Source organism: Diadema antillarum, unplaced genomic scaffold (assembly GCF_040938485.1).
Source record: "Diadema antillarum isolate AM-2024a unplaced genomic scaffold, OU_Dant_1.0 seq00000526_RagTag, whole genome shotgun sequence".
Taxonomy (NCBI): Eukaryota; Metazoa; Echinodermata; class Echinoidea; order Diadematoida; family Diadematidae; genus Diadema; species Diadema antillarum.
In genome coordinates, this window is record NW_027271478.1 from 10,912 (window position 1) to 155,090 (window position 144,179).

Below are 144,179 nucleotides of genomic sequence, written 5' to 3' on the forward strand. Positions count from 1 at the left end.
TTTACAGTATTGGTTTACTCAAAGTGCTGCCCTCTGACACACATCCTGGGCATGTCACGCACACAACAAACACAACACATGCACATGACACAAAACCAGCACACACAGCACTTCACACAATACATATAACGTAGCCTGGTACACAAACGCATACATACACAAAATGCATCAACTGAAGAAGTCTTTCTGTCTCATCAACATGTTTTACGCACAATTTCAACAGCATTACAAGATGGTGCTCCTGAATGAGATGATCAACTACGACAGGAGAAAGTTCCTGAGTGATCATTTGATCTATGACTACCATTTTGCACACATCCATTTTCAAATAAATAGTCAAACCTGACTAAAGTGGCCACCTAAGGGGAACGACAAAAAAGTGACCACTATAGACAGGTGGCCACTGCACAGGTCGGTGGCCATTTTGAATTTCAACACTTGCATTGTATTATAAAAGTGAGACTGATTACTAGTCTTGCATTGCAAATAATTCCAGAATTAAGTGTGACACACAAAAAAGATGAAATGAAAAATAATAAATAAACAAATAGATAAATAAATAAATACATAAACTAACAAATAGATAAATAAATAACCAAAAAAAAAAATCAATAAAGGATGGATGATTGGGGGGGGGGGGGGGAAACTCACCTCTGTGACATCCATGACCTTGATGGCTGCCAGCTGACCTGTCTTGACATGGCGACCCTGTAAAGTATGGGAGAAGATCGAGACAAAAGACAGGACATTATGAATACCAACAGGGCTCAAACTGATGAGTTATCTACACCCTTCACACAATCTCTAAAACTCTATATTCTTTCAAGTCCATGTGTACTGTACTTGCAAAGCTATTGGTCATTTGATCATGATCTCATGATCTACATATTGTGGAAACCCAGAGGTGGAGCATTGTGGAGAGTCCAGTATGAAGGTCAGTGCTATTGTGAGGATTGATTGACAGCATTACATAATACCTTCATTGGCGATGACAGTAAGTGACAGGACATTAGTGTTAATTGGCACAGAGGGGGACAAATGGTTGGAGTCAATGAACTACCACGCTATTAAAATGCACAAAGCAAAACCTGTGTCTGTAGTCACCTATTCAGTTCTTCTTTATCCCCACTGCTCACACTTGATACATAAAATTTAGAAGCTGTATAAGGGATGGTATAGTATTGGTCGAGGTGAGGATTCAGCTTTTAACTTTCTTGCAAGAAACTTTGAAACCACTTTATGAAATGTTAAAGAGCATACAATTCTAACAGGAATTCAGAGTTTATTTGATGAAAATCAGTTTTGAAATGGCTGAGATATCCAAAGACAAAGTTAAACAAAGCAATCCAAATAAAAGGAGGGTCCCACCTTTTATTAGGATCGCTTTGTTTTGGATATATCTCAGCCATTTCAAAACCAATTTTCATCAAATAAACTCTGAATTCCTCTTAGAATTCTATGCCTTTCATATTTCATAAGAGGTTTCTCCTTATCTTTAAAATCCCCATTAAAAAAAAGTTGGAAACCTGAAGCCCCATCTCAACCGAAACTGTACCATCCCTTTTAAGGCACAATTTAATAGTAAACTCTGCAATAAGTGTAAGTACTGTAACTATGTACTGCATACCACTTCAGATAATTTACAGATATTTCAAGTCATTCACATCCTATCACTGAACAGCCCCATAGCTGCTCTTTCAATGTAGGCTTTACATGTGTGTAGATGCAGTGTGCTGAAAAAAAAAAAGTCGAGAAGAAAGAAGTGCAGAAGAGTGTGAGGACTGCAGCTTCAAGAGGTTGGCATTGTAAGAAATCACAACATTGAGAGTCAAGGCTAATACTCCCATAATGTGGTTTCCACACCAATCCCAGGAAAAAAAAGAAATAATAAAGACACACGGATTTGGAAGCGTTCACATAATTTCAGGGAGATCGTGATAGCAGGATTTCTCCCAGGTCTCACTGGGCATTCTCTGGCAAGGTCAGACGGCCTTCTGCGAGACAGTTGGCACCTAGTCAACGCTGCATTTCGTCATCAGTCACCTAGCCAGAATGTCTGGCTTCAAACACGAAAGGTGCTGGGGGAAACCCTATTTAATACCCAAACAAAAACTGCACACACAAAAAAATCAAACCTAGAGTTCGACAAACACTTAACGGGGAAATCCACAACAACTGAATTGTATTGCAATAAAACAGCAGAAATACAAGTGCGTCAACTGATGTTGGGTCTCACTATTAAAGGCCTCAACAAATCATCTACGTCGGCATTATGAGTGCACACGTCTGATGTCTTGAGGTATTACCATGCAATGTACAGCTGTAGCATAGGTACAAAATCCCTGCAATTTGCCTGGTTCAGAGCCAAAGGCATGCAGTAAGTGACTTTTTGCTGACCAAATTGCTTTCGTGTGTCTAATACAAAAGTCCGTGTGTCCAGTACAAATTTGATGTGTCCAGTAAATCAGTTTCATGCATCTGCTAAATTGGTTCCACGCACACAGTAATTTTTCTTTGCTAAAACGGATGATACTGGCCAGTATTTGTATCCATGCTCCCAGTCGAACAAATGATGCAAAGATGCTAAGGTCCGCACAATCATCCATAACTATAGTGCACACACTCAAACTTTATAAAACAAATGATGCACACATCCACACAATCATGCACACACTCAAGCCTACAGATGTAAATTTTAAACATTTTAAACCACCTCTGGCACATCATAACTTTCATGATTGGCATTTTTTTTCCCATTTCAAAGTACTTTTGATGACTTCAAATTAATATATAAATCATTTATTCTACTACATGGTCTAAATGAAAAATGCAAGACGGCATCTATGCAGATCTGATATCTAATACTGCAAGTGTGACAGAGTTTAGATATTGTTGGTTCATTGGGACGTGAATTCTTATCAAATGATATTAATCACATGTAGCATGCACATGCAGCTGGCTCAAGTTTGGAATGTAATCAAATGTTATTATGAGACTATCATTTACCACGGTTTGATATTGGGCCTCGATCTCATGCCCCTTTCGTTTCTGCTCATGTCCACTGACTACCCATGACATCATGCACATATATAGGGTCAATTGCTCCCTGACAAATGGTGCTTCATATAATGCTTTTGTTGTTTGTGGTTAGTACATTTCATTGTATTCAACAAGGTTTCTCTGTCATTGACTTTCATAAACAAGTGCTTACATCAGGATGTATCACTAAATACATAATAGGCCTATGTAATAGCTTACAGGTCAATCTATCAAGAACAGTAAGATCATGTGTATAGAGAGGTCATATGTATGAGATGGTATCCTAGCTATTTATGCACGAAATATGCAGATTGTAATGAATATCATGGCTCAGCACTAACATTTTTCTCAAGTGGCTTTTTTGGGACTTTAAAATCTTTAATTCTGAAATTTTGGTGACCCCCTTCCCCCCTAAAAAACAACAACGACGTATTAACATAGAAAAAAAGAAACCATAACAATCTATTTTGAATCTTGGTTGCCCAACTGGCCCACCAAAAGATCACCTTTGTGGAAATTTGGTGGTCCAACTTCAATGTTAAGTGGCCCCAGACCCATCAGGGCACCACTAATACGGAGTCCTGAATATGCATCATGTCAATATTAACTTCTTCATCTCCAGGTGAAAGGGTAAAAAAGCATTACAAGTATTTTGCGGGATTTCAGTCACTATCATCCCCATGTGAACAGACCCCTTGGGACTTCATGTAGATTGCTTTAACACAAAGCTCCATTGTTTGCATTCACAACAACACCAACCCCAACGTGGAGAATTGATCGTCCTGGGGTTAACGAAGGCGAGAGCGGCGGGGTTCGCACCCTCGAAAAATATGGCGGTTTCGATTTAACTCTTTTTCTCGGGACGCGTTGACGAACGGGGATTTGTCACCTCCCCTTCAGATTCTGCACTTCAACCCTTAAATTGGCTCAAAAGTCTTTCAACATCTGTTCTACAAACTGGGCTGAATGCGGCATTACCATTATTGCTTGCCTTGGATCCACTTTGTGTACCGGGTGTCTAGCTTTCCTGTTAGTCACTAACTATGCCTGGTCTGGGTCGTTCAGTGTAGCTCTCATTATTAATCATCAAGTGGTGGCTGTAGGAATACAGGCCTCATAGACATTTCAAACTGATGACACAAGGGCCCGAATTCACGAAGGTAATACAATTGAAACCATGGTTTAAACCATGGACAAAAACCATGGAGCGCCAAGTGTCGCACGGAATATTTCGTTACGAAATTGGTCATTTCGTCGACAAAAAGCCTGTTTCGTTAACGAAATTATCATTTCGTGGAGGAAATGTTCATTTAGTTACAAAATGTTGTCTTTTTGTTACAAAATAATCATTTCATTGACGAAATGACTGATTTCGTAACGAAATATTCCATGCGACACTTGGCGCTCCATGGTTTTTGTCCATGGTTTAAACCATGGTTTTATTTGTACCACCTTCGTGAATTCGGGCCAAGGAGTGAATTGTATTAATCTCTTGTTTGCTTGTTCTGTAATTCACTGGTGCTACTGTATCATCAGCAACACTGAATCATAAATCTTTTTATCTTGTTCACAGAAATATTCAAGCAGATATTACTGTAAAACGAGGAATATTTGCGTGCATTTTAATTTCGCGAATTTCGTGAGAGCCAAGATTTGCGAAATTAATATGCATGCGAAGGCTCTTGTCTACGCTACAGCGCATTGAATGCCAGAGGCATTTCGCGAAAATTTCCGTGAAAAAGGCCTTCGGCTTCAATTCTCAAAAATTTCATGCCACTAAAATAATATGTTTTACAGTATCATCTTATAAGCCATTACTAAATTGGCACAAACCCTTTGAAATTTCCTGCCTATCTGAAATTGGAGAAAGATGAGATGAAACTGCTAAGAGTCATGAAATTTACACACAACATTTAAAAAATGTTTATTTTGGGGAGAAACAGGAACTCATATTCTTAAAATATGTTGCCAATTTAAGTCTTAGTTATAAATAAGTCTTTTCGTAATTAGCTCATGTGCATGTTGTTATAAATGACCTTTCTCTTTTCTCAGTTGGTTAGCCGCTTCACTGTTTTCAAAGCAACATTATGCGTAAGCTTGCCCTGACTAACAATTTAAGGCATTTGTGTTATAAGCAATGAATGAACTCGCGTTTAGATCGGGTGATAAGAATGGTCCATCAATTGACACTTTGGGAAGCATCCATTCAATCGTTTTGCAATGAATGCATTGATTTATGTGTGTGTGTGTGTGTGTGTGTGTGTGTGTGTGTGTGTGTGTTTGTTTACATTGCCAAATTACTAGGCTTGTAGTCAGGTGGATGTGCTGGTATGCACCACTTCAAAGGATCACATGAATAAACATTATATCACAGATGCTTATCTCAGTGAATTTAGGAACCAACATGCCTGTTAGCACAAATGAGCTTTTCCTGCTCATGCGCAAATTGGAACTACGAATTAGCTTATTTCGCAATAAAGAGGCTTTTGAAATTCTGCATACAAAAGAAACAATCATGTATATAAACAACAAAGGGTTCAAATGAAAGAAAATGTTCTATTCTATACACTGATGCAGTATAGCAATAATAGGTAACACTTATCATATAGAGACACAGTGCCAAACCACAAAAATGTGGTTTCAAAGACCCCGATGGGATCTGATAAAAGAAAGATCTCTCAATAATTCAAAGCAAACAGACAGAATTCCCAGAATATTTGCACTGTGAGTTCACACCAGGCAAAACCTCTATGGATGCATCCTTGGCTTCTTGCATTACAGGTAATTTGTTAATAAAAATGTTAAAACATTGAATGATAGGCTACCGATCTATTTCCTCGATTCACCATGTGTCTCCTTGGGAATTCCTAACAGGGTGTACCATTGATGTAGAGGAATTGTGTCTGGAAAACTAGGTCACCATAAATAAAACATTATTAAATCCAGCAATTCATGTTGCAATGACAAAAGTATGTGGGTCACATAGAGGATCTTTTTGTAAGAATATGACCGTGTTTTAAGAGGATAAATAAAGCAGCATATGTGTACGCATCACTTTGTATTGTTGTGCCTGCCAAACGGCATTGGCCAGAATCTACAACACAGATCTGTAAAACCCAATGGTGTTGTAAGTATGTGCCATCTCTCTCTTAATCTCTATGCAAATATGGACAAATCACACATACATGTACACTCGCTCGCACACACACACACACACAATCTGATATTGTGTTCGACCACACATCACATAGCTATGCACGGAGATGGGCACGGCACATTCAACAGTTGTACCCCCACCAAACTGAAATGCAAATATTATTCGAGAATTCGGTGGCCTTCGATTCATACCGCGTGACATGTTTTCCTCCTTTCATTTCCATATTGATTCAGTCTGGATTCACTGAATCCGAGGCGATGATTCACCCGGCATGGCGGATAGTCTCGCCTCCAGACTCTGTCATAAATTACCACACCTGTGAGTGCCGTGCACACAGAATACTGCACATGTGACGACACATGGAATATGATGCATCTGATTGCCTTGAAACCATAGGCCCTACTACTTGTACCTGTGCCATGCAGTAAATGTACACACATACAATCTCATTCAGGCCCTTTAGGGCAGGCACATAGAGGTATGTGTATACTGTAACATACATCTTCATTCTACAAAATAACCCATGTACAACTGTAAACATACAGTGATAGCTAAACTGGGTACCATGTTACACGCAACATGATCTGGTTTCCAGAAAAGTCGCAGAACACAGACAGGCATACAATGTACCGGGTAATTGCATTTGACTAAATCCCCCCCCCCCCCCAGTGAATTTTCACAATTTCTTGTAACTTCCCTAATTATTATCCAATTCTGATAAATTTTCACTGACTGTTCACGTAAATCTGAAAAATTCTTTCTTTTCAGAATAGCTTTTAACAATTCTCAAATTGCCCTTTAAACCACTTACCGCTAACAGCAGCTCGTTATGTTATATGTTAACCATGTAAAAATTTACAGGATATCAGAACCAAGGGGTTCACTCTCCAAGGTCCAGCTATTCATGCACTATACTTCCCACTAGGTTTGCCACAGTTTACATATTGCTGCATCATTGCAACTCAAAATTCAACTGTCTTTTTCTTACATTATAAAGGCTTTTGTATAAGTCAAAATCATTTCTGCAGCATGTTTTCTTCCTTCACACAGCTGAAAGTTGAATTAACTTAAACTCACAATGGTACAGCCTAATATTTTTTCTTGCAACAGCCATCATGAGTGACTTGCCTTCTTCAATAGTGAGAACCGACAGGCTCAATAGATTCTTACTACATTGTACAATACAGCATATTTCCTCTGCTCACAATTTTTCCCTCTCACTTCCCCTGAACACATCCGGAGATTGCAAATGGTACTTTGCGCTTTTCTTAAGAGCGGCGTAATGATGATCGTGATGATGCGTAATGTCATCTTCAGTTCTGGGCTCATCTCCGCGGATACCCAGTCGTCCAGATACCCTACCCCCAGCGACCTTTCAGAGGGTCTCCAGCGGCCGCATCCTCCTGTTCATTAGCATGTTCCACTGCACTCGTCGAGATGAACGAGGCTGACATGAATACGAGACAGAAGTATGCTGCTCGGCGTCCGCATGGCCACAAAATGGCTTGCAGCAGCCTATCACGAGGGGCTGTTCACACTACCATTATGAGTGGAAAGGTTAATTGTATTTGGTGTGATCTCTTTTGGCAATTTTCCAAAATTAATCTTATTTTGTCTCATATCTCGCCTAGAACATCCATCTCCTGAACTTTAAATCAACTGAAATCAAAGTCAAATGTCGCCAAAAGCCCTCTTCCAAACTCCCAACCCTTGATCCCACACTGTATATCTTGTGTTGTGTACTGTATGAACAGAGCTAGAAGCCATTTGACTCTTGGTACTGTATACGCTATAATTTTCGCGTACATAAATTTTCGCGAATTGCCGCCGTCACACATTTTCGCGAGTGGTTAAATTCGCGATTGGGGGACCAGAGAAAATATGAAGTGGCAAAGAAAGTGTGAATTTTCAACTTACTAGCAAATAAGAATGATACTAGTTATACACTGCATGAAAAAAAAAAAACTTACCAAACTCTGCGAACTAGTAAGTTAGAATTCAACATTTTTGAAGTGGTTAAGTCCATCGCGCTAGATTTCTGACGAGTGGTCCCCTTGCGATAATGGATTGGCTCTCTACAGTACTGAGTATTCGTAAGTAGACGTGGACGTGCGCGTAAACGAGCTTAGCCAGTATGGTCTGTTCGGTAAGCCTTGACATGGTATACTAGTACTGAAATGTTCGTATCATCAAGGCAAGGGATTCATTTTGGAAGGTAATGTTTTCGCGTGTTGTTAATTTCGCGAATAGCTCCTGACTCGCGAAATTCGCGAAAATAAAACCCCCGCGAAATATATAGCGTATACAGTAATCAAGAAGGATATCAGTTTTGCATATATATGTATGGCTTGCAAGAAGGGACTGTTCACACTGCACGATTGATTCTAAATTTAAAAAACCAATTTTATGCGTTTGAGAACATCAGTTTATTGACAATAGGCAAATGGTACTTAATTTCCTTTGTTCAAAGTTCTATAAAGATATGTCTCATCATAATGTCATTTTTCTTGAAGTGACCCTTTGTTCAACATAAACTAAAATGGTGAACCACTGTTATTCAAACTTGATTTTAAAGGCATAATTTACCATTTGCATATGAAACAAAAACCCAGCATTAGTGCTTTTAAATATTTCTAAAATGTGAGTTAGGGATAGAAACAACCCCTGTAAAAATTTGAATGGATAAAATTGATGTTAAGTATTGTTAAATAATTAATAACAAGGAAAAGTAGAAATTACGCGGTGCGTAATATATGTCCCCGCCGGAAGTAGCATTTTGTAGCAAAATGTACAATATAGGTAAAAAATCAAGGTCAAAGGTCAAAGAAGTCAAAGGTCAAAATTCTGTGTAGAAGTTTTGAAGTGCTCACCTAGTGCCATCACATAAAGCAAACGGAATCGAAATCGGGTTAGAAATGGCGAAGGAGTAGTATTTTGTAGCAAAATGTACAACAAAATGTAGGTCAAAAATTAAGGTCAAAGGTCAAAGAGGTCAAAGGTCAAAGAAGTCAAAGGTCAAAATTCTGTGTAGAAGTTTTGAAGCCCTCACCTAGTGCCATCACATAAAGCAAACAGAATCGAAATCGGGTAAGAAATGGCGAAGGAGTAGCATTTTGTAGCAAAATGTACAGTACAATACAGGTCAAAAATCAAGGTCAAAGGTCAAAGAAGTCAAAGGTCAAAATTCTGTGTAGAAGTTTTGAAGCCCTCACCTAGTGCCATCACATAAAGCAAACAGAATCAAAATCGGGTTAGAAATGGCGAAGGAGTAGCATTTTGTAGCCAATGTACAATATGGGTAAAAAATCAAGGTCAAATGTCAAAGAAGTAAAAGGTCAAAATTCTGTGTAGAAGTTTTGAAGCCCTCACCTAGTGCCATCACATAAAGCAAACAGAATCGAAATCGGGTAAGAAATGGCGAAGGAGTAGCATTTTGTAGCAAAATGTACGATACAGGTCAAAAATCAAGGTCAAAGGTCAAAGAAGTCAAAGGTCAACATTCTGTGTAGAAGTTTTGAAGCCCTCACCTAGTGCCATCACATAAAGCAAACAGAATCAAAATCGGGTTAGAAATGGCGAAGGAGTAGCATTTTGTAGCCAATGTACAATATGGGTAAAAAATCAAGGTCAAATGTCAAAGAAGTAAAAGGTCAAAATTCTGTGTAGAAGTTTTGAAGCCCTCACCTAGTGCCATCACATAAAGCAAACGGAATCGAAATCGGGTTAGAAATGGCGAAGGAGTAGCATTTTGTAGCAAAGTGTACAATATAGGTCAAAGGTCAAGGTCAAAGGTCACGACTGAAATTCTGTGTAGAAGTTTCAAAGCTCCCATGTAGTGCTATCATATAAAGCAAACAGAATCAAAATTGGCTCATAAATGACAGAGAAGTAGCAAATTGAAGATTTTGATCACACACGGACGCACACACGGACAGACACACGGACGGACGGACGGACGGACGGACACACGGACACACACACGTACGGAGCCCGTTTCATAGTCCCCTGCTCGAACTCGTTCGGCGGGGACAATAAATTGTTAAACAAAATGTGAACAATACACACTTTGTAGTTATAATAAAAATGTTTCAAGACTAAACCGTCTAGTTACGTTTTATTGAGAAAAATACAGATATCTCCTTAATATTTCACGCTTTATCGCGAAAATTTTATATGATGATTGATAGCATGTTCTGTGGCACAATAGACCTACACGATGCATAAAATGTCATATCTTGAAAAATTTTTAAATCACTGTTCCCAAAGGTAAACAGGACCTTTAAGGACCTGGTGGGTGCGAGAAGACATGAGTGGCCTGAATAAATTGATCTTTATTCTACCCAATGTTTTAAAATACATTATCACTACCCTAAACCCTATCTTACTCTACAATCTAAGTAGGCCTACAGTATTGGCAGCACCATTGTACTCACCAGTGGATACAATTACTCAAAATTTATGACAAACTTGGCAGTCTTGAGGGTTGTCCATCTACGCTTGCGCATAAAACATACACACATAATAAGCTGTACGTGCAAGCATACACTGTACACACATGTACACTGTATACATACATACATACATACATACATACATGTATACATGTATACATATGTACATACATCGGTTTTTATCATTACAGTAGTATCACTTTTATTTAGTAATAATCACAATTCCAGCACAGTTACAGGACTGCAATGACTAAGATTGCAAAGCCCAATGAATGCCGTGAAATTACATCATCACTCATAATTTTTTTTTCAACACTCTACTCAAATCAATTCATACAGGAATTTTTCAGTTTGGCGAGTACGTGTCGACAGAAATGATCTAGTCAATTATCGCACAAAGTGCTTATTGTACCGTGCCAACTTCATGAAATGTAGACATGCCTCTTTAAATTCACTGGTTTTGGTTTCATGATCAAGTCCTTGACTAATCACATGGGCAGTTGAAGGACAGTGTGGCAACACTTGGAGTTGCTGTTTGAAGTTCATTGTTTGAATTTTGTGGGGGGGGAACAAATTTACACGCAGAACTACAAGGTGTACAAATAGTTGAAATAATTTTGAGATCATTATCACACCTTTAAAGTGCAGGCATGGGCCACAGAAAAATGTGCACATCTTTTGCTCACCCTGTTCAGTTTATTGCAGGTAGGCCTACTGCATATTACACAAACAGCTCAAACAGGAAATAACCGATTGGGCGACAGAATGCATACAGTGGGTTAGATAGCAGCAGGGGATGGGAAACAAAATGAATGATAAAAACAAAAACAAAGACATGCCACTAGAAAATGTTGTAAAGGTCACGCGTCAGCGGTCATAGTTAGAATAAAACAAAGACACTGATGCGCTACTACAAACTTAACAAGATAAAAAGACATCAAGTCTTGCAGAATACTGTTAAGGTACATCTGTACCATTCACTAAGATGTCTTCCCTGCCAAAGCAACCACACCAAGACATCGTGTAGGCCCTATGCACTAGAACCTTCCCAAGGCATGCTAGACTTCATTCTATTTCTTTATCTCTCTCCACGTACATATCTAAACATACTCAGTACACTGCATCTCAACACATAAAAACACACAAACAGCAACACATACAGCGTACATGTACGCACAGGCAAGCTTATCCACTGGAAAGGACACTACACATACAACTTTGATCTACAGCAGGCCATCAATTTGAATACAGCCATGCCAGACTGGTTCTTTACAGCTAAACTAATATTTCTTTTCCTTTCATTTCATTAAAATACTAACAAGGGTATAACATGGCACTCATCAACAATATGCCAATTGTTAGCACATCAATTAATAATGGATTATCCACTGAATGTACTGGTCATGAACAAAGCAAGAAATGAGAAGAGAAAGATACTAATAAACAAAGACCAAACAGATATTGTGTGGGAAAGTTTCCTTGATGCTCCAGAGAAGCCATATTAATGTCCTTCCGATACTCGAACAAATCCTTTCTCTTCCGTTCCTTACAATACAAAGACTCATTCGATACACTCTGAACAGATGCGTCTCACATATCATTTACAAGGCCTACCAACCAATTACAAACTCAACGAGCTACAAAAGAGCCCAGAGCTACGTGTAGATCATTAAAAACAAAACAAAACTGTAGCATCTACAGTGTAATGTAAACACAAGAGAAAAAAAAAAGATTTTGAACAAGTTTCATGTTTCGTGTATTTCTGAATGAGAAATCAAAGAGATACAACTTGATAATGTTTAATGCAGGATGTAATCCACACATCAGCTTACAATACTTTACAAAACATACTGTAGTAAAGACTGTGAGAGGATAATCTTTGTTTTGCCATCTCAGATAAGAAAGTATCCCTGGAATTTGTGTAGATGTCAATACTTTCATTACAGTGATGCAATGATAGAAAACAGGATATGATATCAAAAAAAAAAATCTCAAATATTTCAAGAGTTATGACAATTTGCACATTGATAATTCAGCAAACATTGTGTCATGCAAGAATCTTGGCTTTGATGTGGCTCGCGGCGGTAGATTTGCCTCGTTTCACACAAAGAATATCACTTGATTTACCATTTTCTCAACTGAAACATTTTCATCATGATTCTAACAGAGATGCTTGGAGGACTTCATCATAAGAATCTTATGCAGACAAAAATATCAATGACCAGTGGTATTCTTAATCAACATTCACGCAAATTTGTGGTATCTAATGAACACACGAAAGGAGAAATTTTACGTTGTATAGAATTTGTATGCTGAGGAGTCTTTAACAACATCTGAGGGTTTTTTGTTTGTTTGTTTGTTTGTTTTTTCATCTTGACTTGTCCATATGCCGCTGCTGTGCCTAGTAACTGATCAACACTCAGACAGTAAAAGTATACTCCTCCCAAAGTATCAAAATGGCTGCTCTTCTGTACAATTTCTTTCACTTTAAAGGAATACTCTCCCTTGAAGACTACAGTGAAACACAATATTTTCGCAGCATGAAATTTTCGCGAATTGGAGTCAACAGCCTTTTGTGCAGCATGAAATTTTCCCTTGTTGTCTCTAACATTCCATGCATATAGTGTAAACAAGAACTTTCGCGTGCATTTTGATTTCGCAAATCTTGGCTCTTGCGAAATTCGCGAAATTAAAATGCATGCGAACATTCCTCATTTTACAGTACTTATCATTTGCAGATGAAAAAAAGAACCCAGCTTTAGCACTTCAAAATAGTTCTAAAATGTGAGTTAGGGATAGATATAACCAACATAAAAATGTTAATCAATATAATCAGTGTTAAGTACTGTTAAATATACAAAATGTGAACAATAGTTGTACTAAAATCATTTCCACAATTCCCAGAATAAACCATTTGCAATTATGATTTATTGAGAAACTTAGAGATATCTCCTTGTATTTGCAGCTTTATTGCCAAATTTGGCAGGATGTTTTGTGATACAACTGAACTATATGCATCAAATGTGATGATTCAATTTTTTTTTTTAATCACTACTCCCAGTGGTAAACAGTGGCTTTATAACATAATCTGGAATAACACCTTTTTCCTTGTGTAACATATCCCAGCGGCCCTTCGTTAATCAAACAGGCGCATGAACAAGCACACTGGGGATGAGGTTGACTTATCCCTGGACAAAGAAGCTGGTATTCTTATCACTTCTCAGGTTACAAACAGGATGGCTGTTGAGAGCTGTGTCCATGGGCAATGTGCCGCAGAAAGGGTCGGGATTGCATACCAGTCTCCAGCCATCTGATACCATTTTGGATCATCCATCATACAATGTATTTCCACAAACACACGCACAGAGGCATTTGCCAAAAACGCACCTGATACATCAATGTCACACACATCTCTATCAGTTACGCACACAGCACACGCACGCAAACGTTCACACACACACACACATACACATTGTGATCTGCAAAACTAAAAGCATTTATAGTGCACGTTCCAACAGTCTCTGAGTTGCTTGACAGTGCACTGTAACTAAAACATGTAAGATCCCAAAAGTGTGTGCTATAAAGATGAATTACTAACCCAATTTAATACATTTAAAACATGTATAGTAAGCAATGAAGTGCATTGTATTTGCAATGGCGTGCATATGGGCACCATTCTAGGACGCAAACCGCTGGGCTCACCATGCACAGTATATTATATGACCATATGGAGTGACTTCTGCCTCCCTTTCATTTTCTCCATTCTTTTTATTGGGGGGGGGGATACAGAATTCCCTCTATACGGTCACATACAATATAATACACTGGGCAGTAAATCCAGCAGTTTGCTTTGTAAAATGGCGTTAATACGCATACCACTGCTAATCACATTAGAAATTTGCCTAAGCGCTTCTTTTATCTTTGATTGTAATATCTCGCTGAGAGTGAATCACAGTGTTAAAGACGAAAGTTGAAAGCTGGGTTATACACGAAATTTTGAAATTTAAATGCAATTATGTCCCAATCTCAAAGATATTATCTGACAGATCATTATTTTGAAGTTATTCAGGGAGGAAAAATACTGTTTTATATTTCAGAAGCAGAAGAATTTAATTTTCATTGGTTTGTTTGATCTTTTCTTTTTTACACGATCGATGGAAAATTGTGAGGTGATGACATCATCAGCTCACTCATTTGCATATTCATGACAACTGTTCAAAAACTTTTTTCCAATAATCAGCAAAATATCACAATCTTATAACTTCTCTAATTTTTACCTGATAAAGATCAAAGTTCCACTGTTGTGCTTATAACATTTTAATCTATCTTTTCTAATTTTTAAATGGTCTGGAATTCTCTTTCAAGTAAAAGAAAAACCACACACTTTCTCAACCACTTGCAAAAGAACCCTGAATAAATGACCAAACAATAAAGACATGTACAGAAACTGACATCCCCTTTGATAGCCGTCAGTTATGCATGATACAATTTGTTTAGTGTTATTCTTTGAATCGTATTCACCTGTCTTCAAATCCTGTCAAATATGGTGTGAATGATTCTAAACTGACATGCTGCAGGTCAGTTTCTGATTGGAGTCTAAAGCCCAAGGCCCCCTTCAGAGAATGACATCTGGTCAGAAAAGGGTTGCATGCCTTTTCTGAACTCTGGCAGCTCGCAGGATCAATACCCCAGTGAGCCTTGACGACGTCTGAACTTGGCCTGGGTTACTTGTCAAGGCACTTCCTGTGTTCAAGAAGCCCAGTTAAGAATGCAAACACTATGCCCAATACTCCTCTAGCCTCTTAACAATAGACCCTTATCGCACTAATCTTGGCAAACAATGTAGCCCATTCAGGGCTGAACTATGCACAGGGGGGCTACGCACTTTACAATCAACACACGCAGTTGTTAACAAGGAGCAAGATATAATAGCAGTGTTTATTAAAGGATGCATGTAGTTTTCCCAATTTGAATAATGACTGCATTTCCCTTCAGAATATGAACTACCAGTAACAAAAAACGTTCCAGTTTGCAATCACAGGGCTGAAGGCATCACAACTATGACTCAAGCACACTGCCAAATAAAGATGCATGATTTTGATCACAAGCACGCCAATTTCATCATTTTTTTTCTTCTCCTGTTAGTGTATCACCATGCGTGACTTAATTTCCTTTTTTTTTTTTAAACTGCCGGGAGTTGTAAACTTTGACTGCTATACTTAGCTGAAACGTGAGCACATGAACACCCTATAAATAACGCTGGGTTAGATAGTGCCATATTTGACCTACTACATGCATGCCAGCCCTTTGTGTGCTGTCTTACTCAGCACGGCATCATCTCTCGTTAACGTCAACACTCATAGAGAATTTGACATCTCAAGAGCAGACTGATGCACACAAATCGCCATGACAACAGTGGCTATAATCATCCTTCCTTGCTTCGTTCTCTTTCCCTTTCTCTCTCTCTCGCTGCCTACCAAACTCTCCCTCTTCAAAATAACATCATGATTCCTGTAATAGCAGTTGATACAAAGTTTAGACATGCGTGCTAGTGCTATGGCATACATATAGCACCCCTGGTGACTGGCAGGATACACTTTGTACATCTTAAAGGGATATTTATAGTTTCGGTTGAGATGGGGGATTCAGATTTTAACTTTTCGCAAGATAATTAGAAATCACTTTAAATCATACGAAATATTACAGAGTATACAATTCTCAGAGGTATTCAAAGTCTGTTTTGTTGAAAATGAGTTTTTAAATGGCTGAATATCCAAAAACAAAGGAAAACAAAGTGTTTTTAATCTTGGATATCTCAACCATTTCAAAACCAATTTTTATCAAATACACTATGAATTCCTCTTTTAATTATGTCCTTTTCTCACATCTCATAAGAGGATTCTCATTATCTCACAAAAATAGTTGGAAACCTTACGCCCCATCTCAACCACAACAATACCATCCCTTTTATAACCCATCACGTCCCAGGACCCGCATTCCTCTGGTTTGGTGCCATATCTTTTTGTCAATAGTTTTGCCATTCACTATCGATATTTTATAACGTGCAACAAAATATACCTTTTCTAATTTGAGTAACTTTTCTGTCACATATATTTCCATCAGTTAGAAATGCTAGCATTTAGTGTTATATAAGTGTTACTCATTATCAACATTTATAGTAATAACAGCATTACGTACTACTACTACTATTATTATCATCATTATTATTATCACTATTATTATCATTATTATTATTATTATCATTTTTATTATTATTATCAAATGTAATCATCATCATCATCATTATCAGTTGCAAAATCATAAAAAGTCTCAACACTGCTAAATATATAATTGATCTGTAAATTGGCAACACAATTTAGACATTTGAAGTTAATATTCATCTTTCAAATTGACTAGTTTTTTTTTGTGTGTTTTTCTTCTTCTTTTTTTTTTGGGGGGGGGGGGTGGTATTTGCATTTCTTTTTTGTTTTGTGTTTGCAGATTTAATAAAATATAACCAATCGAAATTTAGTCTCTCTGCAATGTTGTTACGAGTACATATTGTGGCATCTTCATGACACATTGAATTGCTCTTTACAGACTGAGAGAATCGCACAGTACATTAAGGGGAGAGGATGAAGGGGAAAAAAACTGAAAAGAAAATGCAGTATAAACAAAACCCGTGAAGACTTGCCAAACCATGCTCTTCTATTTCTCGGGGGCAGTTTCCGCCCCCATGATTGCCTCAATCAAGTCTAAACAAGAGCCAAATCATTTGACAATTTGGTGGGACAGCCAGTCGACATGCTAGATAGGCCCTGTCTACTGCAGAGCAGCGCTGATGCCCAGCCAAGCTCGGCTATTAAAGTCGAACTATTTATTCCTGCGCAGAGCCTGCATTTTTTCAACGCGGCAGCGACGATCGCGTCTAGAGCACCGATTTATGGAGAGAAGGGGCAAATTTTGTCAAAATTATATTTGAAATGGGAAGCTTTCCTAATGAAAGACCTATTTTGGAATAGAGTGACGAAATCGCAATCTGAGGCACATGAGGGGGAAAAGAGAAGACTAGAAGAATTATTGTCACGTATCCTCGGCATGGACACCCTAAAAATGGAGCAATTTATCTTGCCCTCGTCCAAGTCGACTTTCCCTAAAATAGAGTCAAAACCTCACGGTTCTTCCTCTGACCTACACATGAATCTTCACAAAATTATTCCCTGGTTAAAAACCAAATTTAAAAAAAAATGTAATCACTGACATTGAACTATTGTGGTGTTGAACAACTTTATAACCCATTCCATACGGAAACCTGGTGGCCTGTGCATCAAGTCTATGAAGATTTCAGAATTCAGTATGAAACAAGTTAATGGCTACAAACTGTTTGGGAGAAGGGGTTGCAGTTGATAAAGTAACAACTGAAAACATCACCTACTTGTAGGTACAGTGTACATCACACATTTTTGTGTACAATCTAATGTGTAAAATGTTAGGTGATGAACAAAACTACCTCTAACTAATCTGCATCAGTAGTTAGCAGGTCATTTTGGGGTTGGGATTATTCCTCTTTAAAGTTCAGAAAACAGTGTTGGAAAGTAACATCTCTTTTGCGTGTGTGTGTGTGTTTGTGTAACATATAAATGTTGGGGAATCCAAAAAGATACAATTTTGGGGTTTTTTTTAATGGCTTCATGAAACTACTAGTTCTTGTCATAGCACGTACCTTGTGGACTTGTCCGTAGGTACCATTACCTACTACTTCCATCAGGTCAAATATTCCAGCCGGATCCTGCAGTGCAGAGAAAGCATGGGGGAAATAAAATAAAAGAATGAATACTGCATGTCACAAACTGAAATTATATTCACAACAAAATTTGGGTGTCCAATAGCAAGCAATACTTGCAATAATGTACGTTGTACTACACGCACATCTCAATTTTAGACAAAGTACTGTACCAAACTGACCTACACTGTAAATGGAAAAGTTATATTATAATCAAAATTGGTTTTACATTAAGTGAAGTGGCATTCTACTATCAATACTTAATGCTACCTGAACGGTCAGGATGTCACAGAGTTGCATGCATAAAAAGAACAAAAACACACAAAAAATAACATTACATAAACAATGTCAGTCACTAAAGGCAAAATAAAGCATGGATAAAACACAAGGAGCTCATTACACAAGTTTATGCAGTCGTATTTGTCATATCTATCATTGTGCTCTCGAATATGGTGAACTTCACCATAAATTTGGGTCGAGGTCTAGGAAAATGTGGTCCATCAAATATGACACTCTCTTGGAAAGGAGGGGAAATTCAGTTATTGCAAGAGGAAGGTCAGGAATTTCTGTTTCTTTCTTTCAGGCTGGAGGCAAGGCTAGCAATGAGCAGGGGGAAGTGGAAACGGTCGAGGGCAGAAGATGGCCGACACCGTTGATGGAGACTTTCGCTGAGAATTCCACCATCGTCCATCCAGCTTGGCCCTCTTCCAGCCAATGACCTCCATCGCTGAAGAAGTCTAATTCTCACCCGAGCAACAACTTTGTCTTCCAATGTGATTAATGTGAGCATTGCAAACTTTAATCAGCAATTATGGGGGGGGGGGTGTGGTTGAAAAAGAAATTGGATGCTCGTAGTGATGGCTCAGGTACTAGACATATCATACCAACCAATTCAATATTCTTTTATGGTTTAACATACAGGTAACAATTGACATACACCAGGATATACTGTCTATCCCTGCTCAAGAGAGAAACCATACATTGTAGGTGATAGCAGGACAGTACTAGCATACTTTCATGATTGATATTGCAAAACTAAGCAGCTTGACTTGCAATGTCTACAAAGTGTACATTTAAAGGACAAGTTTACCTTAATAAACATAAGGTTTGAGAGAAAGTAGCAATATTAGTAGAACACATCATTGAAAGTTTGAGGAAAATCAGACAATCCGTTCAAAAGTTATGAATTTTTTAAGTTTTTGTGCAGTAACCGCTGGATGAGAAGACTACTGCAGTGTACGATGTCACATGCGTACAACAATATAAGGAAAATATAAAGAGAATTTCACAAAATTCCATCTTTTGAAAAAAGTACACATTCCCCTGACTCCTTACCAACAAATGTTATGGGTAATATTATTCCCCCTGCCTTTAGAACGAGGCAAGTGAAGTGCTCTTTTATTATGCGAAAAAAGTGAAAATATGTTGAATTTTCTTATACATTTTCTTTATACTGTTGTACGCAAATGACTCACAAGCTGTAGTAGTCTCCTCATCCAGCGGTTCCAACACAAAAATTTTAAAAATTCATAACTTTTGCATCGATTGTCCAATTTTCCTCAAACTTTCACTGATGTGTTCTACTAATATTGTTGCATTCTCTCAATCCTTATGTTTATGAAGGTGAACTTGTCCTTTAAGGCACCTGTACTGCTTCTTGATTGATTCCCATATCATTGCGATACAGCGCAGAAGATGGAGCTGATGAGTGAGGTATGCTTATTTACTTGTTCTTAACTTTGTGTGGGATGCTGTCCCAATTCGATGATTTCTGAATATTGTCTAGTACAGTGCACTCTTGTTATAACGAACACGGTTACAATGAAGTAAAATTTCAAGCCGCAAATTATCCGATCTTTGTTATTTATTATTTATTTGTTCGGTTATAATGAAATTTCAACATAACGAAATTTCGACATGACAAAATTTCGATATAACGAAAGAAGATTGCCGGTCCCACGGACTTCGTTATAACGGCAGTCCACTGTATAATATCACATCACAGGCTCAATGTATGAACAAAGCCTGTCTGATTTGAAGGCAGAGGTGTTAATACGAATTATTAAACATCCAAACATTTATTCCTTGATGTTTCTTGTATACTTACATGTATTTGGATACACATTTGTTGAAGGCTTTTCAAGATTGGAATGAAAATAGAATAAACAGAGAACGATGTAGTATGTAGATCTACAAAAAATGTAATAATGATAATTAGTAAGAATTTCACACAAAAATATGCAAAAGTTGGTACAACAACACACAGACACATCAAACACACACACACAATACTTGGAAAGCATACTCATACAATGTACAAATACAAACACACACACACACACACACACACACACATATACACACAATTAATGGTAGCCTAATAGATGTACACAATGTACCTGTTGGTTACGCTCACACCAAGACAAAAACGCAAACAGGAAGTGATTCCCTACATGATTGTATACACTCCCCAATCTTGTAATAGCCTTTGTTACAGGCTTCACCATTTTACTGCTATCATGTAGGTACAAACAGTAGGCCTTTGCACAAAACTACAAAGGTCAATGCATTATTCTAGCTAAGCTACACTCAACCTCGACTTCCTCAAGAATCTATCACTTCCAGGAATGGAATGCATCTTTTTGAACAAGAGACTGTAGACAGGAAATGGAGGTCACCATGATAAAAGAAACAAACTCCTTTGAAAAAGTCTACACCTGAACAGCTAAAGGTCACACACACTAGAAAGGCATCACCTTTTGTTTTCATTCCCCATACGGCTGTACACTACACCAGGATTATCTAGTCTTCCTTTTGATATGTGCTGGTGGTCCACATCCAGTGTACACAAATGATTCAAAAAGGTGTGGTGGGATACAATGTACTGGTGGCATACGCTGTAAAATTTGAGTGTCTTCATTAAACAAACAAACAAAAGAAATGTCTCAACAAAACCAGCATAAAAAGGCGTTGAGTACACAATCAGCAAACAACAAAGTGGGAATGTACAATGTATGATCATGCTGTACATTGTATACTGAGTAACTGTAGGGCTCCTGTACACACAAAATTAATCCCAATCTGTATACCATTGTACATTTGTATCAAAAGTGCACAATACACTGAGCACTGTTGTGGTTCTATTGCCATACAATGTGGTGTACAATAGTAAATCCATTAATTACAAGGTGTAGCAAGTCTAATTTTTCATGAGTGGTTAAATTCGCAACTGTGGAGGACAGTCTGAATGGAGAAATGTACACATTACGTATGCATGCATGTCACATGTACATGTCGGGATCAGAGTTGATATTTCTGCACATTTCTACATTCGCGAATAGCATGCGACTCGTGAAATCAGTGAAAATAGAAACCTCACAAAAAATATTCTACATACATTGTACATGTAGGGCCTTTGTACACAGTACCATGGTACATTGAAATATTGTGTTGCTTCTAACAAATACCCTACAGCTGTACATGTGTGGATTGCAGACGGTCAGCTGGCTGTACAGTATGTACAGTAAGGTTGCTACGTGTGTAAATGTACCGGTACAGTAATCGTACGTGTAGGCCTACACCAATGTTGTACCTTGTTGGCAATGAAATGAAAAGTATTCAGTTTTACTTGTTGTTGATGGGGGTAAGGATTGGTATTGGTTTCTCACACTGTTCGGCATGAAAGTACAGCAAATGGAAACCTTCAAAAGATTAATCTCTGATAGAGTCACATGTCATACAAACTGTACAATAGAAAAGCACACATCAAATGTGGTCTACCTGAGAAGCATGGTGCAGGCACCCACACACACTCCTATATGAGTACATGGTACAACTGCACAGTGTATATTATGTACAAAGGTGTAACAATTGCTCAGTATACAGTTCATGTACAATTCCTATATGGCTTCCATACAGTACTCTGCCTCAGAGAACCACATCTGTGAAACGCAGCGGCCTAATTAGCGTTATACAATCTCCCTCCTCAATTACGTGTAGCATGTTTCAAGATGTTGCCTGGCAAGGAAGGGTTTACAATCCACTGTCTTCACCTTCTAAGCCTCAGCGGAAGAAAAGTTCACTCCTCAGAAGTTCTTTTTTCTTTCTTTTCCTTTCTCTAAATTCTGTCTCCTTCCTTTGAAGGAGTTGTTAAGATTAAAAGCTTTATAGATAATCCCTCTAAAACATGTCTCAGAATCACCCATGATGTATGATATTCATAACATGCATGGAAGAAGAATAAATGCTGAAATAACAGTTTTTGAATACAGATTTCTCTGCACTCTTCAAACACTAACTGTACAATTTCCACCTCCCTGGTTTGTACAGTAGTACGTTCACCAGGTACAATGTACAGTCTACAATGTTCAGTGTACCACGGTACTGTTGTGTACACTTGGATATTATCATACGGCTGTACAGTGAACAAAGTAGGCTACAATGTATGAATGTACTGTACATTGTGTATTTAAACACTGAGCACATTTTGTGCATAGCAGAGTGACCTCATTTAATACAGATAATGACAATGCATTTAGTACCACAGTGGAATTACAGTGGGTCTCCATACAAATGTGCAGTCTGTACATTACTGAGAACAAAGGAATAGCCACAAGCAAAAACACAACCTGTCCAAGTACTAGTACATAATGTATGGCTCCAGAGTGCTGTAAACAGTATACATGTTCATGTTGGACAGGTACACTGTACAGTATACAGTGTATACAGGTTTCTGTGTGTGTGTGTGTGTGTGTGTGTGCTTTGCTGTTGTTGTTTTGTGCAAGTTTGTTTGTTTGTTTGTTTGTTTTTGAGAGGGAAGGCTGCCTTATGGAATAGACCCTCAAATTGTGTTGTTTTTTTCCCCACTCCCCTCTCCATACTCTTACACATTTTTGTACACAGTGTAGGTCCACTTCAATATTGTTAATACATGTAAGAATCATCCCAAAACAATCTGGAAATCATACCTGTAGCTTATGTTGTTTTTATTTGTTTATTACCATCATGCATCATGTGCAGCATACATTGTAGCATCCTTACAAGTAAATGTCACATACAATTTGTACTGTAAAGGGCTGCAGGAACACGAATTGAGCTTTCATAGAAGATGAAATAAACGAAATATTTACCAACAATCTTTTTATTCTCACTGTCGCAAAACGTACAATCAAAATGTCACCCACGAGTAACACTGCAGTTATCATTTATACATATGAAACCTTTTGAAATGTTATTAAGACAGCAAAGGATGAGAAAAACTTTTCTTTTTGTTTTTGTTTTTCTAGCACTAGAGGGTACGTACAATGTACATACAGTGTACACAACTTGTATACTGGTACAAGTACCAGCAATTTGAAAATTACCTCACACACTGTGATAGGGAAGAAGGCCAATATCCGGGTTACCGATTGCAATAATCTACATATACAATGTAAATTAGTACATCTGAACAGTCACTGACGTCTTAATACAGTTTTATGGTAAACAGATAACACTGTCAACTCAATGATTTTTAATATACCAGGTCATGAAATCAATAGTGATCAACATCATAAAGACATACAGTACATGGACTGTACAGTACTGGTTGAGGTGGGGATTCATGTTTTGAACATTCCTACACGGCGTAAGTGAGATAATGAGAAACCTTTTATGAAATATGTGACCCGCTACAACAAAAGGATCCTAAAGTTGCTGACGGGTGAGCCAAGCATGGCCCGGAAAAATGCCATTTTCAGGCCTTTCCTTTGATCATTTAGCTTCGAAATTTCGGCAGATGATAGAAGATACATTAGACTACAAAATTATGTTAAAAACAGAAATCCGAACGTTTTGACAGACTTTGGCGAGCTGACTTCAAACTCGATTTTCTCGGCTCACCCGTCAGCGACTTTAGGATCCTTTTGTTGTAGCGGGTCACATATGAAAGAGCATGTAATTTTAAGAAGGATTCAATGTTTATTTGATGAAAATTGGTTTTCAAATGGCTAAGATATCCAAATAAGTGATAATAATAAAAGACTACAGGCCATACCTTTTATTAGGATCTCTTTGTTTCACCTTGTTTTTGGATATCTCAGCCATTTCAAAACCAATTTTCATCAAATAAGCTTTTGACACCCCTTAGAATTGCATGTTCTTTGACATCTCAGAGAGTGGTTTCTGAATATCTTGCAAAACGTTAAAAGCTAAATCCTCACCTCAACCAGAACTGTACACACCCTTTAAGGACTTGTTCTGTATGTGTACACATCAATGTACTTTGTACTTGTACAACATGTACAGTGTAAGCCTTTATCACAGTACACGTAGGTGATCATAACTTACAATTATAAAGCAAGAAGCACTGTAACATATCCCTATTCAAGTTAAACAAAATGCAAAGTCCTGCAGCTGCTGGCCTAAGATGTGAGAGATAGAATACACTTGTACTATGAGGATAGATTTACATAAATTTTGTATCATGCATTGTACATATACTGTACGTACATGTACACTTACATGCTGTATTTCCCTCTCGTTCAAAAGGCACGTCGGGCTTTACAATAGATAAATTGTACGTAAGGACTTTAACAACTACAAGTATTTAATGGCATGCAACATGCTTTCTGAGCCATGTTTCTTTTAGTTTCGTTTTCATTTTCATTATGGATGGGGGCCCAAAGTTGCTAGGAAACCTCTGGTAAACTCAAGTAAACTGTACAGACTTCCAGATTAATTTGCTTTCTACACTGGTACAGTATGTACTTTATCATGCAATCAAATACAGCCTCAACAAGTACTCAGGGATCTCGCCAGCGTATATCACCCTTGTCGGCCCCGACAAGCGTGCGGTTTGAAGAAGCAATTGCCGACAAGGGTAAAACTTGCCGACAAGGGTAACACCACGCGTGAACTTGCCGACAAGGGTAACTTGCTTGACGAGCTAAGTTCGGACCAATTTCTCGCCTTTTTCAGTCTTTATTATCTGGCTAGAAAAGAAGCTAGATGTTGAAAGCAGCAGCAGTTTACACAATACTTATACTTTTTTGGCTGCTTTGGTTTGTTTGTTAGTTTGTCTGCCTGTCTGTCTCTCTATTCGCAAAATAAGTCAAAATTTGGGAACAGATTAGGATGAAATTTTCAGGAACAGTTGGTTGGTAAAATGGTGCAAGGAACAGATGATTAAATTTTGATAGTGAGCAGGATTTATAATACCACCGAAATTCACCGCCAGGATCCAGGATCTTTAGACTTTGTTTCGTATATTTGAAAGGATTCGTATCAATTCTTTAGGAAGCTGGCCATCGGCAATGACGCAAAATTAGATGCGTTCAAAGCATTGCCGCAGAGAGAAAATTAACTCCATTTTTCGTTAAAAAAAGAAAAGAAAAAAGAACGTGCGATGGAGTAAGCAAATGCAAATTGTTATTTAGGTTTTGGTAGTTTCAGTGGGTTATTTTTTTTTAAATCTAAAAAGCCATGCGTTCCATTTTAGCCTTTTCAATTTCTATGGATTTGTAAACGTCATTCGTGAATATTCCATTTTCCTTCTCCGGGCCGAAATTTATAGTAATTCTGTCATGATGGTCTTTCAAGTTCAACGTATACGTAATGCTCCACGTGCTTCTGGCTTGGTTTGTTAAAAGGTGGGTTAGGGGGCCTTCATGGGCAGAAAATAAATGATGATCATTCATCAATGTTCCCAGTTGGTTTACATGCTATGTACACGCTGTTTACGACCACTGAAGCAAGGTGGCAGTACGCGCGACATTCTTTATCTGACACCTGGCTTTCGTGGAAATATCGTGGAAATTTCCACAAGCCATGATATCAAGTTTCCCCACTGCTTGAGGTCGTGCTTTTTTTTTTTATTCTTCATTACGAACATCAATTTGTTCAACTTGAAAAGTGTATATAGATAATTTGCTTTGAGGACGTGTTTCTTTCTTTCTTTTTTTTCATTGCAGCATCGGTAACATTTTGTTTTGTTCATCGTCCCTGCATGGCAGGGGTTCATGGGAGGAGAACGATAGGAATGACTGGGGAGAAAATAAACTGAAAGAAGAAAGCATCTTTTGAGCGAGCTGTCTTTGTTTTTCTCTACACCAGCATCAGTTATCGACACCAAGATTCATTTTTTTTTCGTTACTCCGACAGATTAATGATAAAATGATGCTAGATTCTTTATTCTGAAGGTTCGTTAATCCAAAAATGATTAAGAAAAAATGTCCGTTCATTTCACGACGAAATCAGTTTTGTTATTTCGAACGTTCTGCCAGTGAAATTTCGGAATAAAACGACGGTACAAAACAGCGTGTTTTCGTACTCTAAGGGTCTCTTATTCCGACAGAAGTAGTAATGATGAAATAATAAATTGTAGATTCTTTATTCTGAAGGTTCGTTAACCGAAACTTGAATAAAGAAAAATGTCCGTAAATTTCAAAACGAAATCAGTGCGTCATTTCAAACGTTTTGCCAGTGAAATTTTGGAATAAAACGACTGCCCCAAAATAGTTGCAGTTTTCTTACTCTGAGGGTTCGTTACTCTGACAGATTAATGATAAAATAATGCTAGATTCCCTATTCTGAAGGTTCGTTAATCCAAAAAAAATGATTATTAAGAAAAAACGTCCGTTCATTTCACAACGAAATCAGTTTTGTTATTTCGAACGTTTCTGTCAGTGAAATTTCGGAATAAAACGACGGCACAAAACAGCGTGTTTTCGTACTCTATAAGGGTCTGTTATTCCGACAGAAGTAGTAATGATGTAATAACAATAGATTCTTTATTCTGACGGTTCGTTAACCGAAAATTGAATAAAGAAAAATGTCCGTAAATTTCAAAACGAAATCAGTGCGTCATTTCGAACGTTTTGCCAGTGAAATTTGGAATAAAACTGCCCCAAAAACAGTTGCACTTTTCTTACTCTGAGGGTTCGTTACTCCGACAGATTAATGAAAAAATAATGCTCTATTCCTTATTCTGAAGGTTCGTTAATCCAAAAATGATTTTAAAAAAATGTCCGTTCATTTCACAACGAAATCAGTTTTGTTATTTCGAAATTTCAGAATAAAACGACGGCCCCAAACGGTTACAGTTTTCTTTTACTCTGAAGGTTCGTTACTGCGAAAGAATAACGATATAATATACTTTAGATTCTTAATTCTGAACGATCGTTAATCGGAAAACGATAAAGAAGAAATGAAAACGGTTACAGTTTTCTTACCCTCAGGGTTCGTTACTCCGAAAGAATAATGGCAAAATAATACTCTACATTCTTAATTCTGAATGATCGTTAATAGAAAAATTATAAAGGAGAAAATATTCGTTTATATCAAAACGAAATCAGTTTTGTTATTTCGAATGTTCTGCCAGTATAATTTCGGAATACAACAACGGCCCCAAAAGGGTGTTTTCTTATTCAGAAGGTTTGTTTTTCTGAAGCAATAACGATGATAGATGATAGATTCCTTTCTGAAGGTTCGTTGATCGGAAAATAATAAAGAAAAAATGCTTGTTAATCTTCGAACGAAATCAGTTTTATTTTGAACATTCATCTGTAGTACCGACCTTTGGTGTTGTTGTTGTTTCCGATTACAAACCTTCGAAGTACTCAGTAATGAATCGTTTCATTTTATGATTAAACAAACCTTCGGAATAATGACCATCATTACATTTTTGTATGATATCTCTTTGATGTCACGGCCAAACTACCGCAGTATACCCAGAAAGGAAAGTGCAACGATGTCCCGAAAGTTCTCGATCGCTTCTCGCGCATCTGCATGCAATAGGCCTACCACGTGGTCGAGCAGACGGCGAGAAAGCAACACGGCGCGCGTTGTTGCGATGCATGCAGAGGCGGCTAATTATTGCAACAGTGAAACAGGAAAGGCCTAAAAGAAATCGGAACCTCCACCATCGGCACCTACTTCTCTTTCATTTATTATTTAGGAACTGCCGCTAACAAAAGGTATGGAGTTTCTGCATTGTTTCTGTGAGAATATGCCCCTCACAACGTTCATTACATCTCCGTGAAAATGTCGCATTTAGTGGCATTTTAGCGGCGATTTATCTGTGTTGTATTGAGCATTAGCGAAGGCTTCCGCGTACCCACCCCCAGAACAGCGCGCATAAATGCCGACAAGCGTGAAGAAATTCCTGGCGAGAACCCTGGTACTGTAAGAAAGCTCAAAGCAAAACACAACATAATTGTAGGACATGTACAGCTGTAATGTACCCCATTCCAGAGTTTCTTCTTACAACTTGTATATCAACGAATAATTCTTAATGTATCATATTACATTATATTGTATAGCATACAGTACATTGTACCTGTAATGCAGTACAGTAAAGGATCCAGATTACAGTATAGCAGAAGTTCACTGGAACACAAAACCTGACAATATTGTGCCTCATAATCCATCCACAATGTGTGCAGATATCACAAGGTACAATTGTGCAATGTACATTGTAAACAAAATCATACCACAGATATACTGTAAGGTTAGAATAAAAGAAGTGGCAACTTCTGCAACATGTGATTGCACAAGATGCTGCGACAGAAAATACACAAACATCTACATTATAACAAATCATTACAAGGACATTAATTTCTACTCAGAAACAGGCTAGCCGGGCCTTTCTTCAGTAGCCTCATTTGGAAAACACCTTCAATACACAGGTTTCACAAGAGAGCTATGCAACTGTTATGTACACACAATATTATGTACCAGTACGTTTGCATTGACTTGGCCATCAAAACTCGTGATCCTAAAGTAACCATAAAAACACTATTTGTAACCATTCACGGTTTGTACAGTGTAGGATTGTACAGTAGGAGATCCTTGAGGTATTCAAAGAAGACTACGTGTATTTCAGAGAATCATTTCAGAAGCCAGACACAAGGTCAATTTGACTTTTATTCTCCACTAAACCATCATTCCTATCATCAGATTACAATCTGCGCATTTGTACAATTCAACGTAATTCTAGGAATCCTAACTGTGAGTGTTACAAGTGTATGTGTAACACCATGCACCGATACTGGTACACGCTACAGAATTGCAATCATGCCTGTCTCTAGTTTAAAAAATGCTTCAGTTGAAATCTGCTCATTACAGACGAATCAGTGATTGAACAGAGGGTGGAATCAAATGGAATGCATCTTTGCTGCACACTCAAAGCTAATTCTCTGCCACAAAATCTTAATTTGGCTCAACGGTGAAAGTAGGGCACATTACGCGTTCACCATGTACAGTTGTATGACAGACATGCCCCATAACGTGGCCGTGCAAGCAGCATGATAATCTAATGACGCGCTTCATTTAGAATTGTGGTGCATTCCGGCAGGCTACTTGACTCATCCCTACGTCTTTGTCCCGTCTCTCTTCGCCAGGCCTGTAATGGGGAGCTGTGATGGGGAAAGCGCTGTCAGACTTAAATGCTCCTCGTTCCACAACCCCCCTCCCCCTCCCCCTCCCCCCCCCCCCATGCTAGACCGACCACACTGTACCCTGAGCTTTGTTTTACTTGACAGCAGACAGTGACAGGGGTAGGCTGGGTTAGGGGGAAGTGTCCCAGGGTGCGGGTAAGGGTCACTTTACAATACAAGGACAATAGAGTCACAGGTTATGCGGCACATCTGGAGTATGCATGCCATCACTGTACAACGTACATTTTGTAGTGTTCTTTCAAGATATGAGCTGTCTGTAATTTAGAAAATGATTAATAATTTGGTGATATCAAAACATTTACACACACGCACGTACGCTGTACACACACAAACACACACACAATGTACGGCACTTCGATGACATCTATAACAATACATATGTATGTGTACCATATGTGTAATGTACATAAATGTAACCGCTGCATACATTGTACATCCAATGCTCTGTGAACATTACATGTACAATGTACATACTTGTACAGTGCACATGTACATAAAAAGCAGAGTCACATGGTTAAAATGACCCTAGGAATCAATCTTCAATAGCAATTAAATATCAAATCAAATCATATCAAATCACATGCCATATCAGGGTGTGATCAATTTGCCCTCTTACCTTGAGAGAGAGAGAAAAAAAAAACAAAAAACAAACAAAAAAAAAAAAAAACTCTCTGTTGGACATTAGGATGAATGGATGGGACTTGCTGTTTAAAGTAGGGACTGTTTAAAGTAGGGGCTGTAATTGTCTGAAAGTTCATTTGAGCCAGGGGTAGAAAAATGTAAGAAATGTTCTACATGTACTTACATACATGTACATGTGTATGTAAATAGTAGAACATGATGTGATCAGGACATGCATTTTCATTCATACCCCATATTATGCATAGATGATCACACAACAGGCAGGGGAAATACAATGTATACTGTCCACACATGTACATGTAAATTCAATTGGTTTATACTGTACTGTACTGTATACCTTGTACAGATGTGCATACACTGTATACGATTATGCATCTTCAGCGCTTTACAGAAATGAAGGGCATTTCTTCTTCTTCTTCTTCTTCTCCTTAAAATCATCAAGTGCTGTAATAACTTGGCGTTACAACATGCAGTAAAATTTACACACAATCTGTATTACATTGTAGTGTCTGCAAACTCGACTTTGACATGAAGACACAATCATCTTAACATCACATACATGTTTAAATGCTACAGTGTATGACCAAGAATACAGCCCTGGTATAAATATGAAATACTGAGACCCTATTCTTTGAGTGTGACTTTCCTTTGTCTTTGCACATCAAGAAAAGAATGTGTCATAATCTTCAATGATTCTGTACAAGTACATTGTATATTTAGGTTCACAGAACACTTACAGAAAGATGACTACAATTGTACTCTCTTGAAATGCAACTTGTCTTTAATGCACAACGGAAAAACAAAGTATTTTAATACTGCCTCATAACCGATATCTGGCATCAACATTGGTACAGTATAATATACATACATGTACAGTACCGTAAACTGGGGGGACATTGGACAGGCGGGTGACTTTGGACAGTTTAGAAAAAAAAGATTGTTTCACTTACATTTGTTTTGCTGTTGGTTTTTCTGAAAATATTTTTGTAGGTTATGAAAGGGGGATATGTGAATATTTGAATGACTGCACTTCTCTTGTATATTGCATTACCTTATATGTTTTTTGGACTTTTCTTTGCAGGGTCCATGGAATGCTTGAATTTTGTGGCCGTCGAACTTTTGGTACTCTAGGAATACAGAACTATAGAAGCTCAAGCCTATTTGTTGGATAGTGAACATGAAGTGGTCATGAACCCACTTGTATACTCAGGATACCTGACCACCCTTACAAATTTCAAAATAGGTCATGTCCAATTTCACCCCTGGACTTGGGGTCACTTACGGGGTGACTTTGGACACCACAAAAGTATCCAAATGTTCGACGGCTATGCAATGTTTTTTCTTTCTTTTACAGATGAAATAGTTACTTATTATGGGGAGATCATGTAAAAGACGATCTAGGTCAAGAGACTATAGAAACTCTTCAGAAGAAAGCATGAAAAATGCTGTGAAAGCTTGCAAAAATGAAATGTCGATCAGGAAAGCATGCGCAGAATTTAACGTTAAAAGAGGGACTTTGTGTAACAGACTGAACAATTGGCACACAGGCACACAAGATTTCCAGTAGACATTGGTTTTCATTTTGTGAACCTAGGTCCAAGAATTTGAGCAAATATTTCTTGTATTTGGTTTTACTTTTGTGATTCCTAGGGCGAGGAAAACCTTGTATTTCCAGTAGACATGGGTTTTAGATTTGTGATAACTAGGGCCAATAAAAACCTTGTGTTTCTAGACAAAATTTTGTTCTTTCTTTCCAAAGGCATTTAAAAAAAAGAATGAAAATGTGTTATTTTGCAAACATTTCAAACTGACCTAAAGGTACAATGAACAACATTCAAAGAAAATTACGAAATTTTCTTGTAGAACTACATACCCCGGTACTTGAATCTGGCCAACCTCATGTGTACATGTATTTCTTGGGGTAAAACCCCAAATTATTCTTTAAAATGACATGAAAATGATCCATGACCCATTTAAATAGTAGTTTACCTTATTAACATCTGTAGAATTTGACAACTCAATAATGGTACATGTACATTGTACAATACCTCACTTATCCATGTGATCAAAGTTGCTTACTATCCTACATTGTAATTGCAAGAAAATTCATGCAGTGCCTTGTTTAAGTAGCATCCTTTTTCATTTTTGTTCTAAACTATAATAAATATTCGGGTTTTGGAAAATTCAGATTTTCAAATGTAGGGGTACCAGTAATTCTAGTATTAGTATCTTGAAAAAATTGTGCAAGCAAATATCTGTGAATGCCTCTTTAAACTGAAATTCTTCACATGTTCATTACTGCAGAATTTTGCTTCTAAGTAACCACCATACAACGATACACAATGTATAATTCATTAATGTGTATTTTGTAAATCATATTTGCTGGCTGTTATGAAACATTTCAACATATTAGAGTTGTTAAAACTTTCTCAAAAACTTGTTAGTAGTCAAAACTACCCCCATAGGGAGTTTATCCTTGGACACTCAACAGTCCTGCAGGGTATATTGACAAGGTGTCTATAGTTGTCCAAAGTTGCCCCGAACCCCGGGGGCACTTTGGACAAACTTTGACCAAAAAAAATTAACATAAAATAGGATAAACTGAAGAAGTCTCTATATGGCATGATATCCTCTTTATTAGTACTTGTTAACCCCCACATTAACCCCAGAATTCCTTTGTTCTTAATGAAGATATTAATAAAAATAGTTCAAATTTGTCCAAAGCCACCCCTGTTTACGGTACATGTTTCTACTAATGTAAAATACAATGTACCTGAAACCAAGATTTTGGGCTCGTGTGCTCTTGAATTGTACAAGAATGCTCTGTTAAAGATTTGGTTTTCACTTCCTTTTGTTATGATCTTTTTCCAAGCCTGCCACAATCAACTTTGTAAATGACAATAGAGTAGAAATTATACAAACAGTGTACATTCACTCAATTTCACTGGGGTAAAAAATAATGGAATAAAAGACAAACAGTGTTTGCACTTTGATATCAGAGGATGATACAATTGTACAGGCATACACTTACTTGTACCAGGGAGGTGTGAGAGAGAAGCTCCCTGCTTGTACAATATGTACAGTATTTTGTATGAACCCCAAAGTCTGGACCCATCTTTCACTGAGATTCATGAATACAGTATCTAAATTTATTTACATCATAGTAGTCTTCTTCTTGACATGGCACAATGTGCCTGGTTGATACCATTTGCTGACTATTGCATCAAGAGTGGTTGGCATCTCTCATTCACTTTCCTATAGGCCCTACTTGTGTATTTGGGGTATGGACAACTACTGTACTGGGTTTGCACCTTTCTCTACATGCATGCAAGGAATAAAGCGGGCTCTTCTACATCATGCATGACTCTCTCATTCAATTGGCCTCCAATTTTACATACATACTATTTATCTGAGGGACAGTGTTTTACCACTTGCTAGAGAGGGAGGCATGGTAACACATTAGTATGCAGTATTGCTCCACAAGCAAGACTCACTGGGACATGAACTCAAATGCCATTTGATTGCAAGGTGCGCAAATGCTACATGTATCAACTGAGCGACATCAGCGTCTTATCATATTGGTGGGAAAGAAGGTGATGACTACAGGTAACATACTGAAGTTTATATCACCAAATGATGTAGACCAAAACAGTTTCTTCATCATGTTCATTGGGATGGAAATCCAAAAGCCAAAGAAAGACAGTACAGCATGTCATTGGCCAGCTCTGTGACAATTCTTGAGCTTTCTTCTTCTTTCTTTTAATCTTTATCAATTTAAATGGCTACATGTACGTTTAGTCTATCAAGAAAATGAATAAATTTACACCAGCAGAAAAGAAATATACAAGTATACAATTGAAGTTACACTATCTGTAGAAATCTATAGACTTAATGATAAAATGTGATAAAAAAAAATACATGGTGTTAAATACAGGAGCTGCACCACACAAAAAATTCATTCACAGCATCATCACATTTTATTCACAAATTAAATTCAAAACATAACATTGTAGCAGGATCTTTGAAAACCATGTCTACTACTAGTACTAGTACAACATACTGTAGTTATGGGTTACTGTAAAAGTGGATATTTTCGCGTGACTAATTTTTCGCGCTTGGCCGGGTTGGAAGAGTTTCGCGTGTTTTTAATTCCGCGGAATCAAGACATCACGCACAGGCACATTGTATGGCAAGCAAAAATATTTGCGTGCTTTAAATTTTGCGCTAGTTTCTGGTTGCGCGAAATGCGCGAAAATTTGAACACCGCGAAAATTTCCACTTTTACAGTAACTTGGCCTAGCGGGTAAACTCGGCCCCCAGCGCGCGTATACTATTAGTATTACAAGTGGCCAAGCTCGTTTACCCGCTGTCAGTGTAAGCCGAGTTTATCCATACATAACTACGGTATAACATTAACAACTTTTGTAAATGTTGTTGTCTGTTGAAGGTGGTTAGACTACCTATCTCTGGAACTCACTCAGCCACTGCAACAAAATACACCTGCCAAGTGATAGTTTTACTCATGAAGAGGTGTGGCAGTGGGGTTATTTTTGTATGTTGGATAACACCTAGCCAAATTCCAGCCAGGTCTGTATGTGCTGCTGTGTGCGGCAGTGGACTGTGTCTGTGAGGGGATCCGTCTGTGACTGTGTATGTGTGTCACAGTAAATTTACACGACTAAGGAGTTTACTAGTAAAGGAGCAAAATCATCCATCGAATGTGGTAGGTGTATTATTTCTTGTACGTTCTCGTATTGCAGCATGTATATTTAAAGCAAATTCAAAAGGAAAGCTAATTCTCACCCTCAAACTCGAGAGATCAATGTCGTCTAAACTCCGCATCGATGCCATGTTTTTGTACGAAATGGTATCCCCCACCGCCCTGCAGTGCACTGGGTCCACAGAGCGCCGCCGCCAGCGAGCCGAAAGGTTATGGAGTGAATTTGAAGCAGCACGCTCGATATGGACCGACCGTTCAACGCGACTTTCTCATTCACCGGACTTTTACGATACTTCCGTGGGTAATATCCAACTAGAATTTCTGAGGACCACGAGCTTGCATGTACTCTCTCTATCCCTCATGCAAGTATGTGTCACGGTGTGACATCTGACTAACGGCTTATTCTCCGCAGAAAGAAGAAAATTCACATTCAGTAGATTGGTTCCACATTATGACTCATGCCATACTGTTCCAACAAACTTCTGCTTCCGTACACCATGCATGTATTGTACCTAGTACCTGTACCATGTACCCTACCATAACATAGGGCCGATGTAGGATATGAGGCGCAGCAGGCCGTCCGTGCCGTGTGGGTGCGTTCAATCGCAAATCGGAATCACCCTGCCTGCTGAACACTGTACTACCGATCACGCACGAATTTGCTTCGTTCGCAGTGTGTGCACCTGTATCCTAAGCTACTAGTATGTACGCGCAGCATATCTTGCACACACTGGAAGGCTGTGTATGTTGTATACATATGCAAATAAGGGTCAGTCTTCGAGGTCAGAATTCCTCGAAAGTCTCGTCACCAAGTGAAGAGGGCTCACTATTATCTTGTCTGACACATTTGCTTGAATTACTAAGGACAGACAGTAGGTAGCTTGTGGGCGTTGACCACATTGGCATGGGCGTGGTGTGACGGATGACTTACAAAATGAATGATATTCCGATGTTACCCCATATTGAAGTTACCACTGATTTCTTCTAGAAATTGACAGAGTGAAAAAAAAGTATATACAAGTGTAGTAGGCCCTTTAACAATTCAACCTGATTCAACAGTGGAAGTAACACAATAAATTGAAAGAAAAGTTTCACAAACTGTTCCATCCTTTCATGATCGTCTCATTCGATTCATGAAACATACCTGGGGAAACATATTAATAAAGAGGCAAATAAAATTCATAACGGATTTAATCTTTGATTTAATCAGCAATTAAATGGTCAGGATTGCAATACATAAATAGACATGCAGGTCAACAGAACTGTTCTAGAAAAAAAAAAGGCAATTAACAGGAATAAATCCAGGAACTCGGTACACAGAGCTAGCGGACATGTCACCTTCTTGCGAAGAGGATAATCTTATTTCTTGTAACAACTAATATTTTGCAAGAAACATCAATGTCTCTGGATTTATTGTAAAATAAAACCACAAAATAGATAAAAATCCACGGCGCATTTTTGCATTTACATAGGCCTAGCAACCCACAAAATACGAGTATAGTTCACATCAAAAAGTAAACACACTCACGCGCACACAAACAGGGCAAAAAGTTGACAGTGGGCACGTAATTTACTTTATAAGCGTCTTACGAGACGTGATTGTTTGGATATTGAATTACACTTGCTCGGGGGTTTGGATAGCTTTCATCAATACTGCGTCTGCAATGCCTTTAAGTTACTCTTAAATTCAATTCAATTCAATTCAATTCAATTCAATTCAATTCAATTCAATTCAATTCAATTTATTTTCATACTTCTCAATGAAGGAATGTACATCAAATATAATAAAAACATAGTGAATCATAATATCCGGCTTGGATGTACAGTAAATTAATGTAAAAATATAAAACATATAGTGGTCAATCATCGTACGTTTGAACGCTAAAGAAATATGACGGAACCTACTTAAAAGCGAGCTTGTTAAGCGTAGGTCCCAAATTCTGAACAGAGTGTAAAGATGAGGAGCACGGATGCAACGTAGGACCGAAAATAAAGAGAAACAAAAATGGAAGGCAAAAATACCTGGGGCACTAACAGAATCTTCTCAATACATTAATAGTGATATACAGACAACCACATTCTGCAGATGTAAGAACAGATGATTTAACAATGTTGACAATAGTGTAGTAATATGATTTGAATAATGGCGAAAAGAGAACAACTCGACATGCGAGTCCTCGGAGGAGATACGGGAAACCTAAAGAGTGTACGGGAAACCTAAAGAGGAAACCTAAATGCCTTCATTGATGAAATTTGAGCCTATCATTTTATCTAAATCTCAGATGATATATAGGTAAAGTATGATTTTTCCCCAGCATAACAGCATTGTGAAAAAGAAAAGTCTCTGCGATATGCAGAACTAGAAGACGTCTCGTAGACGAAAGTGTAATAGGGAAAATAAAAAAACCTTAAGTGTGAAACACTTTTGCTCACGCGAGCTGTACTGGCTCAAATGTGAAACAGAAAATATCGTATTTGCTTTCAAAGGAGCCGAGTTCTAACTTAGCATGAGACAGGGATAGAGGGAAGCAGCTTAGACTACTTTTTTTTCAACTTCTTTTGAAAAACTTTCAACGTATTTAACATACACTGTAAAAACATCGGTGTTAGATTTTACACCATGGGTGTTCAATCTAACACCGATCAAACTTCAATAGAGGACCACACCCACAGGTGTTGAAAATGTATTGTGACGGTGTTAAAAAGTGTTCACCTGGCACTTCGTGGTGTTAATTTGACACTGTGGCTGGTGATATTTTTGACACTGCGCTAGAGTTAATACAATAATGACACCGCATGGTGTTGATTTGATATTGGTGGTGTTAATTTCAATGGTATAACACCCATCCAGCTTCAACAGGGGACCACACCAACTGGTGTTACTGTGGCGTAAATGTGTTTACACATTTTTTTCAAAAATCAAGTACTTTATCGGAAAATTCTTCAATCGTCTTGTTGAAGTTCAAAATCAACAAGAAGTGCAGTAACTAAGAAACTATTCAAAAGACAATTTTGAATGTTGAAATGACACCCGGAGGTGTTAATCTAACACCATGAATGAGCACCGGAAATTTAACACCAGCTCGGTGTTTCATATTTAACACCGGACTTTTTGCAGTGTACAAATATATATGCCACTGCTACTCCTGATATAATACCCTGCACTTTGTGTTCCATTCTTTGCCATCTTCTTTTTCTCATTATTTCATTTAAACAAGGATATACATTCTTATCCCACAAGGCAATCTGATGAATTTCATCTACAAAATCCTAAAACGGTGATGGCTCTGAAATCTATCAGGCACACTGGGCCTGATATTTGGAACTCTCTTCCTTCAGAAATTCGAACTTTAAAGTCTATGTATTTTTTCAAGAAAGCTGTAAAGACAATACTCTCTGGATATCAGTGATCTTAATAATGTCATTGCAATTGTATTGTATATGAAATTCCCTCGTGGAATTATCGTTGTTCTGAATTTATTGCGTAATGTTATGTAACCGACCATGACCTGTAACTGCTCACCTGTACCTCGGTGAGAAAATACTTTGCCATGCTTTACTCTTCAGTGATCCAGGTGATCTAACTTTGTGTATTAGCGAAAGCAGACAGACCTCTCCTCTCTCCTTTCTCCTATCCTATCTCTATGCAAGTCATCCCTCCCCTATTTTCCTATTAATTATGTATTATGTACGAGGGCTGCATGCAAATCAAGCAATGCTTAAGCTGTAGCCCTTCTGCGTTATTCATTGCATCACTGTTCTATTGTACATTGTACAGGCAATGAAGCAACTGTATTGCTGTATATTCTAAAGGTAATGAAAAAAATTAAACTCATTTTGTTAGCAACTAATGTTCATGTATATCCATTCATATGGTACCATCAATGTATATGATATATGTTTATGTATCTGCATGAGCAATGATAATGCAGGAACCAATAAAATAAAATAAAATAAAATAAAATAAAATAAAATCATGTAAATGACCTGGGTGAGTAGAAGACCATGCGTTTCAAATTTGCCCCTCCCCTTGATCCCACAATAACTAACAGCTAATAACAACAACAAAAAAACAAACAAACTAAAACTAAAATGACTTGCCACTGCAACTTTGCTAGGTGGGAACTCATTCAGAATGGGGACAGATTCGTTATAGTTATAGACAAAAGATCAAAACAGAATCATATATGTTTTTGTTTTGTTTGTTTGTTTTGTTTTATTTATTTAAACACGGGTAAAAATACTTGCACTCAGCCGTTAGGCTGTTTTTCAGCAAGTCCGTATGATATACACTGTACAAAAAACATAATGTGGTACAATCAACGCATAGGATAATACATAGACAATAATCGGTATAACGAAACAAATAGATGAGAGAAAAAATACATATATACACAATGCTCTTTACAAAACAGTCAGACAGTAGAATGTAGTATGAAGAGAAGAAAAAAATCTCGGAAAGGAAGTGATAACAAAAAATGTTACTCAGAAATAGAAAAACTCATAAATCAAGTAAGAAAACAGAATCGATATCATTCAGAAATTGTGCTAACCTTGTACTTGTTCTCGTGGCTTCCGGTAATTGATTTAATAATATATAATATATATAATATATAATATAAAGAGTATGTTGACAAATCATTGAATCTGAATTTGAGGTAAGACATTCATTTTGGTTTGGCATAAAAAAAAAGTTCACGTACATAATCATTATAATTATGGTCACCCTGGTATGCGTAATAGCTAGATGTAAAGTTGATTAAAAAGAGATGGTGAAAAACTCTGATAGCGCTTCGACTTATAACACACTACGTATCACGTCCACCTATATACCCTCCCCATTTTCTTATTGTTGTTGTTGTTGCTGTTGTTGTTGTTGTTGTTTTAGATGAAAAAAAAATCGCACGACCTCATCATCATTTCACGTGTGCTTCCAAGCATCCAACGTTGCTTTCTGTTTTTCATACATCGACATATACATAGCACATTAGTGCATAATGAACAGCTCCGGAATACAAAGTTTTAAAACAGACTCAGAGTATACGTCTATACGAAAATAGACCCTCTCCCATTGTGCCTCCGTGTCGCAGCAGTCTACCTCCCAGGGGCGGATCCAGGGAGGACGGCAACCGGCGCACGCCCCCTTTTATTTTTTGTTGAAACAAACGAAATAAAAAGAAAAATATGGGGGAGGGGTGCGTGCGCCCCCTTTAATTTTGTAAACGTGCCCCCTCTTTACGGAATTCCTGGATCCGCCCTTGAAGTCCGGTGGCCACATGAGCAGCATGTTCTAAGAGGAGGAAAGGAGGATCTGGCGCCTGCCGTACGCATGACGATTATTTTATTTCACACAGTTCTTCAACTGACATGCTCTCGCAAAACTCCTTCTTCCATAGAACAGCGAAGGATTGGAATAACCTGCCGAGTAATATTAAACAGATTCATAAATTTGATACATTTAAAGAAGCGCCCCAGCGTCACCTCCGCTGTGATTAGCTGCACATCGCACCACAGTGCTGAGTGATACTCTATCCTGAGTATGTCAACGTATATTCATCCAGATCCAGATACAGCAGAAGGAAAAAACGCCCGCGCAGAAAAGAGCGATGAACTTTTTAGGAAGAAGATGCGAATGAATACTGTCTCCCTGATGGAAAATCTATAAGGGGAACAATAACCCATAAACAGGTTGTCTTCCACAGAGGATGTTATTTTCTTCTTTGTTGTGATAATCCCAAACTTCAACTCCAGAGACTATGATAATGATGCTAAGTAAAACACGCAGCCATTGTAGCGTCGGGAAAAAAAAAAACCCCAGGAAAGTCGTCGAATTCTAAAGTTCACACATTTTCACGAACTATGGACATCGTTCAAAATCACATATATCTCGCCAAATTACATAAAGCAATGATGTCATAGCATCTCACACGTCTTCTATATTGTTCATTCATTCAAGCGTTTGTATCGAATATAGTTTTCTTGATTTTTATGAAAATTTTCTGTTCTGTTGTTTTTTTTTACTGTTGTTCATATTCTAAAACTCATCCAAAATAACGTATACCCCTTGAACATGGAGTGAAGTTGCACTTACATGACAGTACACACTCAAGTGAAATTATATAATTATGATTACTATCTCCCCCTTACCCCCCCCCCCCCTCCCCCTTTCTCTAAGCTCTCACTCTGACTTTTTTCCCCAGGCCCTATTGTTGTTTTCGTGATTATCCTTTACTTCTTTGTTAAAGACTTTATCCTTCGACATCATTGAATATTTCATGACAATCAATGCATGTGCAATGAGATGCACATTTTGCCCAAGTTGCGATTTCTTTAACCCTCCGTGTGCCGCATCAATTTTCTGGTCGTATATAGGTTTGCGTGTGAAATTTTTGTGCACAACTGACTCGTTGGCAAAAGAGAAAGGGTTAAAATCCCTTCGATATTAATCCTTTGCGTGTTCTGAGTGCCGATTACTATTATTGGCACACAAAACAAACAAACAAACAAACAAACATAATCGCGCATTTAGCGAGTTTTGGATCTGCGACGCGAACGCTAAGACGACGCAGCCTCCCTGGTTGAACAGTGGAAACAGCTGACTCGCGCATGATTGTGCAGAACGCCATTTAGCGTAACCTAGTTAGCGTCGTTTTAGCGTTCGCGTCGCAGATTTAAAGCTCACCATCAAACAATCTGGAGTAGGTCCAACGCACTTTTCAAAGTCGCTAACACATAAAAGGGTTAACATTGCATTGTTTAGAAAAAAGGGGTGTGGTCCTTTATTGAAGCTGGGCCGGTGTTAGATTTAACACCCATGGTGTTAAATCTAACACCACTGTTTTTGCAGTGCAGTAAGGGTTAACATTGCATTGTTTAGAAAAAGGGGAAGGTGAGAGAAAAACAGAAATATTGAGATGGGGAGAAATAAAGATCTAAAGGAGCCGACCGAGTTGCCCAAAATATATGGATTAACCCCTCAACGACCTCCATAACAAAATGCCGTTTAGTTCAATTGTGTACAAACATAACATCGATGGTAATAGACAGTGTTAATTAGCGCTCCTCTCCGTCATGTTCGAAGATCCGGATTTCGAAGTTTGGCTGAGTTGGGATCAACGCATGAGGCTTCAGCACTAATTGTGTTTTCAGTTGTGGAACGAAGAAGAGCACGTGCCCGTGGCCGTTATTTTTCTCTACGAAGGTCGTTGTCTGTTTATTTCCTTTTTTCTCTCTCTCTCATAAGTCCGTAAACAATAGACTTCGGTACCCGTTATTGTGCACTGATTCCTTCCGGAAGACTGAATGATAAATCAATCGATTGAAAAAACAAAAATCTTTACATCCTGTTTATTGATTGATTACACAAATCTTTGACGGCTTTGACCTTTGTACTATTATATACACAGGATAAAAATCAAGACATGAGAGCGAAACGGTTTGCCGGTTTATGCACAGTATACAGCTTTGACAACTACAGAATACTTGTATACGGTTTCCAATTCTATATTTACACAATGTAGTTTTTGTTTCAGTTGACACAACTTCAACGTCAATGCATTTCCACGCTGTCTCATGCACGAGATAAGTATTATACACGTGATGTAAGTTGTTAATGAGATATATGAAACAACAGAAAGTTTCTCCTATCCAGGAAGGCGGGGCATGTTGGTATCATAAAATGTATGACAATCTCGTACATGTTTACAATGATTAGTTTCTCTCACAGGCACGGTCTCCTTACATCACATCTTTTCATTTGATATAGAAAGATCATAATGCTTACTTGTTGAGGAAAGAGAACAAACGAGTTGGGAATGGACTCAGTTTTATGACAACAACAACAAAAAACAAACTTGAATTCCCGTGGTACACAGAGTTGCGTAAGAGAAATTATTAAAAACAACAACAACGATGACGACAACGATTTCTGTGTGTTACATGTACTCCACAATGAAAATAGTGTATACTGATAATGATAAAGTGCATAAATATGACTCTGATCTATTGAGCATAGGCGTTATACATAAAAATTTTATTGTGGTTTCCGCGTGGTGATACAGAAACCAATTAATAACATTTAAAAAATGATCAACTTGTTTCTCATAGAAATTTACGGAGTTTACTGTATAGGACATATCATCACGCTATCAAAGTGCAACGAGGAAATATTCAAGTCGTTGTGTTTTTTTTTTCACCCTCAAGATAGTGTAAAGCAAGTAAACGGGTACATGCAGGTGTAACTGTAAGTGATGTATAACAATTATCTTACAGCCATGTCATTGCTCAATTCATTTTAGTTACCTCCTAATTACTTTCTATAAAAAATTGTCGCAAGAAGTCATTTAGAAATTGCTAAGGCATGATGAGTCGAACCATCATTTGTCGAGTCTAAACTAAAATTTCATTTTTTTTTTTGTCATGTCTGTCATAAATGGATCATCATTCACTAGTTTGCATCATCCAACATTTTCTCATTGCGTAGTGCGCCCTCTGCGATCGTAACTTGGTGAAGGTTGTTTTCTAGTTACGATAATTGGGAAAATTTGTGCAACTGCTGTCATCATAACCGAAAGGAATTTGGATAAAGGAGAAAGAAAATGCCAGGTAAAATAATTCCTTGAACTTTGCATTTTGCGATAAATCGATTACTGTGATGTTTTATGGGAAGTGTGTGAATCTGCTTTCACCCGCAATTTTTCGGGATCGCATTCTACAATGCAAGAAAAATATTGGTAAAGTTCAGTCCCACATATGGAAATTCATGTTATGATTAATGCATAGCTTTGCCCATCGTTAGTTTAATCTTGTCTGTAAAATAAGTTTGTAGAACAGGGTGCTATATCTCATTACTTCTCTGCTTCAGCCTTAAATGTAAAGTGCAATGATCTTGATTTTCTTCTTCTTTATCGACTAAAAATTTACTCCCTCTTGAATAGGCCTAGCTAATGATTCTTTTAAGTTTATCCCAACACGTTACACAATTACTACATACTTGGGTGACCCGCACCTCGTCATCTCATAGACATAGTTAAACTTAATGTTTGTGCATATTTGAATCACATTTCGTCACTGAAATTCTATGAAATCCCACTCACATACAGGGAAAATGCTGAAGATTCCAATGGAATCACAAGTTCACTGATCGGTATCGAAAATTTGCAGCTATAGTCGCCAAACGCGAACGATTCGGAATAGTTGTGCGTTATGATGAGTTTATAACGAAATTTAGATGTTTGTATCACAGATGTTTTCCTTTGTGTGAAATTAAAGTAAAATATAGAAAAGATAAATCATGGATCAATAAGAATTTGATGAAAATGATAAGGAAAAAATGGAGATTATATAAGAAATATATGAATAATCCTACTGAATATAGGAAAAAAGTTTATAAGAAATTTAGAAATAAAGTAACAAATGAATTAAAGGACAAGTTCACCTTCATATACATGTGGGTTGAGTGAATGCATCAATATTAGTAGAACACATCAATGAGAGTTTGAGCAAAATTGGACAATCCGTTCAAAAGTTATGAATTTTTAAAGTTTCTGCTCAGTCACGGCTGGATGAGAAGACTACTATAGCTTGTGATGTCATATGAGTACAACTATATGAAGAAAGTATAAAGAAAATTCAAGATATTCTCACTTTTCTCACATAACAAAAGAACACTCGACTTCTCTCTTTCAGAAGTCAGGGGTAATAATATTACCCCTAACATAAGTCAGTAACAAGTCGAAGAAATGTGTACTTTATTCAAAAAGTGAAGTTTTGTGAAATTCTCTTTTTATTTTCCTTATATCATTGTACGCATGTGACATCATACACTGTAGTAGTCTTCTCCTCCTGCAGTGATTGCACAGATATTTTAAAAATGCATAACTTTTGATCTGATTGTCAGATTTCCCCCAAACTTTCACTGATGTGTTCTACTAATATTGTTGCCTTCACTCAATCCACATGTATATGAAGGTGAACTTGTCCTTTAAAGAAAGTGAAACATGAATATTATAAAGAGAAATTTGATGGTTATAAAGGAGACGTAAAGTCAACATGGAAAGTTATCAATGATGCATTAGGTGTGAAATCTAAAAAACAAAATATTATGAAAATTGATATTGATGGTGCATCAATTACTAATACAGATGATATGGTTGAAAGATTTAATGATTACTTTGTTGATATTGGTTTTAATCTTACAAACAATGTGCAATATTCAAATTATGATTATAGTTCACAATTGACAAAAAAATGATAAAACGGCATATTTTTCTTCAATAACATGTAAAGAAATTATCGATATTGTGAATGAATTAAAGAGTGGAACCAGTGTAGGATATGATGATATAGCTGTTGATGTTGTGAAAAGAGTGATTCATTTAATCTGTTCTCCTTTATGTTATATGTCTAATTTGTGCATTTCCAATGGCGTATTTCTGGATCAACTGAAGATTGCAAAGGTAATTCCTGTTTTTAAAAGTGGTGATATTTCTAATTTGGTAAATTATCGTCCGATATCTGTTCTGCCGTCTTTTTCCAAAGTATTTGAAAAATGTTTGTATAAACGACTATACACTTTTTTCATTTCATGTAATCTCTTATCAAACAGTCAGTATGGATTCCGTTCCGGGACACTCCACTTCTACAGCTCTTCTTGATTTAATACATAAAGTTACAACAGCAATTAATTTGAAACAGAATACTATTGGTTTGTTTTTTGATTTAAGCAAAGCTTTTGACACTCTTGATCATTCAATTTTGTTGAATAAATTAGAAAATTATGGTATTCGCGGAGTTTTGTTAAGATTATTCAAAGATTATTTGTCTAAGCGATTTCAGTTTGTATCAATTGACAATTACAAGTCTTCGTATAAATGCATTCGTTGTGGAGTGCCACAAGGTTCCATTCTCGGTCCACTGTTATTTCTGATTTATATTAATGATATTGTTTGTCCAAGTAAAATTTTACAGTTTATCTTATTTGCAGATGACACCAGTGTGTTCATGTCACATAACAATTTTAGTTATTTAGTGGATTTATTTAATCATGAATTGATTTGTTTGAGTAATTGGTTGATTAATAATAAATTGGTGATAAAAAGTAAAACTCAGTTTATGGTATTTGGAAAGGGACAATTTGATATGAACGCTGTTTTGTATTTTAATGGTCAAACAATTTCTCGTTTGTCTTGTGTAAAGTTTTTAGGAGTGTATATAGATGACAAGCTCTCATGGCATGAACACATTGGTGTCGTGTGCAATCGTATTGCCAAAGGTATTGGTATTTTTTTATCATCTGAGGCATTTCCCAGATATATTCTGATTATGTTATACCATACTTTATTCATTTCCCATATCAATTATTGCAATGTGGCCTGGTCCAATGGAAATGATTTTTGTATGAAAAAATTGTTTGTATTACAGAAAAAAGCTATTCGAATAATTTCCAATGTATCTTTTAATGCTCACACTTCACCTTTATTTTTTCATTTGAAGCATTTAAATGTATATGATATTAATAGATATAATCTTGCAATTTGTATGTATATGTGTTCAAAAGGTTTATTGCACTCCAATATTTCTTCTAAATTTTTATTGGATAGTAATGTTTATGTTTACAACACTCGTCGTGCTAATGATTATCACTTATGTCATGTGAGAACAAATATTTCTAAGAATACAGTTTTTTATAAAGGTCCATTAATATGGACCGAAATATCATTTGATTTGAAAATGAAACCGTCTTTGAATAGTTTTAAAAGGAATTATACATTTTACTCCTGAATTCATATTCTCACTCAGAATGGTTATTTTAATTGCACTTATATATGTCTTTTGATTTGTTCTTCAGTCCTGTCCCTTCTTTTCCTCCTTAGTTTCGTTTCTCTACTCCCGATATATTTTACACAGTATTTATGTTTTCTAGGGGTCAGCGATTACAAGGCTTATTGCTCTTCTCTGTTGACCCCCTATTCACATGAATTTGCGCATCGGCTCTTGTTCTTGTTGTTGTTTTGTGTATGTGTGTGTGTTTCTTTTGATATTCATATTTTGTATCTATGTGTTTTCATTGTATGAAATGTTTGATGATTTTATGTCGAATGGAAATAAAATTTGAACTTTGATTTAAAAAAGGAAGGGGCCTGCAACTCGTCACCGGCGCTCCCATAGACAAAGCACGTACATATAAAAGACGTGTGCGGGTGACCATGATGCTCCCATAGACATACACGTAAAAGATGCGTGCGGGTAACCGTGATGATAGTTATAACACGTATTCCTCATAAAATTTCAGATTTTCTCGAAAAACTGTTCGGTTTTCACCACAATTTGCTTGGTTGTGGTAGCCCTGTCAAGTTTCAAGCATACTGAACATAGTCCCGGGCTTAAATTTTTGTTTAGCGCGCTTGTAACAATTTTAAGCGGGGTGATGGTATTCGGGCCCCTGACGAGGTGCGGGCACCTCACTATACTAGTCGTTATACCGGTCACTGAGGTGACACGCCGGAGGCGCAGTAGATGTCTAGACTAGGTAGACGTCTCTAGTACTCTACTAGAACATATTAATTTGCAAGCTGGTATAAAACCGTTAGATAGACTGCATAGTTAGTGTAGGGTTGTAGAAGGGTAGATTTAGTCCTAGAGAGTGTATAATCCCCAGAAATTCCTAAGACACCCCTGATCTGAATCTCCACTGCACTGACGCTAATGAAGATTTCTGTTCAATTTTATAAATTCTATAAATTCATAGTCACTTCATGTCAAGAAGCTAGCGGACTAGTGACAGGGCAATAGTAACTCTTTGTTGTCATTTTCACCATTTGTCATGTACTCATACTTACAGTCGGTCAAAGGCTGCTGAGCGTCCATGATGCTGTGCGAAATGGGGACGTGCTGGAACTGGAGGCCATGGTCAAACGAGGGGCCAGTATGAACGAGGTGGACAGCAGGGACAAGTTCACGCCACTTCATTGGGCAGCTCATTCTGGTGCTCTGGAGGTAAGACCACTACCAAATCTCATTCAGTTACAGACATGTGCATGCACACTTACACAATATATGCCTCCTTACACGGGTGCATCTAGAGTTCTACTGACACAGATAAACATAATACATTAGACATATGCGCTGTACATACATAGTCAAACACACCCTCCAAAATTCAACATGGTATAGCCTCTTCTTAGTAATTAAGAAAAAACAATCTCCTTGCCTGCTTTGCCTCCTTTCCCTGCTTCTCCTTTTTGTCACTGAATGTCTATCTTTCTTTTGTCACCATGGTTTTTTTTTTGTGTGTACATTTACCTCTGTAAATTCTAAAGTTCATTCTTTGGTCTTTTTTTATTTTCTTTCATATTCCTAATTTTCTGTGCCCATAAATCCGTAAAAAAAAAATAATTATAATCAATAAGTACTCAATATCAATTACACAGTTCACTGTATCAATCAAACCAAATTTAATCAATCGACGCAAATTGTTTTTTCAGATTATATTATCGTGAACAAGGAATGATTTTAATTCAAAAATAAACTTTTTATTGTGCACATTAGAAAAAATGAAATAAAGTCAAGACACAGACCATGCTCTATCAGTGCTTACCAGTAAGTTTACTTCCAGATCTTCCTTGCCAATCACCCTTGATGATACTGTGTAATCATAATTGAGGATTGTTATGCATTTCATTGTGTTTATCTTCCTGTATTTACCCATGACGTGTATGTTTCAATTGCAGTGTCTTCACTGGCTTCTGTGGCACGGTGCTGACCCGACAGTGACCACTCCCCAGGGCTGGACGCCGGCCCATGTGGCTTCCATTAGGGGTCAGGACCAGTGCATCCAGGCCCTGGCTACCAACGGCGTCAGCATGACCTGCCGCGATCTCCGCGGAAACACGCCAGCGCACCTCGCTGCAGCACACGGCAACTCATACACGCTTAGCTCCATACTCAGAGCAGGAACAGTGAGTTTACAGCAGCCTCCGTGCTGGGTTTTTATCACCACAGGGAGTAGCTCACATGTGATAATTTATATTCTATGTGTCTCAAATAGGAATTTACTGATTGGACTTGAAGTGAATAATTAATACATAATATCAACATATTCCTTCATACATTTAATGTAAGATTGAGTGTAGGATTTCAGTATGATCGTTGTGAGATCATTTCAAAATATGCTCTCTATGTTGAAGTTGAAATCTTAGTGATGGCTTTGTTTCTATTCTAATTGCAAAACTTGTCTGTATTCAAGTATAAAGTTAGACCATGCCATGAATCTTATGATATTTCAAACATTTGTGATGGCATGCAATATATGATAAAACAGACAGACAAAATCTTTCTGGAAGAGAGCAGTTGATGACAATTTTGACAGTATTGACGAGAATGACAGATAAAGAGCAAAAAAGGGACTTACATGAATGAGAAGGGGATAGCGGCATGATGGTGATTGACCCTGTAATATGATTTCTTTTTTGTTTTCACTTCTCAGGATATTGAGGGTAAGAACCTGATGACGTGGACAGCCGCTCACGTTGCAGCTTTTCATGGCCGCCTGGGCTGTCTGCAGCTGCTGGTGAAGTGGGGAGGTAGAACCGATGAGGCCGATGGCAATGGAAACATCCCAGGTGAGTCACAAGACTACCGAGATCTACGTGGCCATAACTGGGGGTTTCTTAAAAGGTTGTTTTGTTCGTTTGTTCATTTCCATCTGAGAAGATGGCTGGATAGCCCATATTCAGCTATGCTATAAAGCTGGTCTTCCAAGTTATAGTTTTCAATATCATTTCTGAAAATAAAATAACTTTTGATTGCTTTGTTCTGTTATATTCTGTAATGATCTACCCTGAGAAATGTGAACAGCAGAAAGAAGCTTATATGTGTGTCTTGCACAAAATGCAAAATTTCTTTTACAGACAAAGAGCAATAGGCATCCCGCCGCAAGAAAATGTGAATAACAACCATAGCAAATGATTTCAAGCATTCATTCTTGCTGATTGTATTCATTGTGAAGATGAATATATTCTTTTTTGTAGGCTGGTTTTTTTTTTTTGTGTGTAAAATGCTAGATTAGGATCAAATGAAAATAAAGTGTTGGCAAACAGATGTAATGCAATAATCTAACAAGAATGATGAATTGTCCCAGTGTAATTTCATTTTGGGCTGAAGGTAGAGGATCAAAGTAAAATTGAATTGTATGAGGCTTATTGTGGACATGTATTAGTACAGTGCATGACAGAACATGTACCATATACAATAGTAGATAAGGTGTATTAATAACACTGATGTCCCCATGCACTAATTCGTGATTTATATTGTAAGACTGTACTAAAGTAAAACAACACCAGTGCACGTTACATGATGCCAGTTCAACCAATTACAAATTGTGTTATGAATACACAATCTTTCTACTTCTAATTATTTACCAGCTCATCTAGCAGCCCAAGAGGGTCACCTGCCGTGCCTCAAGTTCCTGGTCAGTAATGGCGCCACCATGACGGACACGCTGGGAGCCCGCAATGACAATGGGGACACCCCGAAGACCCTGGCATCCCAGTACTACAAGCAGAACTGTGTGGATTACATCAATGCAGTTGGTATGTCCTCCTTTTTTTTTGTGTGTGTGTGCTAACTTGAGTTCTTGAATGAACAGCCTAATTTTTATATCCTATTTTTGATTAAAATTTCACTATTGTGCTCGTAAAGTTTACTCTTTCTTTTCAAACTAACTTTTAACTTGTTGGCAATTCCCCTTTAACCCGTTGAGGACGGTTTGATTTTGCTACAACACGCATTTCCCGTAGACACTTGCCCGAGTATTGACCGATTCTGTGACGTGCTATGTGTATTTTTGGCATGGGCGCAGCCATAGTGGGTGTCTTAGCCGACCCCCCCTTCCCACTCCCCACCCCTTTCCCTAGTGCGCAGAATGAAAACTGCTTTAGCCAATGGGCGTCTCGTACTGAGTGTGCGAATGCTTGCTTAGTGCGCGAACCTTTGTTACAAGTGCGTGATATACATGTTGCCCGGGGTGGGGGAAAGCAGGGGGGTCGGCTCAGACACCCACTATGGCTGCGCCCAGTGCCATGAAATGTCTGCTGCCCTCAACGAACCCGAATCGGTCAATACTCGGGACTCGTCCTCAACGGGTTAATGATCTCATCATGCCCTGAGAAGAGATCAGGAAAGTCTCCCTGATTTGGGAGGGAGTTACTCATCACCCACGGAGATGTGTGTGACACACAAGTTTCTCCGTGATTGCTCTTTTAGAACCTTCGTGATTGTTAATGTGTGAATGTTGGGAGCCCTGCAGTAGCCATTAAACTCACAAAACTAGCAATTTTTCAATATTATTCTCTTTATACAGAATGGGAAAGAGACCATCCAGAAGACCAAGAAAGTAAGTCTGATATCTCGTAACATCTTTATACTCATAGCAATGTTATTAATTAATCAAATGAATGAGGGTGAAATGTGATGATCGTTGGAATTAGACTAATGTGCCATCAAATTGCCTCTACTCTCCTTTCCAACATTCTATATCCATCCTTTCTGTAGAATACCTAATACTTCTAGTACAATGCAGCCAGCTGAAACTGTTGTGGCTAGTTGTTATTATAATCATGCCTATATGTTACTGATAAAGATGTTAACCAACCTCTTAAAAACCCAGTAGTGTGAGGTTTCATAGGTAGTCTAATTCATTCGCTGCCCACAGGGGTACATTCGAAAATTACAAATATCCTCCCACCTCTCTGGAATATCACTGGTCAGCGAATATGTACATCAAAGGGTAAACTCATCAGTCGACTCCAGGGGAGATTTTTCAGCTGTGTGTGTACTTACACTAAGATCAGGGATAAAACTATGCACAGTTTGTTACTGAGATTCTCAAAGATATCCGAGCCAGGCCAGCCTTCCCGCTCCATTGATCCTAGCGCTAGAGGGTCTGTAACCGATTAGACCCTTATTTTTATTTATTTATTTTTTTTTTTTTTTGCAGATTTGGCTTTTCCTGCCCACATGGCGGCCGGTTCAGGGGACATCAGCCATCTGCGAATGCTGATTGAGCAAGGTGTTGTCAACATCAACGAGCGCGATGACAAAGGCTCAACACCAGCACACAGAGGTATGTGTGGGACTGAGTTCTGAGAGGATAATTGTACTAATACTGTAAAACGAGGAATGTTCGCGTACATTTTAATTTCGCTAATTTCGCGCGAGCCAAGATTCGCAAAATTAAAATGCATGTGAAAGTTCTTGTGTACATTATACGCATTGAATGTCAGAGGCAACTCGCAAAAACTTCATGCCGCGAAAAAGGCCGTCGGCTCCAATTAATGAAAATTTCATGCCGCGGAAATATTGTGTTTTTTACAGTATGTCCCACAAAAAGAATTCCCCCTTCTTCAAGTGAATTCAGTTTAGTGTAAGTCATACCAGTCTTTAATCAACATCAAGCATTTGGTCTGAAGGTTAAGTTGTACTTAATTTGCAAATGAAGTATCCAATGATTACCAACAAACAAAAATGCATAAGTTGATTAAGTTATTGCAGGTATAAACCTTTAAGGTGACATTGAGACTAAGAGCAATGTAACAGTTACATGAATTCACACATTTCTTGTGCAAACTAATGCAAGAGGTGCAAAAGATATGATGTACAATACTTTGTGACTCTGAAATTGAGATTCTCAGAGTCACTGTATCATCAAGTGTCAGAACATTTGAGTAGAGTTTCTATACATTGTAGTTGATGGTTCATTGCTTGTGTTTTATAAAATGACCAAGTGGTAATGATCATTAAGAACCTGTAGTTCTTTCTTTGTCAACTATTTTACTTATAATGATCTGTGGTCCCTTCATGACACCATTAAGTGTTATCAGGACGGATAATATTTTGTTAGTTTTGTTCAATAAAACAATTAATGTATAACTGTACTGCTCTTACTTGCATTATATTCAGTGCCAGCAGGAGAAGAAATGAAACTGAATTTCCTCTGTCAGGAGAAAGAGTACAACCTTTTCATTTATTTTCATGTCACTTCTGTAGCTGCTGGCAATGGCAACTTGGAATGTCTGCAGTGGTTGGTGGAGATGGGAGCCAACAGTGAGTAGTAAAAGGAATAGATGAATATATGAATCTCTGAACAGATGAATATATGAATATATGAATAGATACAACAAGCAAAACTAATACAGTAAGATACAACCTGAATTACAGATACAACCCTATAAAGTACCAATAGATGATGACTATGTAGATAATTGAATGCTTGGGTATATAGACATATAAGTGATGAGTAAGAGATGTTAAGGGTAAGGATTCATATTTGTCTTTGCCATATTTACTGTTAGGTCAGACATCATTGTTCTCTTTTAATTCATTTCACATATCATTAGTGCTTACTGGGGGAGGGGTGCTTTAGTTATGAGGACATGTCGGTTGTAGGGTCATGGTAAAAGTAAAATAATAGATTGTGTTATAATCTCAATGTTTGTAATTGTCGTGGAATGAAATTTAATGGTCAGTTAGAATGATTAGAATGTCATCATCACCATCATCATCATCATCATCATCATCATAATTAGCATCATCATTATTTGTGTTGTCATTGTTTTTATAATTCTAATACAGTGTTCATCATATGGACTTGGTGAAAATGTTTATCACATAGATATGTAACAAATGCAAACAGAAACACTGACCAGAATGAATTGTATTTATTAGTGGAAAATTGAGCAAAGAAAATGGGATTTCATCCCGATGGAATCCCATTTTCTTTGCTCAATTTTACACATATATATGTATTACATAATGTAAAAACTTCAATGTAATCATAACTAATATAATTACTATTCTTATGGTTGTTGTTGCTGTTGTTGCTTTTGTTATTGCTGTCATTGTTATTGTTGTTCATTTTCACATCTACCTTCAGTCCATGTTCAAAATAATGCTGGAGAGACACCCATGGATGTGGCAAGTAGATTTGCACAGCTGGCGTGTGTCAAGCTTCTCAAGGGAGATGATTCAGGTAAGATATATGCTTTTATCTGTTCGTCTGTCTATTTGTTTGTTTGTTTGTTTGTTTGTTTGTTTGTTTTTTCCAAATTTCTGTAAAAGCTGTTATTGTCACATACAGATATCTTTTTTTCTTTTTTTCTTTTTGAATGAGACAGTAACAGACACTTTCACAAGATGTATGAAATATGAAATACTCACAATTCTGGGACAGAAAAAGAACAGGGGGGCATTTCATAAAGCAGTTTGGTCGGATATTTTTCTGACAAACTGTTACAAGCTACTGAAATCCTTGCATCTGATTGGCTGAGAGCATATTTGTCCGACAACTTTGTCGGACAAAATGCTTCATGAAATGCCCCCCAGATGTTGATACCAAAGAATCTTATATTTTAGTAAAGGTAATTTTTTAGTCAGTTTGATGCTAACAAACGTGAGTATAGGCCATGAATGCAGATAGCCTTGGGTACATTTTGGGAACCCAGGTTCCTGTCTATGAGTTGATGCTACAGAAACCTCAGGTTCGTGAAAGGATAGTGTAGTATAGTATAGTATTGGTTGTGGTGAGGATTCAGCTCATATCTTTTTGCGAGATATGTAGAGACCACTTTATGAAATGCTAAAAAGCATGCAATTCCACAAGAAATTCAAAGTTTATTTGATGAAACTGGTTTGAAATGACTGAGATACCAAAAACAAAGTGAAACGAAGTGATCCTAATAATAGATGGGTCCCACCTTTTATTAGGACTGCTTTGTTTTGGATATCTCAGCCATTTCAAAACCAATTTTCATCACATAAACTTTGAATTTCCCATAGAATTATATATATTTTTTTTCTAATTCATAAGAGGTTTCTCATCATCTGAAAAAAATCATCATCAAAAAACGTGTGAAACCTGAAACCCATTTCAACCGAAACTATACCATCCCTTCAAAGGTCCAGTTTACCTTTGGGAGCAATGATTTACAGAATTTTCAAGATATCACGTATGATGCATATGTGTAGGTCTGTTGTATCACAAACATCTGACCATATAGCATTTTTGCAATATAGCCGAATATTTTTGTTTATAAACTGTAACTGTAGACGGTTTAGTCTGGAAACATTTTTATTATAACTATTGCTCACATTTTGTGTATCTAACAATACCTAACATCGATAATGTGGATTCAAATTTTTACAGTAATTGTTTCTATCCCTAACTCACATTTTAAAACTATTTTAAAGCACTAATGCTGGGTTTTTGAATTATCTGCAAATGGTAAATTATTCCTTTAAATCTGTAAGTATTAGTACTCTCTCAATCTCTCTTTGCCTCCTCCTCCATAGATTCCGATAACGAGGTGATGGCTGACTATGCTGACCCAGAGGCCAGGCAGGACCGCATCCTCCAGCGCTCCGTGGACCACGGCGTGGAGGGCGAGAGCATCCCGCTATCGTCACGGCAGAAGGAGGAGGCGAGAGGTAGGAAGCATGTCTCCTGGGCACATCACTAGCTGGGAGATACCATTATCATTATAGAAACAAATTCTATTCTTTACTGACTTTTCTTTACATCCTTTTCCTTCCAGCCATATTGCTATATATATATATATATATATATATATATATATATATATATATATATATCTACTACTATAATACTCGAAGTTGTTGTTGTTGTCGCGGCCTTATGTATTTCCTGTTTTATTTCGGCGTTGCTGGTTTGTCTATCTCCTCCCGAGCCGTCGGCTCCGGGCAGCTGCGACCGGTGCCGTCGGCCGCAGGAGAGTATCCTACATCGAATGGCGCGGGTTTCGTCCCCTCTCCGCCTCCGTGTCGACGTCGAGGTCGAAAAAGAAAAATTAATTAGCTACATGCATAATGCATTTTTGTGCGTGACGAAAGAGCCGAGCGTTTCAATATTCACCGATCCTGCGCTGGCCTCCTGCTTTCTCGATCGTCCATCTTTTAGCTTGCAGAAACACTGGGGGGGATACTAAAGATGATGGTGCAGCGAAATCTCTGACATCTTCCGGCGGACGCGCACGCACACACACAATGTACCTCGCCGAACTCAACACACTCTACACTGTGTGTATAGTTCTGTGATGTACCTTTGCCTCCGCCTGTTACGTGTACTGAATGTATTGACGATGGTTACACGAATCTGTGTGTGCGTGATATGGACTACAAGGGCATTTACGTACAGTTCGCCATTATTGGCGTCCCCAAATGAAAACAACGAACGTTGTTATGTAATTGTATTTTGCACAACTGCAGAATACTATATGCAGCTCAGGTACGTAATTTAGTTTGCTCGCCGTTTGCTCTCAAGTCCGATGTCATTGTACGCAGACTGTTTAGGACGCGGCTAAATATATTTGCCGATCGTACCCTTCCATATCAGATTACACGCGCAGCTGTGTCCATTCGTTTACTGCAGAGCTGCTGTAATTATACATATTCATAAGATGAGCGGACGTAGAGGAAAACCTCGCTTTGCCGACCGCCTATTTTTAAAATTGCAAGTGGAAATAGAATGTGTGGTTCTATGGTCTATCAAACCAAGTTTTGGTGACAAAAAAAAAGAGGGAGCAAATGAAGACGAATGCAGTGATGTATATATTCTTCTTTCTTCCATAACATGGGAAAAATATTAAAGAAAAAAAATACGAGGTCGTGAGACCCTACTCCCACGGGTGCCTATTAAACCTGATGACTATGATCTCCCCCTCCCCAAATAATAACAATGATAATGATAATAATGATAATAATAATAATAATAATAATAATAATGATAATGATAATAATGATATAATAATAACTATAATAGGAGCAATAATTGTAGGCCTAATATTGATTATGATAATGTACAGTCTGAAGCAGATGTAGTTCTATATGATATATCAAGCCAAGTTTTGGTGATCAAAAACAAAAAGCAGGGAGCAAAATTATGAAGACGAAAATATCTTATTTTTCTCTCATAACGTGGGGAAAAGAAACATGAAAAAAAAAACACAAAACAAACCGAGGCCTTGAGACCAGCCGTGGATTGCCGCGGGTGCCCGCGTGGATGCAAGAGCAGGGGGTAATCAAAGTCATTGTGTTAATATCTTCCCGTTTCGACGGGAATAACCTGTGGGCAGAACTTTCGGGGAATCTCATTTGCGTTTTTGGTAATTTTTCCCTGAATGTTTTTGTTTTTTGCCCTGCGGAGGTGGAAATGTGTGTGTGCGTGAGGGGGGGGGAGGGGTGAGGGGCAACAAGACAACTGTTGGACTTCAACGGGTGCAAATAACCCCTCGAAACTCAAGTTCTATAATAAAAGCAAGTAGTGGCGGGCATGATCCCTACACATGGACCTGATCGCCGGGCATATACTACAAAAATGTATTATAAAATTTCTGGGAAGGGTGGTCATTTAGAAGACAGCACAATTAACGAAAGAATGAGAAGACTTTTCTTTTTATTTCTTCAATAAAAATGTGCAAAATCGTATCATGAGAAAAAATAAATAAAACCCCTCAGACCCGTGGATTTCCACGGGTGCTGCTAGTATGTATATATATATGTATGTATTCATCCTTAGGAATATGCATAATTAGCTAGATATCTTCATCTTCTTCAACACCGAGTGTAGGGAAAGGGGAAATTAATGCTTATTCTGATTGCTATATCAGTTGCCTGCATCTGGATTAGATAGCATAAGATTACAAGTTTCCATTGTTCTTTCCAATTGTTCTTAGTCCTATAACTAGAAACAAGCTAGTGTTAAGTTTTTGCTTACGACAAATTAGATTTTGTGTTGTATATTTAGACACTGTGGAGGGGCACTATAAATTGTACTGTGGCAGAGCTTTGCAATGAAAAGTTTTTTTTTTGTTGTTGTTGTTGTCACAGTTGCTTTTGCAAGCCTGCCACAGCATGTCTTCTTCCTAAATATTAACTACTACATTGTGATCGCAGTGATGGTCACCATCGTTGGAGATGTAGCACTGTGTTTATGCAATGTTATCACTGCTACTGAAGGTACTGGAAGCCTGCACCCAGCAATCCTCCCCCCCCCCCCCCCCCCCCAATCATGTTAGCATCCTACACGATGATCCAGCCCCACCTGTCGCCATGCTTGAAAGCAAAGCCCTGGAAGCAGTCCCTGCCCTTCGTCTGCTCAGTGTGACAATAACAGCCGAACTAACGTGGAAAGCTCAGGTTGATCACAGGATATTACAAGCATCTCACCGTGTATATGAGACCCGCCACAACAAAAGGATCCTAAAGTCGCTGATGGCTGAGCCAAGAAAATCGAGTTTGAAGTCAGATCATCAAAATTGGTCAAAACCATCAAATATCTGTTTCTGACACAATTTTGTAGTCTGATGTTTCGTCTTTCATCTGCTGAAGCTAAATGATCATGGGAAAGTCAAGAAATTAGCGATTTTCTGAGCCATGATTTTCCGACTTTCAACGGAACAGAATCGTGTCCGAAGATTTGGATTTAGCACCGCAGTTAGACTCTGCCCCTTGCAACGAGGGAGTGATCTTATTGGTCGGTGTGTGGCATCCTTGTTACTGATTGGTCGTGCGTAGACCGCTGACACTAAGCTTGAATGAACATCGCAGAGGTTGCTAGGAGCATACCTTCTATTGTCAAGAGGTGAAAACTGCCTTACCTCCCCTTGATCGCGATTCCATCGGAAGGAAAACTTTGAAGGTGGTTTTCTCGAAACGCTGATTTTCTAGACCACTCGACATGCTCTCATAAAGTCATCGATATCTCCGCAACCAAGTTTTTTAATGAGTTGTGTTATATATGAAATTAATGCTGAGGAATAAGGGAATAATATAATGTCATTTTCAGAAAATTGACCGCTCCTGATTTTTTGGATCCTTTTGTTGTGGCGGGTCACATATGTTCTAACAAGGCTGAAAGTGTTTGGGGTTTCTCATGATGATCTAGTGTTCATCTACACTTCAAATGTACGTCTATTGACGGAATTCATTGTCCCGCGCCTCGTTTCGTAAAGATGTTAGAGTGACAACTGTTGCCAGAATAGCAACTTCCAATAGCAACAGCCAATCAGAAAACTGGATTCTTGTCATTGCCATGACTATTGCCATTCCAGCAAAAGTTGCTATCCTAGCCAACTTTTTATGAAATGGGGGCCCCGTTCTGGGGAAGCGGCATCACCACACATCAGTCCACCAGAATTGAGAGCACAAGAACAAACCCATTGTGATCACCTCTCCTGAGAAGTATCATTACGATGAACTCTGCATGCAGTATGTCATCCAAACCCATTAAAGTTGTTGAACAAACCTCATCTTAAGTTTTGGGGAATTTCTGTTGCTATCTAGACAGACATGGAGATCTGCTTCCCCCATGTAGACAATTTGTATCTTGAGCCGGACTCCGAAATGGATACTTCCTAAAGTGCCAAACACCAAAACAAAATTAAATGTGCATAAGTACGTAATTCAGCAATAGTGAAGCTATTGAATGCTTTGTAATTAGATCAACTGCTTACAATTTGAACAGTTAAAAATGCGTGGCAGCCAGTTCTTTTAGTAACTTGATATATTTGTGACAAATTGTTTATGGCAGTTTAATACAGCGATAGCCTGATTAAGGTGAAGTTCTCATATGATAGATTAAGAGTAAATATGTAGTTTCTCGTATCAGGGCAATTACCCACCGGCTTAATACTGGTTAGTGATAAGGGTAGAGTAAAGATTCGGGTAAGGGAAGGTTTAGGGTTAGAATTTGGGTAAGGGTTAGTATAAGGTTAATGATTAGGATTAGGGTTAGGGTCAGGGGAAGGGTCTGGGGTAATTGCCCCAGACCCATAGTTCTTTATGTTGCATTTCCTGTATTTGATCTCTCCATATACAGCAGTATTGTGTTAGTGTAATGTAGCATGTTTGTCCTGACATGTTACATGAATACATTCAGGTTTGCTTTTTTTCTGCAGTATGATTTAATTTCAAAATGTTGACTTGTGAACCTAAATCTGATCATGATTATGTACTATGTATGTATCATAGTGTTATTTTTTTGAAAAAAAACCTAGAAAAATGTGTGTGTGTATCTTTATAGCCTGACCATAATGTGACATAAATGCGATATAGATTGTGATGATGATTATGATTGTTATAGTGATGATGTTGGTATGTCGATGATGACATTGATGTAATGACCAAGATATCTTTGATCTGAGTCTTGAATTTTTATATTTTTTTCCCCTTTAAATTTGGATTTGACATAATCCTATACCTGTAGTTTATTCAATCGTATCATACATGCTATATGTGCAATCATTTTCTCCTGCCAGTTTTGTATATATGTATGCAAGTACATATATGTTTATGTATCTGCATATATGTCTAATATGTATAAAGGTGCATGTGCAATTGTACATGCAATCTAAACTTTCACTGAGTGCATGCTGAATAGTAATATGATGCAATATGATATCATTATGATATAGTATCAAGGTCTGTCTTATCTAAGTTATACATAATATAATTTTTTGTTTTGTGTAATTATTCTCTCCATAAGCATGATGATATTGAATTACAGACTTGTTGTTGTCCTATTTGTTTTCCCTGTTTTCTAGTTGTCCCATTTCACATCTTTTGCAAAATTACGTAAAAGTGCCTTGCTACTGATGTACAGTCACAGTAGCAGAATAGAGAACAGTCACTAGAATAATTTTGAATATTTATGTACTTGAGAAATTGTCATGTGGTTTGCATATTTAATAAGATGAATACATTTTTCAAGAGGATTAATTTTCTCCAAAATCTTGGCTTAGCAGAAATAAGTGGTTTGTAGGAGTTTACAATCAATTCAGAATTTGTCATCACTCTTAAATTTTAGCATATTTTTACACCAGACTGCCCCCTTAACCCATTGAGGATGGGCTGATTTTGCTACAACACATATTTTCTGTAGACACTTGCCCAAGTATACTCGGGCCTCATCCTCAATGGGTTAAAGTGTACTGTAAAGTGTAAGTAGATTGATTGTTCATGGAATTTACTCCACTTCTTTTCTGCCTGATCATAGTGACATATTTTTTTTCTTCTTTGTTCAGTGATATGATGGTGGCCTCCACCCAAGATAATAAGCCAAGTAGCCAAGTAGCCAAGATAATAAGCCAAGTAGCATGAGGTTCCTGTAATTACCTCCACCAAGGAGGGAATGTTTTTGTTGCCGTCGGTTTGTTCGTTTGCTGTTTGCAAAATACCTTTACCTGTTGAGGACAAGTCCCGAGTATATTCGGGCAGGTGTCTGTGGGAAATGCGTTTTGTAGCAAAATCAGTCCGTCCTCAAGGGGTGAATAAGTTGTGAACAAATTCAGATGAAACTTACAGGAAAAGTTTATGATGACACAAGGAACAGATGATTTGAAATGATCTGGATTACCATTTTGATCCAGGCTACTTTTTTATGTTGTTGTTGTTGTTGTTGAAAGGATTATCATTGGTAAATGGGGCCAACGAATGACGGAGTCATACAGTAAGCTGCTGATGGGGTATAGACTCTGTTAATGAGACACAACAAAAACGCTTCTCTTTATCACTGGGAAATAAGGACAATTTTCAGCATTTAACTACCCAAGAAGAAATAAGCTGCTTGGTGGAGGTCTGTGCTCTCTGAGTGCTTTTCTAGTCTTTAAATGTTCTATTTGTTCTGCTTGATAAACAGCCAAACTGCTATCTGTGTCCATTGTCATACAAGGAACTTTTGGAAGTTAGAAATAAGAGGTTGGAGGGGAAGACTTTTCCTTGTTATATCTCATGTCAGGAGACAAAAAAAAAAAAAAAAATCATTTTTCTCCTTAAAGGACAAGTTCACCTTCATAAACATAAGGATTGAGAGAATGTAGCAATATTAGTAGAACACATCATTGAAAGTTTGAGGAAAATCGGACAATCCGTTAAAAAGTTATGAATTTTCTAAGTTTTTGTGCAGTAACCGCTGGATGAGAAGACTACTGCAGTGTGTGAAAAACTTAGATGTCACATGCGTACAACAATATAAGGAAAATATAAAGAGAATTTCACAAAATTTCATCTTATGAAAAAAGTACACATTCCCCCGACTCGTTACCGACAAATGTTATGGGTAATATTATTCCCCCTGCCTTTAGAAAGAGGCAAGTCAAGTGCTCTTTTATTATGCGAAAAAAGTGAAAATATGTTGAATTTTCTTTATATTTTCTTTATACTGTTGTACGCATATGACTCACAAGCTGTATTAGTCTCCTCATCCAGCGGTTCCAAAACAGAAATTATAAGAATTCATAACTTTTGCATCGATTGTCCAATTTTCCTCAAACTTTCACTGATGTGTTCTACTAATATTGTTGCATTCTCTCAATCCTTATGTTTATGAAGGTGAACTTGTCCTTTAACTCTTCCATAACTCCTTAATTGCCCTGGGAACAGTGTCAGACTCACTGCAAGTGGGTATTTTTTTTTTCTATGTGATCATTCTGTTTTTAAATACTAATTACCGTGGGGACGTGCTGAGAAGTTTCTGCTAGCATTAATAGTACTTCGATAGCATTTGCTATTTGCTCTTTGGCCTGGGAACTAACTGTTTTGACCTCTTTCATCTTCATATTGGACTGTGGCGTCCCCCGGGGCAGAGTTAGAATTGAAAGCTGTCAGAATACTTTCATGTTGTATTTTTTTCTTCTTGTTTATTTAACCTGATAAGAAGGATAATAAATCATCATCTCAGAATATTACTTTAAGAGTACTGCCCCCAGGGATGTTAATGGAGGTTATTAAGCATCATTATTCTCAAAACTCTTCTGTGCCCCCGGTGACATGGTAATTATCTTTTTCTTCTTGTCATCACTTATTGACTTGCAGCACGGACAGGAATTATAGGTGTCCTGTTCTTACCTTGTTCCTTCCGCCTGCCGGAGAGAGCAGATATATAATTGTCTTTTTTGGCTGTATCATCTGTATAAAATTCTTTAACCTCCATAGATATTGCAATTTGTCATCAAGCAGCTTGGTAGCCTTATCATTTTTTCTTTCTTAAGACATGATTTTATTGTTCTTTTCCTGTTTATGCCATCATAACCAGACAAATACAGTTTTAATTCCCACAGGTCGAGGTCACTGCTGGGCATGATATCATTCTCTTCAATAATGCTTTCTGCCCCTTGAGAGAAAGAAAGAGAAAAAGCAGCATATGGAGTCAACCTTCATACTTTACTGCTCTCTCCTAGACTAAGCAGAGAGTAATTTGTATAAGCAGCATGGTATTTTCATGTCTGTTTATCAACAGAGTAAAATGTTTTGTATTTGGGTGTTCCCTAATAACACCCATTCAAGCTGTAATCGCCCTTGAGGGGGAGCACATCAGCAAAATCAATATTCACGTGTCATGCTGGCACCATGGAATCATTCGAGTGCAAAATGTTTGCGGTAGATGATGAAGGTGTTGATCGATTGATGTGTGCGTTTTAATCACTATGGTAACCGTTGCCAGGCCGCGCCCTGAAGCGAGTGGAAGAGCTGGAGCGAGTCCTGGGCATCGCCAAGACCAACTACCACCAGCTGGGCGGGAGGCTGGACGAAGACCGGGAGCAGCAGCGCCGGGAGAGGGAGAGCGACAGGTGAGGGCGGGGCCGGGCGGGGCCGGGCGGGGCAGGTTGTCTCTGGTAGAAGATACCACCAAGAATTTCCCCTTTTTGAATTCTCATGGTCGGGTGCATGTCACTTCCGGAGTAGCTGGATTGAAAACAAATAGCTCACCTGCTCATATGCAGAGCATGAGTATGGATGCAGTGCACACTGGCAATTATACAAATCTACATCCTACGATGTGATACATATGACACAGTGCGGCATTCGCAAACTTTACTTTCAAAATCCTCCATCTACTTTGTACCGTTCTCTTCTGTTGCTGTAAAAGTGGAAATTTTTCATGGTGTTGAAATTTCCACGCATTTCGCGCGACCAGAAAGTAGCGTGAAAATAAAGGCACGCGAATATTTTTGCTTGCCATATGTTCCAGTAGTTGATGTCTTGATTCCACATAATTAAAAACCCACAAAACTCCTCCTACCCTCCCGAGTGCAAAAACTTTGTCACACGAAAATATCCACTTTTACAGTATCTGTCTGTATAATTTCTCGTGGCTAATTGAATGTTCGGATGGACCATATTTGATGGTTTCATTGAAATTTTTGGCCAATTACCGAAGAAAAGTAAATAAATTTGTCTCAAAAGTATGCCAGTTGTGGGGTAGTCTTCACTCCAGCCGCTGCTCTCTGTCACCCTTTGTCACATTCATGTAAATACCCAGATGTCCCACCATGAGAATAAGTGTAGGGATTTTTTTTTTTTTTTTTTTTTTGGCAACCAGTCACTGCAAATCAGTTTTACACGTCAGTGAATGCAAGTCGTAGATGATTCTTGATCTAGACACTAATGAGTTGGGTAAATTATATGAATTGATATTCTATAGGAACATTATAATGATTGCCTAGGTCCAGTCTGAGCCGGTATAATTTCAGTCCAGTGTCCTTTTTTTTTTGTATGTGCTCTTTTTTTCTTTTCCTCTTGACTCAACGGGTTAAGGAAAATGAAAATGTGTGAAACAAAAGCAAGGACTTGGAAGAGACTGACATGAAAGCAGATGATCATTATCATATGACATGACTCAGAAGATTCCATACTAACATTTAAACATAGATTACTTGCTGATATTAAATACTAATATATAATGACTTATACTCTCACAAAGGGCCATTGTTTTTTATCAGATGTGAAAATAAATGAAATGAAAATGAAATTTGCAGCAAGGGAAGGGAGACCGGCAGCGGGGGCAATCCCCCCCCCCCCCCACAACAAAAATAGTAAATTGTCAGAATATGCCTTTGTATTAGGGTAAATACAAGGCAATAGACATTACAAAAATTACTTAGAACTGTGACAAAAGTATATACTAGATAGCAACTTGGATGTATCTGCATGTATCACACTAAAGGTAAAACTAAAATGCAGTGAAGCATAAAGAAAAGAAAAATTCCATCAAGCAAATTATTAACAGTTCTGTCCCTTTATATTTCAATAATTCTCTGCCTGAGCTATCATTCTGGCTATTTTTTTAAAAATGTAATGCTTTTTTTTAAAGTAAAAAAGAAAAAAAAGATGTAATGTGAAGTAGAAGGCTTTTGTACTTGCCATCCCCTGTGTGAAAACCTAAAAAAAAAAATTCAATTAGACTGCTGAAAATAATGAAATGGAATGTTTTGTTTGAGAAGTGCTTTTGTGGGAAGAGATAGTGTAAGGTGGATTCCTTGCATGAGAAAGTACATTTTTTAACCATACTGTATCCATGTTCCAAGTGCATCAGTTTCTTGATATGAAAATTACCAACGGTCTGTAACTTTTTGTCTGTCCGTCATCACATCTGAAGTGGGCCTGATTATCCAAGGTAACAAGATCAGCTGCTTTGGAGATTAAATGTTGACAAAGTTTACATTATTATTCATGTGCTCATGATGTGAACGTGTAGCCAGGCATTGGCAAATGGCCTGCTCCTGGATATGCTGTTTCGCTGGCTGGCTTATTGTTCTAGCAGATTTGTCTTTTGGTTTTGTGGTTACTATTTGAAAGAGCTACTATATTCTCTGCCATTGCACAGTACACATCATTCTATCCAGTTTTTTCTCTTTCTCTCATTCTTCATGTATCTATCTCTTTATCTATCTCTCTGTCTTTCTATCTTTTATTCTATCTATCTATCTGTCTATCATCTGTCTGTCTATCTATCATCTATCTATCTATCCTATCTATCTATCTATCTATCTATTTACTATCTATCTATTTACTATCTATCTATCTATCTATCTATCTATCTATCTATCTATCTATTTACTATCTATCTACAGGGAGTATGTGTCTATCTATCTCTTTATCTATCTATCTACCTAATCATTTATCTATCTTTCCGAATGTGTATCCATCGATGTATTTCTCCTTTCATTTATGTACTTTTCCCTACGTTTAATCATCTGTCAATCCGCAGTTTACTATCTTCTCAGCATAGCCAGTTATCCTGCAAAGTGGATGTTTGCAAAATGTTTCAATTCTTTTCACAGCTGCAGCTAATTCCTGTGGCCTGCATGACGCTGTTTATTGCCTTCATTTCTGCCTGATTGTGAAATTTGTGGCATATTGAACATGACTATGCATGCTTCCATTAGCAAAGTATACCATCTTAAAGGAATATATAGTTTTGGTTGAGACGGGGATTCAGGTTTAACTTTTTTTGTAAAATAATACAAAATTCTTATGAAATATTAAAGGGCATACAATTCTTAGAGGAATTCACAGTTTATTTGATGAAAATTGGTTTTGAAATGGCCGAGGTATTCTTGTACAAAGCAAAACAAAGAGTTCCTAATGAAAGGTGGGTCCCATCTTTTATTAGGACCTCTTTGTTTTACGTTGTCTTTGGATATCTCAGCCATTTCAAAACCAATTGTCATCAAATACACTTTTAATGCTATTCAATATTTCATATAAATGGTTTCTAATTATCTTGCAAAAAATTAAGATCTGGAGGGGGGCATTTCATGAAGCATCTTGGTCGGGTATTTTTCTGACAGACTGTTACCAGCTATTGAAAACCTTGCATCTGATTGGCTGAGAGCCCAATTTGTCCGACAACTTGTCAGAAAAAATGCTTCATGAAATGCCCCCCAGAATCCCCATCTCAACCAAAACTATACCATCCCTTTAAGGTCACTACAAAGAATGCAAAGTGAACATGAACATCATTATATTCTTCTAATTACAAAAATAAGACTACATCTCATAAGGTCACTACACAATATAAAAAAGTGAACGTGAGCATATATATTTCTAATCGCAAAAAAAAGAAAATGACTACATCTGAAGATCACCACATAATGTGTTAGGTAAACACAAACATGTATGATTCCACCAGCAAAATGTGGCAGCGTCTTGAGATCACTACACAATATGTGAAGTGAACATGATCATCATATATGCTAATATTTGCATGAATATGGCTGCATCTCATAAGGGCAATTTGTCATTCAGTTGCAATGAAAACATCTCAACGAAAGAATTTCATGAATTGAATGACTACAGACTTTCATTGTCATTTGATGTGCTCTGGCCACTCAGCTCTTTTTTTTTTCAGTACATGATAACATAATGATATTAGAATATCAGTATGGTAATAACATATCTCTCACATCAGTGGGAAATTTGGGGTAATCACTGTCAGACAGTATGATGAGGTTCAATATCACATAGAGATGTGTAAAAAAATTGCTGCTTAAAATAGCAGATTGCTATTGTGCTTTTTGTTTTCTCTGTCTTTCAGCAAAAGACTTACATCATGACTCATCTGCCTTTGCATGCCAGAAAAAAGAAAATCAAGAAAATCATACTTCTCTGTTATGTGCACCAAAACAATTATCTGATATTTTTTATCTAACTTTCTTCTGCATGATTATTTTTTATGTTACATTGTCAGCACCAAAAGAGCATAAAAAACGAACAAACAAACAAACAAACAAAATGTACAAACAAACAAACCACATGCTGAATTGTAAATCATCATCAAAGTCATGTACATTTAAAAAAAATGTCTACTGCATTGCAACATTCTTACATTTTCAGTACAAAGCCAAAAAAAGAAAGAAAGTAATAATTCTACAGTCATGACATTGCATCAATACAAATGGTTACATTGCTGAAATGTAATAACATAGTTTTCACTCTGAATTGAATGATAGGGAAGGCCGTCCATTAATGCCCTGAAAAATCATCAAAAATGCTTTTTCACACATCATTATGTGGAGAGGAATATTATCATCTTAATTTGTCCTGGACAAAAAATATGACTCAACTATGAAGAAATAAATATCAGTGGCAGTGTAAGAGCGTGATTCATAATGAATAAATCAACTTTGATATTTACAAAAACAAAGATGGGTAAATTTATGCACAGCAAGACTCTCCTAGTTCAACCTGATGATTTCATCGAAGGTGCAGTATGTGGCGGCTGGCAAAACCTAATGCTCTCTCATCCATACGAGCTCAGCTTGCATAACTGTCGCAAACGGCACAATTCACTTGCCGCACTCATGCAACACTTTGTCACTGGGCTTTGTGTTCCAGTGGGGACGCACGCTGGAACGCTTTCTTCACCAATCTCACAGATGTCTTAATAGATCTAATTGTCAATGATTACAGATTATCTAATCCCCCTAATCCCTGTCATGTCGCAATGACCTTCCTGTTGGTCTATCAGGCACATAGCTACACCCGAGTGGATTTGCTAATCTACCAAGTTTGGAGGGATTAGATAATGTTGATGATAAAGCTCAGCAAGTTATTTAAGCCGAGTGCCTTAGCACTTGAAAGGGTTAACCACATACTTAGCAGCTAGAGTTGCCAAGCCTTAAAGATTTTTTAGTGCTCCCTGAAAAAAAAAAAAATGTGTGGTAGATATCTTCATGGCAGGATAGGATATTTGGGAAGCCTTCCCAATTTTGTAAAGTTGTTTTCCCCTATTGATACGCATTTAACAAATGAATACACGTATCTGCTATATGGCACTTTGGAACCATTCTGATAGGTTTGTTTGAATCTCTACGGCTCTGTACCCTAGATGCAGTTTGCGTTGTGAAGAGACAGTTTACAAGGAGAATAGACAATTTGCATTTTGAATAGACAATCTGCAAGGTGAAGAGACAATTTGTGTTGTGAAGAGACACTTTGTTTTGTGAATAGACAATTCTAAGGTGATAGACAATTTGCATTGTGGATAGACATATTTAGGGTTAATAGACAGTTTGCAAGGTTAATGGACAATTTGCAGGGTGAATAAACAAGTTGCAAGTTCTTATATGCAAGGTGAAGAGGCCATTTGTTCGTTGAATAGACAATTTACATTGTGAATAGACAAGATTACAACACCAAGTATTGGTCTTTTCACCTGCTCAGAGTATAAGTACATCCCTTTATTCTCTCAACATCACAGAAAAGTTCCCGCAATTTGCAAGCCTCATCAAAATCATTAAAATTATCCACCAGCAATGGAACTTCACAGCTGAAAAAGGAAATTTAATACAAATTAACTATTGCTCAAATGTGTGAATATGAATATCCAGAACAAACACAAGTGTTAGATTCCTCTGATACAGGCATTGGCATTTATTGGAATTATTTTCATTTTACTATGAAAGTAATATTAATCAACTTCATACATATTTCTAATATTCTCTATGTTGATATTGTGGTAGTTCTCTTGTTTAAGATTACGCAAAAAATGGTAAAACTTAAATGGGAATCCAATGTAAAAGCATAATTTTTTCTATTGAAGCACTGACACATAAGTTGTTTTTCATTTTTTTTTCTTCTTTTTTTTGGAGATATGTGACTGGTACTGAAAAATACTCCATTGTGAGGCATAGATAAAAACTCTATCTTGTGTGGTGTAGTAAATAATGATTCCCATGAGGAATGTGTCTCTCAGATTAAAAGAAGAGAGCTGGCCACTTTCTGAAGAAGAGAAAGTATGAGGCCGTAAACACTGACATTGGTATATGATCATATATAGGTCCCTTCAATCATGACAATCATCATAATTCTAGGTTTTCTGTCACATGACTATCAATAAGTATCATTGCCCAACCACGCCTCAAGTCTCTGATATTTTCTGATTTCGTTAATTTCTTTTGTGATGACAAATCATTATGAAATTTCAAAGTGCTTTGGTTTTTACATAATGTACCTTGGTTTTATTGTTGTTATATGATGTTGATTGTGTTGTCATGCTGTAAAATCAGGAATTTTCTTATGCATTTCAATTTTGCAAATTCCTCAGGAGCCAAGATATGCAAAATTACAATGCATGCCAAAGTCCTTGTCTACACATTATTCATTGATTACCATAACATTTTATGATGCTAAAAAGACAGTCGGCTTCAGTTTGTGAAAATATCTTGCTTTACATCATCTTTTTTCACAATTCACGGAAGTGGTACAATTGAACCCATGGTTTAAACCATGGTTTATGCAAATTTCTTCTGCGTAAATACGACTGAAACATTGCGTTCACCAACAGACCTCCAGTAGCAAACGCGCATTGATACGCACATGCCAAAGGTACGCCTACTTCACGCTAATTTTAGACCATGGTACAATTTTTTTTTTACCATGGCCTAAGTTTAAACCATCTTTGTGAATTGGGGCCTTATGTTTGCCCGGTACTATTTAAAAAAAAAGAATAACAATGATGTTCAGGGGTGAATCCTGGGGGGGAGGGGGGAGCATTTCCTGAAGCAGTTTGGTCGGATATTTTTCTGACAAACTTACAAAGCTACTGAAATCCTTGCATCTCATTGGCTGAGAGCAAATATATCCGACAACTTTGTTGGACAAAATGCTTCATGAAATGCCCCCGGGTATTCAGTAAAGAGGGGGCGCCTCTACAAAATTAAAGGGGGTGCACGCACCCCTCTCCCATTTTTCTCTTTTTATTTCTTTTGTTTTAACAAAAAGTAAAGGGGGTGAATGCCTGGTGAAATCCTTGCATCTCATTGGCTGAGAGCAAATATATCCGACAACTTTGTTGGACAAAATGCTTCATGAAATGCCCCCGGGTATTCAGTAAAGAGGGGGCGCCTCTACAAAATTAAAGGGGGTGCACGCACCCCTCTCCCATTTTTCTCTTTTTATTTCTTTTGTTTCAACAAAAAGTAAAGGGGGTGAGTGCCTGGTGCACCCCTCTCCCATTTTTCTCTTTTTATTTCTTTTGTTTTAACAAAAAGTAAAGGGGGTGAGTGCCTGGTTATTTCTTTTGTTTTAACAAAAAGTAAAGGGGGCGAGTGCCTGGTGCGCTCCCCCTATATCTGCCACTGATGATAATAATGAAAAGAAAACACTTTTCTGCAAACAGGATGATCCAGGAGTTGGAGTCACAGCTGGAGTACGAGAGGCTGAGACGAGAGAAGCTGGAATCACAGCTGGATGAGTGTCGGGCTGAGATCCAACACCTCAACACCATGCTGGAGAGGGCATCCAACTTTGGCCATGTGAGTGTACCGGTATTCACCCCCTTCCCTTTGATAATGCCCTTCCCTACCCCCTTTCCTACCCCACTGGGATTCACTCCCTTCCCTTTAAATCACCCCTCCCCTCCCCTCCCCTAATCAATTTCAAATATGATTGCAACCGCATTTCCAAATTTAAAGCAACTGTGTTTTACATGCATCAAGACAAATTATCTCTGATACTGTCGTAATATTTCATTGAATAAAATCCCCCAAATACTGAGTGCTATAGACACATACCCGTAGTCATATTTTCTTTTATGGTCAGCAATTGGCAAAAGTTTCATGCAGTGAATTTTCATCTGGTTTTAGTGGAACCAACACAATCTCTTACCTGCATTAGAGACTTCATCATTATTCTCTCTCTTAGATTTGAGATGTTTGAGTCAAAATGAATTGACTGGGAATGTTTTACTCACTTGAATACAGTAGTTGACAAGTGAACTAACGAGAACAGATGAAGAGTAGAGTTAAAAGAATGTTGTACGTGTACTTGGTTCCTAAAGCGTAAGCCATCGCTAACTGTTTTTACCGTATCTGTTTTTGTAGAGTGAGGAAGACGCCAAGCCCAAGAAGACAAAGAAGAAGAAGAAGCGTCCAGTGTCAGCGGGGAGTGGAGGGGTCTTCATCAGACGCACCATCAGCAAACCGACCCCGCCGCAAAACCTGGATCTGTTTTAGGGTATCTACATGCCCCCTAGATAAACAAAAAAAAAAGAAGAGCTTCTGAACTCCTTTGATTCATTCAGAGAAGCATTTTTTAGAGCCAGTGTCTGTGTAACTGGTTGATTGATGATCTCTTGTGTTATTTTTTCCCCTGTCACTCAAGAGACTTCATCAATTAACTGTGTACGGCCCTCCCAATGATTCGGGATCATCCCACGAGACTGATACCCACAAGTCATACAGCCCATGAGTCAACACTAAGCAAAGAAAGCCCATAAGTTTGACAGTAGGTAAAAACAGCCCACAAGTTTGACTGATACAACACGAGGCTTAGATGTGTTGGTCTCGTGGGCCTTGTTTGCTTAGTGTCGAACTCATGGACTGTATGGGTCGGAGGCTGTATGACTCGTTGGCTGTATGACTCATGACCTGTATGATTCGTGGTTGTTGGTTTTGTGACTTGCACCCAATGATTCTCCTCATACTGGCCAGAGTCACAAAGTGTGACTTTTTATGCTCATATAATCATGTGACGCTCTTTCGACCAAGATATCTAGATGATAAATTCATTATTCAAATTATGATAGTCCTTATTGTTAACATTGTTTGTGAGCATTGTTAGATTTGATGGATGTTTTTCTCCTTTGACAGGACATAAGACTTTTTTAAATGGTAATGTTTCATTTGCTTCTCTAACCCGTTGAGGACGGGCTGATTTTGCTACAACAATAATTTCTCATAGATGCCTGCCTGAGTATACTCGGGGCTAGTCTTCAATGGATTGAGAACCATACAGGGGCTACAAAAATAGAGGGGTTGCTTAGCTCTTCAAAAAAAAAAACAACAACAACAACAACATTTGAAAATGGGGAAAAAATCACAAACCCATTGTCTCCCAAGAGTTCTGCTCAAAGATTCTAAGATTCTTCACATTATAGTGGGGGTACTTTTACATCAAACCTTGACACCCCCCCCCCCCCCCCCCCATTGCCAGTAACCCCCCCCCCCCCCCCCCGAAAAAAGTTTAATGACCCTACCATGATGAAGCCTAAACGTTGCCTACTGATGCTCGCTTGATTCAGAGTAAACTTTCACGTCAAGAACTGTTTCTTTTCTGAAGTGGAACTCCTTAGAAAACAACATTGTGTATCATATTAGCTTCTGTCAAGTGCACAGTTTGTGATAACTTTTCGAGAGATTATTTTTATTGTTGTTAACATAATTACTTCCCCCGATTACCAAAGTTGTGAAAAGACCTTGTTTTTTAATGCGTTGCATAAGTAATGCATAGCATTCAGAGTAAGGGAGGAGGTAAACATACCACATGAACTGACTTAAGTGCACATAGATTGTGTGAAAAACAAGGAAAGAAAAACATGAGAGGAACAATGAATGCTGGTAAAGCAAATGGTGCGTTTTTACTATGTATTGCGCATATAGGTGAGATTAATTTAAACTTTTAGGAGAAAATGTGAAACCAAGCAAACCAAAGTGTACTGGACATATCTATATGTTTGTGTCAGCAAATACATTATTGCTGCGACACAAGTCATAGTAGATGGATTATACTAGTGTACTAGTGTACTACTGTACACTGTGTTCAGGACATTGTCAGACAGCACTGTCAACATTTGCAGATCGCAGTAATTTTAGTTGCCATAGGAACTGCTAGGCACCGACCAATAAGCGCCGAGCATTTCCCGTCATTACCAGTTTAGCTGCAATCCAATCATGATTTCATTGTGACACTTTCCAGAACTGCAAATCTTGTCAAATATACAGGTCCCCAAATCATCATCAATATATTTTTATATACTTTACTTTTCGGCTATTACAAAATTTTGATATAACGAAAGAAGACCACTGGCCTTAATGCCATTGTTATAATGGGAGTGCACTGTAGTTACTTTGAAGTTATTATAGAGGGGATGTTACAAGTAATCAGACACTGGGAGCCACGATGGGGGGGGGGGGGGGGGGGGGAGGGGGTACACAACAATGTTAAATCATTTCAATGTGATATTATTGTTTTTTTTTTAAAGGCACGCTTTCAAGGTTAGAATTATTGTATATATAATTCCAGCAATTATTAAATATATAATTCCAGCAAGTGGTGTCAGAGAATTTATTCTAACTGGTTCAGTTCAGTTCAGTTTATTTTATTTTCGCGCAGGATCTGCTACAGCCAATGGCTGTTCTTTAGCTGGTTTGTGCCAACAAAAAACGCATACATCATGAAATGCAAGAACATTATACACTTGGATGATCACCTTGAATTACATGAAAATATGCTTGTAAAGTATCTTCTTATTATTGTTTTGTATCGTAGCATGAGTTTAGTTCATGTTGTTAGGTTTTGTGTGTGTCTTTTTCCTAGTACCACAGAACTTGTGTGTTTTGTTTTTTTTTTGCAATTAATGATGGAATCATGTACAGCAAACTTATAGATGATATGTATTCTATTAAATTAAATGTATTTTCCCAGGTGTATGTGAATATCTGTCTGTGGCATCGTATTATTGTCTACTTGTTCCTTATTCTCTTCCATTTTTATGTACGCAAGTCAAAGAAATCAACAAACAGATGTAGGGACATGAACTCTAGTGAGAATATAAAGAAGTTACTTACCAGAATGTCTAGTATCCCAAAATGCAGCCTTAAAATGTGCATTTCAGTGCTGTTTGATATGGCTGCATTACACTCCCACCCCAACAAAAAGGAAAAAAGAAAGAAAGATAAAAAGGTTATTTGCAATCAGACATAGAATTCACAAATAACACACTCTATCACTAAATCAGAACAGGACTTGGCAATTATATAGCTTTTATTTTTTTTTTAATATAATTTTGCGCATAAATGTATGTGGTCATAATCATGTTATGTTTGAACAAGATGATGAATAGCTCAAAGTCGATTTAGGATCACAAACAGACATAAATCCAGGACAAACGGAGGTCATGTAGGCTAATTACACCACAGAAAGGAAGGGATCGAAGGTGGAAATGGAGAAATATGGTGTGCGGAAGTGCCGGAGGCTGTATTAGATGAGATAGATGTGAATCCTTGAGAGACAGAAAATTGAAAACAGTTGAATTCAAAACGGCAAAAAAAAAAAAAAAAAGGCAAAAAAAAAAAACAACAACAACAACACAAAATAATAATTTTTGACATTGAAGTACTGACGCATAAAACTGAAAGAAGTGAATGCAAATATGCACGTTATGCATTTTTTTCTGACATTCTGTCTCTTATCATCTGTTTAATGCAAACAGCAAGATTTTAACCTTTGCAGACGTATAGAATAACACGCAATGCCAGCTTTTCCCTGGTATATATATATATATATATATATATATATATATATTCTTCTTCTTCTTCTTCTTCTTCTTCTTTAAATCTCCGGTCCTTATAGGTGTTACATTCGCCGCATTTGATACCAGCTGCGTTTTTATCGTCAACACATTACGTTCGACCTTACTTTGCCTTTAATAATTCACCGCCCCTCTCAATTTTCCACCGATATTACATGTAATATCCCATGGACATTTTTTACCCAAGACATACTGTATGTAGTTTTTGTTTGCAATTTCCATTTCAGGCTCGTCCGCCCACTATACACTCTACTGTTTTTGTGCTCCTCTTCTTTCCTTGCTTTTTTTTTTCTTTTCCATTTTTTTTAAAGTCCTATACGCAGGACTTTCGTTCAGTTAAACTTGTTGATGTTATTTGCTTGAACTACAAGTACATCATAATGGCTGAAAACCTGAGTCTTGTGGCTTGGGGAAAAAAAAAAAGTTATTTCAAAGCAAAGTCATTGTCAGACGCATCCACTACCATGGTAGCCGATGCTATAAATGCAAATCCCATTTTAAATCATGTTTTTAAAATGATGTGCTCGCCAACCTCGAATGGTGTGTCCGATAAATTGGGTCATTACTGATCACACAAAGGATTTCATAAATCCAACATGCACAAATGGCCTTCTGATGACAAAAATTTTTGTTTTGTGTGTGCATTACTTGCCCTGATCGAAAAGTGCAACGCAAACGCAGCACAGCATGGTGTGTGTGGAGAATTTACACACAGACAGACAGACAGACAGACACACACACACACACACACACACCCTCACACACACACACTCACGCACACACACACATTCACACACACACACACACACACACACACTCACACACACACACACACTCACACACACACACACACACACACACACACACGCACACACACACACACACAAGTACATAATATACACCTCTGTTGGCATGCGTGGATAATGCGCTCGGGAAACTTCCTTTTGTCGATTTCAGTAAGAAGAGTGAAGCCAAACGAACATATCAATTCAGTTATCATCAAAGTCGGCGAATGAAATAACAAAGTTGTGTCATTTTTAATATGTTGCATATTTCATGATCACAGTAATATCGGCAATAATGCTACATGACCCCCAAATAATTATGTCTGTTTTTAAAGCATACTGGTTATCTGGTTATAGTTCGTTGTCTCGTAGGTTCGTAATTTAAAAAAAAAATGAAATATGGTTCGTTAATCCGAAGATTCGTTGATCCGAAAACACAGTAAAGGTTCGTTAGTTAGCATTTCCTTTAATGCATTTTCGGTTTAACGATCCTTTTGTCATTTTCGGATTAACGAACTTTAGGAATACCGAACCTAATTTCATTTGCAGTTTAACAAAAACTTCGGAATAATGAACCTTATTTTGTTTTCGGATCAGCGAAATTTCCGAATAACGCTACAAACGTTCGAATTAACGAACGTCTAGGTACACGGAATTTTTGTGTATTTCGGAATAATGAACTTTCGAAATAACGAACCTCATTTTTTTTTGTCGGATTAACGAACCTTTGGAATAACGAACATCACTCCAAGCAAGGATACGTGTACTCAGCAAAGTAAGATTTATGTCAAAGAATTTCGAAAACATGCTGTGCACAAATGAAAAGGGGACAAAGGATATATTATTGTAATGCCTAATGAAAAAAAAAAACACTTTCTACAATATACGCGCGTTAAGTACGAACGTTATTGATTTTACAGCAGTTCTTTCGTACATTGCACTTATGCAATATGGGATGAAAGTCCGCCGACGAAATTGAAAACAAAACAAGCGAGGAAAAGGCAGGAGGCGACTACTAAAAGCAAATGCTTTCAGACGTACAATACAGTATGGCTGTGTGACTGGAACTAAAAAGCCCTCGCGCCATAATGCACTAAATCTTGTGCCTATCAAGGATAAAACTGCAAGAATAAATCTATTGTTATCGATATACTTAAACACCACCATGATAATGTATAATTTAGGATCAATCGTACAAACGAACCAAAAAAAAAAAACAACAACAGACAAACTGTAAATCATTTGAAAGAAACCTGTGGAAACTTAAACAACGAAGCTATAAAAACGCGGAATAACCGAAGAGAACACCCAGGGGCATGAGTTTGTAGTGAGCACTTCCGATTATTATGTTTGTATCCTAATTGTTCTAACATATTTCTTTCTCGAGTTTCTAAAAGTGTGAGAGCGCCGTTTATTCTGAAGTTGTATAACTCACAACATGCTCACAAAGAAGGGTCTGAAGGATATATATCAAGAGTAAAAACATCCGTATAAAAACACCGCAGGAGCCAAAAAAAAAACAAAAACAAAAACAAAAAACACGTTAGTCCAATTTTTTTTTTTTTTGCTCCTGCGGTGTTTTTATGCGACAGTTTTTACTCTTATATATAGAGCTAAGAGAAAGGCACGGGCAGTCTTAGTATTGGCCCCAACAGACTTCATCTGCTGCAAGTGCTCTAAGGATTGCCACTCAAGAGTGGGGCTTTACAGCCACTCAAGGCAGTGCAAACTTCTTGCCTAGCTAGTGCTACGCCATCGTTTCTCGAGACGAATGGATGCCAACCAACCAACCAATATATATATATATATATATATATATATATATATATATATATATATATATATATATATATACATATATATATATATATATATATATATATATATATATATATATATATATACATATATATAATGGTATTATTATCCGCGTGTTGGAATAAGAGCATGAAGACAATGAAGACAAACAAGTTGACATAATGCATTATATTCCAAATAAATAAATGAAATAAACAAATAAACAAATAAATGAAGTTGGAATCTAATGCATTATGTCAACTTGTTTGTCTTCATCGTCTTTATATATATATATATATATATATATATATATATATATATATATATATATATATATACATATACACGTATATATCATAATACGTCGAAATGTTGGTCCTTTGCAGCATGTTAGACAGATAGATGAGAAGAATTGAGAGAGAGGGAGGGGGGGGGAGTTAAAAGTGGAGACAAAGAGAAAAACAGGCAGATAGGGAACATTGTTTTTAATCATCATTATCTACTTACTTTTGTCTCTAGTCAAAGTGAGAACGAAGAAGGTGTTTCTTCAAGTGCTCCCGTTTTGCTATCCTGTCGCTTTTTTTTTTTTTTTTTTTTTGGTTTTTCTTCTGGAATTCCGTACAGCATTCATAATTCCAAAAAAAAAAAAAAAATCAAATTTCATGGTGAAATAACGTTTCGTAAGAATTTGATTGAATTGTTGAGGCATGGAAGATTTGACAAGATTATCACCGAGGCAAGAATACGTGGAAAACTGAAATATATACGACCGTCATCATAGCTCTCTACGTTTTCAGGTGATGGGAATTTTCGCTTTATGAAAGTCGTGGGTTTTTTTTTTTTGGTGGTTCAAAAACTGCTTAATTGATTATGAGTTTCACTACAAAGTACTCCCGTGCAAGAGCAATCTGCAAAGCTGTAGTACAGTGCACTCCCGTAATTATAACGAAGTCTTAGGGACTGACGGTTTTCTTTCGTTGTGTGGAAATTTTAGTTAAGCCGACCAGTAAAGTAGATGTAAAGATGTATAGATGATAGATATTTTTGAGACCTGGATTTTTACTTCGTTGTAACGAGAATATCGTTATAACCGTGCTCACTATAATGGGAGTGCACTGTATAGGAAAACGAATGTGAATGAATAATGATTTTTGACGCTGATGATAAACGGTCAAGACATTTGGAATAGTGCTCTGTAAAGTGCTTGTGGATGAAAATCCCACGAACTTACCAAGATTCATTAGTGCAACGCTAGGGTAATAATAATAGCAGGGCCCTCTGATAGAACAGTGGCAACACTGAAGAGGCTACCCTGGGTAAATAAGACCTTATTATTATTATATTATTATTATTCATTAGTGCAAGTATCTATCTATTCATTTATTTATCGTATATTTTTATACAAGGATTCAAGGAACTTTATTGTCTGTTAAAAATACAGAAATTCGTCTTCCACTGGCATAACAAAGGAAAAAAGAGCAAACAGCATGAATTGCACGTGTTATGATAATAGTATATAACAAACAGTCAAACAAAAGGATTGAACGGACGGTGTCTTGAATGATTCAAATAAGAAATCTGTAATTCATATGAAAAATATATATACAAACACCCGCACGAATGTACCCATACATACACACACACACACACACACACACACACACACACACACCATACACACACGTAAGCTGTCTTAAAAAAAAACCCTATAAGAAACCCTAGTTACACAATCATGTATATTGTTGATGAGGAGACTAGAAATTACAAACCCTGCTTTTCAGCAGTCCCCTCCATTTCCTACCATCTTGATTCGGTATACTAAGTATTACATTTCAGTTCACAGTATTTTTGTATTACTCTGTAGGCCCTATGTGTAAGTTTTGTGTGTCGCTGGAAATAAAATGCAATGAAACGTAAAAATATATATACTGTGTCTTTTTCACGGAAGGAATACCCGCAGGGAGTGCGTCTGGATTTGATGTTTGGTGTTTATCTTTACCTTCGAATTAAAAATGCGTTGAAAAAATGTCATTTCCTTCGCCTAAAACACCAACATGGCATCTGTAATAATGGGGGTAGTGAAAGTTGTTCAATTCATTCAAGTTCGGGTTTTTTTTTTTTCATTTAGTCATAAATATTGCTATGTAATTTTGCTGAACGCATCTTGTCATCACCGCCATTAGCAAACCCATGTAGAGTACACTTTAAAATTCTCATACGAGGAGAGTACATCGTGTGCACCCAGTACTCTCTCTCTCTCTTTCTCTCACGCACACACACACACACAGACACATATATTATTAATTTCAATTTCGTTCCAGATCAACATCGTATTCACAACGAAACTGATGCAAAGGCGTCTAGTATTCCATTCACTTATGCTGCGCAACAGTTAGATTGTGTTTATGTAGAGAAATATGGTGTGTGTGGTTTTTTTTTAGATTCATACAAACAAACAAAAGAGACTTGTACAAAAACCTATACAAGCAGGTATGCAAAACACTTGCAGTGACACTCACTCGCACGCACACACATTCACACACACACACACACTTATCGTAATGTGCTGAGATATGTCTAGAAAAGTCTTACACATGCAACCGCATCTCTTGCACATATTATTTGACTTTATTTGTAAATATACACGTGACTTTACTATTACAACATCACGTAATTTGATTCAAATTTATTTCCATGCATTTATCGACAAAAATGTAACATAATCGGTCGTTAAGATGTATATACTTAAATACTAATTTGCGATTGTATTTACAGGCGATTTCTCTCAATGCTATTCAGTGGAACAAAAAATGTCTGATTTTTACTGATACATGCGAACGCAGAGTGCTGTCATGGTCATCACAATGCATCGAACGCTTCCCGTGCCCGACATGTTCTTGGAGGTCACTAATCTGTTCAGAGAGTCAGTAACCACGGAACCATTCAAACTCCGTCAATGACGTAAAATAGTGAACACCATCTCCCAACCAATCACTGACGCGCTATGCTCATCAGCATCAGAAGTGATTGACACTCTATGCCAAAGCTGTCTTACAGGCAACAGAAACACGCCTTGAGTAAAATTGTGACGTGCCAAAATACGCAAAGCTGTAAACCTTGACCCAGAAACAGTCTTGAAATCAAACAGCTTGATGACAATAAATAGAAATCTCAGAAAAGCTTTATCAACGATCTTCCTATTCAAACTACATGTATATGCTCACGAATATCTTCCCCTGCGTTCTATCTATATTCTTTAAACCTTATATAAGTATTTTTCAGTGTTCATTCAATATGACATTGCGTTTATATCTTTGCTCTCAAATTTATTATTTCAATGTACAAGTATTCTACATAATGAAATATATTGATTTCATATGAGATAATGTCGACACTTTGTAAGAGCTTTTGTATCACAGTGGAATGCAGGAATAAAACTGAAACTGTACTGAACTAAAAAATAGGCCAAGAAGCCAGCATTCACAGATTGCCTTGAATCGATACCTGCGTCCGAATCATCATGGTAAGCCGAATTCTGAACAAGGCATCTCATCATCACATAATTATGTACGCAGACGCCACCAATTGTACCATCCCCGAGCTATTTGTATACACTGTACAGTGCTGTAGTTGTGGTGAAGTTCACCCGCTTCGACGAACGCCAAGCCCTCACCAATTCAAACTATCTCTCTCAGACATGCAAAGCCTGTGAAACTGTTCATCCGTAAGTCACTCGCAAGCAGATGTTTGCGGTTATTAAGATTATCTGAGAAAAGCTTAAGAGCTAGAATGTGAAATCAATGTGGTTCCAACAGGAAGGGAAGATTTCTCTTTCACAGAGGAAAGCAAGCGTGTTCACATTAACTCTGATCATTCTTTTAAAAAAGCTACATGAAAGTGTACATCTTCAGACTGATCAATAGATCATACGGTTTGACTGTTTACCAATGACTAAATATCTGTGTATAACATACTTATAGAAAAATATGCAACCTGCAAATCAAACCAGAATGTCAATTTGTGTGTTTCCTGTATCAAATGTTTCGATGCCTCGGACAAAAACTTTACTGGAAATGACTGAATTTGTGATTGTTTTTTCAATGAGTTTCAAGAAATTCTTGATAGTTCTGTATCACTGCAAATGATACACCACCCACAGTGGGCGCACGCCACGAGTTCAACACTCACAAATCATAATAGTCTACTAGTCACACAGCCCACGAGTCATACAGCCCAGAAGTTCGACACTAAGCAAATAATGTTAAACTCCTGGGCTGTTTTTACCTAGTGTCCGAACTCATGGGCCTTATTTGCCTGTAAGTGTCAAACTCATGGGCTGTATGCATATGACTGAGTCCCCGTTTACAGTGCAGAGCTGGGCCGAGCCCGGGCCGAGCTCAGGCTGAGTCCGGCCTCAATTGCGGTACTCGGCCCCGCAATTCTGTCCGTTTACAGTGGAGGGCTCGGCCAGGTTTTTAATTCAAACCTTTCAATATTATTTTTGTCGGAGTGGCGCTCTGCTTGTAAACAAATGATTAGTATTTCTGGGATTGCGCCGTTTGCAATTTGGTACCGCATTTGGCCCAGTTTGCGTTTACAGTGAGAAAAGGCCGGACTGAGCCCGGGCCGAGCCGTGGCCGAGACTACCTCCAGAGTTTGGCCAAATGAGCGGCCGATTGTGGTACCGCATTTGGCCTTTTATTATTTTGCGCATTTACAGTGAAATGAAGGCCGGCCGAGCCCGGCCCTTTCACTCACTGTAAACGGGGTCCTATATGAACCTTGTTTGCACTATCGAACTCGTGGGCTGTATGACTCGTGGGTGTCGGTCTCGTGGGATGATTCCCCACCCCCCCCCCCTCACACACACACACACACACACACACACACACACACACACACAAACACACCTCTAAATCTACCTATGAAAGATACTTGTACTCCTCCCCGTGTTATAGTACTAGTATTTCAGCAGGCAAAACATGCAGGTTGTGTAAGTCACTAGCACTTTTCAACGTATTTCGGCCTACTAGAAATAGAATATATACGACAAAAAAAAAAAGCAAGCACATACGATGCGTTGTGTAAGTCACTAGCACTATCAAACGTATTTAGGCCTACTAAAAATAGAATACATACGACAAAAAAAAAAGCAAACACATACGATGCGTAATTCCTGCAGTAGGCTCGGATTAATGTATTGGCACTTTTTTGATATATCGTAGTATATAGAAATATGTCTAAAATGAAATATATCTGAAAGATTGAAATGTTACAAGAATCGACAGAGCAGGTGTGGCTATAGACTTACGGTGTATGTACACTATGTCTCGTTATGTGCATTTTGATATATCGCACTACTTTTCAGTATGAAAAGAATCCGATTATTTTGCTTGCCTTTTACGTCTTTTGCCAAATTCACAAATTGTCTCATAATTTTTAATTTTTTAACCTAACAAGCAAGTCACCTCCGTACGTTTCATGTCTCCCATGTTTAATGTATCTTACTTTAGTGTTATCATACTTGGCAAGCTTTTCAACTGCTCTAATTTTATTTATTTTAAACTTATACATTTTTAAATTGTACTCTGTGAATTTATGTGCACGGCCTTGCGAAAAAGCAGGGTTTTTTGTTTTGTTTTTGTTTTGTTTTGTTTTGTTTTGCTGATCGCAAGCTTTTACTGTGTTGAAATAAATGAAATTTAACATTTCAAATTCAAAGTGAAAAATTCAAACAGCATTTCGAATGATAATGTACATGTATACGGCAGCAACTCACTTCGGATTTTGTAAATGTGTGCAGTCTTTGATGCCAAAAGACAAAAATTAAGATAAGTCAATACATGTACAAATGTACTTCAATCTTTAAGATAAAGGGAACATAACTTGATCTCTGTGAAAAATCCATGTGTGTGTGTGTGTGTGTGTGTGTGTGTGTGTGTGTGTGTGTGTGTGTATGTGTGTGTGTATTGTGTGTGTGTGTGTGTGTGTGTGTGTGTGTATGTGTGTGTGTATTGTGTGTGTGTGTGTGTGTGTGTGTGTATGTATGTGTGTGTGTGTGTGTGTGTGTGTGTGCGTGCGTGTGTGTGTGTGTGTGTATGTATGTGTGTGTGCGTACATGAAAGAGTGGATTTGTAAATGTCACGTTGTTTTCTTTTCAACCTATTCCGAGATACTGACTTTTTATTACATGGCTCAACGATGCATTTGGAGTTCGAATTAGCGGTATTTTATGCACGCTGGAGTATTATCACAGCGAATTCGTGGATGATGGTTGGAATATCAAATTTTGCAAAACGAAGAAAGATAAACACTCCATAGAATGGATAATATAAATATTTCTAAAGAAGATTACAGTTTATGTCGAGCCTTCATAATGACAAACCTTTCACCACACAGCACAGCGACGACGAAATCAGATTATCGAGTGGTTTTTAGAAATCTTCGACGTGCAATCTGCGTCTAAAAACCTTGGTTTTTGTGGCGTGGAATGCTTACTTTTACGGCAACTGAAATAAAGGGACGAAATGCAGCCAGCTGAGGTTTAATAATAATAATTAGGTCTTATTTACCCAGGGTAGCCTCTTCAGTGTTGCCACTGCTCTACCAAAGGGCCCTGCCGTTATTATTACCCTAGCGTTGCCAAGTACCCATTTATACACCTGCACACAATGAGTCGAGAGGGACATGGTGGGTAAAACATCTTGTCCAATGACGTAAACGGCGCTGGGCGGGAATCGAACTCGGGTCGATTCTCCGATCGGGAGTCGGGAATCTTCACCAGAGCCCTTTCAAGGGCTCTGTTATCCACTATGCCACAGCACCCTACGTCTGAAGACTGACTGACTGGACCAAAGGGTACTGTATTGGGACACACATCATACATACATAAATACATACATCTACATAGTCATGATGATGAAAATAAATGTTATACAAGGAGGGAAAGTGTTCCGTACCAATTAACAAGTGCATTCAAACAGATTTTTCCTCTCTCTTTTTTTCTTTTTTTTTTTTTTTGGGGGGGGGGAGGGTGGTAAGGTATCTAGCAACCCTTCATATTATCACGCGACTGGACATCACTTTGATCGTGGGCCGCCGCATCCGAACAATTTGGCGACCGTTGTACGCACCAATGGTTGTGCCGCAGCATAGCTGGCGGGATTCAAGAAACTGTTGGTGTAGCGCATGAGGGAGATTGGGAAAAGGAGAGCCGCTGGCAGCTTCCTCTCGCGTAGAATGGACGGGTCCAGAGTTGTGACGACCAGGAAAATGAGATGGGGTATCCAGGCGACCAAGAACGAAAAAATGATGAAGGATAAGGTACGCGTCGCTTTCCCAGAGGCTGCTGCTGGTTCCCGGTCTCGTTCTCGTCCCCGCTCCCGTTCCCGTTCCGGATCCGACTCCTGAGCACGGGTAAAAATAGATGAATAAATGAATGTATAAATGAATTAATGAATGAATGAAAGAATGAATGAATAAACAAGCAAATGAATAAATGAATAAATAAATAAGTGAATAAATAAATAAATAAGTAAGTAAATAAACAAATAGATAAATGAAGATAGAAAAGATGAACGATCCACGCATTTTCCTCACAAAAATTTTCATGCTTGCAATACGGATTTATGGCCGCACTCGTCAGATCTTACATGGATTGATCGAAGCCCCTAACCATGCACTTTGCCATGTTTATGTGTACTTCAGAAAAAAGATAGAACAAATCTTTACATAATAATTATCTTGATTGTGAGCAGTATCCTGCAAAATATTTAGTAAACAATAAATTCATAAATGTTACGTGCCGATTTGAGGAGAATGTGTCTCCTCAATGAAATTGATTTGATGAAATTGATTTAAAACTTCACATCTGAATAAACAAATAAATCAAGGCTTTCAGTATAAAAGACTGGACAAGGTGGCGTCATGGACTGTGAAAAACGATTATGCAAGCACTTGTATCAAAATGATTGTCATTATTGCAATATTTTTTGTTTATTTTCCGTCGGTATATTTACATTTTCGTCATCCTTGCAGAGTATGAATATTCATTCGCACGTATATTTTGAATCGCATTTTATGACTTGTACTTCTTCTGAATAACAATGCGAACGCAATTGTCAAATGTACATTTTGCATTATGTGTTACCTTTTGTTGTATGGAAATAAAGTACCCTTATAATCGAATTGGATTTATTTGAAATTTGGTTAGTTACGTATAGCTGATAGATTGTAAAATTCTGCGGATTGATTTGCCAGTGAATTTGAAAATAGTTTTGCAATGCACCGATGACATATTTCTCACAGAGTCAGACTAATTCTAAATACACCATACACTGCCATAGGCGATATGATAGTATTGTTCTTATCGGCATCCGTGAAATACTGAGTTTTGACTTCTTAAAGTACAAGGAAAATAAACAGCTTGCACTTTACCCCTTGTTTCAAAGTTGACTCTTTGAAATTGCCAGTGCTCTTTCCGTCGGTGGTGATGATCGTACTGCCCATAGAATTCGAAAAAGAAGTCACCACCTGCACGGAGGCGTCGCCGCCCTGGTGAATGACCTGCCTTTTGCTGGTCGTCTGTCGTATCTTCCACATGAGGCGGATGTAGAGCACGGAGATGATTACGAGCGGCAGGACGATGGTGACTGCCGCCGGGACGAGGGCCGACACCGCTCGCATGCCGTACCTCGGGACGCAGGCCTTGTCGAGGCTGTCGTCGCTATCCGCCGAGGCACGAGCGGCGAGGTCCCAGCCGAGCGTGTAGGGAAGCCAGAACGTGCAGGAGACCAACCAAGCAAGCACGTTGGCGAACACGGCTCGGCTTTTCCTCCGAGACGTGTAGTGGCCGATGGGATCAAACGTCGCTCGATGTCGATCAACGCAGATGATCACGACGCCGACCACGGACACGCTAAGTATGGCGTCATTGAGTGCCAGATGGAGTTTGCATAGCCAGCTTTCGGGGTGGTATACGTTGACGATTGAAGCGATCAAGAGGAGGCCGACGCAGAGATCGGCTATCACCAGGTTGATGATGAAGTAGTTGGTATACGTACGAAGTTTCTTCTCGACGGCGAAAGCGACTAGCATCAGGAAATTTGAGACGATGATGAGGATGATGTAGGCAATGAAAAGAGCGAGAGCGACATCGCTCTTTGGTGGACGAGGTGGACCTGGAGGCGAGAAATCATCGTCACCTACGATATTAATCGCGATCGTAGTCAAGATGGATGTAACATTGACGAACATATCCCGGGACATGATTTTGCATGCGCGGAATACGTTCAAAACGAGTGCATAAAGTTTAAGCCTATAACAAAACTAAAATGGATATGCAGTAAATCCTATGAGGAATGGCACTAGCCTGAATGTAAAGAGAATGTGAACCGGAGGAGAAGAACTTTTGAAGCTGCAACTCATTCCAAAGTTGACTCTGGGACTTTTGACAGCGACACTTCGTTTGTCCCGCAAGAACGACAGTGAGGACTATAATGGGGGAGGTTCATGAGCACTCGTGGATGATTATTCATGTCGTCACGTGTATGCGATTCAGTTTGCGTCGGTATAGTTTAACGGGAGACTGGTATAGGCTAATATGACACTGTTCAGCTGTTGGCATTTGATATGATTGGAGGCAAGTGAACACGCCCCCTGAGAGCGAAAACGCATCTTAATGACACCACAGATCTCACATGACTTGCAATGTCGACTACACGTTTGCATCGACACATTTTCTGGACAACATCTGACAAAATTGCATAACACATCAGATCGGAGATTATTACAAGGCCGGCGTTACGTTTTGAAAAGTGTGTGTGTGTGTGGGGGGGGGGGGGGGGGGGGGGCACTTTATATTTCTGGTGCCACTTCCGGGTTTCATCAGCTAACAAGCAAAACAAAAAAGATTTCTTCAGCTCAATTTTTCTGATTCCGTTTCGGGGTTTCTTCAACGTGACAAGCACAAAAACGTCAAAAACTTAACTACATTCTATTTTTTTTTCTTTCCGGTGCCACTTCCGGGGTGAAAATGTGGGAGGGGGGGGGGGGGAGGCCGAGCCGCCCCCTCCCCTGTTCCGCCTGCCTTGATTAAGCATGATGAGCGAGCATTAAGACATGTCAAATTGGGTTATCACTCTATTTCCAATACTGTGTCACTAAACTTTGTTAATTTATAATCCCTTACGTTCTTGGGAGGACAACACAGTAAAGGCAAGCAGTTTATCATTTTTAAGTGTTCTCCATTAGGTACCTTAACAAAAAAAAAAAAGGGGGGGAGAACTAATTGGTTGAAATTTTGGAAAATCTTACTACCAGCAATATCTCATTGGTTTTAGCTCGCAATTTTCTAATTTTGAGAACAGATATTGATGTAGGGCCTAACCCTTACAGTCCAGTTGTTTGAGTTTTATACCTTGTCTCATCAATGATCAAGATCAAGATCAAGATCAAGATGGATGATGGATTTGCAATCTAATGCCTGACTTCATAATTTATAACTTTCAAACAACATAAAATCATATTAAGGCTTATATAGGGCCTATCCTATCACCGAGTACGTCCGTTCGTTTGTTTTAAATTTATACTTTTTTTTTTGTGCGCACGCTATCATGTAACATATCAAAGTGAACTCACTGTTGGGGCATCATGACTATTGTAAGTACAGTTCAAGCTGGAAATGTAACATTTTCCATTGCATGTCCGACGTAAAACATATCGAGTCGGCTCTAATCAGGAAACGAATCTATATTGTGGCCTTCATTTTGACCGCTCATCGACTCAGCGAATAAGAACAACGAGCTTTTAATTCTGCTACAAACACTTTTACGGGCCTTTGCTAAAGAAAGTTGCTAATTTCGTAAGTTATAAATAGGCCTAAATTATTTACTAGACGTTTTTACAAAATTTATATACATGTAATAACATTGATGACAGTCCACTGTGTGTAGTTACATTGAACGTGTCGAAGGCAAATTATATTCTGCAGGTTATTTTAGATTCCTACTGCTTTCGCTAAAGCCTATTCCTCCTATCATCTTAACCAATCACCTTGACAGTCACCTACGTAACTAGTAACCGAAAATATCTAACGTTCTAGAATTCTATAAAATTATAACAAAAACCACAACAACTATTAAAAACGCCAACAATACCGCAACCACCACCACCGCAGACCAGGCCAGACTGGATGAGCTTTCGCGGAACGCATGAACGGTACGCGAACGGTACGGTCACTGGACATTAACGAGATACAGCGTAGGCGGCGCTTTTCATTATACAGTTTTGTGGAAGCACCCAAAATGGCAGCTTCCATTTGGAAATTCGGAAGGCTGGTTTTGCCAAGGGCGAGGGGGTCAACTCGAAATGCCAAGGTAAGAATTCACATTTTCGCTTGATTTTCTAGTTTTACATGTCCTCCATTTGTTTTTGTTTTTGTCCTTCAAGGCGTGATCTAAACTACTGCAGGTTAAAAAAATGAACAGTGCCGTCAAGCGCATCGACCGCTCGACCGGTCTCGCGTACACTCATAGCCACTGAACAGCCGCCCGTACAACAGCCTTGTCTATATGGAGCGCAGCCACGGTGTGAGATCTACCGGAGCAGTGAAAGCCTTGCCCTGCCCTGCCCCCAGCCCCGCCTGCTGCTGCATCATGCTGCTGCCTGGACCTGATCTGTCAGTCTGTGGCCGTGCGGTGCACTTGCATTCAGTCGTTCCCTGTATTCTGTCTGTTGATTTTCAAAGTCTTTCAGTGATATTAGATCATGTAGATGGAAGGCAAGTGCTTGATGATCAGGAAAGAACTACACAACATTCAGGAACCCCTTCTAAACTTAGTCTAGAGATTCTAGAGCATAGAACTATTATAGAAGTATGAAATATATGGAATGATTTTTTTTTTTTAAATTCATTCTCCACTCATGCCGTCATGGGAAGGATTGCCCTTTCAGCCAAAGTTAGGCCGATTTTCAAATGGGTCTTTGCAGTACATTAAAAACAAACAAACAAACATGTACATTCAACATATTCTAACAGAATTTATAAATATAAAAGGCAATTAAAACAAAAATATTTTGAAAACAATGAAACACACAAACACATTAAAAAAATACAATGATAACATTAATCAATACTCAAATCAAAATAAAACCTGTACCATAATAAGAGTAAGGGGGCCCTAGAAGTACTATTCAAAAGAATTCAATCATACGCTTAAAAAAAGAAAAAAAGAAAGAAAAAGAAGCATGAAAAGAAGGGGCGGCTACAGAAACATGGCGAGACAAGAGTTTGTGTATCATAACCAATACAGGATTTTACTTGGCCTATACAAATTGTACTTTGTGTCGAATATGATTATAAATTTGCCAATCGATTCACATGAGCAGAATCGCTATTCAAATGACGTGAAATGATGTGATTGATACATGTGTGGACTCTGGATAATCGAGTTCATTCCACAGCTTTGCTTTGTTCATGCAAAGTTGATGTCAAATAAACAATTGTTATTATTAAAACGAAAAAGGCATTTTAATTTCATGAACTTCGCGAGCGGCAAAATTTGTAAAATTAAAATGCATGTCAAAGTTCTTGTCTACATTACACTATGTGCATTGAATGCCGTTGCCGCTGGCACTTCACACAAATTTCATGCCACGAAAAAGGCTGTTGGCTCTACTTCGTGAAAATTTCATGCCACGAATATATCATGTTTTACAGTATTTGTTGTTGTTCCATGGTGATAATCTAATGTAGGTCTTGGAAACTACCTCGGTTCTTCCCCGCCATTGTGACCAGCATCGGAACCTGTCCATTCATGAGTACATGGGGTACAACCTCCTGGAAGAGGCGGGTGTTCCCATCCCCAGGGCTGAGGTTGCCATGACTGCACAGCGGGCTTATGAGATTGCCAAGAGCTTGGGTAAGGAGAGAGGAATACTCTTTATAATGTTCCCTCTTAAGGGGTGATGTAGTTCTGATTGAGATGGGGATTCAAGCTTTAACTCTTTATGAGATGATTAGAAACCACTTATATGAAATATTAACCTGTTGAGGATGGAGTGATTTTGCTACAACACGCATTTCCCATAGACTCTTGCCAGAGTATACTCGGGACTCGTCCTCAGCGGGTTAAAAAGCATATGATTCTAAGAGGAATGAAAAGTTGATTTGATGAAAATCCGTTTTGAAATGGTTGAGATATCCAAAAACAAAGTGGTCCTAATAAAAGGTTGGTCTCACCTTTTATTTGGACCTCTTTGTTTTCCTTCGGTTTTGGTTACCATCAGCCATTTCATAATCAATTTTTGTCAACTATACTTTTAATTCCTCTTAGAATCAGTATGCTTTGTAATATTACAAATAAGTGGTTTCTGCTAATCTCAGAAAAGGTTAAAACCTAAATCCCCATCTCAACCAGAATTATACAATCCCTCTAAAGTGGAGTTGTATCACATGTTGGTACATTTTATATCATCATACAGTTCAAGTGCTGTGACAAACTACAGGATCATGTAAGGACTGAGCAGAGAGTGTGTTACAGAGAGAATTATTATTAGCAGCACTTAACACTGGCACCAGTCCGACAGTCCCAGGCTGGTGAAAATCACTGTTTGAGCCAGTAACTTTTCAGGAATTCCCAAATTTACTGGTCCGATATGACCAGTACAAAAAAAGAAAAAGAAAAAGAAAAACCAAACAAACAAACAGAAAAACATTGTTAGGCCAGTCATAAAAAGGAAGAATAGGACCAGTAAATTTTAGGGTTTGACCAGTAGAGAAAATGTGTATAGAAGAAAAGTCTTTACAGTGATGTAGTATTTAGACTACCATTGTTAGCTAGGCTTAGCATGCTATTTCATCCAAAGAGGCAAATCTATAACCTTGTAGTATTGCTTACATATTCTAAATGTGAGTATGGGGTATGTCTGTGTGTACATTGATACCTGTATTGTAGGGCAGTAACAGCAGTGGGTAGGCTTGAACTGAGGACCTGTGATGTTGAAGGCAGACACACTTGGTCTACTCAGCCACCTCCCCCCTCCATGGGTCTAACTCTTAAATCTTACCCTCCCTGCTCCTACTACAGGCTCTGAAGATGTGGTGGTCAAAGCTCAGGTTCTAGCCGGTGGCAGGGGGAAGGGCTCCTTCACCAGCGGTCTCAAGGGAGGTGTCAAATTGGCCTACTCGTGAGTATTTATGTCAACAGTTTGTACACCTTCACAAAATGAGAGCAGAACACCTGATGTGTTTGTGTGTTATGATCACTGTATTGCATCTTGTGTTAAAAATGTGCAGGGCAAAATATGATGCATCAATGCTGTATATTATTCATTACCATGCAGATTGACATGACATGAGTAACAACTAGAGAAAGGTGATGCGGTTCATAGTAGATTAGGTATTTGGGTACTGTAGCACACATGGGAATAGTGTGAGGTCTAATGGCAGGCTAGTGGTGTGGTTTGAATTGGACGAATGCATTGAGCTGACCTATGGCAGCTTTGTAGACATGACAATTAAAGAATGTACAAAATCTGCTCTGGTGCGTACTGGAATAAACATGTCTTTTATGCCCTGCTTTTGTGCTCAAGGTTGTGCTTCAACTCGGAGCAGCTTGTAGTATGTTATATCCCCATCACCACTCACTTGAAATCATGTGTCGTGTTTCAAGATGACAGTAATCGAATATTGCTAGCATGTTTGTAGTCGCTGTTTTGACAAAAATAAGAAAAAACCTCAAAATGAGTACCCTATTGTCAAGGACAAATGTAACACAATTATATCAATAAACTCGGGTGCTGGAATTGAGTGTAGTGAATTTTGATTCTCAAGCAGTGATGCTTGAATCTTCGAAAAATGTGCCTGCATCATCGCTCTCTTGCTGTACAGATAAGGTCACTGCTTCGTAACTGTAGTCATCAGACTTTTTAGCACAGAATGAAAAGGATTATAACCATAATGTAGGAGTTACCTGAAGTACATTGTATCTGCTTGAGTTCATTTCAGATTATCAGTTCTTGGAATTAATCTGGTACAACTTATCCTAAATGCAACTGCCAGACCAAAAGCAGTATGCTCCATACTGCTTTGACAGCATTGTGGACCATGGAATTTTCTTTCAGATTTACAGCTACTGTAAACATTGATATTTTCAAATGATTAATTTCTTGCGCTGAGCCGCTCAAACACATATTCGCAGGTTCTTGAATTTGCGATGTGCAATTGTCAACCAATTCAAAATGTGCATAGAAAATTGTGAAGGTTTTTTTTTTTTTTGCGGGTGTTAGAATTCAGGCTCATCAAAAGTAGCGCGAAATGCACGAAAATTGATATAATTGTATCGCAAAAATTATTTTACAGTAGTTCCTGTTTAATCTCTCATTGGTGAAGCCTTGGAGTTTTGTTGATTTTGTTTTGCATTCACTTTCCAGACCTGAGGAAGTGAAGGAACTGGCTACCCAGATGATAGGAAACAAATTGATCACAAAGCAGACCGGTGAAGCAGGGAGAATCTGTAACTCTGTGAGTAGACACCACATAACCTCACTTTGTCCTCTTTTTTTTCTTCTCACACTGTTTCCTTGAAGACATGCAACTCATTCATTGACATTGATATTGCACAAGAGTGCAATGCATGCTTCACTTCTGTAAAAGTGGATATTTTCGTGCGACTAATTTTTCGCGCTCGGCAGGGTAAGAACAGTTTTGTTATTTTTAATTCCGCGGAATCAAGACGATCAACTACTGAAACATGGCAAGCAAAAATATTCACATGCTTTTATTTTTGCGCTAGTTTCAGGTTGTGCGATATGCATAAAGATTTCGACACCGCGAAAATTTCCACATTTACAGTATTCTATCCACTGGCTTCAGTTGCTTTGTAAGTGGCCAGAAAGAGCATCTGCAGGATCTGTTTTTTTTTTGGTGTAATTTTGATTTGCTTTTGAAAAAAGTTAAATCTGTTTGATATTTTTGTGTGTGTTTGAATTTGGACATTGCTTTACTATGATGACCCTTTCACTGTGTGCATTTAGTGCATGTAAATGAAGCATGCTTGCCAAATCCACCATATTTATGTATATTTTTTTTCCAAAGTATTATCTAAATCTATTTCTTGCTATATCCTTCAGGTGCTGATCTGTGAGAGGATGTACGTCAGAAGGGAATACTACTTTGCCATCACCATGGAGAGAGCATTTATGGTAAGATTCCTATCAGAAACAAACCAAAAAAATGATAGATTATGAGTGATTGGAGGGGAGGGATGTGTCCTTATGACCACAATTTATGGTAAGATTCCTATCAGAAACAAAAAAAATAATAGATTATGAGTGATGGGAGGGGAGGGATGTGTCCTTATGACCACAAAGGATGTACTGCTTGTGTGCATGTTAAGTAAGGGTTACTGGTTTACACACACACAAATACAACTAGATGTTGGAAAGCTAACATTTTTACATTCGATTGTGTGCAGAATGGGGGGGGGGGGGTGGGAATTCACACAAATATTGAAGTGGAAAAGAGATTGGAAGTATTTAAGTAGCTGAGCTAAACTGTCCAATATCACAATGAGAAAGAAGGTTTTAAGTAGAATTATCAGGACTAGTTTGTTTATAAGAATAGAAATATTGAACCAATTCTGTGCAAAAACCTTCAAAATGTGATGGCAACTTACACCATTGCTGCATGAACAAAATGTGTCATATTCTGAACAAAATATTAGATATTCTACTCAAATGTAGTATCGTCACATTCACATGTATGCAGTAGAGTTCAGATGGGATTTGGTATAGACCCAGTACAGGAGCTTAAAACAATGGTGACATAGTGTTCTTTTCTTGTTGCCATGACGACAGGGACCAGTGTTAGTAGCCAGCTCTCAGGGTGGTGTCAACATCGAGGATGTCGCAGCCGAGAATCCCGACGCCATCATCAAGGAACCCATTGACATCATCGAAGGTAACACCATCTGCTTGTTTTCTCTGTTGGACGGAAATTCCTCTTGGTCAATATGCAAATATGAGTTGTCTGGCATGGGGTCAAGCGTGCATTTGTGTGTGGTTGCAGGCGCTTGTGCTCTTAATCTCTAGAGAAATAACTCTTTAAGTCTACTGTAAAACACAGTATTTTTTGCGGCATGAAATTTTCGCAAATAGGAGCCGATGGCCGCCTTTGCGAAATGAAATTTTCGTGAGTTGCGTATAACATTGATGCAAATAGTGTAGACAAGAACTTTCACATACATTTTAATCTCACGAATCTTGGCTCTCATGCAATTAGAATGCACTCGAACCTTCCTCGTTTTGCAGTATATGATAAAATGTGGGAGATACATGAAAAAGGGAAATTTACTTTGAACAATGCACCCTGTGATAAAAAGTTACTCTTAGTTGGTTTCGAGGAGCTTTGTTTGCAAAATGTGGATAAGTGAATAAGATAAGATTAAAAGAAAATGCTACCCTTTTGATACCTTGTATGTCCTACAGGAATGATAGAAAATCCTTCTGTAAACACTCTTGTACAGAGATATATGTTGTTCATGTGAATCAGAGCTCTGGTCATACTTATGATGTTTTATCAAGACACGATAACAGAATATGTAGACTTGTGTTATTAAAGTAATGCCAAGCCAATTTTCTTCTGCTGAACGTACACACATAAACAAGCACACACATGCATGCGCACACACACTTACACTCAATGTGCATTGTTCATATGGGACTATGAGCATGTTTTGAAATTGTCAGAAAGTCTATGCTTAATGAGTATTAACCTGTTGAGGAGAAGCTGATTTTGCTATAACACACATTTCCCATAGACACCTGTCCGAGTAAACTTGTGACTAGTCTTCAACAAGTTAAGTTTATAGGTTGAGATTCTTGGAAATGTTACAAATAATCTGCATTTGTATGGTCAATTCTGTTTTAAATCTTTGAATAAATTATTGAATTACAGGAGTCAATATTTCTATAGGAGGTATACTGTTACAATATCAGTGTATATTTTAAAGTGATACATAGAGCTACAAATGTATGTATTCATTGGCTGTACTGTTCACATATTTATGTACCTTTCAAGCCTGTATGATTAGTAAAGACTTACATACTGTGATCAAAATGACACACATTGTTTTTGTTTTGTTTCTTCTACTGGTATTTGCTTATCTGTCCTATCCAGGTATTCAGAGATCCCAGGCAGAGAAAGTAGCCAAACTCATGGGGTTCCCAGACAAGGCCATTCCACAGGTGGGTCTGGGAGATCTAGCCCAGCAAGCACTGGGGAAAATTTGCTGTAGAAAGAATCCTCTTCTTCTTATCAAATTGGCAATGCTGAATTTCATCGCATATCATATATTGGAAAAAAAATTAGATGAAACAGCTTGCCTGTTATCATGCATATGCTTCAATAGTGGTCACATTAAGTTAAATTCAATAAACAAACAAACAGATACATGACTTCTATTTCCGGTGCATTGCTCACACACTGTATTGCAGGGTGCAAACAGTGCACCTAGCATGCATTTCGTCCCCATTCAAAGTTTTAGATACACTTTTAACTCTGTTTGCCACAGTGTGAACCTGTGGTCGTGTGTCACATTATTCTGAGATCACAACTCATGAGTGCTTTTGGAAAATGATGTTTTTCAAAGCCATGTAACTCTTGGTAGAAGGGTTTATGCTGGAAATGCAGTACACCAAAGTTTTATACAAAATTGCAGGCTTCGCTGTGATGAAAATTTTATGACAAAGCTATGGCTATGACGCTTTCAGTGTACTTTGGCATATTGTGATTTTTCAATTGGTTTGTGTCATGCGTGGTTGGTTGTTGAGTAAAATTTGCCAACTTGGCAAGTCGTGTACTGATGAGTAGGACGTGCGAGCGTGGCATAAAGAATTACAGGATTCTATGAAGCACAATGAAGGGGATGTGTTTGAGATGTAAATCATCGTTTTTGAGTTGTGTTTTTTGTTTTTTCCTGACAGGCAGCAGATACGTTTATCAACCTGTATGAGAATGTCTTCATGAAATACGACGCCACCATGGTAGAGATCAACCCACTCACAGAGGACAGCAATGGAAATGGTACTGAGCTGCCCAGACTATCGGTGGTGTTCATGATTACTCATAGTGCAGTCACAGAATGGTCTTAAAGGAAAACTCAGGAAGATTTTCAGACTTTTGCATTTAAACATCTATAAATTGGTTACACAGTGCACCCCCTTTATACCAAACAAGATTGTAACAAAATTTTGGATGCAACGAAGTAAAATTCAGGGCCCAAAAATTATTTCTATTCAAAATAAACTGAGTTGAATAATTTGTGTGTACTCTGATTAACGCTTCTTGTTCATAATAGTTGTGTGTACGATTAGCTACATTTTTAATCACATTGATATTCAAGTAGACAGCTATGTATACTATGCAACAGTAACCACACGAGAATGTGATTGTGTTTAAATTTTGATGTGCCATTCACGTTGCTGATGCTGTTCTCCTGTTTGACTCAACCTCCAGTCCTGTGCATGGATGCTAAGATCAACTTTGACGACAACGCGGCATTCCGCCAGAAGAAGATCCACGACCTGAGGGACTGGTCCCAGGAGGATGAGAGGGAGGTCCTCGCCGCTGAGCACAACCTCAACTACATCGGCCTCGACGGTGACATCGGATGCCTGGGTGAGTGGAGTGGGTGGAGTCACTCTGACAAGCGTTTGGTGACTTGTGTGGGAAAAAAACATGACTTTGAATATAAGGGGCTGCTGTGGCTTAGTGCTTCAAAAGGGGATGAAACCCAAATTTACTAGTGGATTGAGTGAATGCAGCAATATTAGTAGAACAATGTAAGTCAGAGGAAAATCACATATTTAATTATTTTGATCGAAAGTTATGAATTTTTAAAGTTTGGCTCCAGCTATCACTGGATGAGAAGACTACTACAGTTTGTGACATCACATATGAATAAAGATGTTGAGTATGAAGAAAATCCAGCCAAAAATTATTTTGAAACAAAATTGTACACATTCCCTCAACTTGTTTTCAAGGGCTCTTTTACTATGCTAGAAAAGTGTGCAGAATTGTCTGTGTATTTTCTTTATATCATTCTTCTGTATGTGACATTACAAAATCCATGCAGCTTTGCTAACCAGTATGGTCATGCATGAGTTACAATTTCGCCTTATCTCAGTTAGAACTGGAAGTTAGGTTTGTGTCAAATGGTAAGAAAGAGTTTGTAGTAACATATAACCAGTATCATGTGGATCTGATGTGTGACTGGGCCATCCAGTGTCATAAGCTCTCTCTTCTCCCGCCCCCCCCCCTTTTTCTTTTGTGAACCTCAGTGAATGGTGCTGGTCTGGCAATGTCCACTATGGACATCATCAAGCTCCACGGCGGGACTCCGGCCAACTTCCTCGACGTCGGCGGTGGAGCCACGGCGGAACAGGTCAAGCAGGCTTTCAAGCTCATCACTTCAGACAGCAAGGTGTGTACAGTGTCTCGTCCAGTGCAATCTATATGGTCATGTTCAAGTGCAGTCATGTCCGCCAGCAGAAAATACAGTGTATGGGACTAGCTGTTAAAATCACAAAGCAGTGGGCTCAATGTTATCTTTAACTGAATTGAGTTATAAGGTAATGGCAGTAACCATATTTGAAAAGCTAATGGACATGTTTGAGACATGTTAACATGGTAACAAGTGTTCTTGCAATGTTTTAGTTGGTAGTGATGCCGTATCGACTTATGAAACGAATGGTACTCCAAATACTTATACTGTTCTAATTTGTAATGATGCTTATTTGTTTTGACTTGAGGTCCCATGTGACTGACGGGTCATACCTTTGAAGAAGTGTGATAGAGAAGAGCCTTCATCACAAGCTATCAAGCTACTCTATATCCATCAGATGCCGCACATTTAGTGCCTCCCATCAAGATTACATAATAAATGTTCTTCGAAATTTCTTGAATTTTTCTCAGAACATCTTTGAGTGGCCATTTGATTTAAGGAGCTTTTATCTTGCGTAAATAGTACATTAGCCCCATGATCTCTGTGACTGTCATACAAACGGGTGTAATGGGTCCCCTCAGCTTGAGGGTGATGTTTTGCAAGTGTATCGTGTTCTCTGTCATGTGGGAATCTCCCACAAAGTCAATCTTGTTATAAATGAAGGCATTGGCATGAAAAAATTTTGCTGCATGAAGTCTGGAGTTAATGCTTGAATGTTGTGTTATCTTGGTCTCAACAAATTATGAATTTCTCCTTAGAGATAGTTTATCCTATAGTACATCTGCAACTGACCATATAATGCTTCATGTGCCATTGAATCAAGTGGGCACAAATTCTGCACACATACCTATGGGCAGGGAATTAAATGTGGCAGGCAGAGGGTTGATAGTTGTTTGTGTGCTGTGGTCAATGTCAAGGTTCAAGCCATCCTGGTCAACATCTTCGGAGGGATCATGCAGTGCGATGTCATTGCCCAGGGGATCATCGCAGCCGCCAACGAGCTCAACCTCAAAGTGCCCATAGTCGTCAGGTTACAAGGTGAGCATATTGGGTAATGTTCGTTATTCCGCAGGGTCTTTACTCTGAAGGTGCATTCTTCCGCAACACACACATTCTGTATACCTAGATGTTTGTTAATCCAAAAATGAAATAGGGTTTGTTAATCTGAACATTTGTGGTGTTATTCTGAAGGTTCATTATTCCGAAGCTTCCTTAGTCCAAAAACAAAATAAGATTCATAATTTGGAAGGTTCGTTACTATGCACCTTTCTTCCATTTTCTGATCAACAAACCTTTGGAATAATGAATCTTACTGGTATATCATTTTCGATTAATAAACTTTCAGAATTACAAATCTTGAGAATAACGTACATTAAAAATAAGAAATGTAACCTAGCATATTTGCCCTATATCCAGAATGAAAATGCTTGCCATGTACTTGTGTTTACAGTGCACCCAAGATTTGTATACATTTGACTCTTTATGAAACAGCTTTTGGTATTCATACGTATTATGTTAACATTGTGTTAGACATCCACTTGTAGACGCTGCAGTGATGTGAATAAATGATTTTCGTGTAAATTGTAGTGGCAAGAAAGCAGCGCATCTGCTCTGCGAATCTGTGAAAACTCACTGTCGGGACTTAGATTACATTCCCGCTGATCATACGGTACATTAATTTTGACAAAACAGGTTAGAATGTTTGTAATACAGTGATGATACATTGATATGCCATTTCAATCATTGTGACAGACCTGTTGCTCTTACAAACGGGTCTTACAAACTCATGAGGTCATTCACATTGACTTGAAAGTTGTGTTGAATATATTTATTGCTACATGTCGGCTCACTTTGTCTTTGCCACCCTCGTTTATCTTGGTCAGGCACACAAGTGGATGAAGCCAAGGCCATTATAGCAGCTAGTGACCTCAGAATTTTGGCCTGCGATGACCTTGACGAAGCGGCCAAAATGGTGAGTAAGGCAGCTGACCATGTGATCTTTTGAAGGCCTCAAGCCTCTGTGATCAGGCTTTTGTTGTTTGTAATGGGCACATTTGGTAACGGTAATATACGAAAGCTATAACTCATTAAATGATGGGCAAATTGATGGTTATGAGGCCCTCATTTTACTCTAAATTGTGTAGCATTTTGAAGAGTGATTGAAGGTTTTCAAGATAAAACCAGTAGAAGAATCCCGACCAAGTTGTACTTAACCCCTTAACCCGTTGAGGATAGGCTGATTTTGCTACAACACGCATTTCCCATAGACACTTGCCCGAGTATACTTAGGACTCGTCCTCAATGGGTTAAAGTGATCCAACACTTTACATCTGTAATATAACGTGCCAAGCTTTTTAATGAGCTTTAGGTAATCAAACTTGGCACAGGTTGTAAAGTTAGCAAGCCCACTCAGCTGTAGCAATGTGATCCAAACCACAAGGAAGGCCATGTCGACACAGCAGGAATTAAGTAATCTTCATTGACAATTTGTTCCCACATATGGCCTATCGATAAACAGAGCACTGTAATGGTTAAGGATATTCTACCATTCCAACTTCTCTGTGTCGGGGGGGGGGGGGGGGGGGGAGGCGGAGGTGTGGATACATATCAAAATTAATTGTAGAGAAGTGATCAAACCAGAGATGTGTGTAGAAAATATGACTATGAGAGTGGCAGTGAGTGAAAGAAGGCTTCCACTGTGCTCCCCTTGCTCCGTCTTACTCTGCATCCGTAGTTGCTCTGATTCCTTCAAATGCGATATTTCTCCATCCCCTTCTTTCTCCCTTCTCCCAGGTCGTCAGACTCTCCACCATCGTTGGCCTGGCCAAGGATGCCCAGGTCGACGTCAACTTCCAGCTCCCTCTTTGAGAAGGAGGACGATGAGGAGGAAGAAATGACGAAGCACAAAATTATCAGATGTTTTATTGATTGACTTTGAGATAGTTCCTAGGAAACCTGTGTGTATTATATGAGTACTTTTCTCGTCGTTTCCTGCTCAATCGTAATCCAATGCGACGTCCATGTATTGTTTTTATCACTCTGGAATACAAGTTCTGTAATTTTGATAGCTGAATTTTTGTTTCCCTCAGAGAAATTTTACATTTTGGTGAAGTAGCTACAATTTTTTTCATTTCACCATTTCACGCCTCTTCCCTTTCAACTTGGAACATCCAATGTTTGAACCATGTGCTCGCTCTTATCGTCACATGCTCTGATAGTGAAGTACTGGTTGAAAACTTACGCAATTTTTCTTTTCACAGAGTAGAATTAGAGAATTCATACTCACAGGGTTTATTTAACAGAATAAGTTGACTACATTGCTCAAAGTGATAATGATTGTCATCTATATCAAACCAACGACTTGCAGACTTTTGCTATGGCTTTTGTAAAAGAAAATCTGCATGGCATCTACTGTGAATCTTTGAGTTTATGATTTGATTTCTTCATTGGGCCAAACATATAAAGCCTTGCCACATTTTCATCAAAGTAGTCACTTGCAATCCAGTTGCCATAGGAATATCCACCCACGAAATTCTGTGTCAATGTACAGAGTAGCGTGTATCGAAGTTGTGCACAGGGTATGGGGGAAGGGATTTGACATTTTATTTATCTGTTTCTGCAAACTCAGAAAGATTCCCACTATTTCTGAGCAAAAAACGATAATGAAAAAGAAGAATTGGAGACCTTGAATTAAATGTGTAAACAGCCTATTCATAAATTGAATTATCATATCCACATATAACGGTGGAAAAGAGGTAAGCTTCATACATCAGATAGGTCTTGTTGCGTGACTTTGCAGGTGAATCTGCCACCCCTGGCTTTCTTCACACAAGAATGAAATATATGTGGATATCATCGTGTATGTATATGTATTATATTATATAACGTGCAGTGGTTCATGGGACTGTAGACTGTCAAAGCAGCCCGTCTGTTCGAACGAGACTGGCTTAAACGATTGATGAGAGAGACCGGTTGGAGAGAGAATCTGTGCATTACATCTTTAATATAGGACCGACTCTGTTTTGTTGCCGCAGTGTTGTAATGTATGTGGGGGCCGCACACAGCATGGTGCTGTTGCGACTGTTTAATATGCAAAACGCCCCCTTGTGGGCGACAACAGAGGATTGAATAAAATGAGTTTATCTATGAGAAGTGTGTGACAAATCTCTTTTTTTTACACCATTCCTAAAACATCTTAATGTGTCTGCTGGTGTTGGAGAGAGAATGTATGAAGATGAATAGTGTGACAGATTGGAATATATGTGTTTTGATATGTTGTGCATGATACCTTAATGTATGTATATATATCACTATATATACATACCAAATATACATACGGGTACACACACACACACACATATATAGATATAGACATACAAATGTACATACAAACACACACATACATTCACATGTAATACATCATACTGAGAAATAAAAGCATATGTTCATCTTAGCATGATCTTCTGAACTACGATCTCAATTTTTCATATAAAAAAATGACTGCAATAAACACACAATACAAACGTCAATAAATTGCAGACATATACATCAGAGAATGAATCACTTTTCTTCAGCCTGGAGAATGCACAATACAGATGTGAAAATGAGGGTAATGTTACAGATGTACCACATTTCATTCTACAAAATACCTGACAAAGAATGTATGCTTGACATCTTGTTTATGAGCCAGTATAGGCAGTGTGACTTTTACATTCATCTTTGTTCTTTCCCACACATTATACATAAAAAGTCACAGAAAATGAATGATCACTAAGATCATAAGCTTTGATTGATTATATAACCTGGCATCGCTCTATAGCGTAGTTGGTTTAAAGTGAAGTATAAAGTAAAGTAAGGTAAGAGTTTCTTGATCCACTTGTGTACAAATTATATCAATATCACACACGACCACAAATCTTTGTGTCCACTTTACTGCATAATTCCTTGCCACAACCGATAAGAATAGTGACTATGCCTTCGGTTCAAAGATGAATATAAAAACTGGAAAAAAAAAATCTTCATATTATAGCTTAAGTGTGGGGTTTGTCTTCTTTAAAACACACACACACACACACACACACACACAAACAACAACAACAACAAAACCCAAACAAACATAAGAATGTACTCTGTAATTGTCACATTCATCAATATAGGTAATGCATAGTATCAAGTACATAAATATTAAAGTGGGAGAATTTTACTGATGTCAATGCACACATACAATGTACTAACATCACAATACATATGAATGAATGTATACTTCTGTGATTTGTAGAATACCTTGCAATACATCATCAACATTATGTACATATATCTGTATGAAAATAGCTCGTTTACAGACTCAACCTATATAAGCTTTTCTCGTGATAGCAGGTTTGTGCTTTGCAATTGCAAATTACCCGCAGCAAAGTATCTGCATTCCATTATATTTTTATGCATTTTACTCTGTATGTAAACAGAATTAAAATTTTATGATTACATTTGCAGTACAAACAGTTTTTGTTATATTTATGTGTATGCATCATGTCTTTTATGTACAATTGTGAGCAATTCAGCAATCTCATTGCTGCGAGTCACGATTTCAATAAACCATGAATAATAAAAATAATATCAGTTTTTCATACCCTTAACGAAAGTGGTTGCATTCCATACCTTTGTGAAACGGTCATAGTGCTAAGCAATACGATACTGGGTTCTATATACACACAGCTGCTAAAATTACAAGGTCTTTGATTAAGATGTTAATCTCAACATTACTTGCAAACACTGCACGTAAATAAAAGTCAATAAATCTTGAGTTTTCTAGGTTTTGGTTTGCAAGCAAAATTGTATACAATCAGCTCTCATTCTACAGAATATGTGTAACTCAAATCAATTTTATGCCATGATCAGTGCAGTATGCAATCACTAGACCTTTCCCCATCACTTTGCCTACCCTTTTAAAGAAGTCTAGAATCAAATCAAAGTCAACCTCGCCAAAGTTGACCTTGCAAAAGTCGAAATATCGGCTGAATTCTACTCTGGATACTGATAGATATCAACATGTGTACATTCTATGGTGTAAGTCAAAATTCAAAGTCAAAGGATTTACTACAGTCCCTTTGGATTCAAATTAGGCGAGGTTGATCATGTAGTTGCAATAAATACACCTTTGTACAGTCCAGAATAGGCATGACCATCAAGCCTACAATCTATGAACATGAGTGAATGAGCAGACACACAAAATCAACAAGATTCTTCATCCACTAAATATAAATGTACAGAGGTCCAGCAACATACAGAAAGACTTCAAGAAACGCCGAGGTATCTGCATTCAGAATGGAATGATTGGACGGAATGGGCTGAGAGTGGTAGCTTCCTCAAAACAGGACAGCATGCATTACCTCGCATCATGTCTCCTCAAATGCCACTTCTGCAACAATGGGAAGAAAAATTACACAAACAATGAGATGGATTCTTGCGATATATCAAAGAGATGATACAATGTATGAAGTAATTTTGCAAATATAAACTGTAAAGCAAGAAATTTTTGCCAATTGCCACTGGCAACTCAATGTATATAGTGTAGATAAGAACTTTCAGATATGTTGTAATTTTGCGAATCATCGGCTTTCACAAAATATGTGAAATAAAAAATGCACCTGAAATTCATGGTTTTACAGTAGTCAGTTTTCTTGGCTGAAATTGTTTTTTTTTTTATTGTTTTTCAAACCCTGCTACAACAAACATTGGCCATGACAAAGTGATTTTACTTGTCCAAAGGAGTCTGTTACAATAACAGTCCACTGTACTGCATCAATAATTACTATTATACATCTCAATGCTCATAAACATGAACATAGAAGACTAATATAATCATTGTGCAGAGGTTGTTACATTATTACTAGAATTAAAAAACAGGCAACAGCTTATACTCGGCTCACATGCCAACTTAACATTTGAGCTTATCTGACTTACTTGATAGATTCAGTGGTTCCACTTTCGTTGATCCTTTACTCAGCTTCATTGCTATCTACAAATCCATCCAACGGATGACAAGGATGTTAGTTCACAGTGGGTCACAAAGAAAAGACAAAATTCACAGATTCTTAGTACTGATGTTATTCTCTTTCATCTTACCATAGTAAAACTTCTGAAAAGGGGGTGTTGATCAAGTCAAGCTACTTTCATAATGAATCACCACTGTCCCGCAACAAAAGCACTATTTCAAACTTTCAAAAAGAATTGTTTTTTCACAGTTCCAATAAAAGTTAAGATGAAAGTTGTATGTTCTGAAACATTTAAGAAGAGATGCCCTGTGTAATTTCACGACGAATCAGTAAGAGAGAAGATTCTTCATTAAATACTGATCCGACAAATTCTCTGTGTCAAAATTCAATTTTACAAAACAAATAATAATTATACCATCTCTATGTTAAAGGAAAAGATAATTACTACTTCAGATTGTAACCTAGTATTGCCTGCCAAAATGTAAGTCTCTTTCTTACTTAGTTGTGATAGGAAGAAAGCTTAAGATTCTTAAATCTACAAATGTATTTACTCGTTGAGGAAGAGAAAATTTTTCATGATGTTGCTGCCATGGCAACAACCTACCTCATCACCGAGGCTAGATCTCTTGGACACCTTGCTGTCCCGTTTCACCGGTGCTTTATCCACAAAGGCCCTTGTTGTTCGCAGCGCTACCGATGTCTCGGTCGTCGAGGCCAGCGTGGATCGTCGACGTGCGTGTCGACGGTACTTAGACCTGAAGGCTTTTTTTACCTTGTGAGGTGTAAGAAATTAAAGGTGTTGACACTTTCACCACTTGTTAAACACTTACAACACAGTGGGGTGGTTTGTGGTACAATTACTGGAGCCACATATCTATAGATTTTTTTTTTTTTTTTCAAACAGCCACGCTGCTTGATAGACTTACAGCAGGATTTAGTTTCAAAATTAATAGTTGCCATGGCAACAGTATGACATCCCAAGAACTCGCCAACCATCACTATGGAGGATGCAATCTTTTAAGGTTATCATGATTATTTTCTTTTGAGTCTGGTCTAAAACAATCATGTGAAACGGTGAATTATGCCACTATGCCATTAAGCCTCTCTCAGCTCATTTACATTTCTTGCACATTTTTGCTTCATCTGTTCATGTTCATGTCTACATTGTTGAGAGATAAGGATATACTCTAAAGGTTAGAAAGAGACACCAACCTCTTCATTCATGACACAGTGTAAGATGAAGATGAAAACTCCCTGAAAAGACAAAGGAGATCACTGTATGGTCAAAGACATCAAAATACAAATGCATAATCAACCATGCTTAAGATGATCTTGAATAAGTCGAATATTAATCAATCGCCTAAGTCGAAGGTCTTTTCAAGTCCTCTTCTCTTCATATTCTATTGATTTTCCCTCATAAGTCAAATTTTCCTCATAGGTCTAAGCTATTTCTTCAGTCCAAATAGATTCAACTTATGCAAGGTTGACTGTATATCCACTCCTAATACAGTGCTATGAATAATTAATTTGTTTATATCTTTGCAATAAGTAACCATAGTTTAACTGCAGATATTATTTTTACCAGCATGAAACATGATATCAGCACATACTTGTTCTTGTAACAAAATTACCATGAGTACTGTAATCAAGATTTTCTAGTATCATCAATTATTGATGATGATTATTCACTCAACTCCTTTCAAATCAGAATGACCTGATCAAAATTCAATCAAATTCAAACCAAATGTAATGACAAAGGTCATTCACACTTCAGCTCTCATCATACCTGCTTCAAAGTCGCAAATTGCAGGGATACACAATGAGACATTTGTTTGTTGGTTTGTTGTTGTTAATTGCGGACCAACCAAATAGGCATAAAACTGTTTAGGAAGTCATGGCTCAGTTCACTGGCACATAAACTGTTAACAAATCAAAACAAACGCAGTATATGCTTAGCTTGAAACATTGTCAATTCTCACAACAGTTTTTTTATGTTTCATACACAGCCTATGTACTTTATAGTAATTTTGATACTGAAACACTATGACTCGAGTTCACTTTCAAGACTACAGAGATACATTGTAGACTGCAACCAGTAAAGAGCGCCCTCTGGACGTACCTGGAGGGAGTTGAAGATGACAAACATGTAGGTGAAGAAGAGCGAGGTGTCATAGGACGAGAGGAGACCAAAGATCCACGTGAACCCGAGGAGAGGCTGCAGCATGAGAATAGCACGTGCCCCAGCCCTGAAGGAAAGACCAACAGAGTACATGATATGGATGAGAGAGAGTGTTTCCATGGCAACTACATGGTCTAAGGTTAGAGCTCAAGGTCTGCATCTGAGGTCAAGGGTTGCAAAAACTTCAAAATCTGACGGAACTACAAAGTACTTTACATGTAGATATTAACCCGTTGAGGACGAGTCCCGAGTACACTCGGGCAGGTGTCTACGGGAAATGCGTGTTGTAGCAAAATCAAACCGTCCTCAACGGGTTAATAGAAACAAAATTGAAATCCATGGAGCAACTGTCTGATAATACTCCTGGCTTTGATAAGAGAGGCATTCTAATGACAGCAGTTTTGAAAACATTGCTGTGTTTGGCATAGGACATCACACCTTGCCACAAATCGTTGCTTGCAACGCAGCAGAAATCAATTCAAGCTTTGACAGTCTGTGAAAAAAGTTCCAAAGATACATATTCATATCAATATGTTTACTTTTTGAGAACGTTTGTTTGCTGTTGTTTTTTTAAATGAGATTATACCTGGTACATTTTAAACCATTTGAATCTTAGTGAAGAGATATTCTTGAATTCTAAAAGAAAGTATTGAAGAAAATGTTTAAAAGGAGTAGGAGGAAGAGGAAGAGGAAGAGGAGAAGAAAGAAGAGGAGGAGGAGGAGAAAGAGGAGGAGGAGAAGAAAGAGGAGGAGGAGAAGGAGAAAGAGGAGGAGGAGGAGGAGGAGGAGGAGAAGGAGGAGAAGAAAGAGGAGGAGGAGAAGGAGAAAGAGGAGGAGGGGGAGGAGGAGAAGGAGGAGGAGAAGGAGAAAGAGGAGGAGGAGGAGGAGGAGGAGGAGGAGGAGAAAGAGGAGGAGGGGGAGGAGGAGGAGAAGGAGGAGGAGGAGGAGAAGGAGGAGAAGAAAGAGGAGGAGGAGAAGGAGAAATAGGAGGAGGAGGAGGAGGAGGGGAAGGAGGAGGAGGAGGAGGAGAAAGAGGAGAAGAAAGAGGAGGAGGAGAAGGAGAAAGGAGGAGGAGGGGGAGGAGGAGGAGGAGAAAGAGGAGGAGGGGAGGAGGGGGAGGAGGAGGAGGAGGAGGAGGAGGGGGAGAAGGAGGAGAAGAAAGAGGAGGAGGAGAAGGAGAAAGGAGGAGGAGGGGGAGGAGGAGGAGGAGAAGGAGAAAGAGGAGGAGGAGGGGGAGGAGGGGAAGGCGGAGGAGGAGGAGGAGAAAGAGGAGAAGAAAGAGGAGAAGGAGGAGAAAGAGGAGGAGGAGGGGGAGGAGGAGGAGGAGGAGGAGAAAGAGGAGGAGGAGGGGGAGGAGGAGAAGGAGGAGGAGGAGGAGGAGAAAGAGGAGGAGGAGGGGGAGGAGGAGAAGGAGGAGGAGGAGGAGGAGAAAAGCAGCCTCTTTGTCACCTTACCGGAACCTTTCAACTTCAGTCTTATCTGCATTGGCCTTCAGTGACATAAAGACTCGAATCACCATGATTAGTACCACCGTGTTGATCTGCAAAATAAATATTGTAACAAATTCTCTTTTTTTTTTTTCTGTATACCAAATTCTTCTGAACATGGTTTATCTATTAAAAAAAAATGAACAACAACCTTACTTTACAATGATATGATGGTAAAAATATAAGATACAGATATACATGTACACTGCATTTTAGGGCATTGTCAAATCTAAAGCAAAATCCTTGGGTTACAGCATGGAGTTGAGGTCCTTCAGGGCAATAATATCAACAATGTCTTAGATAAAAGAAGTCCATATCTGTTTTATATACTGAATAAAATCAAATTATATTCTACTTGGTCGATTGTAATCGATCTAGCCAATTCACTCATACGTATTGCCATAGATGTTTGCATTGCATTCATACTGGACAAAGATCATCTCATACTACGGAAGCCAAGTTTTATAAAGTACATGTACATATGAACCACTTAGATTCAAAAGAGGGTGGTCTTGTACTATGGGGTGGTTTAGGACGATTGGGCAATTTGGGTACTATGGGGTTAAATTTATGCCCCCAATTTCAATCACATCAAGGATTCATCAAATGTGATAATAAACATATGCTGCAGTTTGTAATCTTTGCTTGCCAATACAAATTTGACCTTTGTTCCTTAAAACATAAATTACATTTTCACCATTGAAACTGCAACAAAATGTACAAGTTGCTCGTATGTGGCATTAAATACCATAGTAGATAACCTTACCACAGAACCATGACGTTCTTCAAAGTTTCAATCAAACTATTTGAAAGAAAAATGGCTCAGTTTATTGACACCAAATTGTATGACATGAGTAAAGATTTGTCATCAAATCAGGAAAGTTTCAAGGACCAAGTAAATCCTCACCGCTATGACGATCAAAACTGGAATAGCAAATGCCCACATAAGACCGTCTGTTGCGGAAAGCCAACAACTGCAGAGAAACACAAAACAAAACTGTGAATTTAAAGATAAGCTTGTCAAATAAGATTTGCAGGACACTTCATATAAATATGAATTTACAAGACCTCTTTCATATATGTAATTAAAACCGAAGCTCATATAAGGCTGCCTTTTAATTGGCAGTGGGAATGGATGCTACTTAACTTCAGTACGTTTTCAAATGGCAAATGTAAGACACTGTCACAAGACTGTGATGAAAATGTAGTGTCTCTCATACAATAATATTGTCATATTCAAACCATGTATAGGTAACATGGGGAGCAAGAAGCTTCAAAAGTTTCTGAACAGCTTTACAATAGATGACACATTTATATCATCAGTACACCAGTGAGAACATTTATGACCATTAATATTGACCAACTGAAATTTCATTCTTTGTTTATTTGATAACAGGGATCTAATCAACATGTATGAAATTGTAGCGTGGGTACAGATTTTCTTACAAAATGAATTTAAAGAACAACTTACTGATTTTCTGTTCCATATCCATTAAATCGAATGCCAAATGAAATGGAGACAATGACTAGGGGAAATCCTGTAAAAGAAAAGGAAAAGGAATCTAATTTTTATGGCAAAATTCAAAAACTTCATCATTGTGTAGTGCATATGAATAAAAAAAACAGTAACTTCTATTTCTGTTACTCAAGCATTCTTACCAATTTACTTTTACAACCAAACATATGGAAGAGATATCATATAACACTATTCAAACAGGTGCTAACTCTACCATGAAGGAGCATCCCAGAGAATGCCCCCTTTTGGGCTACTGCCTGCTTCAGAAGCTCTTTGTGTGCCCAGGTATTTACGTGGTTTAACCAATTCCATACTGAATTCTGAAATCCCCATGGACTTAAATTGTAATGCACAGGCCACCAAGTTCCTGCAAGGAATGGTATAATTCCCCAAGCTTTTTCATCAGCATTCAGTAATTGAGCCAAACTTGACCTAGTAGTTGTGAAGTCAGCAAGCCCAGTCAGGTGTGGCAATGTGCCTCATGTCCAACAGGAAGGCCATAGTGACACAATAGGGATGGGGGGGGGGGGGGGATTACATAATCCCTATTCATTGATGATTAGCTTCTGCTCTTTGTGATCTTTCAAACATTCCCTCCATATCTTCCACATTCATTCACACTTGTAACAGAATCAACCCATTGAGGATGGACTGATTTTGCTACACACTTGGCCGGGTATACTCGGGACTCGTCCTTAATGGGTTAAATACAAAAACTCCAAAAACATTCTTCTCACCCCATCCTATGACGAGGTACATCCATGTCTTAACCCCTTTCCCATACGCCGTCCTCGTCTGCATCAGAATGTAGATTCCCTCCATGAGCATCCAGGCAAACGTGGCGGTGAACAGGTAGTGGAGGAGGAACGCTATCGTCTTGCAGGCTCCCTGGAAGACAAACAAGGAAATACACAATACAGCCTTGAACAAGATTATCAACAATGTTTCGTAGTGATTCATTTAATTACAAATTTTATTCATTTTTCGAATATTGTTCATGTGGAATGAAGATAAAGGCGTAAATATATCAAATGTGAATGATGTGCCTCTTAAACACAACAACAACATAGTGCAGTTAAATAAAAAGAGTGCTTGTGCATGCTTTTGCAAAGGTTTCATGTGAGATGGGCTCTGAAAGGCATATAGGGAATATATGACAAGTAGGAATTGTGTCAATCAACTCCCTTTTACTTGGCAGTTAGTTTGCAAGTAAAAAAAAATAATAATTGCTGGTAAAGTTGCATTGGAAATAGAATCACTCACAAAATATGTTTACCACCCAAAATTAGGGTAAAAAAAGAGAATAATTGTAAAAATTGTCAGTCACATTGAAGCGAGCCATTCACGGATAGTTTAAGTCAGAAAGGGAGACAACTGTCATATTCATCTCACCTGACGCCGCGTCTGCTCGATCCCGACCAGGTACAGAAACTGTGCAGTTACCATGGCGACTGCGAGATTTGCATGGATGATGTTGCGTTGAGATTTCAGCAGCCTATGGTCAGGGAAAGAGCATTATGATAAACAACCTCATGCATGAATCTTATTAATTTTTCCTCCATCTCTGCTCTCTGCTCTCTGCAGGGGGTCCGATTTTCTGCAGCTTTCTCCCTGTGGTATCCAAATTTTTGTCAAATGGAAGATGAGATAATTATCAGCTGCATCATAAAGTGAACTTTATATTTGCGAGTCAAGCAGAAGTGAAATGCTACCTAATAATCATTACTATACTAAATCAGAGGTCCATTTCACACTAAAATTGCTATGATAGCAAATCCTGCTGCTTTGGGGAGTGCCATGGTAACGAAAAAAAAATCTTGCTGCCTGGTTTGCTGTTGCTATTCAAAGTAGCCATTGTAGCAATAATTGCTATCCTCACATCTTTTATGAAGTCAGACCTTGCTGACCACTCTGGGCAACTAACTGAATAATTAAATTTCATACAAACAGACTACCATTACATAAAATGATGTAAAAACAGACATTTGTGGGATAGAAGATATGTGTGCTGGCCATACTCCTGAGAATCAGATTGTGTAAACGAAGACTAGTAATGATGTCTTACTTCACATTTGAAATCTAATCATTAACAACATGAGCAAGGGCTGCGACTGAAGTATTTGCAGAACCACAAACTTACTTGAACCAAATGAAAGTTGCCAGAGTGCAAACCAGCGCAGCTACAGAGAGGGCCAAACCGACGTAGGTCAGCATGTCCAGGGCTATCCGGTGACCTTTGGTCAAGACCTTGGAGAACATTAATTTGCAGACAATGAATGAATACATTCTTCACAAAATTTCTTTTCACAAGCTATCATGATTAGCTTAACATATCATCAGAACAGTCTCAGAGAATGATTAGACAACCACTGAGACGCAGCCGATGTCCGGCAAATTATACGCAACTGCTTCCACACTATTAACCCGTTGAGGACAAGTCCCGATGTGTACCCGAGACGGGGTCTATGGGAAATTCGTGTTGTAGCAAAATCAGCCCGTCCTCAACGGGTTAAAGTTAACTTTGTTAGCACATAATTGGTACCGGTATTCAACAACAACAACAACAACAACAACAAAAAGTCAGTGACTATGTTGGCTGTAGATTTATGTCTCTAAAAACATTAGCGGCAAATAGGATTTTTTTTTTAGGTACACTATTACAATTGTTGAAATAGCTGTGTGTTGCCACAGAAAGAAACAAATACGTCTTTGAAATATGCATCAAAACTTCTGATGACAGCTAAAGACTGAGGAAAAATCAGATACACGGATAGCAGTTGAAGCAACCATTAAACATTCATTCAGCAGAGAAATGGCAAAGAAAATAATTCATTACTTATAAAAAGAAGAGGTGAAAAAATGAGTGTGCAATGGTACTCAAACAAAAATTGCAAATATATATATATACATATTCATAAACACATATACACTTTTTTAACTCAACAAAATGCATATAATAAAACATAAGTGAAAATGGCGTTAATTCATATGAAGAGAAAACATTCCAATGAGTAAAGGGAAAATAAGAGAATGTTTCCTTCTAAGTTTGAAACACTGTAAAATGAGGAATATTCGAATGCAATTTAATTTTGCGAATTTCGCGAGCGCCAAGATTCACGAAAATAAAATGCATGCAAAAGTTCTTGTCTACGCTGTATGCATTGAATGCCAGTGGCAATTCGCAAAAATTTCATGCCACAAAAAAAGTCGTTGACTCCGATTCGCAAATATGTCATGCGCGTATATCATGTCTTACAGTAGTAGCTTACAATGGGATTGGGGTTGACACTCAGGAGCACGGCAAAGTTGGTCAGGTGATCACACAGACATGTGACCTGTGACCCGTCACTCCCGTTCACACTGCAGCCCTCTGTAGACCAAACCCCGCCAGCTTCTTCACTGTGGCAGCAGTCAAACAAACGAAATAGAGAAATTCAGAAAAATAAAAAGAACCATGTTTCAAAATGCATGAAATTTTCTCGACGATTATCACTCCTCCAAGCTCTGCATTTATTCCAGGATCTGGAATACAATTTCATCATCTGCAATGAAAATGCATAAAAGTGACAGAAAAAACTAACAAAATGTACAATTTTCTTTCTTTATTTGTCAAGTAATAATCATGAATTTATATCATTTTGTTGCCTGTTTTTCATTTCTATTCATGGCAAATTTTGTACAGGATGAATATTGCATAGTAAATTTTGTGACAAGAATATCAATTCAAAGTTACGATTAATTTTGTCAAAAATGCACAGGATATTAGTCCTGTCTTAATTGACTCCTTCAAGAAAATGATATGAGCATGATTGAATTACCTATTCCACACTGATTCATATTAAGACTTTTCCTTATTTCTTTCCTTTTTTCACAGGCCTATCATAAAAATCACACAAACATAACAGAAGATACAAAATGGCAAAAGTGACAACCTGTTCCCTGAGCATTACTCAGCCACAGTGCACTCAGACACACACAGAGATTATTTCTGCTACGTCTCTGCCACGAGGGCACCCTTGCTATTGTCACTCAGTCCCAAGTTTATTCTTGCAATGTGAGGAACACCACATCACTTGCCTTGACAGAAATTTCCAGTAGACACACAATGACTCTGTGTTGGTGGTATTTGCATCCTGTGAAAAGGTAGAAATAATGAATCAATTCCAACAAATGAATTTTGATAGTGTCAAAATAAAGCACATGATATTTTCTTAGTACATGTAAATAGCACGGGCCTATTACAAAACTTGATTAGCAGGTAGCTAAATGTAAATGTTCGGTGCTACAATCATTTGCTATCAAAATTTGAATTTCGAAAACGATTAGTTTGCCAACCCTGCACATCAATATGCGCATATGCAAATATCATGTTCATGTAATTCATCAGTACAGCAGGAGCAAAGAAATACAACCACTTGTAGAATGATTTTGATATAAGTTTAGTATTGGGCTAATGAGTATAGTTGAACGAATTGGTGGTATTTTGTCTTCTGTTTTTTTGTCATCGTCAGCTCAATCTCCCACTCAGTATTGATAAGCAACAAAATATCTCAATCCAACATGGGTTCATAATTTTCCACCACTAGTTATGCAATATCAACTCTGATCAAACATTTGCAATGTCTTCTAAAAGTAGCTGCAGAATGAAAAAAAAAAAAAATAGGTCAGTCTAAATGCTTTTCCTAAACTAACTGCTTTGTATATTGTAGATGGACAAACTTGGAGTTTGGATTGTCTTCAATGCGACATCAATTTTGAAGGGGAATACGAATGCATCACACATTGACGCAAACTTTTAAAACAGGGGAGACCGAACCTCGTTACGGCCCAGCACGATCTCCAAGGGGTCAATGGGACTGAACGTGACATTTGACCCATCGAGGGCTGTGAGCTGGATGGACATGACCTTTGACCCAAAGGTCGTCGTGGTGTCGTTGGAGCTTCCTTCGAGAGAGGAGGGGGTGGTCGTGTGGAGGTCGTTGAACACCACGGCACTGACAGTCACTGGGGGTAATAAAGAAGGAGATAAAGTACAAAACAAATTGAAAAATAGTGACACACTACGCATACATCTTACACTCCATACCTCATGTGCACTGAGTAGACAATGTTCTTTTATCTATCGCGTCTTCTATCCTATAGTATACTGCATGTGTGTGTGTTTGAGTGTATGTAATATGTACATATTAATGTGATGGTGAAATTGTTTATCTACTTGATTTCACACAGAATCATTTGTAATATATGTTGCTATTGTAAAGTATATAGTATTTTCATGTGAAGGCAACCTAATACAAGCACAAGATGTTTTCAAGGCTGCCTGGATCTCATTATAAACGCCACTGTTATATGTATTTGTATTTTATTTTGCCAAATAAATGGCCTAAACTGGCCTAAATCAATCAATCAATCAAACCAGAAACCAACTCATCATCCATCCCACTTATAGCTTGTCTAATGTATATGCTGAATATTTCACAAGGTGTTTATTACCTCAAATTTCACAAGTCAGGTGCTAATGGTGAATTTAAAGACACACAAAAATACTGACTCTGAAAATGGTAATCAAATCTGCAGTCTTTGGGACAAGGCCTACCTGAGCAAGCCTATGAACTAACAATATCATACCTATGATAATGAAAAACAATGTTGATAATGATGATTATGAAGATGATGATGATGACGATGATGATGTTAATGGAAATAATGATGATGGCAATGATGATGATAATGATGATGATATCAGAAGTAATGTTCATGGTGATTGCTACCAATAGAGATTGTACAATCATGTCCATCAATCTAACAAAATTTGAATTCGACAAGCAAAAATCACCTGAATTATACATTCCAATAAGAAATATGTGGTAATATGACAGTCAGATGTAAAGCACCAAACATGGCAAGTTCAGTGGGTTAATGTACATGGCTTGATTCCTCCGCTTTTTACCTTCTTTTCCCTGGAGTATGGAGGCTGGAAAGTTGAGCGTGTTGGTAGTTGAGTTAACGGTGACGGAAATATGTTGATCTGAATAATTTGTCACTGGAGCCTTGATGGATACCAAATGCACAACTATCAAATCAAATAACAAATAACAAATAAATGAACCAAAATCAAAGGTAAGAACAAAAGAGATGATCATACAGAGGTAATTTTTTTTCTCTTAACCCTAAAAAGACTGGGGGCGGGGGGGCCTAAAAGGCCCCCCCCCCTCGACATTTCGCGCGATTACTCAGCAACACGCAATGCTCTCGCCGCGATGCTCTATGACTTTTTTCTTTCGAGTTTCCCGCACATTTTGACACCAAATTTGTGACGCCCGGGGGTACGGTTCTGAAGTTACATAACTTTTTGTACACGCACGTGAGACCAAAAATGGCTCAAAAATGTGATTTTGTGTACAAAGTCAATACAAATTGAGTTTTATCACATGGTTCATATAAATATGCTTATTTTTACTCTCAATGGCTAAAATCAATTTGTTTTAGTAGTATTATGCTTCAAAAAGGGTCTGCCAAAAATTTTGCTGAAAAAAACAACGAAAACAAAAGGTCGAAAAAACAAAGAAATACATAAGAAATTCATAAAACAATAAAATAAATAAGAAATTGATTTTGATACCGAATTTTTTTTCAAGTACATTTGCTAAGAATGCCACAAAGAATATCTAGACCAAAAATGAGCACTTTTGGAACTTTATTTACTGATTTAGATCAAAAAGTCTGATTTCTCGCATAAATTAGCATAATTAATCAAAATAAAATAAAAGAAGACTATTTTGGAAAATTTAAATATCCAATCTTGTAGATTACATCGCACACTACCATTGTGCAAATTTCCGTGGTGATCGCGCGATCCACGGCCGAGATCTTAAGGGGGGGCCCTTTAGGCCCCCCCAGTCTTTCGAGCTACCAAAATAGCCCAGTCTTTTTAGGGTTAATGGCAAGAAGTCCTTAGGTATTATTAAATGAGGTAAAAAGTAAGAGAAGGAAGTTTGCATACATAACCACATGAGATTAAAAAGGTTTCATGTGTACATCTCGTAAACATCTAAATATTGGTATAAAATGCAGATATTTTGTCAAGTTTTGGGCCAATGCCATTAGTGATGAGATTCTACAATAAATTTTCAATCTCTTGGTGAGCAGCGATATCAACACAGCATAAGATGTTTTTTATTTTGCCATATTGCAGTCAACCCAGAATAAGAAATAGCTTTAAATTACAAGATTATGCAATATGCAAATTTTAGCTTAATCCTTTCACAACCACTGCTATTTCTCAATTCAAACGGAACCAATTTTGGTAGTCAGAAAATTGTATTTGCATGATATCTTCTGCTATACGATGACAACGACGATGACGACGACAACGACAACAACAACTACAACAACTACAACAACTACAACAACTACAACAACAACAGCAACAATAACAACAACAGAAAAAAAAAACTTGGCAGGTTTTCTTAATTGATTTATTCATTTCCCTGTATATCTATTCACTTAAAGAAAAAAAGGGTTAGGGGCATAATGATGGCCCATTGAATTAAGAGGTGTAAGAAACATTCCTTTATTCTCACCTATCTTCTCATTAGCAATCACAACCTCCGTCTGTGACTCCGACAGCAGGCTCTGAGCGGCGTTTGACGCAAACGTTTCCATGAGTTCCATCACACCGCTGGCATGATTCTCACTGAGGCCGGTCGAATTCTAGAGATTTTTGTTTTGTTTTGTTTTTCCAAGAGAATGAAAGAAGTTTGGAGGTTGAGTCATCACATCATGTCTCTCTCCATTATATTTGCCATAATAATAAAAACAACAAAACACAACATTCTCACTGTGCATTTTATATGATTGGTTACTACTTCTACTACTACCACTAGTGACAGGTCTCATCCATGGCTTTGCACAAGTGTATCAGTTGTGTTTGGCAAAATTCTGTAATTTTACACATTCTCCATCAAAACTGTGATGGATTTTACAGACAAATGCAAAGGTATCCCATCTCCTGTACATAAAACCTTATAATTCCAATTCATATAATGACATGTGGTCACTACATCAGTTATTGCAGTTTAGATTACAGGAAGCCCATTGTGTGAAACACCAGATACTTTCATGAGACTTTACGAAAACAACTACAAAATTCCTTGGCACTCACACATAGGATACAAATTCAAATGTACAGGTATCTTTTATACAGAACTGATATGTTCTTCACATGGTGGCGTGGATCATATTGAAATGATTGAATGACACTGATAATGCTTTCCCATCAGAAAATCTGATAATCATATATCGTCGCTGGGGCGACAAGACCTCGTATCTACAAAAAGTCAAATGTTCAGGAGAGCCAAAAAACATTGCGGCGAAAGCACTATACCGAGTGGGACAGCCGTTCCTTTGACGTGCCATGGTGCCTTCATTTTTAGGATAACGCAGCTAGGATTTGGACGGGATATCACTTAACCGATTATTTGACCATAAATGCAAAAAAGTCATTTTCACCAAAATTGCAGATACAAGGTCTTGTCACCCCAGCGACGATAAATAAGAGGGTTTTTTTTTAGACTGTCAGAGATAAGACTGAGTTATTATATGTGATATTCAAAAAATATTTATGAGGCATGTTTGTAATATGCATCTGTTAATGCTGCTGCAACTGTTATACTACTACAAAGTTTTCAATTAAAGACTGTATAGTATTCACATCTTATGGACATGTATTACTGTAGCACTTGCCTTAAACCCTAAAACATTAAAAACAAAACTTCTTGATAGGCAGCTATTTACTGTTTCTTTTCTTCAAGGACTTATGCTATTAAAAATCTCATCTGAAAAAAGAAATATGACAGAGCTAGGTTTCAAAGCAAGGAAAAAATACTGCCAAACAGCTTGAAACAAGCCTATTTGTTCAGTACTTTTTGTAACAGTTAGCCTGGCTTAATTTAGAGCATTACACAGATATCAATGCACATCTTCCAATACCATTACTCACCCCTGAGGAGGAGGATGCCGAGTCTGATGTGTCGTTGGTAATGATGATGCTGCCAACCACCGACAAGAAATCCTGCATCATTCACAAAGGGAAGAACACAACCACATTAAGGTACACTGGCACCAGAAGACACGAGAGCAAACATACAAAATATTGAATATACAATATGCTGTAAGTTATATTAAAGTCAGATTTGCTATTATCATTAAATACTAGCATGACTGTATCATCTAAACACATAGTAAGTGTGAGATATTATACAAAGGACGCAACAAAGTCATATTATTAATATATGGAGTCAGCATGACATATTGTGTAAACAATAAGTAATAGGTCAGATTTGTCATAATATCTGCCAGGACTACATAATTTAAACGCTCAGTAATTGTGAGATACTAAATATATGGTCAAGACTTTTGCTCCTGACAAGGAAGACACCGACCTGGGCCGTGTCCCTACTGGACGCAGCCTGGACAGACACGATGCTGAGAGTTCCCTTGATGTCCTCAACGTCCGACGCGCTCAGGGGACTGTCCGTTACTGTGGTGATGTTTCTGACCCTGGACAGGACTGTAGATGCCGTCTGGAAGGAGACGGATCCATTCACAGCTGTGATGGCGTCTAAGACATCCTTAACCTTCGTGGAGGCATCAGATGATGACAACAAAGACACGGAGAGACAAAAACAATGTGATGATAAAAAAAGAAATACTGCTTACCCTTAAAACACATAACTCCAGAGTGCTCAATCATCCACACACAACAAACACAACTGAATAAGGAAAAGTAACTCCAAACTTTTGACATATCACACTGAAGTGCCATGAAATAATCATGTCTACATCTTGGCTGGTCAAACTTCTGGTTGCTGTTAGGCTAGTCAGAGTTTTGCATACATGTATAAAGGTCAAATCTGTATATCATACAAGTGATGCACATCAGAGAGAACATTAGTAAGAATTATCCACTCAAGATACCTTGGAACAGAACAGAATAGAACAAAACAAAAGTCTACGTGTAAGAATACTTTAATATGACTTATGACTATCTCTTGTCAACTACCGTATGTGACCGTGCATCACAAAACAAACACAAAGTCGCACTCCTTGATTTTACGTGAGGACACAAAAAAAGATGAAATGGATCAACCACGTCAATCTTGAGTTTTTCATATTTTTTGAAAGAGCTATCATTCTTCTACATTATTCTTCAGTTTGGGATCATAACGTGAATGGGAAAGTGTGTTACCATCTGTTTTTCTACAACCCTTTTTCGGGGGAGAGTAGAATGATCAGGTATGTCTTAGAGGCCCCTTTTCATTTCTTGACATCCTTTGCACACTCTTCATTTTCAAGTCTAATCACTTGTGAAAGGATAATGCTACTGCTTTGAAAGTTAGCAGTAATCATGGACAGAATGTATTAATAGAACATGCTCAATTTCAGCTTAATTTGATAATCCCTTCATTGTTGTTGCTCTGGTGGTTTACATCCTGAGTTTTGTCCCTTTCATCGCACAGCTAGGACAGCTTGGTAAAGATTAAGCGCTTAAATAAACACTGTACCTCAGAGCCTCTTTTCTCAGTTCACACGTTTCCAGAGTGTGTGCTTTCTTTCCAGTATTTAGATAGGTTAGGGGAGTCCATTTGAATTGAGTTATACATCATTTTAAAGCTTAGAGTCTACTCTTTCAGAATTTACCCTTAACTAAAAATTCATATCTGGCTACTTTTTGTTGGTTTCGTGGTGCATGGTCACATAGGCGAGTACCATTGTTGATTAACAAGTTCTTGCCACTCTGTGATGACTTATACACATATAGAGACAGCTTGAGGATTTCCTGTTAATACACCACATGTGCTCATCTTATCTGTTGTTCTTGTTATTAGTACCTCTGCTAAGTAAGAAGGACATTAAGGGATCATTGGTGTTGGTTTGGCTATTTGCAAAAAGTTGTCTAAGGATTAAAATGAAACTTACATAATAAGTTGATATTGACACAAGGAACACCTCATTCAATTGTAGTAATAATCCAGGCATTTTTCATGTATTTTTAAAGAATTTTTCATCTCTTGGCATAAAAGGTCAACGAACTTGGGGTTCAAGCTGCACGTACTGGAGGTTTACATATGTGCACTATAGCGCCTGCTCTGCTCAGGCAAGGTGCCGTGCAATGACGTAAACAAAAGGCTTCTATTTTGGGAAATTGCATGAATGTAAGGGTAGAAATAGAGTTGCTGGCTTGACGGAGGTCTGTGCTCTTTGAGTACTTTTCTAGTTGTTTGTTCACTTCAATGGTGTAACCTCCCCTCCTCCCCCCTCCCACCACCACCACTACCACTACTCTAGAATCCACCCCACAATGATACTTTCACAGCTGTGCACTAACATTCAGTGTTTGGGGCTGTGTTGGCAGTGCAGGGACAAGATCCCCTATACTGGATATCACTTTGTGACTTGCTGAGGAAAACTTCAATCACCCTGCGCTAAAACTGTTACGCTTCAAATGTATAAATAAGAAGAAATGGAAATTGGAAGTATGAAGGAGGAGAAAAGGAAGAAAGAGAAGAAGATTCATAATAACAATACTTCTCATCCTCTTCATCATCATCATCATCAAGATTCATTCATTCATTCATTCATTCAAGCGTAGGGCACAGTGTGTGCCTGGTTGATACCGTTTGCAGACTACTACTAGTCACCTGGGGCGGACCGTGAGGGTCATTCATTATGCCACTTCATCTTCAACTGATTTTGTGTAAGCCTAATTCGTAGACACCCCGAATCATCTTGATCCTATCATTAAGATGATTCTGGTGTCTATGAATTAGGCACAGACAAAATCAGTGAAAGATGAAGTGGCATAAAAGTTTCATGCACTGACCTCATTTGCACCCGAGACGTCAACTTGGTCTGGTGGAGGGGATGTTGATGGCTGTGGCGTTGTCTCTGTGTCGGATGTTTGTTCCCATGCCGTGGAGCTGTCAGTCGTGGAAGAGCCCCCAGGGGTTGGGGTTTGGGGTGATGTTGACTCGTCCGTAGTCTGCAGGACCTGCGGAGTCGTTGCCGGCACGACAGAATTTTGTTTTTGGGGAGAAGAGTCCTCCGTGCTCTGAGAATGGGTGGAGGCTTCCGATGTCTGCTGCGTCGCCACGTTGACCGGAGTGCTAGCAGCCCACGTGGGCGTGGCATCGTCAGTGGAGGTGCCGGTCTGAAAGCTGGTGCTGGCTTCCGCGGTGGAAGGCAACTGCGTATTGCCCAGATATTCTATAGCAAAAGGAACATACAAAAACATCTTCCTCCTTTCACAAACATCCTCTCTAAATGAAATCTCAATCAAGTATGACTGTCTTGCAATACAAAAATTTCCTCTTGAATTTTGACAAGTGTACAGTAGAGTACATTTCATTATCTACGGTGTTTCTTTGGATACAGCGTTCTAAAACACAATAGTCATATATAATTTTGATATGTTGACAATGACCTGCATATTGAGCAGCAATACTGAAAATAACAATTACAAGTCAGTTTGGCGCCATTAAATGCTTCCAAACTAAATAGGAATTAATAGGAAAAAAAATTATACTGCAGCTTTAACTATTTTGAATTGTCCCAATTCCAATCTGACTATGAGATTAGGAAGCCTCTTTCAAGCAATTCACAAAGTGCTTCAACTTTTGATTCTATCAGTGACAGATATAAAAGCCCTGCACCAAAGACTGCAGTCTGTTCAAATCTACCGACCAATCTGCATGTTGTACCGAAATCTACCATCATAGCCATATCCGGAAACATACCCAGCTGATATCCTGTCAATTCCAATCGCATGCACGGGTAGCTATGCCAGTCGGTCGGATAGATCCTGATGTAGCGAAACTCCATGGGATTGACTAGCGTTTCCAGCACCGATACGTCAGGTCCGTATGTTCCAGCAAACATCTGAAGGTTGATCAAATGCATGGTACGCTTTCATTTTTCTTGTTTTACAAAGGTGTAAGTGGTGGAGCGCCATCTCTTGGGCATGATGTGACAGTTGAGAGAGTGAGTAAACACGATGAGTTAGAACCCAAGTTTGCCAGACTGAGTTTCATTCATAAGAATGTTTTACTGATACTAGTAAGTATGTTTTTGTAGCATAACAAGACCAGAAATCCTAAACAGTACTAACAATTAAGAGATATCAAAGAGTACTATAAGAAAAATCCTGAGATTATGCGTATTGGAAGAGATATCACACACTTAGCTAGTACTGCTGTAACAAAGTTTTACAGTCTTAAATAGGGCAAAGTACAGGGATCAAATATTCCAAGAATAAAGTCTAGTCCATTACTCTCATCGATATCCAAAGCAATTTGAAATCATTTCAATAGTCAAAACCCTGGGTCTACAAACACTTCATGACAACTTGTGTCATATCCACAAAAAACAAACAAACAAACAAAACAAACATGTTAAAGAGGAAACCTAGCTCAAAGAAAGATATTATTTAGAGGGGTGAAGGTTCAGATGCAAGTTTCTTCACTTTGTTTCCCTCTACAAATTAAATTCGTTAAGATCGCAACTGCTGATCTGTAAATTAACAAACATGTCGGAAAAAAGGACAGGTTCGAGTCCCGCTTCTTCCTTTTTCCTGACATGTTTGTTAATTTACAGATGAGCAGTTGCGATCTTAACAAATTTTATTTGTAGAGGAAGACAAAGTGAAGAAACTTGCATCTAAACCTAGCTTTTTGTCACATCTTTATCATTGGTGTTCTTGGCTACCACAATATTGGTGGTCTCCTATGGTTTACACTCACCACAGGACTTTGGGAATAGTCGTAGTAATCCCACGATGCCTCATCCAGACTGACCCGGATGTAGTACTCGATGACCCATTCATCATAAACATTACTTCCTTGCACGATGACTCCAGTGAGCATACCCCTGACAGCAAGGTCAATCTGAAAGGGATCAGGGTGGCAGGGGGGGGGGGGCAAAATCAGTTAGCATGACCCTCACATACAAGCGAATTTCACTTAAATTGACCCGGCACACAATATCAAGTGCATGACAGTTTCCACATTTAGAGTATGCCACGTCGCTACTATCATCAGTTCACAGGAATCTCAGAACAATGTCCAGAAATGCATACCATACTGCCTTCAGGCACCCTTAACCCGTTGAGGACGGTTTGATTTTGCTACAACATGCATTTCCCATAGACGCTTGCCCGAGTATACTCAGGACTTGTCCTCAACGGGTTAAGGATGCCTCAAGCATCTAGAGCACATGTGGTGGAATTTAAAGTAAGGTCAAATTCATCACTGCCAACCACCATTGGCAGTGTGAGTTATTCGAACAACAAACATCCATATTTCCCATGAAATCTGGTTGAAAATGAAAACTTGTTTGTGAAGGAGAGTCAATACCACAAAAGGTTTAAAAAACAACTTTCATGCCACAGCAATGGACATACATTTCTTTACCCACCTGAATCCAAGGATCTTGGTCAGAGGAAGCCGGACACCAGCCACCGGTGTTTGCGTCCAGTCGAGCATTGGTCACTGCATCAGAGTAGCCACTGCCGCTTGACCACACCGAGGATGACGACAGCTGACTGTCCTCGATTTTGCCCTTCATCATTCCCATCTTGCGCTCTGTCGAATCCATGTAGCTTTCTGCGACGGTGTCGGCCATTGGGGAAGAAGAGTATGAGGTAGGAAAACGATTGGTGTTATACTGATAAAGTAAGTACAGATACACGGGTTTAACCCTAATTAGGCCGGGCTATTTAGGTAGATGATAGAGCCGGGGGGGCCTCCCAGGCCCCCCCTCCAGATCTCGGCCGTCAACCGCGCTATCGCGACGAAAATTGGCACACACATTGCCTATGATGTAATCTAAAGTACCATGAAGTTAATTTTTTCAAAAATTATCATTTACACTAAATTATGCTAATTTATGCAAAATGATGCAGGAAATAAGACAATTTGGTATAAATCACTAAATAAAGCTCAAAACAGGCACATTTTTTGGTGTAAATATTCTTTTTAGTGTCCTTAGCAAATGTACGAGAAAAAAATTGCACAATCAGAAAAAATTTCCTAAGTATGTTATTGTTGTTTTGAATTTCTTATGTATTTCTTTGTTTTTTCGACTTTATGTTTTTCATTGTTTTTTCAATGAAATTTGTCCGCGACATCGTTCCGAACAAGAGAATATGTTATTCATTGATTTTAATCAATAAAACCCCCAAATAACCATGCTTTTATGAAATTTGCCTGTAAACACAGTTTGCATTGAAATTGTACACGAATTCACGTTTTTGAGCAATTTTTGGTCTGACATGCACGTACATATTCATGCGCAACTTCGGAACCGTGCACCCGGGCATCGCAAATTTTGTGTCAAAAGATGCGGGAGACTCGAAAGAAAAAAGTCATGAAACGTCACGGCAATAGCTTCTCGCAATAGCGATACATAGCGCGAAACGTCGAGGGGGGGCCTCGGAGGCCCCCCCCCCCCCCTCCGGCCTAGTTAGGGTTAATGGACAAGTTCACCTTCATATATATTGTACATGTATGTTGTAAATGTGAATTGAGAATATGAAGCAATATTAGTGAAACACGTCAGTGAAAGTTTGAGGAAAATCATACAATCCGTTCAGAAGTTATGAATATTTAAAGTTTAAGAACCGCCATCGCTAGATGAGAAGACTACTGCAGTCTGAGATGTCACATGTGTAAAATGATATAAAGAAAACATGAAGAAAATTCAACATATTTTCATTTTTTTGGATAACAAAAGAGTACTTGTCTTGCCTCTATCTGAAGACAGGGGAATTATACTACCCTAAAACTTGGTTACCACCCATGAATGACACATCTAAGGAAAAAATAGTTGAATTCTCTATATTTTCTTTCATATACCATTCCACAAAATGGACCTGACATCCTTTTTCCCCAGGAAGAAACTTCTGCGAGTTGGTGACTGGCAGTCGATGCATTGTGTAGACAAAAATTTTACTTTTGTGAATCCTGGCTCCTTGGAACAGTTTCAGACACACATACACACACACACACACACACACACACACACACATACACACACACACACACACACACACACACACACACACACACACACACACACAAACAAAAGAATTCTTGTTTTACAATAGTCTCACCAGAAATGATCTGAATGTCCTCCAGTGCCACCATGGAGTGACCGTCGTCTTGTACCTGCACCTCAACCACCAGCTGATGTGGGATGAAATTAGACAAAAATTTTAATCATCGTGCAATTACACTGGCATGCCCAGGAGATGGCACTGTGTACACACATGCTAGAAATATTGCTGCATATTACGTAAAGGGGAATGAAACCCAACTATACATGTGGATTGAGTAAATGCAGAAATATAGAGGAATGCATTAATAGTGAAAGCTTGAAAAAGAAATTGTTGAAAGTTAAATGGCAAAAGCTATGAATTTTTAAGGTTTTGATGCAGCAATCCCCAGATGAGAAGATGACTAAAATTTGTGATGTCACATACTTATGAAGATCAATAGAAAGAAAAGATAGAAAATTCAACAAAAGATAGAAAATTCAACAAAGAGTTATTTGTTATGAAAAGTTTACATTCCCTCAACTTGTTACTGATATATGTTCAGAGTAATATTCCCCCTGTTTTAAGTGCTCTTTCATTATGCTAGAAAAGTGAAAATATGATTTTCTATATATTTGTGACATCACAAACTATAGTAGTCTTCTTATCCTGCAAGGGTTGCACCAAACTTTAAAATCATAACTCTTGTACAGATTGTCTGATTTTTGCTCAAATTTCTACTCATGTGTTCTACTATTATTGTTGCATTCACTAAATAAACATGTACCAGTATATTTAAGTTAAATCGTGGCTGCTTATATTAAAACATCAAAATCAGCAAAGTTCTAGGGAGCTTTTGACAAGATACTTGTGTGTCATCTGCATCTTAATGGGCAATATCACTGCCTAACTCAAAGGAGCTTTCAAAATGTTGTCATCAGGATGGAAAGAGACAGTTCTCTTATTATTATTATTATATATATATATATATATATATATATATATAAAAGAATCAGTACTTATTATCATCAAGATGCCGAGCAGACCAATTTTCTTATATATATATATATATATATATATATATATATATATATATATATATTTAAATATATATATATATTTAAATATATATATATTTTTTTTTTTGGCGGGGGGGATTCTTGCACACCCATGAAAATTTGGCAGGTCTGACAAATATACAGCTGTACAGAGAGACAACCTTTCATCCATTGATCTGCGGGTACACCTCTGTCATTTTAAATTACTTTGTGTACCCCAAAAGCTTGACAAAATAAAACCATCTAACACGCCATACTGCTCCTTTCACTCAGCAAGGGTACTATGTAAGAACACCACAGCAAACACATTTTTTGTTTGTTTTTCAGTAACCTTCATTTGATTTCTATAATTTTACATAGCAAAACATTTATCTTGAATGCATGCAACAATATTCAATCAATAATGATTTCCAAACCAAACAAAAAACAATCACACACACACACACACACACACACACATAAATATCCTAAATATGTCCTGATGTGTTCACAATACCCCAAGGAGAAAAGACAAACTTTACAGACACAAACATTTTATCATGTCACAAAACTGAAATATCACCAAAAAAATGCCCCCCAAACGAAACGAAAACCAAACTCTGATGCTTGCCATACCTGGTAGATTTCTCCAAAATCAAGGGAGATGTAATCTTCCACCCAGCCCGTGGCGCTGTCGTTATCGGCTGGTCCCGCCACCTCAAACTGCAACACATCATAGTACATGGACGTGTACCCTCCGTCGGGCTCGTCAAAGACGCGCATGTAGAAGGCAAGTCTGGAGGTATCCCCGCCCCGCAGGTAATAATTGAAGCGGAGGACGCCCCCTCTGATGCCGAGCAGATCCGGGACGACGTACTGCGTGGTCAATAGCGAGTCCCCATCGCTGACGTTGGAGGAGGTCGACGTAGAGTTTTGGCTCGAAGTGGTTGTTTCACCGAAGGAACTGGAGCTGCTGTTGGTGCTTGAGTTTTGTTGTGAACTCGAGGAAGACAAGGACTGCTGCCACGAGAGGGCGCTGTGAGAATGGTAGTCTGAGATGACGTCTGTATTGATGTACCAATATTCATCTGTCGAGCGAGAGGGTGGGAGCATCATTTTATCTGATGTGTGTGATGTCACAATTCAGCAGTGCTTCAAAACAGAGCTTATTCCGGACTGCAAACTTGTTAAAAAGTTCCTTGGTTGTGGATTCTCAAAAGTAAAACATGATAATAAGATATTTGTACAGAGATAATGCAGAGTGTCAGCATCCATAAATTCACATTTCCAGAATAAATTTTAAGAATGATGCATATTGAAGCTTTTGGATGTAGTCTCCATGCCATACCTAACAACACCAAATAAAGATTATCTTAACACAATTGTCATGGGATAACCCAAATGAACATGGTATAGATATTGCATTATAACTGTACAAAACAACCAAAGAAAATATAGTCCTGACAAATTTGATATGTGATAACACTACAAGGACAATGTATATGCACACAATTGTTGCTTGTGCACAGCTAACTCCGCACAAGTGAAATTATTGATACTTAAGAGTGAGATTCACGAATCTTAAACTGTCATGTTGTTATTTCCAAACTATTTTCACATTTATTTAACTCATGGGCAAAATATGACTCTTATGACTTTCACAGAGTTGATATACAGTAATATTCAGATTCCGGCAATCTCTCTTATATCTAAAAAGAGAGTAGGCATATCGAGTGAATATATTACTCAAGATGTATGTTGCATAGCAAATCTGCATGGTGCTTTGGCAATCTTGCCTCATCTTGTAGATACATTGTCGGTAGAAGAAACTGGGTGCATATCGAAATAAAAGAGCATTCAAGCGTACATGCTAATTGGCAAAAAAAGGAAAGTAAGGGTTAACCCGTTGAGGATGGACTGATTGTGCATTAATACGCACTTCCCATATACACTTGCCCGAGTATTCTCGGGACTCGTCCTCGATGGATTAAAGAAAGACTTGCCTGTCAGGAAGAGGGGAATAGGGAGAACATTGCCCTGTTCAGCAATCCCGAAGGGAATCCCATCTCCTTCTAGTAGGATGTCTTCCTTGACGATAGATTCTGACGAAAACAGCTCTGCAGAGTAACGAGTAAAATTTGAACAGCGACATGGATGTGCACACACACCGTATGCATAATGTGGTAAATGGAAATGCGGTCTGTTATTGCTGCGTCAATGCGTTGAGGGGCGTTGTGTCCATGCCAATGGCACAGTGTGCGTGTGGTTGGCATGGGCACAACGCAACTTTTATTTTCATGGGATAAGATGACGCAGATTTAATTGATTCTGGATTTTGACTTTGACTTGTGAGACAAATGGACATAGACATAGTCTCTGCGAGCTCTTTGATGTCGAATAATCAAAATAGAATTTGCTTTTCAGTATACATGCATTTCGACATGTACGCATGAGGATGATACGGAGTTTATACATGTATTGGCAGACTGAGACTGTTTGATTTGTTCAATAAAATCTATGCAACGTCAACTGGAGACTGTCAGCGTCATCAATAATCCAGCTTACAACAATAACAGTAGCTTCACAGACAGAAAACAGACACACAACATAAGGGACAGAAATTCAACCTTACAAATAGAAGTACTTACGGAGATCTAATGTCTGGACAATGTTATAAATAAACAAGAAAATTGAAGAGGAGTCTATTTTTTTTTTTTTACCAGGGTGTAGATTTTCATAATGATCCACATAGCAATATATAATAAATTGTATATTTTTTTCTTTTTGACAAAAGTCATATTTACCTCTTGTAGTGACAAGGTTTACTTTGATAGAGGAGGTTATGTTCTTACCAGTGTTGGTTTGTCTGTTTGTTTGTTTTTGTTTGTTAGAAAAACCACTCAAAAGGTTATCATCGGATCCGGATGAAATTTGCAGGAAAAGGTAATAATGATACAAGAAATATATGGATACATTTTGGTATTGATCTGGATTGTTGTCTTGATCCAGGAATTTTTCTGAAATTTTTTCAAGGATTCTTTTATCATTGGGAAATAATACCACTGTCAGCATGTGTGCAAATAACTCCAAAATAAGCCAGATTACCAACACTCTTTTTTACACTAATTCATGATAACCACCATTAACCATGATCAACACTAGCCCCACAATCAGTCACATAGAAATGAATTGAATATAATCATAAGAGAATAGAAAGAAAACTGTTCAGAGCGAGTTTATCTATCATCCTCAAACACTCACCAAAGTTCATATAACCATACAGCTCTACACGAAGACAGAAGTAGCTGTCTATGGATTCAAATCTGCTGAGTCTGAAGTATCTTGCCACGATGTTGAAGGATAATTGTCTCACTTCCACGTCATCTGCATTCACCAAGGATGTACTCCGCACCTGATTTGGGATGAGTGTACAAATACTGTATACGCCACAGCAATGTCTAGCTTTTTCGTGAATTGAGACTTCCCAACAATTTCTTGAGTGATTGAATTTGAGATAGTGGAATACAGCGATGGATAGTAGAACTGCTATCATTTACTTCATTTCAAAAAGAAATGTGCACATCCATTTTTATACACGGTAGGCACACCATGACTTGGATCTACTAAAGCTGTATTATGACGTACTTCAAATTTGTGGTAGGATCAAAGTTCATTTTTCCATGTGTTGTTCAATTCGCAAACAGCTCCTGTGGCACACTTGCTTAAAGTCATACTAATTAACACTCAACTGAACCTCCAGGCACTTTGAATGTGGCTGAAAATAGACCTTTAGATCAGTCCAGTGTGAAATGTCTTCACTTTTTTTTTTTTGATAATCTGGCCAGAATTTAGAAGTGCAGTTAGTACACTGGCAAATATGGTAATTTTGGAAGGCAGATACTGAGGAGAAATATACAATGCTTCTCTCCCTATCGAGGAATGTTGGTCCCTAATTACTGTACAACCCGACATTTTTGCATGCATGAAACTTTAACAAATATTGCAAGGAGCAGGTTTCGGACAAGTAAAGTGCACGCAAAAATTTTATGCCGTGGATATGTTTCTGGTTTTACATTGCCAATCACGGATACTTCCATGGGTGTGTGTGATGGACTAGTTTGCAAGGACCATGCTGATCAAAGAGGCAAACTTGCTTGAGATATGAAGAAATCTTTTACTACAGCATACAGATTACCATTTAGCGCCTTCAATAATATTACGTCTTTAGATGGATGGGACACTTTTGCTACATGTTTTAGCAAGACCCCTGTTGCAAAAAGTCTGCGGCACTTGTCTCACCGTGGCTGCATAGTACTTCTGTCTGTCCACGCTGTACGACAGCTTGTACTTGGTGAGGTATGAGCCGCCTGGTGGTGTCTGCAGACTGCCGTTGGAGCGTCCCTGGACAGCGATGTGGTCCAGGAATGCCTTGGACAGGAGATCCATCTCCAGCCAAGGGTTTGCGTCGTCGGGAGCGGCGCACCAGGCGCTGTTGCCGTGGAGACGGGCATGATGAGGGCGATGATTCTCGTCGAAGCTGGAGCTGGCATAAATCTGTACATCGCGGATGTCTTCACTCTCCATGCCCAGGGCAATTAAACCTCCTGTGTAAAGAGATTCAATGAGAGAAGTCTATTTCCAACCCTGGCTGTAATTTTGTGTATGCGAGCATTGATAACACCAATGTAGAGTAGAGTTCTGTATCTGCAGCATATATTTTACGAATAGACTATTTCATGAATTTGGAACCTAACTCGCTACTGGTGGAATTCACATTCAAGGAGCACATTGAGAGAGTAAGAAAGAAGTATCATTGCTTTTCAAGAAGAAAGTTGGTAATTTCTCACCAGGGAGACAATATCAATCTTTTTTGTTGTGGGAGGAAATGATTTTGCATAGTCATTAATTTTGCAAATATTGGTTGACTCTTGAATATCATGAGAATAAAAACCCAGCATATTATGCTGCATAAACAGTAGCCTCTTCGGTATAAGAACTGCTCTTCTACCAATCTCCAACTTTCATATGTGGGTGAAGAGTTACATCTTGGGGGAAAAGATCTTGTTTCAGGGTATATGCCACACACAGGAATTGAATCTGTGTTCTCTCGATCAGAGAGTCTAGATTTCTATTTCTTGCAGAGAAGATCTTTTGATTTACTCTCATTTCTTGCTCACTTCCTATCAAAATGTACCACTGGATGATAATCATAGCAAGGAGGCCTCGGGTTTACGACTTCACCTTGTTCTGCAGAAGAACGCACATCATACTCTGAATAGAATGCAGATGGTAAGCATCTTCACATTTATATTTCGACAGCCTGCTCCATCTAGTAGATTGTGAGTGTGGTTATTGGAACATAATGATAGAAGATAGACAAGAACAAAGTTTCCCTACAGTTAAGGCGAGAATGGCAGAAGCACAACAGTATCTATCATTTCAGAGGAAGATGCCAAAGAACACCATATCAACCCTTGCATCTCAGAAATCAAGAATTTTTGGAGAGTGAAAAAAACTGTCTTATTCTTGCATACCATTAACATCAATTTTGATGGCATATAATGTTGAAATATTGTTGTGGATTACATCAATAATTGTAATGTATCAGCACTCAAATTAGTACTTTTGAGAGTAATATATGAGTTAGGATGTTTTTGAATTTATGCCAAGTGAGATATGAGTTCTGGTTGTCTCAGGGATGACAAGTTGTTATTGTTGTTGTTGTTGTTGTTGTTGTGCTCAATAGGTGCATCATTTACATTTGAATATGTGTGCCATTATCTGCATAGTATCAGTACTTTAGTGTGTAAAAATAATGAAGAATACTTTGTAATTACAATTTTGCACAGGGAGCAGTCTGCTGTCATATAGTTGGGGCAGATAAGGCATTATATTGCATTAGTCTTCTTTCAGTCAGTTATCTGTTTTATCTCAGCAGATCGACATCTCTTTTCCCAATGCCTGTACTTCTTGAAGTCTATCATAAGAATAAATTTCAGGGAAGTTACCCCCCTCCCCTACAACGAACAGTACCTTCATATGTCGAGCCGAAGAGAAAGATCCGCATGCAGACGCTCTTAAGCCACATCGTAGGCAGGAAAGAGATCCATTCTGCCTCAATGGAGGGATTAAGGTCCACTTGCAGGTAATCTGCCGCATTGTCGTCGAATGAGAATTCCTTCAAATTTAGAAACAATCAGTAGAGAGAGAGCTGATCACTTGAGCGTTCCTATCATTCATGCATAACTCCAACCTTAGGAGCATGCATAGCATATTCTTCATTACTGGTAAACTCTAAAACTGATACTACTTCTGGTTTATGTCAGGTTCAAGTGTGTGCAAGTGTGTCACACACATACACACTGCTTTAGTTTCTGACCGTTCGACCATTGAGAATTAAGGATTTCTGGGGACGGACACTGTACTAGGGCTTTCTATAGCTCAGTCAGTAGAGCATCGGGCTAGCTCCGGAGGTCTCGGGTTTGAATCCCAATGGAATCCCATGTTCTTTGCTCATTTTTCTCCTAATAACTTATACAACTTGTAAGTTTCTTGTTGATAGCCACAAATAAAAACAACAGGTTGATTCAAATAGGGGTCTAGGGCAATTACCCCCTTGACAATTACCCCAGACCCTTCCCCTGGCCCTTATCCTAATCCTAATCCTGAACCTAACCCTAACCCTAGCCCAAACTCCTAACCCTAAACCTTACCCTAACCCTACCATACTCTAACCTTAACACCAACCAGTATATTAACTGGGGGGTAATTGCCCGGATACGTCAAATAGAAACAACAAACTGAACAGAAGGCAAACAAGATAGCCAGAGATACACACCTCTAAATTCATGAATATGTATATTCTGGAGGGAAAAGGAAATATTACAGCAACTACTTGTTTAAAAGAGATATACTGGCACCTCAAAGGGAGCTCTGTAATATAAATTATACAGTCTGAACTTTGGATTCTTTAAAAATTTAAAATTTTTGTGCGCATGAAACTTGAGTGAATGAAAATGACTGAACATGAAAAGAGTGAGAATTTGCGAAAACAAAATGTTCTCGAAAGTTCTTGTCAATACTATGCACTGAATGCCAGTGGCAATTTGAGAACATTTCGTGGTGCCGAAAAAAACCGTATTTTCAAATTCGCGAAAGTTACATTTCTTTATTTTCATTAGACTTTAGAATTTTAAGATTTTATTTTAGATTTTAGAATTTTAAGATTTTAAGATTAGATTTTAGTATTTTAAGTAGTTGTCACAACTGCAAATCACTAGGAACCTTACCAATGGGAAGTCGGAGCGGTAATGACGGTAATAGCGCCACCTGTTGGTCTGCTTTGGGTCAGTGTAGGCCACGTGAAAGGACGTCACTTTACCCCGGCCACCCTGGGCACCGAGTACCACGAATCTGTGGAGCGTCACCAAGGACTGGAACTGGACCTGGATGAACGGTTGAAAGTCGTCGTCCCACTCTGCACACCACCCGGAGAAGCCGGGGGCGCTCTTCCCAAAATCCATGGAAAGGAGCGTTTCGTAGTCGTAGAACGCAGAGTCCACGTTGGACAGGAAAGCATTGTCTAGGGGATACGTAGCGTTCTCGCTCGATCCGATGACATTAGCCAATGAGACGTCGAGAACATCACCTGATTGTCCGAACGAGAAGAATGTCTTAGTCTCCCACAAACAAATTCATCTTTAATGCTTTCATTCCCTCCACAACAAAAGTGTAAGCAGAGATTATAACAGAAAAAAATATTCTTAGTGATAGGTCTCTGACTGAATTCATGTATGAATATACATTGTATTTCTTTATCACAGGTTCTCTTGACTCCAACAGCATGTAAAAATGTAGAGATTAATGGAAGTATTTCCAAACTCTTTATACAATTTCCTTTTTCCCAATAACTTTTTGTTGGGGTCTGGACAATGCCTTATATATCGAAGAGCACTGACAAATATAGGTAAATTATATCAATGTTACCATTTGTTTCTGAGATATTACTGGAACTTACAACCAAAGTCCTTCTAGATTGGTATCAAAAGGATGTAGCAAAGGATATTTTAAGTCACATACATTGTATGTCTGATGTGGAAAAAAACCCCTGTATATACTGTTTTTACTTCTGCTTGATTTGTTATATCAGACAAAGACTGGAACTATCAAAGACAAGGTATCTGCGAGAACTAATTCTAGGATAGCTTTAATTACATCTGAGCCAAATACACTAATGCCATTATTTTTCTTTTCTTTGATATAGCTCTCTACTAAAATCATACATAACGTGAAATGTGTTCTACATACAGCACAACAACCTCTTTGTTTATTTCTTATTTTTTTTGTCTACATATTTCTTGGGCTGCACAGGAGTTCCAATAAAGGGTGGGTTATAGGAATATCTTTGTATACAGAAACAATACACAAAAGTCACCAGCATCTAGGAATGCACTGCCACATCAAAGAATCAACATCCCGATTTAATGTTACCAAACTCACCTGCATAGAGCGATGAATTTCTACATCCGAGTTGCGCGCAGTGGCGTGTCTCTGCCCACTCCAAATCGGTCACCATCTCCCCTGTGTGCAAGTCAAAGTCATTCTGAGAAGTTTGCATTGTTTGTTCAGTTTCCATGGTAACTATCTCCGTGACGGTCACCAACTCAACAGAAGCTGTCTCTCCTGTGTGACCATCTGGCACTGTATTCGTGGAAAAGTCTGGAGTATTTGGGGAAGATGTCTCTCCTGTAAGGCTGTCTGGCAGTGCATTTGTGGAAAAGACGGTTGCAAAAGGACTATTGGGTGAAGTCGTCTGTCCTGTGTGACCGCCTTGCTCTGTATTAGTGGAAAAGTCTGTGGAAAAGGAAGTGGCGGGTGAAGAAATATCAGTCACCTTTCCCGTTGTTGATGCAGTAGTTGCTTCGTCGGATGTGAATGTAAACCTCAGACTGTCAGCTGTTGTGGATGTTGCCAGTGTGGCACCTTCTCCAGAAGTAAATCCTGCCGTTGTACCATCTCCGGAAGTAAATCCTGCCGTTGTACCTTCTCCAGAAGTAAATCCTGCCGTTGTACCTTCTTCGGAAGTAAATCCTGCTGTTGTACTGTCTCCAGAAGTTGTTGTCGTAAATTCAGTGGTAGCACCTTCCGTCGTCTCTGTGGAAACGGTTACATCACTGTACGGCGTAAATGGGAAAGAGTTTGACAAGAGATCCCAGAAAAATGATGAGTCGAGCGAGCTGATTTCGTCGGGGTCGGGAACGTCCCTGGACACGCTAATGATCTCTGGAGAACAGATTGACCCCGGTCCCAGATATGCAGCATCGCAGGTGGTGTAATTGACCGCCTTGTGGCAAGAACAGATGTCTTCCGAATCTTGGACAGCAATGGCAGTGCATGCGGGAAGAGTACCTGTGGAAGAACAAACCAGGAATGACAGGTCTGTGTATTGCAACTTTTATCCCAAGGGAATGTCCCGAGGGTCACATCGAGAGAAACAAGTTGAGGGGAGCTGTCACTCGTTCACACATACCAATGATGCATGTAGTCAGGAATCCTTGTAGAAAGTATGTAAAAAAAAAAAATGAACATCATAGATTGCTAAATTTGGTGGTTATGCTTGAAGGTGGTTAAAAAGGAAGAGTTTCCCCACTTATGGCAAATAAGTGAAAGAATAAATGATTAGCGAAATGTTCACTGATGTCAAACAGGAAAATCTGATGAGTGGTTCAAAATTTACGAATATTTTACTTGTGCATAGTTTCATGTGTTGTTCTCTTTACATGGAAATTCAGAAAAAAAAAATCCTTCACACTATTACTATGATATAAAGAAAATTTTAATAGAACTTTATAAGCTTTGATTTTTTTAAACAAAAAGTTTACATTCCCATTTTGTGCTTATTAAATGTTAAGGAAAATGTATATTATATGTATAATGTATTTTTTTGTACCTTGTGGAGCAGCTATATCTAGTGCTCTTTTGACATTCTAGAAATCTTTGCAAATTTTCTTAACATTTCACTCACAATTCAACTCCATGCATAGAATAAAAGTAGCAGGATGCATCTTTATTTCTTTTTTATATTTTCTTTTCAATTTTTTTTTTCATTTGCTAAAGTGTAATGACATGTTTCTTTCTTAAATCCAGAATATTGTTTAAAGTAAGATGCAATACTAACACTTGTTCCATCATATTTTCATAATTGTAACACGATTGGAAGACATCTTACTTGTAGATGACACTATGCCAACATCAATTGTCATATCACATGTCCTTGAGTGGTCTTGGTAACAGTCTTGGAGCTGAATCTCGTCCCCAACGCACTCTGGGTTCTCCAACACCACTGGTCCATCGCTCGTGGGGAATTCTGCGGCCAGTGCGAAACGGTCAAAGCCAGCCTGACCAAGCTGCGTATTGATGACTTCTCCCGTCTCGTTACTCAACTCCTGGAGCGATAATGGGCAGATGGTTCCCCACTCATTATCAAAGACTTCAACTCTTCCTGCCGTGAGGGAGTTGCCGTTGACCAGGCGTATTGTAGATGGAAAATCTGCTCATTCACAAAGACACAAAAAGCACAAGAATTCTGTGTTTTCAGACAAAATTAGCAAGGCTTGTCCATGTGCACTGCGGCTAAATTGAGCTAGTTGCTACCATCCAAAATATTAGTTTATCATTTAACGGCTCTGGCTATCATTCTTTGCTTTACGTGTTTACACCAATATCCTCATCTTCCTAATAAGATTGTCTTCCTGAATAGTAATTATGTTCCAAATCTACGGCAGAACTTACAGTATGGGAGAGGGGTGTAGCGATGTCACCAATTCAAACTCAAAGCCAGCAATTAGAACTCTAGTTCTATTGGCAATGAAATTTGGGCCATGGGCAACTTACAAGAGATACAACATGTGGGACTAGGCATCAGGCATCACTACAACAAACCTTTTGTCCTGGATCTTGCGACTTCAAGGCGGTAACCAGTAATACAGAAATCCCTGTTTATTAGATGACCTGCTGCCTGCCATTTTTGTGTCGGGTGCAACGTCTCCCTTGATCGACTACAGGCGATCGTCGTTTCTTGTAGATCACTTGTGCACTCGATCAGATCCACGGATCCCAGTCAATGTTTAGAATATCCGCGTATCGCGATCGTGCGGGTTGGTCTTTTTGGCACCACACACAAACGCACACACGTTGTGTTAATCTGTACCTTTACGGGGATTCCCCTCGGAGTCCCTCGTGCGCATCATACTAAGTAGTTGATGGATCGATCAATGATAGCAATATTGATAATTGATATCAATAATCATGCTCACGATTTTCACTCTATTCTTTCTGCCTCAGGGGTGGATCCAGGAATTCCGTAAAGGGGGAGGGGGGCGTAAACAATAATTCTGGAGCTACTTCCGGGTTTCATCTGGATTTTTTTCCATTTCTTTTGTTAACAACAAAATAAAGATGGGGTGCGCACCCGGTGCGCCCCCTCTGGATCCGCCACTGCTGCCTTGCCCGAATTTCTCAATACATGTAAGTGGCCTATAGTAAGTTTCCAGGGGCAGCGGAACGTTTAGGTTAATATTGTCTTGTTTTGTCATATTCGTTGTTAGGTTAAGGGGATGGGAATGGTCAAGGGTAGTGGTCTTGGTTGGGTCAAGGGTCAAGGGTCAATGGCCTTCTATCCGTTTTCATGTTGTAGATAAGCATTTTTTTTTAACGTGACCAGCAGCTCCTTAAAAACATGATATAAAGTATAACCATGTCTCAAATTGCTTTAACTTAAATTACATTTCTGTTAAAATTGCTTTTTGTGGAATGAAACTGTGATGTGTTGTTTTACATCGATGTAGAGTTTGATTCATCCAGGTAGTATGTTGAAAGCGTGAAGATTAAATGTGTTCGACTGGACTTACTTGTGAAATTCATTATTTTCGCAGGTATCTTGTTTTACATTCATGTATCCATGCAATCCAGCAATACCATCATATTAGAAACGAAAAGAAGAAGAAGAAGGAAAAGAAAAAACTCACACAGAATTTGTAGAGTGTAAATAACTGTTCAGTAGGTCAACGCAGAACAAGTCAAAGTTGTTCTACATCACTAGTGACATGATAATCTAATACATGTACAATCTAATGATTGCACGGGCAACTTCGGCAAGACAAGCTAGATGAAGTCAAGTTACTCTGTACTCTTTGAAGAAAGTGGCATGACCATGTCATCAAAAGGCTCTTGCGATTTGTAAAGTGAAGGAAATATTGATGTATGCTTACATTTAGTTCCATACACTTGAATAGCATCCACTTCCAGCCCAGTCTTTACCCATTCTTTCTTGAATGCGATGCCTATTGTGTCGGTGGCAAAGTCGCTGATCTGTTGTCAGATTTTAACATCAACGACAGAGAAATTATTATAATCAGATGCAAAGATAACAAACCTCCATTTAACGTTCTTCGATCAAGTTTTCACAGATTAAATTAATAAAAATACGGTGACACGATACCAAACAATGATAAATTGCAATGAGAAAGGTAGCAAAGTTATGTAATATTTAAGTTTAACAAAAATAAATAAGAAATAATCAAAGTCGGAGATAACTGGCTTCAATTCAATTCAATTAAAATTATTTTATCTCCATGTAATTTTATACAAGACAATATCTTGCATGAATGAAGAATTTAAATCACACAAATTTCAGTAATACAAAATCAATCATATAGTAATTTGCATTCATATTTCGATAAATTATTAAATTAGTGATTAAAATCATATTGTCCAACTAAAACTTGTCTAATCTACAAAATTTTCTACAAGAAAAGCAAAGCTTGTAAGCGCAGTGAGGTAACTCACGGGGGGGGGGGGGGGAGGGAGGGAGAAAGGGACCCTTCCCTCATCCCACTCTCCATTGTAACTTGATAGAACACTACTTGTCAACAGAACAGAACACTCACGTCTAATTCTGCCGAAAAGATGCCAGCATCGCAGTTGCCCACGGAAGGCGGAGGACCGTCCAGATTGATCCAGAGGAGAGCGTAGTCGTCATTTTCTGAATCGTAGCCAACGATATAGAAGACGCTGCCGAAACCGAAAGGCATGTAGATCACCACCCGACGTAGGTATAGTTCTTCCGGGATCTCGAACTGTATTGCGGAATTCATAACGAACAGAAAATGAAGAGCTTGCTTCCATAAGGCGCCAAATCCATTGAAAAAATTATGGATTTAGCGCCTTTTGGAAGCAAGCTCTTCAAATACAGAGAGAAATGTATAAGGGAATGTCAGCGACAAGAAGGATGCCAGACAAATATAGGTTTTCCCGGCCAATTTCGCACTTTTGTCAGTCCATTTGATAAAAGGTTCATTCAATTTAGCGAAAATCCTCGTTACTGCACATTCTGTCATTCGAAATTGCAAGTTGGTCGTTCAATTTAGCATTTCGATCAATGAAATTTGCACATGTGCCTTTCGAATTCGGAAAACGAGCATTCAAATTGGCACGTGCTCTTCAGTCATTCAAATTCGCCAACAGTGGCCGAAAGGGGTATTTCAGTCATTCAATTTCGCGTATGGGCAGTCAAATTCCCAACATGTTCATTCAAATTAACGTCATGTTATTTCTGTTTTGAAAAGGTGATAACATTTAAACGCGTATTTCTATGTGACTTTTTGTTTCATCCACGCACTGTTAAGCAGTAAAAGTATCATATTTTTACCATATATAACTCGAGTTTGTTGTCCTGTAACGCCCCTTTTCTTTCATTCATGTCATTTTAGGCCTACATGTACCAATACTACAGATTAACTTCATCTTCTTACAGTCATGACAGCACAAGTTAGATACAGACGTATTTCTCAAGAAGACAGAATAAGACTTATAGGAACATTTGATGATCATAACCTTGACTTCCTAGAACTGGCCGACACACTCGGAATAAAGCACTCAACGGCCAGATAAGTTGTGGTCACATGATGCACTATATCTTCGGATTGGAAGAATCACTAAGCACATTGAAGAAAAAAAAACTGTTGCCAAAATCTCTAAAATAAGTACAAAAATATGAAATGTAATGACGCTTGCAAAACAATAACTGTGTTGACAAGAAAGAAAGAAAGAAAGAACCAAAGCATTAACATGTGTGCTAAATTGACTGCAAAAGATGTTAAATTGGATGCCCAAAAATGAATTTGAATGAACGAGTGCGGCATGTCCGTGATCACGTGACTATATCATTCTAAATTGAATGAACGAATAACGAAATGGTGCTTGTTTTACGAATTTGAATTGAAAAAGTGTTAATTAGAATGAGGCTAAAGGTAATTTGAATGCTCCAAAATGAATTTGAATGAAGAGATCATAAAATTGAACTACCGAACATGTCATCTACGCTAAATTTCGCTAAATTGAATGCAGGAATTAGGAATTGGACTGACAGAAGTGCGAAATTGGCCGGGAAAACCTATACTAACAGACCATTCCCGTTATGTAACGAAATCCTCGGGACCGACAATGTTCCTTGTACCGAAATTCTTTCATAGCAGACATGGCCGAACAATAAAGTATATCATGTAGATGTCAACATTGGAACCTGAATTTCTACTTCGTTGTAACCAGAATTTCGTTTTTACAGTGTTCGTTATAACGTTGCTGCACTGTATCTCGAATGTCAATGAATTTATTATTATACAGATTTCACTAAGGTATGGTATATACGCACAAAACGTGCAAAGCTGCATGGGGGTGGGGTGGGAGTAGGCGCATTGGACTATATATCACTTTACAACAGAAATGTAGTTCAATGGGATTGGGGATGCTATTACTTGCTCCTGTTTCGGAGAGGTTCTACATTATAGAAAAGCAAAACAAAAACAGAGCAGTCCTTTATACTTCCCGTAACTGCCTGCGATGACAACAATTTCATCATAGTTTTCAGTTTAGATTGTTTGTTATTGCTGCATTTCTGACATTGTTGTCATTGTCATAACAAATAATATCGCGGTAAAATTTATTTACCTTATTCCTTCCCCCATCCCTCACAATCATAATTATACGCAGATAAAGTGAATAGACAAATCGAGAAGAATATTCGTTATATATTATGGTTCTTGTATGAAGGATCTTGAACACCCGAAAAAATAATGAACTCGGTCAAACATCTGAATCAGTCTTCTGAAAATACGTTATCGGCATTGTTAAAGAGTAATTCCCAATTCGTTACACTTGAGTCTTTTCCTTCTCACTGTATTCTAGGACAGCAAAATAATGAAAACACACCAGTAAAGCATCTAAACTTACTAATATCATTCCGACATCGGATAATTTTTGAGGGGTTGCTGTGTAGCACGGGTACGTGCTAGGCGGCCCAACCAGTCCAGCACTTCCTTCTGCCCCTCCTCTGAGTTATACGAAAAATATAATATAAGGAATGTATTGTATAATGCAATCATAAAGACACACATAATTATATATATATATATATATATATATATATATATATATATATATATATATATGTATATATATAATATGTATAAATGGAATACTATATTAGATCAAATACGCATGCTGACACAAGGGAGGATATTATATAATTTACTATTTTCAACCATAAACCTGTATAATCAATGTAAATCAACTTGTCAACCCAATCTGCTGTATATCTCTCGTATACATACATCCACTCATATCAATTAGGAATGTACAGCTCTCAATTTCCCCTGTATTTCTCTATACACATTATACATGATGTAATACTAGTATATATTTACAATATTGCATGTACATAATCACATAATATTGCCTTGGGATGGTAGGGTATATTTAGCACTCGTTGAATATCATTAGAAATGTAGTTTCTGGAATTTCCTATCCGTCAATGTCCGTATTAAATGATTAGCATATTCTGTTTTGGTTTTGATAAAAACATTTATAGACTATAATGAAGTCGAACTCCAAATTAAAGTGGAAACTAATGCAAAAAGTTGAATATGGTAGTGGGCACAAAATCATTCAGGTCATGATATTCATGATATAGGACATTAATAATGTAATTGTGATATCCGTATTTGGTGGCTACGTATGTAGTGGCTGCTTGTATAGCACACAGGTCCACCTATCAGTGCTTCAAAAATGAAAGCATAGATATATGCATACATGTTCAAAGATGTCAACAAAGAAGAAAATGGCAAAAAAAAAACAGGTACCGAATAAAAAATACAAAATTGTAATATCTTGATATGGGGTATCAGACTAAGATATTGAAAACAATAATTATTCTTTTCTTGCGGTGCATCATCTTAAGGTAAAAGCACAATATATATATATATGTTTTTATTACGAACAAAATATATACATATACTTACATTGATTCTGGCTGCACTTGCAGTATCGCAGATGCCCATGAACAGGCG

General features: G+C 38.2%; 3 protein-coding genes and 1 long non-coding RNA gene across 4 annotated transcripts; 2 read left to right on the plus strand and 2 right to left on the minus strand.

The window, feature by feature from the left end:
* Positions 1 to 650: 650 nt before the first annotated feature.
* Positions 651 to 35,717, minus strand: LOC139734424 (uncharacterized). Its single transcript, XR_011711158.1, has 3 exons — positions 35,311 to 35,717; positions 18,371 to 18,436; positions 651 to 708 (listed from the first exon to the last, which is right to left on the minus strand). It is a non-coding gene; the product is annotated as an uncharacterized lncRNA (long non-coding RNA).
* An 8,024-nt stretch (positions 35,718 to 43,741) lies between these two features.
* On the plus strand, positions 43,742 to 72,033 carry LOC139734425 (ankyrin repeat domain-containing protein 42-like). Its single transcript, XM_071645212.1, has 13 exons — positions 43,742 to 43,831; positions 48,069 to 48,223; positions 48,958 to 49,185; positions 49,713 to 49,848; positions 50,650 to 50,817; positions 51,588 to 51,620; positions 52,224 to 52,349; positions 53,273 to 53,329; positions 54,159 to 54,254; positions 55,574 to 55,708; positions 63,738 to 63,864; positions 71,199 to 71,334; positions 71,902 to 72,033. Exons 1-13 carry the CDS (start codon positions 43,825 to 43,827, stop codon positions 72,031 to 72,033), a joined length of 1,536 nt encoding a protein of 511 aa, XP_071501313.1. The 5' UTR covers positions 43,742 to 43,824.
* Positions 72,034 to 85,050: 13,017 nt separating this feature from the next.
* On the minus strand, positions 85,051 to 87,238 carry LOC139734450 (alpha-1B adrenergic receptor-like). Its single transcript, XM_071645234.1, has 2 exons — positions 86,408 to 87,238; positions 85,051 to 85,377 (listed from the first exon to the last, which is right to left on the minus strand). The coding sequence occupies exons 1-2, from the start codon at positions 87,236 to 87,238 to the stop codon at positions 85,051 to 85,053; spliced, it is 1,158 nt and encodes a 385-aa protein (XP_071501335.1).
* Positions 87,239 to 89,268: 2,030 nt separating this feature from the next.
* LOC139734451 (succinate--CoA ligase [ADP-forming] subunit beta, mitochondrial-like) lies at positions 89,269 to 101,343 on the plus strand. The gene is made up of 13 exons (XM_071645235.1): positions 89,269 to 89,346; positions 90,726 to 90,891; positions 92,059 to 92,158; positions 93,404 to 93,494; positions 94,103 to 94,174; positions 94,829 to 94,931; positions 96,150 to 96,217; positions 96,956 to 97,055; positions 97,488 to 97,649; positions 98,312 to 98,454; positions 99,393 to 99,513; positions 100,359 to 100,447; positions 101,269 to 101,343. Exons 1-13 carry the CDS (start codon positions 89,275 to 89,277, stop codon positions 101,341 to 101,343), a joined length of 1,362 nt encoding a protein of 453 aa, XP_071501336.1. The 5' UTR covers positions 89,269 to 89,274.
* Positions 101,344 to 144,179: the final 42,836 nt, after the last annotated feature.

What these genes read in the sequence shown, in the direction of transcription:
- LOC139734425 (XM_071645212.1), top strand. An exon ending in CCATACTCAGAGCAGGAACA is followed by an intron (nt 49,186 to 49,712) that starts GTGAGTTTACAG and finishes TTCACTTCTCAG; the next exon opens with GATATTGAGGGTAAGAACCT. An exon ending in TGGCAATGGAAACATCCCAG is followed by an intron (nt 49,849 to 50,649) that starts GTGAGTCACAAG and finishes ATTATTTACCAG; the next exon opens with CTCATCTAGCAGCCCAAGAG.
- LOC139734450 (XM_071645234.1), bottom strand. Translation starts at nt 87,238, where the DNA reads ATGTCCCGGGATATGTTCGTCAATGTTACATCCATCTTGACTACGATC. An exon ending in AGTCAACTTTGAAACAAGGG is followed by an intron (nt 85,378 to 86,407) that starts GTAAAGTGCAAG and finishes ACCCGTGCTCAG; the next exon opens with GAGTCGGATCCGGAACGGGA.
- LOC139734451 (XM_071645235.1), top strand. Translation starts at nt 89,275, where the DNA reads ATGGCAGCTTCCATTTGGAAATTCGGAAGGCTGGTTTTGCCAAGGGCG. An exon ending in GGTGTCAAATTGGCCTACTC is followed by an intron (nt 92,159 to 93,403) that starts GTGAGTATTTAT and finishes TTCACTTTCCAG; the next exon opens with ACCTGAGGAAGTGAAGGAAC. An exon ending in CGGTGACATCGGATGCCTGG is followed by an intron (nt 97,650 to 98,311) that starts GTGAGTGGAGTG and finishes TGTGAACCTCAG; the next exon opens with TGAATGGTGCTGGTCTGGCA.